This window comes from Anopheles gambiae, chromosome 2 (assembly GCF_943734735.2).
Source record: "Anopheles gambiae chromosome 2, idAnoGambNW_F1_1, whole genome shotgun sequence".
Lineage (NCBI taxonomy): Eukaryota > Metazoa > Arthropoda > Insecta > Diptera > Culicidae > Anopheles > Anopheles gambiae.
Window position 1 is genome coordinate 1,825,419 of NC_064601.1, and position 143,528 is coordinate 1,968,946.

General features: G+C 48.9%; 5 protein-coding genes across 20 annotated transcripts in view; 4 read left to right on the forward strand and 1 right to left on the reverse strand.

Moving 5' to 3' along the window:
- Positions 1-2,970: 2,970 nt before the first annotated feature.
- Positions 2,971-53,901, reverse strand: LOC1281931 (protein sidekick-1). The gene is made up of 5 exons (XM_061647260.1): positions 51,757-53,901; positions 30,913-31,064; positions 30,606-30,816; positions 18,924-19,181; positions 2,971-4,502 (listed from the first exon to the last, which is right to left on the reverse strand). The coding sequence occupies exons 1-5, from the start codon at positions 51,815-51,817 to the stop codon at positions 4,258-4,260; spliced, it is 927 nt and encodes a 308-aa protein (XP_061503244.1). The 5' UTR covers positions 51,818-53,901; the 3' UTR covers positions 2,971-4,257.
- Positions 49,122-51,237, forward strand: LOC1281930 (putative serine protease K12H4.7). The gene is made up of 7 exons (XM_321914.6): positions 49,122-49,452; positions 49,523-49,704; positions 49,793-50,028; positions 50,113-50,529; positions 50,619-50,751; positions 50,822-50,991; positions 51,076-51,237. Exons 1-7 carry the CDS (start codon positions 49,207-49,209, stop codon positions 51,180-51,182), a joined length of 1,491 nt encoding a protein of 496 aa, XP_321914.6. The 5' UTR covers positions 49,122-49,206; the 3' UTR covers positions 51,183-51,237.
- Positions 53,902-71,987: 18,086 nt separating the features above from the next.
- LOC1281929 (trypsin) lies at positions 71,988-73,436 on the forward strand. Its single transcript, XM_061647261.1, has 4 exons — positions 71,988-72,245; positions 72,347-72,600; positions 72,672-73,003; positions 73,085-73,436. The coding sequence occupies exons 1-4, from the start codon at positions 72,170-72,172 to the stop codon at positions 73,275-73,277; spliced, it is 855 nt and encodes a 284-aa protein (XP_061503245.1). The 5' UTR covers positions 71,988-72,169; the 3' UTR covers positions 73,278-73,436.
- Positions 73,437-100,746: 27,310 nt separating this feature from the next.
- Positions 100,747-104,947, forward strand: LOC11175834 (uncharacterized). The gene is made up of 7 exons (XM_061647641.1): positions 100,747-100,889; positions 101,016-101,149; positions 101,251-101,716; positions 101,807-101,905; positions 101,996-104,008; positions 104,112-104,661; positions 104,763-104,947. The coding sequence occupies exons 1-7, from the start codon at positions 100,747-100,749 to the stop codon at positions 104,898-104,900; spliced, it is 3,543 nt and encodes a 1,180-aa protein (XP_061503625.1). The 3' UTR covers positions 104,901-104,947.
- Positions 104,948-115,231: 10,284 nt separating this feature from the next.
- Positions 115,232-143,528, forward strand: part of LOC4577455 (hemicentin-1) — a 39,460-nt gene continuing 11,163 nt past the window's right edge. For 10 of the 16 annotated variants that reach the window (XM_061647265.1, XM_061647266.1, XM_061647270.1 and 7 more), the window contains exon 1: positions 143,443-143,528. This exon is cut by the window's right edge and continues 1,084 nt beyond it. Coding sequence is in view for 6 of the 16 variants with exons in the window: in XM_061647272.1 (XP_061503256.1) it covers positions 131,247-131,358; positions 131,845-131,990; positions 132,085-132,295; positions 132,400-132,657; positions 134,532-134,629; positions 135,003-135,095 (918 nt within the window). In the remaining 10 variants the exon portion in view is untranslated. The other 6 variants (XM_061647272.1, XM_061647273.1, XM_061647277.1 and 3 more) reach the window with 6 other exon arrangements.

Here is a 143,528-nt window from a genome sequence, read left to right on the forward strand (position 1 = left end):
TCATACGATGGGGGTTGCTGTTGGAAAAAGCTGACACCGTGACTAATGTCGGTAATACGCATCAGGCGGTAGTGCGTACGTGTGGCGTGTGTGTGTGTGTGTGTGTTGGAATTTGCACGCACTAGCTCATCAACGTATGTGTGTGGCTGGAAGTCTAACATTCAGCAGACGGGAATGCATCTAATTAATTATTACACTAACTCCGGAGTGGAGTGGCCTCATTCTCATCAGTATACTGGTATCAAATAAAACAGGGAAGTGTGTCATCAACTGTGATGGGATTGAATTGGAATTGTTTTAGCGCTGATTAAGTGAGATTTTGACTTGCTTTCGGAGGGCCGTCGCTTTCGGGTTATAAACCCATTCCGTTTGCAGGAGAACAAGCGAGCGATGATCAATAGTCATAAAACATTGAAAAACACGCAATATGTCTCCTAATTGGTGGGCAAAACTAACCCCCATGTCGCCCTCTGCACGGTGTAGAAAAACAAAACATGGCACATAAATAGTTTTGGCCAGCTATTCAGAAAGACTCGTGTGGCAATTTAAATGAACAGCTGTGGAACCGCCGTCCCCGTTTCCCTCACATCGAGCAATGAAATGAAAAGGCCAAATATACTAAATTATTCCATCATCATTATCCATCTCCCTGCTCGCGCCACGCTTTAGCTGATTCGGGCCGGGTGTCGTGTGCACAATCATGTTTGGCACGGTGGAATAACTGTTCATTAATATTACCAATAATTTATTTGCCCGCTAACATAATTATTTTAATTCCACTCCCCTTGCTAGTCCAACAGGTCTGCCGGGCGAGTGTCATCATTGGCTTGGGGGCTACATGGTACCGAAGTTCCGTTTGTCCGGGTGGAATACAGAAAAGGGAATCGGTGTTTTTTATACAACATTTTGAAAATATTTTTAAAACTTTTATTATTTAATAGGTTTAACCATCGTTTCAATCAATGCAGCCCACCACAACCACTCACTGTCGCTTGGGCTGATGCATTCGTTATTTAGCCGGGTTAACATTCGACATCATGAGCCAATGCCAACTCCATCCAGAATCAGCTACGATTACTGTTTCATTGCACCATGAATAACGAATTCGTATCACTCTCCGCCTCTCTCTCTGTGTGTGTGTGGTTGGGCTGAGTGTGGCGAAAACAAGACCACGGAAGGACGTGCATCAAAGTGCAATCGGAAATCGGCCACCCAACGCGCAACCTAATTGCAGTGGTCACGGCGGTGGAGATGATGGTGGTCCAAACACCACGAAACCCCATCCCCATTCCACCCGGCGAAAGGATAGTGTGGGCGCGTGTGTCGTGGTATCACTTTCGTGCCACCAGTGCTGGTCGTAATCCGATGACGAGAGAGAGCCCACCCTCCACCCCAAGGATTGGCATTCGAAAATGAACATCAAATTAGCTTGTTACGAATTTAATTCGGTTGTTACCTTTTCCGTGCATACGCCTCACCGAACGCCTCTATTGAGTTCCAACGGGATGGCCGAGAGGAAGGCAGGTGGTGTTTGGGAATTGGGAAAATTTCAATTTCTGCTGGCATAATTTATGCATGCGGGGAGGGCGGGCGCTCATGCAACGGAGCTTTCGGAACTGATTGCTCTGGTAGCATGGATTGCTTTTGTTTTTCTTGCCCACCTGTGCTCTCATAGATGTGTTGTACTATTTGTTGTATTTTGGGGGCATGAGGGGGGGGGGGGGGGGGTGGCATAATCCTCTACTCCCCGTAGTGTACGCCACGGTCATTAGGGAGGACCGGTGTACCATTGGAGTCGAAATTCGATAATTTCCAGGCAATGGAAATACCAGGTTCTGCATTGCATAGCAGGGCGAATGAGGGTGGACCGGTTCCCCGTGCTCATGGAATAATTGTAATAATTTGCATTAATCGTTAGGAAGTACATGTGCACATTGACCCACCGATTCGTGCGGTGGCTTTCGCTGGGTGTAATGAAGACAGGGGGCTTACTGTGCTTAATCCCCGCTGATCAAAGCGGAACGAACTACATTTCACATTATGCCCGGCTAATCACGGGGACCCGGTCAATGCACACCGAGGCCAGCACAATCGGTCGTTGAGGGAGAGGGGGCGAAGCGCCAGAACTTATCGATTCATTACACTCGGTTCGGTTAGTTTGGTTGTTCGTGGGCTTACACCTGGCGGTAGCCAATGCGGGGATAATCTGTTCGATTAGCTGAGCAGGAATCAGTGTTTCACTTAACCTCGAAGTCTTTTCCTGGAAGGGCTTGTTTTGAATTGAACGATTATTGCACTGTTTTGCAATCCCACCCCGGAAAGGTGCAAAGGAATGAGTTTGGAGAAACGATATGGGAAATTTACAGGACAAGCATACCTATTACAATACTAAGAAATGTCTTTTTAACCAGGATCTCTTTCAAAACTGATGAAGGCCTCTTAATTTTGCTGGAAAGACACTTAACACCAACATCAGTTTTGATGTCCTGAACAGGGACCTAAGTGATCTAATTGTAGTGGCACTGATTTTGGTCACTAGGACAGTCAAATTGATTGAAGTCAAACTGTTAAATCCAGTACCGGCAATAAGCTACTACAGATATTTCTGCATTAAATTGCATGATCGTTTACTACCTTGTTGGTACGTTGTTACTGACTCATACCTACCTGCACAAGCAACAAACGAACCAATTTATTCATCGCTGCCCTTCGCTGTACCGCTTGCGCTTTGTTTGATGTACACAGATTCCTTTACCAACATGCGATGGATATTGTTAAAAGAAGTTAATTGGAATTGCAGACTTTCAAAGAAGAACCCACTTACCTGTTATCTCACTCGCATCGCAATCCCTCTCGCCACTTTCTTTCTTTCGGCACGTGTGTAGCAGCAGAGGAGCCACAAATGGAGTTCTGTACTCGACAGTACAAACAAAAGGTCGTAACAAGAAAAGAAAGCGTTACCGTAACCGCTCCGAGATTCGTAGAAAAGAAATCATCAATTTATTTGAGTCTATGCAACATCATTACGTACAGTAAAATCGTATATATGTATTGCACAAAGATGACGCACGGTGAGAGTGTCTGTTTGAATTGGTGGTGGTGGTGGTGGTGGTGATGGAAAGTGAAGATCCTGTAGAATGCCAGAGACGGCTCTGATGGCGCTTTGTGCTTCAGCGGGAAGACTGTGGCGAAGCTGGTGAAACAAAAACCTCATGATGAATGTTACTGTCCGGTTGTGTATTTGTGTCCTTAAAGCGTCATCCGGCGAACGAACATGAAGGGTGGGTGGATGGATGGTTGGGGGGACAAAATGATAACATTACCACTTTTAACGCTAGAGACCACCCATTCATTTGATTCGCCTTTGAAACGAATCACGTGAAGGGGTGTTTTGCTTTGGATTGGGGAAGAGGGAGTTTTCAGCTAATGATAACAAGTCTTATACGCTATGCTCGGTACCTCGAACCTCAACGCACCTCCAAGCTACTGTTTCATACATCTTTCTTCGCTTTGACGCTAATGCCGTGACGTACATCCGTTTTGCGCTCAAACACTGGACAGCCATTGTATTTACATTGTGGGGATTGTGTTGTGTTCCGATGGCTTCCCTTTTCACCGGCCACTGCCCGCGGTACGGTCAAAGGTGAGAGAGCAGGTTAATGAGATGTGGTAGCGGTGTGTGCGGTGGAACAGGTGTCTTTGGCATAGTAGGCTGCGGTGTCCTTGTGATCTGTCTGGTTGCTATGCAAAGAGCTCGGTAACATGCAAGATGCATGGCGCGTCGATGCTGGCCGCGTTCCATTACGGTTCGTATGTGTGAGTGTGTGTGTGTTTGGGCTTTGTAATTGTAACGGCTAATGGATTATTTACATTTGCAATCGGAGTTTGGAATTGGTTTGAGATGACCGCATTCCGGTGCCTTGTGTATCGTTACAGCTGGGGCATGTTTGATGGGTTGGCAACGCAAATGGATCCGATCCGATTACTGCGAAATGGGCCACAGACCTGCTGCCAAGTTGCTGCACCGCTCGGTTACTGTTTGGTGGTTTCGGGGAGGACACTTTGCTGACATTGAACAACGTTTGCCACTCGCCAGACTGCTTTTCTTAGGACTAGATTTCTTCTAACTATAAATGTACACATGATATCCATTCCGGATGGGGCCAGACTGCTTCATCCTGCTGGCCGACTGCCGCTGTCGCCCGACAAACATTGGAGTGCGTCTCCACATCACGGCGAGGGTTTTTACGCCGTAAATCACCTGCCGGTGCCACCGAGCGGGCTGCTGATCGATTTTACCAGCCAGCACAGCCCGGTCGACGCTAATGATAATATTAAATTTTTACTCCCACCCAGGTAGGCCAACCATCGGTCGAGCGGCCCGTGGCCGCGGTGGCTAAAGCTGCGATTATTTATTAAAACGCTATTAGCGCTGCTGTTGCCGTGCTGCATTGCGGCTGGCTGCTCTCCATTGATGACGTGCACCACAACGCTGGCGGAGTCTGCGGGGAGAGGGAGAGAAACAGAGAGAGTGAGAGAGTGAGAGAGAGAGAGAGACTATTGGTTAATATTGTGCAGGAGGTTAGGCATTTGTTCGAGCAAATGAACCGTTGTTAATAACTCATCAAACCTTGCTGGTGAAGCGGGGTCAATTTGGTGGGATTAGCAGAGCGGCCGATCCTGCCCTGGCCTGGCCACTGACGCCTCCAACACCCTAACTATGATTCAAACTTAAAGCCTCCATGCATGCATGGTGGCAAGTAATTCGGGGAGTGTAAATTGGTTGACAAATCGCTCGATCGCTCGGCTGGAATTGAATTTTAATCAGCATTCAGGCGCTGGCTGCGGTGTGCAGGAAGGAGGAATGCTGTATAAAATTCATTACTCATTATTGCCCGGCCCCGGGCGAGGGAAGTGGAGGCCCCGCCGGTTTGATGCAAATCACAACTAGCGGTGCGATTTATGCCACATTATCATACTAATTGTTATCGGACTTAACATTCGATGTTCGGTCGTCAGATTAAATGGCAAAACATGGGATTGGTTGGTGGCCGCCGGCGTTCCCTTTGGCCGATCCGGATCAGGATAGTGGTAATTTAATCACACACACACACACACATACACATACAGAGAAAGAAAGAAAAAAAAGTGATACGCAAATGCATTCAGGCCTTGGCTGTGCAACACTTGCCTCGGGGTGCTGCGAAAAACGACTCATCAAGTTGGGTGTGGAAGAAAAAATAGGGCACAAGACTCCATTTGGGCTCCATTTGTCGAGCGGTTCGCATCGAAAGTAGCAGCAGCAGAGAAGGAGCATCATGAGCAAGTGTTTTATTCATGAGCTTGAAATTCAAATGCACTGTGCTGGAAAGGCAAATAGAAGAAGGACAGTTGCAGCAGTCTTTTTTCTGCGCGCGTGTATGTGTGTGTAAGTGAGTGCTTTTCTTGCCCTTGCCATCTTCCTCGGCGACAGGATATTTACATTTGCGTCCGTTCATCGGCAATTTAGGATCGGATGAGTTTATTTGCTCGAGCGAAACTGGAGGCCAGCAGCAGCAGTTCGACTGGTTTTTTTTTCTCGGAATCCACACACCAAAAAAAAGGATGTAGCAAACACAATGTAGAAGGGATACACACACACACACGCGCGGAGCAAATGCGCATCGGACAAATCACCGTCGGCACATTGGGCACGCACCATTTCCATTTCGAGGCAAAATGCAAAACCGATTAAAAAAAAAACCGGACCAATCCCTCCCGCCTGGGGACAGCACACTGATTGCGAAATGATCCGGTGGGTGTGTGTGTGTAGTAGCGAGGGTTTATGGTGATGCCAGCTGACACGCACAATTTTTTTTTTTTGGTTTTTAGCTCAAAGAGCTACAGCAGAAAACGGCAAAATGGATCCTTTCGGTTGGAGCTGAGTAAAATGGGGGAGCAAAAAGTGGAGCGAAATAAAAACAAAAGGGAACGCTGCCCAGTGTGCCCTTTAAAAGTCCATTACTATTCTCGCACCCAATGCCCGGTGGGATTATAAAGGTGCATTGGGTCGGTCTTGGGTCGGTTATAGAACTGTGGACTGTGGGTTTGGACCAGGATTCTGTTTTTTTTTTGTCGCTGGTTGCTTTCTATGTCTGTGATCCCTCACAAAAATATGTTTTCTTGCATACTGAGTGGGGAAAAAATGATTAAACTCCTTAAAATAAGATAGATAAGGTAGTGGCGTTGTTTTTTTCATGCGCTGTTACGCTTGTCGTTGGTGCTTTGGGGTTAGTGGGCAAAAAAGAGGGTCACCTTTTATGCATAATGAAACAACAGAGTCTTTGAACCGACACCCTTGACGGTGGTGGTGGTTAATGCTCTTGTTTGCTTGCTTGCTTGCGGGAGAAGATTTCATACACTGATCAGGTATTTTTCTTCGCCAAATTACAGGTGTTTGGTAAACGAAACAGCTTCCCTTCGGGCCCTGGTTGGTAGAGCAACGGCTTTGAACTAGGGCGTCACGAGGGCCTGTTTAGCAAGAATTGGTTCACACCACGTTTTAGCCTAGAGTTAGACGCAATTAGATAAGCTAATTGTGCTGAAAGAGACACTCTTGGCGGTGCCTTAAAATCATTTAAACGAAGAGGGCGCCAGCAGGGCCAGTAGTGTCTCCAGCTTCCCCCCTAGCAGCCCCCAAACAGTAATGGCAAAAGCTGCCATTTTCATGATCCACCAACCCATATTCATACGAATCGGCTCATTTCGCTTATCAATTTCATTTTCATTTCGTTTCATTTACATTCTAATTAGCTGCTTCGGTTCGGCGCTGTTCCTATGCTGCCCGGGGGCCGTACCCGGTGTCCGGTGTCGACATGTATGTGCCCTGCCCCCCTTGCATGCATTTCACAACCGCTTCCTCCTTCCTCGAACGCCCAAACGGTCGTAGTGCACGTTTCTTGATGCAAAACAACTCGAGCGTATTTGCGAAACGATTCCATTTTCCCACCCAGTGGGCACTGTGGGCACGGTCCCTGCGAGTGGGGCAAATAAACGCAAAAATTGGCCACCTTTTATCTGGTGCGCGGTGGTGCGCCTTTTTTTTCCGCACCCTTAATTATTCCATGTCGGCACGGGACCATTGGCGAGACCGAGCTCCGAGGCGTGATGGAGGTTAGTTTACCCCTTTTTTTTGCTTGCTTCTGATGGAAAACCGAGACGGCAGAGTGGGCACGTGGCACAGCATCCCTTCGCAATTGTCACTGCGGTCGTACACGTCGTCGAGTGCTGCTTCTTCATGATCACCTTCGGGTTTTGGGAGGGGGGAGCATCAAGCATAGCATCAAGCAACTACAGGAAGATTCTTAGAGAGTTGTGCGTTTTTTTCTCTTCTCTGATAGCGCTACACAACGGAATCGCGGAACCATCCCTTCCGAAGATCCATAGAGAGGGCGGGAGGGAGTGAGGGAAACAGAAATGGGAAGGGAAAGATGCGAGGGAATTAATATTCATCGTTTATACTCCAGTTTTAAATTAAACATTCTACAGAACGTGACACTCGGCACTTTGTGCGCCGTGTGTCCAACGATTGCGTACGTGGGAACGTGCGTCCATCGTGGGCACCCGTTGCTCCCAATCCACCCCTCTCTCCGCCACTTGGAGCAAGGTTTGAGCGTGTGTGTGTGTGTGTAAATGTACTCAGTGCCTCGGGAAGGAGTGATATGAATAATGAAAGCTGATAGTACTGCGCCGTTCCGGGTCAACTGATGCGATGGGCCTGTTTCACCAGGTGTGGCACAGCGATGGCCCCCGGCAGCATCCCCCGTCGCTTCCAACGGAGCAGCTTGGACACTCTCACCAGCACCCAGCAGTGTAGCGCAAAAGGAGCGAAAATAAAAGCGCTCGCTCGCTTTTTGTGTGATCTTGCTTTTTTGTTTCGTCCGGTCGGGACGCTTGCAGGCGAAAGTATCGCATGTCACGATGACGCGAACCGGCTGCAGGTGTCGTTTGCGAAGGCTGGCGGAACACCGCCAACCCCCAAACAGCCAGAGCAAACATTGCAAAGCGAGGCTGGAGCCGCTGGAATGCAGCGCACATGGTTCCCAGAAAGCGGTCGTAACGGGGACGAACGAACGAACAAAACGAGAGGGAAAAAAGTACGAAAGTAACACACTTGAATGCCGGCAGTGTGGCCAGGCAGCCTCAGGGACACGAGCAAACAGAGCGAACCTGATAGCACGCGTACCAGAACCAGGGCGGGGCAGAGCCTTTCCTTTGCACAACACTCCGATAAGGGCAGGCGATGGGCAGGGTGGGAGGGTGCGATGAAGAAGGGCCACAATCTGGAACGTTCAGGGCCTTTCCCGCAAGGCTTTTATCTTTTTAGTCTGTTCTGTTCTTTTGCATCGTGTGCAACGCTTTGCATGGATTTGCTTTCTCCGGAGGCTTTGAGCTTACTGAAATATGTGTCTGTGTTTGTGTATGTGTGTATGTGGTTGTGTGCGTATCATTTGAATAACCACCACCGGGAGGCACACCGGTTCTCATGGCTCGCGTTCTCCTCTCGTTCGGATAGATCCTGCCACATCTCCCCGCGTAAGACCGCACATTTTGCTCCGCTTACGTGCAGGGAGGTCGTCGGGAAGGCCCTTGGTCCAGATTGGATTGGAAGGTCCTTGGACACAGCAGCGGATGCCGAATATTCCACCACACGTTTCACTAATATTTCAGGCTTTAGAATGAGCGCCAGTAATGATCTTTTGTTCCGCGAAAGATCCGCCGGAAGTGTGCCTTTCTTTGCAACTAACACCAACAGCAATGGTCACTTCTGCTAGGTAGGAGGTAATGGAAACTTTGCGGGAGAGTAGTTGCTTAAACTATTTTCGACGGAGCGTTGCCTTGATATTTGCCTCGGCAAACCCGCTTTGATGTTGTCTATTCTTTCCCCTTTGTCTCGGTGTGTGATGACAAGCCTTGACAAAATGGGGTCACCAACGAGGTGCGATGTTTTGTTTGCAATGTACTGTTGCTACATTGTTGCTACAACTCGGGGCGTTAAGAAGATGCTTCTTTTGCAGAGTCGTTAAAGCTGTCGTGTTGTAAGCAGCTCAACGATTTGAGAGGAATAAAACGCTCAATCACTTAAAACTGTTGGACCGCCTGGCGCTCGTAACAACACGTGTCCGCTCGCAGGTCTTGTTTCTCCCACACCAATTATGACGGATCGATGGCATAACAAATGATAAACATCCATCAAAATCAGTATAATAGATGGAATTGTTTGGCTTGGAATTTTTGGCTGATCGTTCCCGTCCATCTTCCGAATTTGGTGCACGTTCGTTTCGTCCCTCTTCCGTGTTGCTGCCCCGCTCCTCGGGAGGAATAGAATTCATTTCGATAATATTTTCCATTAACAACGCACCACTGCCGGTCCCACCCAATCTAGCCCCCCCGGATTCTTGGTAGAGAAGCAAGAAAAAAAACATCGTAAGTTTCCTTCACTGGCTAAAGTTTCGCATGAATTTTCGAACATTAACATAAACTTCTCCAGCGAAGAACGAACCATCTCTCTTTCTCTTACTAGTCCCTTCTCATCTTAAGGATTCGGCGAGCAGGAGGCGAATATTTTATGTACACAATATAATCCGCCTTTCCAAAAAGCTGCCGGTAAACGCACGGTTCGCAGGAAGTCGAGCTGGAATGAATGGAAAAGCTGAAGTGCAAATTTTAAACGACCATTGGCAAAACTCATCCCAGCTGCACAGCGCGTACTGCATGGAGGAGCGCAAAGTGATGGAAACAAAAGGAAGCAACACAACGGGGGAAAAAAAAGAAATGGAGAAAGCTTTCGGAAATGCTGCCGTTGCAGGTAAAACTCATAACTTAATTATTGCCCGAATGCAAAATTGGTCGCGCAAATGTCGGTACGGATCACGCTTCTCCTTCGATAGAGAAGAGCTCGTTGTGTGCCACCGGCTCGGCTGATAGCACATGGCTTTCCCCTGAACCCCGGTGCGTGCTGCTGCTGTGTCCATTAGGGAAGGAGAAACTATGGAAAACAAACTAGCAACGACTTGATTATAACGATACGATGGATGCGTCACCGTGTGGATGGTAATTGAATTTATTGAAAACTTTTGAACGAAACACACAAAAAAACACGCAAAGGGAACAGAAAATGTTCCCCGTAGCATCGAGGTTCGTTTATAGTTTCTTTTGACACGTCCTTTTTCCGCGGACCCACTTAAACAAGGAGGGGGTGGGAGGTGAAAATTGAAAATTGAATTTAATGGAATAAAACTTTTCATTTCGGTGCACTGCCAAGCGCGACAAACGGTGCCTGCGGTGGACGGATGGGCTTTTGCTGTGGGTGCTGGGGGGAGAGGTACGGGTATAAATTTCACCACGCCGTCGTTGGTGTGCGTGTATTGGCTTGCTGTGCGACTACTGTCATCAGGTGGCGAAGAAGCTATCGGCTTGCTGCGACCACCGCCGACCTGTCAGCGGTGCAGCCGGAAAACGCAGCCGGAACATCAGCAGCAGCAGCAGTCGTTAAACAACGCGGCGCGAGCTTTCTAAGCGCCAACTCAAATGGAAAGTTTGTGCGAAAGCCGCTGCTGCGGGATGTGTGTGTGTGTGTGTGTGTGTGTGTGTGTGTTGAGTGTGGGGTGAGTTATAATCGCTGTGGTGTAGTTTTATAACCGGCTGGGGCTGGGGCTGGCTGGGAAGCCATCGCTGACAAGGTGGGGCTGTGGGCGTTGTGGGCACGAGAAAAGTCGCGTCAGTATTGCCGTGGACTTGGCAGCGTGCAGGTGGTAAAATTAATTTGAATAATTTCCTGAGCAAATATATTTTACTCCTTCTTTCCCTCCCCCCCCCCCTTCACCCGGCCCTTCCCAACGACACCTATTTGCTCATTAAAAAGGACAAGACACCGCGACACAATGAGCGGTGGCACAGGCGGGGCAACATTTATCCTGTTCTCTCCCACTCCCACCTAAACACTCGGCGTGCATGTGTGGCTTTGTTATCAACGTGGCAACACTAACATTCGGGAAGTGTCGTCAGTTGGCGCTGTTTGCGCGTCGGCTTTATAACCTTTGCCGTGGCCACTTCACGTATGAAAAGGCGCATGGAATTAGGGGCGCGAGCGGTAAGAGAAGTTTTATCTTTCACACTATCTCTATCGCCAACGCGCTCAACTGTCAGTGTGGTGTGCGGTGGTTAAGAATCTTAAAATAATTTCCCTCCCACCACCACCCAGTGTGGTGGTGTTGCCCAAGTGTTGTAATAATTATTCATCACCCAGACGCGGCTGTACTGCGTTGACTTGGCGGAAGCTTATCGTCTTTGTGCGGCGCCACAGAAGCCAGCAGCAGTTCGCAAACGCACAATTCGTGCTCAGCAAAGTGAAAAAGTAGATATGTGTGTGTGTGTGTGAGTGTGTCTTCATCTCATCATCTCCTCGTTGATGTTTCTGTTTCACCCTCCACCCCGATTTCAAAGCATGTTTTATAGCGCCAAAGTGCTAAAACACGTACAACTGCGATAAGGAACAGTTTGGCGTTTTTTTGTGCAGCGGTTTCGGAAGGACAACTTGTGCGCCAAGGACTACCGCGAAAGTTGGCTCATTTTTGATAAGGCGTTTTCGATTCGATCTTTAGCACAGCACAGCGCCCCGGCAGCAACATCAGTCGCTAATGAATGTGAAGTTAGCTGAAAAGGGGAGTAAATAAGAAGACCGGAGATTTGAGTTCTACACGATTTATTTTCATTCGTTTCGCAATTCACATGTATCCGTTCTCTTATCGTTCCCAAACTAACTCCCCGTCCCCAAAGCGCGCACCGCTTTTATAGTTATGCCCATCTTCCCTCTCGCTCCGCGTTACCCGCCGTAACCGCGTTCTCCTTCCTAGCTCATTTTCGCACGTTCTCATTAGTATCTCTCTTTCTCGCGCACATTCTGTCGCTCGCGCACATTCTGTCGCTCGCGCACATTCCCTTTACTCTTCCCCATTTCACACGGCCTTTCCTTGACAGATCCATCCGCCCCGGAGGATCTCCACTGAAACACAACCACTGATAAGGCTGGACATGCAATGCTGCCGTCGATGTCCCTTTTGGCCCATCGCCATCGATTTTCACCAAGTCGTACCGATCATGTGGCCGCACATTCATCACCTTGTTTGGCCCAAGAAATTCAGCTGCATTCTTCCGTCTAGGCGCAAACTGCACCTGCTCGATCTTCACCAGTTCTCCTTCCCGGAAAATCGTCGCCGACCGCGCTTGCAGCTTGCTGGATTCTCGTAGCACCGCTTGCGCCCTCTCAGTAGAATCCCCGTCGTCTGCTTGCATTCGCCCACAATGCTCACTCGTCACTATCATAACCGAACTCGCGAAAACACTCTCACTTCCTATTATAACGTTCGCTGCTAACGGTTCATCGATCGTTCTCTCCAACACTTGTTGCTGTACTAGCGAAACACGCACTGATTTTTCATCGTGTGAGTTGATCTCTTTCTCTACTTGACCCCCCACGCGCATCGTTGTTTTGTTCTCTAAAGCCAAGGTCTTAACCTCGCTCGCAAATTGGGAAGGAACATCGAGTTCTTCCTCCTTTTCGCACACAATGGTAAGCACTTCGATCGCTGGACCACACGGATTGATTTTGACGCCCGCCGTTGTCATCGTCACTCCGAAATAATTCAGAGAATCCCTGCCCAAAACCACCTCATACGACACGCTTTTGTTTGGCACCACAAAAAAATGTACCTCTTTGAACACATTATTGTCAATCTCGACGTCTGTCGAAAACACACCAAGAGCCTTTGTTTTCAGACCGCCAAACCCACGAAAACACATCGCTGCATCGCTCAGTTTTCTTCCCCCGATCTTCTTATGACAAGCCTCCGTCATAAGATTCCGCTTACTCCCGCTGTCAAACAAAGCATTGACCACTTTTTTGTTCAACACAATTTCGATCGTCGCTACTGTTTCCTCCACAACGTTTATCTCTTCTACAACCATATTTTTGTTTTGCGCACACTCACTCGCTTTGTGCCCGAACGCTTGGCATACAAAACACTTCGGACCTCCCTGCGCATTTGCACACGCACGCGCTAGGTGGCCTTTGTTCCCACAAACGTAGCAGCGCTGCTCCGCTCTTTTGTCTTCCTTGCTAAGCAAGCTCGCTCGCTTAGCCTCATTGTCCGTCACTCTCTTGTTACGAGCCTTTAGAACTTTTTCATAGTTCTGTAGCTTTGTTTTCAGATCACAAATCGTCTGAGCCTCGTACAATAACGATTTGTAAAAATCGTCATTAGTCACACCATTCACGATATACTCGCACAAACTCGGCTCATCGAGATCGATTTGTACGGCTATTCGTTGCATGTCATAAATGTATTCTCTCATGGTCTCGGCCGTTCCTTTTTTCCGAGTTGCCAGAATACGGTGTACATCGCTCGAACGCACAAATGGTGCAAATTCAGCGATCAATTCTCGCTTTAACTTCGCGTAACTCCCTACATGACGCAAAGAATTTATAAATTTTCGTGCCGTACCCGTCATCTTTTTGCGACACATAATGAGCATTTGCTCATCATCCCACCCTGCGGATCGCGAAACTGATTCTAGATGCGATAGCCAATTCTTCACGTCGTGGCCATCTTCCGCGCCAAACGTTTCGATACTGTCCTCCACGTCTCGAAACGTATATACTCGCTGTGGCCGTTTGGGCGTCGATGCCCTTACAGCCGTTTGAAAAAAATCCGAATCGTCGTGAACGTCCGCATCCACGACTTCTTCTTCGTCCTCGAAATCGGCTTGCACAACTTCGCCTTCATCTTTACGCTCATCATCAGGTCGTGTGCCAGTATCCTCGCGATTTTGGACACAGTTAACCGATTCGACACTTTGTACCCTCCTGGACATTCCGACGGTGTTTCCTGATGGATTTATCGTGCGATAGATGACTATTCTGTTAGCCATCTCCGTCTTTCCTCCCGCAGTGGCCAAACCAAGCCTTTCACACTCGCGTGTAAGGCCAACCTTAGTAAAGATCTCGCATAATTCCTCTACGGTCGCCATACTTTCGACACACGCACACGCACACTCACAGTTTTGCTTAAACAAGCCTCACGATTCCCTCACAATTGCTTCGGAAAAGCACACTTCCCCACACTTTCCTCACGGTTGCTTCTGAAAAGCCTCACAATTTGCTCACTATTGCTATTCGAAAAGCCTCACAAGTTTGCTTAACAGTAAGCCCCTCAGTTTCTTCACAATTGCCTTAAGAAAAGCCTCACAGTTTGCTTAAAATAAGCCTCACAAACTTGCTTAAATAAGCCTCACAGGTTTCTCACAATTGCTTTTCGAAAAGCCTCACAGGTTTGCTTAAAATAGTAAGCCACACATTCCTCACAGGTTTGCTTAATAATAAGCCTCACATTTCACACAGATTTGCTTTTAGAAAAGCTTCTCAGTTTTGCTTTACAAAAAAGCCTCACAGTTTTGCTTTTAGAAAAGCCTCACAATCATCACAATCGTCACAACTGTCTTTGGGATGTTTCCCGGACGAGCCCCCATGTGAAGTTAGCTGAAAAGGGGAGTAAATAAGAAGACCGGAGATTTGAGTTCTACACGATTTATTTTCATTCGTTTCGCAATTCACATGTATCCGTTCTCTTATCGTTCCCAAACTAACTCCCCGTCCCCAAAGCGCGCACCGCTTTTATAGTTATGCCCATCTTCCCTCTCGCTCCGCGTTACCCGCCGTAACCGCGTTCTCCTTCCTAGCTCATTTTCGCACGTTCTCATTAGTATCTCTCTTTCTCGCGCACATTCTGTCGCTCGCGCACATTCTGTCGCTCGCGCACATTCCCTTTACTCTTCCCCATTTCACATGAATGAATAATAAAAAGTAAATTTATGCCAAACATCAACAAGACTGGCAAGGCCAAAAAAAGGGGGGAAATTACTTCAGACACGTGGCAGTAGTACAAGCGTGCGCTCGCGCAAGGGTGTTGTTGCGTACTATTGCGTGCGGTTTTGGTTGCATATTTTAAACGTACTCTGCGGTTGAAAAGGGGGTCCCCATTTAGTGAGGTTAGAGATTGGTAAAAATCAGTTAAATTTATGTAGCGTAAAATAGATGTCCCTGTTTTACCCGCGCCCAACGATATCAGGGACCGGCAATCGCGGGCGAGCATAAATTATGTGCCTATCGAATGCGGCGTCATTTTTTCCTCCCTCGTGTGTGTGTGTGTGTTGCAACTTTTAGTGGCCATTAGCGCCAGATACTAACCGTAGCGACGATCAAATCGGCGTCCTCGGTTTTGGGCGAGGTTTCGCGTTGGAGAGCGGAGTATGGAATTAATTCGTTCCTAATCGCATGCATCTCGTACGTAGCAAATCGATGCAAACGAGTAAACGAACCCTCCGGTCCCTTGCGTACATTGGAACACACATGATTCAAGCATGCTAAACAGGTTCGGGTGAATATTTTACAATCCTTCTCGCCCTGTTGCCGATTGTTCGCCGCCGGGGGGATTTATACCCTTGCGAGTGTCCGCTGCTAGTGGTGGTGGTTTATTTGTTGCCAAATGAAATTACAGCACGCCCGCTTCCGGTGCGAGGCAATTTGTACGGGTCTGTTAATTTTAAATCGCATTCGCAATCGTTTTACATCGTCGCGGGGGAATGGAGTAGTGGGGAAAGGACACATTGTGTTTCACTTTCCCGATCGGTATCGGGCAACATGCGGGGCAACATATCCTGCGTACTACCACTCAAACACACACACACATACACATAGATGCGCCCTATGGCCTCGTTCGGTACGATGGCGCGTACGATTGATGGTTTGCGGGCGTCCCCCTTTTTTCCCGGAAACAAACCGCAGGATCGGTTCTACGGCGGCGCCCGCTTTGGCCAGGATTTGCCGAACGGTCCCGGCCGGAAGTGGTACTCGGTATCGTACTAATCGTGCTGAAAATGAGTTCCTTTTCGAAGCTATTGTGCAATTTATGGTTTCGGTGTGCCCGGAGACGCCCACGTTGCTGAAGGCAGTTTACCGGATTCATTTCCGGAGTGGGGGGGCGGGTGTGCAGTAGACCGGGGTGTGGTTCGAAGATTCTCATCCCCAACCCAACATCGGAAAGCGGAGGTTTTCCTTTTTGCGATTGCTGCCCGTTGATAAGCGGGAAATTAATTGCTTTCCACTTTTTGACCAACATTTTTCAATTCCCCTTGTGTATGGCAAGAGGGTTCGGTTGTTCGATGCAATGAAGGAACCGTTCGTTTAGAGAGGAAACCGTGTGTACTTCTACCACTGCCCGCTCGATCGATGGTCAACGTCAGCTGAAGCTTCGAGGTGATTTGCGTGAAATTCGTATAAAATAAGCATTAACTGTTGAGCGCTAAATTGGGACGCATTTCGTCAATTAACAGATCGTCGATGAAGTGTCGCAAATGCCATTTTGTTTCCCTTCCAACGCCTGTTCTGTTTAGCTTCAACGTTCACTCCCACCTCGAGATGGCAGCGATTGGCTTTTGTTTTTTTTTTTTGTTATTCAAGAGAAAATTCGCGTTTTCCACTGTGTGTTTCCCTCGCTCCTGCCACAGCTGAAGGACATACTTTGGTTCGCGCGCGCGTGAATGGTGCCGTGCTGCTGGCCGCCCTCTGCTTAACGTTTCGTGACCAAGTGCTATTATTGATGTGAGAAGGTGAGGCAAGAAAGAAAAACATGCCAGCACCAAGCATGGAGAATGGAACGAGGCAGCAACGATAGGCCACGCAGGCCCAGGCAGTGGTGAGAAAACGCAGAAGTTCGCTTTCGTTTCGGTCTATAAACTTTTATTACAATTCCACTCCTAGTCAAATCGGCTCGGCTGGGGCTCTTGTTTTTATGCGTCGGCCCCAGCGACGGCGCCGAAGGTAAGGGCGAATGATAACACACAAATTAGATTAAACATATTTTACCATTCAATCGATGTGTTGGGCTTTTACTGTGCCAGCGGTGCCTTTTTTTATACGTTTTCTACTTTTTGCGCAACTAGTTACGCTTTGTTGGGCGCTTGCACACGCCAATAATGGGCTGGCTGTTGTTTCGCTGTGCCGTTTCTTTCTCCCTGCCCCCGTGCCGAAACGAAACAATTGTACTTGTTTTATGCCTTTCCGCCTCGTTTATGTCGAAGTCGTTACCTGCCGTTCGCCGTCCTGCCGTCGTGCCGCGTCCTACCTGCCGCTCTTAAACTGCTGACAGTTTAAAGCACTTTTTGAAAACTGTTTTTGGAGAATAAAACATCGCACATGGTGTTGTTTCCACTCACTCTGCCACACAACAGTAAGCACCCGGGCCAGGTGGTACGTGGTGTTTTCGGCATTAAAATTTTACATTCACACAACTTTGCCCAGCTCCGTGAAGTGTGCGCAGACAAGGCAAGGGTGGGATTTGCTGCTACAACTCCACACGTGCTGCTTCCCTTCCGTGCTTCCGTCGTGGCCTGTTTGGTCTGCACAACAACCCCTATTTGAGTTTTCCAAGGAAGTCAAACACAGTTTGGCCGGATGCCGGCGTGCCTAGCTTGATGTGTGGAGTTCGGTCGACCTTCGAGCAGTCGTTCGATTTAGCAGATGAGCAATTTTTAGAAAGTGATTAAAAGGAGCAACTACGTGATTAAACTTTTCACCCGAAGGTTTGTGCTTCGCTTTCCGCACCGGGCATACACAGACAGTCAGCCGTGTGGGAACGAGTTTATCTGTTCATGGGCGGGCAACACCTTACTATCTGTTGAGGATTGCGCTTTTTCCGGTTCCCTGTTAGTGAGTGAGTGAGTGAGTGATCAGTTGTGTCAGATTTCCGAGGACAGAGTGGAGAAGCGAGTGGAATACACACACACACACACACACACACAAAACTTTCTCAATCGCAAAGTCAGTAAGAGTGTTTTTTTCTCCTGCGGGTTTCTGTCTGTGTGTGTGTGTGCGTTTGTGGCTGAGATTGGTTGGGAATCACGGTAACAACATCCTTGAAGCGGAGGACCTTTCCGTGACCGCAGCACACTTCCCGAGCGGCAAGCGGCTACAAATCGGGCCAGCAAACAATCGGCTTCCGTACTTTCGTCGAACATGCTAATTAACTTTACACATTGCTCTCCAATTATCCGGCCCGACCGCATGTTTTGTAGAGTTTTGGTTTGAAATTAGGTTACGGGTTGGTTGGCTGCGGTCGGTCGCCGTGGAGCGACTCTTGGGTGGTGTTTGTTAGTTTCGGGTGCGTGAAAACAAAAAAAAAACTGAAACAGGAAGGCAGCGGGGAAAGTTAGTTCTTTGTTTCTTGTAAAACGAAACAAGTTGAGTAACTTAACTGCATTGTGATTGTGATTAACAGTTTTCTGAGTCTGAGCGTAAGTTGTAAGGGAAGTTACAAAGTCAATCCGAATGTGTAGTTGTGAGTTGAGAATTTATTTGCTGGATTTTAACTCTGCATTGAGAACTTTTCATCTATTCATGCGTTGACTTAACACATCAATAAATGTCAAGTGTGCAGTTTTCAGTTGGGTCTAAAGGCTTTTGAAACCGTTTCAGGGATTTTTCTCTATAATCGGTAATGAGTAGAGCTGGGAAGCGAAAGGACAGAGCAGCGCTGATGACATTAAAATGAGCATTCGCAAACGGCCAATACTTGTTTTTTTAATACCGTTTAATCTCTTAATCCTTCTCGAAAGCAAATTACTCGGAGCGCTTTCCTTGATGACATTAAATTGCAAACACCACCAGCGGTGGGCCGACAGAAACCCACCAGAAACGGAATGAGCGATGAGGAGAGGGATATTGAAAAATAATTCATAGCTTGGCGTTGAAATGGCAGAACATCCTTCTTTTTTTGGTTTTGGTTCGCTCGTTTATCATTCATCAAAATGTTCGCTTTATGACTACTCACCTGAGCTGCTCGGCGAACAGGTGTAGTTGCCGGAATCCGATGGCATGGCGCGCGCAATCACTAATTTACTGGTTTTGGTTTGCCGCTCCGTCAGGACGCTGATGCCGCCGCGCTGCGAGTAATTAACGACCCGGCCGCCCTTGTACCAGTAGATGAAGGACGGTGGCGCCGGCGACTGCAGTGCAACACATGTGAGATTGATATCGCTTCCGCTTTTGATAAATAGCTCCGAGTTGCCGAGTATTTTCGCCTTCGAAACTGCAACGAGAAGCAATCGGGAAGAAGAGCAGACGAGAAACGTGTGGGTAAGAAATGAATGGATGATGAATTCCGGTGCAAAACGGGCATTTCGCAAGACGGAACCGAACGGAACGAGTCGGGTCGGCTCGGCGGGGATAGAGCAAATGAATAGATTGACTAACACACTCACACATGTAGACATTTCCTGTGGGCCAAGGGGATGGGTAAGGGGGGGGAAAGATAAAAATGGCACTACTGAAAAGGACCTTCTGTGTTATCCGGCGCTGGTTTCCGGTTCCGGGCTGCCGTGGTTCAGGCAACATACCAGATTTCGGTTGATCATTTTTCATATTCGGACAGAGTTTTGCACGTGTGTGTGTGTGAGTGTGTGTGTGTGTGGAAAGGAAATGGGAAGGGATGTATGTTTTTTGTGCCATTCGTGATTGGAGTTTGCGGAAAACGTTCAGATTGTTGCTTTTATGATGCAGTGGTAGTTGTGGTGGTGGAGGTAGTGGTGGTGTGGCTTATCGTTGCGTTGCGAAAAATGAAACACCCTTCGCTGCTGGTGAAGAAAGGAATCATCCTACCCGGTAGCAGTTCATTTCACTTCCAAACACTGCCACATTTGTGCAACGTCACAACACAATTTCTCCCTTTGCGTGTGTGACTGCATGTGGATGAGTGAGCGGATAAATGTGTTTGTTTTTCCTCGAATTCAATTTCAATTTCTATCCATGAAGAAAAGTTTAATTCCAACCCACACAATGATTCGTTAGAAATGCGAGGGCCCGGGCCACAGGTTTTGCTGTTTCTTTGTGGCCAACAGGGAGTCGAGTCGGTACCCGGCTGCACCTTATGTCATCGATCCCGGGATGCGCGCCACGTAAGTGCAACGAACGTATTAGGAACGCTCAATGTGACGTGAGTCGCTTTAAGCCGTGCGAGTGATGGTCGTTGCACTGTTCAGTAAGCTTCACACACGTTGGCGACTGCCAGCGCGCAGTGTTTTGATTTCCTTCAGGTACTGATTCAGCACGACGAGTCCATGGCATTGCTTCGAGCGCAAGATGATTTAACGGATTTATGATTGGTAGATGACGAGCGTTTTGTGACTCGTAAATAGCAATCACTGTATCGAACCATTGAACTCTCTCGCTCTCTCCCTCGCTTCGCAGTCGTACCGCTAATGGACCGAAAGCGAGGCTCGGGCAAACCGGGGCAATAGCGTTGGGATTAGGTAAACGTCAGACGAAAGGTGTACTAAGGGGCAATGGTTGCGCAGCGTTTACTCTTTGGGGAGTTTGTTGCTGGCACGGAACGGCCATACTGCGTGCAAAGCGAGCGAACGGAGCGCACCATTGGGGTCATATTTTCTAATGTAACAGATTATATCCAACGCTTAAAGGATGTCAAAAGCAGGCTTGCAGGCTCTTATTATTATGCAGAATTATGTCAACCATTGCGAATGGTTGCGAAAACTTGTTACGAGCACGCAAAATGCTAACCATCCAACCTTAAATTCGTACATTGTGCACCGGAAAACAAGCCACCGCTCGCTTTTGTTCTTGGACTTTTCTGCTCAGAATCCGTACTATGATTGGCATTCCGAGCGTTCCATACAGGGCACTCGAGCGGAGACGGAACTCTCCGCTTTGAATGTTCCCTTTCACTTTACAATGATTATTGTCGTTTTCCGATCCGGAGTAAAGCACGTCGCCTCGACCGTGCTTGGAAGGACTGTTTTTTGTGCGGATGTGTGAGTTTGTTTCCTTCTGTACGTGCCTCACTACTCCAACTTCAAGCTTGTTAACAGTTACTCTTTGTTGGTTTTGTGTTTGTTCTTTACGCTTTTTTGTTGCTCCTCTTCCTGTGTTGCCTTGATATGGAAATTTCCTCCAGACCAGGATGACAATAGAAAAAGAGAGTTTGTGTGTGTGTGTGTGTGTGGGCACGTAAAAAACTTTTCCCACACAATCGGGTCGATTTTCGTGCAGTTTCCTCCGATCGGTCTCCGGAGCGTTTCGCTTTAGGTTGTCCGGATGGATATGGATACGGGAATGCTCGATCGGAGCACTCCAGTCGATAAATGTAAACATGAAAACTTGTCCGTACAGAACGGAAGCATGCTGAACTTTGACCACCGATGGCCATCAAACTCACACACAAACACACACACACAAACCTTCACATGGCAAGGGGGGTAATGGAAAGGATTCGATTTTCCCTCTGTGGCACATCGAATTACCCATGCACACGTCGAGCTGCGCGTCCATTGGGAAGAGGATCGAATTGTTTGAGTACGTCGAAGAATCAAGGGTAAATAGAGCTTTAGAGAGGAGGGGTAAACTCACCGCCACTCCTTTCCCTCACCTCCCTCTTCCCTCCCAGCTTCGGGGCAAACCCGCAGACAGACGCGAATCAAACTGAGCAATGGCCAGACAAACAGATAAACTCATTCCGAAATCGGTATTTGCGTGTACACAGAATGCAGGATGCATTTTGCCTCGTTTTGGGCAAACACAGCGTACGTACGGGAAACAGAGTGGATTGGGCGGACGCCATACGAAAGAGAGCGACCGGGAACACGTTGTCGGGCGAAAAGCTTGCTCAAGATCAAATGTCGAAAGTCAACGGTAAACCGTACGCTCCTTTGGCGTAGTTCCAGATTTGCTACGAGCGGTCGTGATCAAAGAGCAACCAGATCGGGCGGGTAATGCGAAGCCAAAATGGCTGACATCAGAGAATGAGTTTAGGAACTGATTTCTTTGCCTGTGTGTTTGCCTTTGGCTGTAGCAAGGTGCTAATTGATGGTGGAGGTGCTGGTGGAAGGAGTATTTATTTGGACGACCGAATGGTACGTTCTATCACAAAGTCTGCGGGGGTACAGTCGATACTCGAAACCATCACAACATGCCTCAAAAAGATCGATATTCTTGAGAATAGAACAGACTGACGTAATTGAAGCGTAGCAAAGACCACCACCAAAATCTTTCACTCACATTTAAAGCAGAAAGAAGAATGAAAGATCATCCCCGTGCTGGTGGGATATTATTACAACACGAACAGCGCGCGATTGAATGTAGACGAGCGTCACGCAAAAGTTGGTTCTCCAAATAGAACTGCACGGACATGGCGTGTCGCGCTCAGACACGTTCATTAGTAAAGGTTGATCATTAAAATTGTATACGGCTTTTTACGTATGTGTTACATTTGTGACAAGAATGTCTTTCAAAATGTCTCGATTTCTTGCCTGCTGGGGAAATGATATTTTCGGCTTTACAACTGACGATGCGCTTAGTGAGAAAAGAAACATACCTTCAATTGTGTACGATGTATCGATTGATTGGCTTCTGTTTTGTCACCAAGCCATGCGACGCTGCCTCAACTAGAGCCATTCGTAAATAGCCACCTGGTGGCTACAGGAAACCTCTCTTAATGAAACTATTTTTGAAGCTCTTTTACCCGCGGTTGGCTTCCCGAGCTTGGCTAGAAATGGAATATTGAGGTTCCAGTTCCAGTGGCCTAATGTTTGTGTGCGTTGAAATGTCACAAACAGCGTACCCGGCGCTGACCGCAACCGGGAAAGCGATGAAGCAGGCCATGGAGTGCCGGAGGGCGATGCATTCGAATGACGAATGAATTCCTGTTGCTAGTTTGTTGAAGGTTTGTGGTTTTTCTGTCGCCGTCTCTTCCCCCGACCGGTGCAATTGGTAAAAAAGGTCGACGACTGATTGCCGGTCAAACCAGCGGGAAAACCGCACACATACACAAGCGAAAAGCGGCCGAATTACGGCAGAGGGGCGATCCCGATACCTGTCGAACGGTGGGATAGGGGTCGAAATTTGGGAAGACCAATGTTTGGTCAGTTTTGGAATGGCTTTTTCAGTGCTAGTGACAGTCGTGCGGCGGTTTGACCGTTTTGGGGTTTGATGGGACGAGTTTTGGTCTGTTGGTCAGTCGCATGATGTTGCTGCTGGTGATGGCATGGTGATGGTTCCCGGTGACCGCAGGCAAATCATCCGATGCTCGGGCACGAAGAGGGTCCACGCAAATGGGTAATTTTGGTTCGATTTTTCTATGCACACACAGGCATCATACTCATGCACAATGAGTACACATGGTTCTCGGGACGTTCGGATGTGGTAAAAAAGTGGGTGCGACTGCGGTGCCGCATCTTTACCGCATGATCACGTCCAAAATGTGGAGCATTTGTCTCGCCCTCCTACCGCCGCCTTGGATTATTGCTCAAAGTTTTGATTCCATTCCCGAGCTGAAGGATTGTTTTTGATTCGCTAATTCTTTGCCTCCAGGTTTTCGGAACGGTTTCGCTACCTTGCTGTGTGTTGAAGCACGTTGGGTTGAATTTTGCCCGTGCAAAACTTTAGCAAAGAGCCCACTTTTCGTCAAAGAGTTTTGTGTGCATTAGTTGTGGCCTTCGTTTTTTCGCTTCCAACTCGTACCTTTGCGGTCGGTTGTGTACGGCTAAGCACAGGGAAACTTTTTGATGGCTTCAGCCATTCGGAAAACTGACAATTTCAATCCTCCTACGGCCCTGCTTCACGGTCACGCGGCTCTTCTGCAGCCGCAATTCAACCGCGAGAATTCATTGCCCCCCCTCTAGAACCGCCCGAAAAATGTGCACGCGTTTCGCCTTGTAGTACAGGGTCGGGTGAAGAGTTTTGTGAAATAAATAATAAAATGGTTTACGGCCGCGGTTCCGTAGAGACAAGCGGTTTGTTGCCGGAGCCAAGTCCGGAGATTTAGCGACCAGCCAGCCAGCACAGACAGACAGCCGGCCTCTGCTGACTGGCAGAGGCCAGGCGAGTTGCCGCGGTCGTACCACGGTTATGGAGTGAAGTTTAAGTTGCTTCTGATTTATTAATATTTGTGCTGATCGTAATCTCTTGAGAAGCCATTCGGGCGCTTCTAGGCAGCGCGTTGTTCCGGAACACCGTAGGAAAAGCGTTTGCCCGGTGCGCATCGCTGTGCTTAGCCGAATCAGGGCAGTAGAGGGATGCGACACAGACGGCACATACACAGCGGGGCGGTACACACCTTGATTGCTGGGCTTCTTATAAATAATTACGACTCTGGTGAATACAGCCTTCTTCGGAGGAATTGGCAGCGAACCACTTAGGTGTATTCATCGTTGCCATGGTTGTGGAATTTATAAAATTGGCCATTTGGCTTGAGCTACCATGCGCCTCCATGAAGATTCGTCACTTGACTTGAGCTACCATGCGCCTCCATTTCGCCTGTTGTCGTGCTGGGTGACGATCAATTCCGTGCCAATTCTAAGAACATACTTCAAATGTGACACACGCTCAGGTACCAGAATAGCAGATCTTTGATAAAATGCACGAAAACCTTTCTTTGTCGAATACAATGGACTCAACGTGTCATGTGTTTCATGTTGCTTCCCTTATTGAATGACATGATTGGTACCTGTAATGACTAATAAAAAAGGTTCATTTTGTTTTCGCTCGTAAATATTACGAGTAACTGTGATACGCATCTAATGGGACCTGTGAAAAACAAAATGCTGCAAAATGAAATCTCCACTGAGTCTCATTTTCTTTCCGGCTTTCCAGCTTGGAACAGACTTCCGAGATTGGCAATCAGTAAACGGGTATCGTGTAAACGCTTTGCCCCGGAAATGGGACTCTGATCATTACGTTTCATTCCCCTTTTTCTCGTTCCACCTCTGGTACAGGTGTCTGGCAAGTGCTAGTTGATAGATAAGTTCTTGTTGAACTGCAGCGCAAGTGCTGTTTTTCCTGGTCCGTGATGTTTAACGTAGAGTGTAGGAGAAGGATGGACAGAATTGGGTAAGTTGAACTAATTACTTTTGCTTGTTACCCAACCAGTGTTGCCCTAGCGCCTCAGAGGACACGATGAAAGGAAGGACAAACATCGGGCTTGGCCACAACTCGCTTTTGCGTGTGTGTCTGCGACCAGGATAACAAGAGTGTTATGTACGTGCGTGTCCTTTCGACAACCACGCACGTGTCAGTCGGGACAAACTCTCTCACACACACACACACACACACACACACACACACACAATAGGCGTAAGATAAAAGAAAGTGAAAGGTACCCGCTCCAAACGGCTGTTGCCGGCAGTGGTACACATTGTACTTGTTAAGAGTACTTCAGACAACTCCACACCAGCGTCCGAGCCTGGGTGGCCGTTTCCGATCAGTGTCAGCTGCAGGGGAGAAAGGTAATGTCATCGAGCGAAAGTGCGACGGTGACCACTTTCATGAAACACAGCAAAGCTCAAGCTGTGAAAGTGTTGCCGTGTCAACGACGGTCCCACAAAACCGATTCTACTGCCTCGGATTGGAAAAAGGGTACACCGGTTCGGGTCCCATCGTGGGACGAAGCATCAGTCTTGAGGATTACTTTCATTACTTGTTTATATTTATGACGGTTACGTGTCCGGAAAGTTGAGGATACGTACAGCAGTACCAGAAGCAAGTAAGAAAAACAACCCCATGAACACTCACCGTGTGTGTTGGGGCGATGGGTGCAAATCCGGGCTAAATTATCCTTCCGTTTGGGGTTTTTTTTCATCTCCGGCTTCAGTGTCGGATCGGATTTAGCGATGTGTTTGTTTCCAGTGGGCGGGAGCCTTAGGTGGTAGCCGAGCGCACGAATCCGGTAAAGAGATTATGTCCAGTTTGCTTCTCCAAAATGTCATACAATGCGAATGCTGCGCGCTGCACTATCGAACGATGCCATTCGACAAGAATTCGCTGCGCTGTGCATTGTTGCAACAACGAGCAAGGGGAAGGAGAGACGCCGCAAGGGGTCCGGAATGTTGGGCTTGAATGTTGGGCACGTAATTCCAAGCTCCTCTACATTGCGGGCAATTTGAGCCGGTAAATGGAATGGAAAGCATTACTACACGTGAAACTAGCTCGGTGTGCAGTTTACCGACTTTGCACTAACTGCGGGGTGTACCCCGTTCCTCCATTCCCATTACACCCCTTCTCCCGTCCCTCGCTGCTTGTGTATTCGTACAAAACGGTCCGGTGTTGTACGTTGATGTAAAGTTAATGTACGGTGGAGAATTAAATTTCAACCGCAGCTTGAACACAAAACTTTACTACATCAAACCCACTCGTGGTGGTTGAGGAAGGGGATACGGTGGGGTATGGCAACGGTCAGACGGCACAATGTGGCAGAGTTCCGTAAATACACACACACACCCGGTCACACTCACTTCATTGCGGCCCTTTTGCTGCCCGTTGCACTCTACTCCAGGTTCGGTTGTTGCGCCGTACTCCAGCAGCACATGGTAACTTTATTACTGTCAGAATTTATTACGCAAAGTATGGTGGCCATTTTTCTTCCCGCACCGGTTATTTGCAGTGACAGTTACCGTGGACTGGCTGACAGGGGTGTGTGTGTTGATGCTCATTCCGGTGTAATTTGCACAATAACCTCTGCTTTCGATTGCGTTTCAAATGATTCAAATAGTTAAAATGCCATTTAAACCATTTACAATGTTTGTGAAAAGATCGATCGTATCGGCACATGGAAGTGAAAATCACTGCAGTCCAGCAAAACTTCAACACAATAAATAAGACATTAAATAATATCCCACGCTGTAGGAAAAGCTTTCTGACGGAAAATTGGACCTGACGGAAATTGTTTCCTGATGTTTCATCAAACTCTTCGACAGCTGACTCAATAGTTTGACGGGTGATGGGAGGGAAACAGAAAAACACTGGTCACGAACGAAAGAAAAACTCTTGCCCGCTGTACCAGCTTAGTGTTCTTGTCGACGAACAAAATGCATTTCGGATGGATAATTAACTGCATGCAACTGGCGATGATTGCGGACAAATTATTAAATCAATATCTCGTTACCGCTAGGGCAAGCGCACGCTACCGGGTCTTGGTGGACCACGAACGGGCGGAAGGAGAAGAAAGGCCCTGCAAAGGCAGAAACGGGGCACTGACGCTGCGATGATGACAATGCGGCTGCAGCTAATAGCACCCCGGAGCGACACGACCAAACGCGCCTCGGGAACAGCTTGTTATGGTTTCGTGACGCTGCTTCTTCTCTCTCTCTCTCTCTCTCTATCTCTCTTTCTCTCTTTCTTCCCCTTTTTGTCTTCGATGTTGCCGTGCGCTGGGCGTCTTGTTTAGGCTTGTTGAAAGGGCGCACAGAATGCAGCCGGTATGTCCCCGATTTGGGCGGCGCAGTTTGTCGTGTCATTCTGGCAGGAGTGGCGAGTGTAGAAATTGCTTCCGTTATAAATTAGTGTGCTTTCAGCGCCTCGAGCACGAACGGCGCACGACTGCCCGGCAGCGGCACCACCAGCAGCAGCACCAGGATGGCGGTAGAGTGTGGAGGTCCTGGCAACAAGTCATCTGATGGCGAGACGAATCAAATTTCGCTTGCTACCAGCTTTTGTATCCCCGTGTTCTGTTCATTAAACAATCCGTACAATTGTGTATGCGGAGCGGAAGAATTTGTGATTGAGTCAAGAAAAAGGGTTCGTAAAATGGGAAAAAAGGATTCCTTCCCCATCGCGCGTGCCGTTCGGAGAGGATCCCAAGTCCAATATCCATTGCCAAGGTCCGCTTTATGTTCGCCTTCGATTCGTCTATTATCGGATTTGCCTGTCAATGCACCATCATCATTTTACGGCAAGCGGAAAGAGCCTCTCCAAACACCACTTTTACCCTTCATCGTGCGTACGCTTCAGTGCCTCAATCTGTGTGTGCTTTGACTTAGATTCGGCTTTTTAAAACGATCCTTGATGTTTCCGTTCCGGTGGAGTGCGTCTGATTGAATTCAAATTGGATCCTCATCTGGACAAGCGATGTCAGAATGCGTACGATGATTTCGCTTCGCTATTCATTTTTCCCCGAAGGCGCAACGGTGCGTCTCTCCGAGGAAGCCTTTCCCCGGAAGAAGACGTTGTTGGGCCTGCTTTATTTAGAACAGCAAGATGATGGGGGGTTGGATAGGCGAGCGACCTTTTCCAGCATTAGTCAAACCGATAAGCTTCATTTTTCGGTGCGGCTCCGTTCAGAAAGCGCACATCGGGCAAAGGTCACATACAGGCAGTGACATCGGGGATCTATACATCACATTACGCTTGATCCAATTGGATTGATTCTGCCGGCCAGATCCCCAGGTTCCGGGCGGCTGTGATTGTTCGGGATCAATGTAATGGTCGGTTCGTGCCCAAGGTCAACCAATTAAACTCATCCTCGGGGCCAGACGGGCTTTACGATGTGCCGGGTCGAACATTGTGCACAGTTTTGCGAGAAGAAAGCGATCCGTTTGATGCTTTTCTTTGCATTTAAACGGCTCCTTATTCATGGAGGTTTTGTGTCCCGGTGTGTCCAATATTGTATGCAAAGTAGAGCAGGAAAAGGTGCCCAGCCATCGTCACTTATGTCCTGGGAAGGGCATGACGCTCGAATTAAAGATGAGGTCAGCCCGACACCTGGTTCAAACACGAACCGGCCGGTCGATCTCGGATTGGGACCAGTGGGAAAAGAGATTGTTGCTGGCAGCGTCCGTTACAGTCCGTCAAGAAATTGGTATTCATGCCGATTCGCCCCTGTTCAGTGGAGCGACCCGTTGTTGAGAGTGTTCCTGTGGCGAAGCGAACGTTGCCCGATGTCGAAGGGCATACTCTGGACCCTCGGAAAGCATCAACATTCATCGGTCGTGCTGGACAAGGTACCGGGTGACCGGGTTACTACACACTTCATGTACTTATGCAAACGATTTGCACGTTCGACGATTGTCCGTGTCCGTGTCGATGATGGTGGACCGAGTTTGCAGGGTGGAAAAGAGTAGCAGCTCACCCCATTGTGGACCACGGAGCAACACTCCACGGCTAATTATTCGCTGTGTGGTACTGGCTGTGAACGGACGGAGCCTTCAGCAGAAGGGCGTGGGATCTATTACGTACCATTGCGCTAGTTGGCTAGTGCCGATGGTTTCGTTTGTGCCCGTTATTGATTCAACAATCGCGTCAAGTGCCGAAGGATGTGTTGGAAGAAGCACACGTCAAGCACACATTTTGCAATTGAATGAAATCCAATTGAATGTTAAAGGGGCAACTGTTAAGTTGCTCGCATTTCCGCAAGCACCTGCCGGCACGCTTATCGTGGCGTGTGAGGACTGCCCGATCCAATACGGTGCTGGTGCCGGTGTGGTGTTATCTCTATTATCTCGTTCGTGTATCGGTTACAGAAATTGAATTTTGCCAGCACACTTTGCGTTAAGGTCTTTATTAAATCACTGCAGCACGCCATTGCTGTTTTGTTTGACTAAAGAAGGGCATAATACAGACATTTAAATAGAGTCATAAGCGCACGTTCTTGGGCATACAAGACACGCAATCGAGAGCATATGCAGTTGTTCGGGTTTATGCGTTTCTTGTCGTCGTTTCGACCAGGAAGCAAACGAACGCAGCTTGAATGCCTTGAAAACGGCTGCAGCTTGTACACGGTGAAGCAAATGTCACCCAGAGCGGGTGAGTGGGTAATTGTTTGAGCAAAGTTCTCGCAAAAGTTATCTTAATTAAATTATCCCATTATCAACTCAGCTCAGAACAGAAGTCAGCCCGGTTGGGGATGATACTAAGCCCTTCGTCGCAGGATATTGTAGGCGCTCAGCTGTACGTCCGGCTGTAGACTAGTGAAACCTCTGTTGGCATTATAATGTGTGTGTGTGAGAAAGGGAAAGAGAGGGAAAGAGAGAGAGAGAGGGAATTGGAAGTCTTTATCTAGTACAATGTGTATATGTGTGTGTAGGTATGCTTTGTCCAGCGTATGGGTGTCGTTGGCAGGGATGCCACAATAATGGGTGTACACCCACTCAGGGACGACCGGGTCGGGCTGCGCTGGAGTGGTACGGCGTACGGTTTAAATTATCATTCGGCATTGGGCCGAATACACAGTGTCACGCACATGCACACGAAACACTTGCTTACGAAGGGCTTACGATGGACAATGGCGTACGAATCCGGGGCCGTACCGGCTGCAGCAGCAGCAGCAGCAGCATCCACTACAATGGCCGGACCACCTGGGTCGGAATCTGGAATCGCTTCTCTGGACCGCCCGCCGACTGGCTGCGAAAAACAGCGATAGGCCATGTAGTGGCCGGGGCCGGGCGTACAATAACGAGCGGCCCAGTGGGCGCCGGCCGGTGGTAAGTTGATGAAGTGAAAGCTGACACATAATTAAACCGATGTCCGCTTCCCTGCCCGCGCGCCTTTCGGCCTTTCGGCGGAGCGGCCTGCTTTTGGCGAGCGGTACACACAGAGATACACACGCCGCTACAAGCGCGCACGTGTCCGAATGGTCAGTGAATGCCCAGTGGAGGGCATTCTTTAGCCATTTAAGTAAAAGGCCCGCCCCGACGGGTGGTGGGACGAACGCGGCGCCAGATAATGTACTTACCCACTACGTTGAGGCGGAAGGCTTGGGAAATTTTGGGCTCCGTCGATACCTGACACTCGTAGGTGCCGGAGTCCCGGGGCTGGGGCGACGTGATGCGCAACGTCCACTCGTCGCTGCCCTCGGTGTGCAGCGACTGGAAGCGCTGGTCGTTGGTGTAGGTGAGAATGCCCACGGTGAGGATATGTAAGTCACGTTTCCGTATCCAGGACACCTGCGGAGAATCGTGCCGTTGTTGCGTTAAACTTTCGCTCCCTTTCGCACGCTGGGAGGAGAGTGACGACGCGGTTTGGGTCGTCCAAACACTTACCGCTCGGTCGCCCAGATTCCGGACTCTGCAGTGCAGCAATGCGGACTGGCCCACGGTGGCGGTGACCTCCCGCTTTGTGCTATTGTCGAAGTAAGGCTGCGCAAAGGGTTGCTCCCAGTAGGATTGCACCTCGCCGCTGATGATGTTGAGCACTGGAAAAAGGGTAATGAAAAAGGGTGATGGTCATGGTGGTCAGCAAAGGGCGCCAGTAAAGCGGATATATGATATTTAGGGCAAGATAATTAGTTAATATCCATTACGGATCCGTTACGGTGCGTCTGAAGGCCAACGGTAGCCAGCGGAATAGTGGTGGCTTCTGATAATGCTGTTAAATCTAGCTGGTTTGTGTGTTTGTTCGGAACTGGCTGTTAGTGCCTTGAAGCAATCAACACAATCGTACGTACACAGCTGAATGATGACCATTTGCAAGGATGTTACGCAAACTACCATTTCGCTTGTACTACGCACGAGTCTAACGCAATGAAGATTTGCAAAGGAGTTGATTGCATAATCTTTTGATACCTTTTCTACACACATACGCATCGTCAATATATCAATCAATCAAACACTCAGCTCCGAGATTTGCTGCAAGATGTTTGTGATCGCATTAACTTCCTAAGCTTCTGTGTTGCATTGGCAAGAATTTTGAAGTGTGCCAGCAACCGACATATCCTTTCCCCCTTTCGAGCATTCCGTTTAGTTTTCTTTTGAAGCATAAAAAGCAGGAAACTCTGAATGCTTCTTGGGTGGGTTTGCTTCAACATTCTAACACATGTGGATCAGATTGCATCTTTGGACACGTGATTGCACTCCACAATGACCCGGTCTTTCAATCAAACTCTGCATCTCCTGGGCAGGATGGAATGCACAATGGAAGAGAAATGGGATTGACCTTATTCGCTGCTTCCCTCACATAATGCACCATCTGCTGGTGCACTGCTGCTGCAGGCCACTGTGAGTGCGAGCTGTCTGTGTCTGCGTGTGTATGTGTGCAGTACGTCAAAGTCAGGGAGTTAGCGAGACTGGCTGGCGCAAAGCGAGCCGCAAGGCAGGCGGCACACGTTCGAACGTGTCGATGAAATGCAACCGCCAGCCAAACCACCACCACCGTCCGACCGCCAATTCGACGGCTCCATGATTGATGAAATGGCAAAGAAAATGCACAGAGAGAGAGAGAGAGCGAGGAGATCGTTACGCTGCGGGAAATCAGTCGAGTCAATAATCGAGCTCCATTTCGGCAGGCGTGGCAGCGGGAGCTGGGCCGGTTTTCCGGCAATGTGACAATGCGGCTAGAAAACGGTTACAGGCTGGGGTTAGAATTGATGATCCGTTTGATTGCGTCCGCTTCCGGGCGGCGGATTGGGTCGCATGGTATGTGTGTGTGTATGAGCTCAATTGGCATTGTGGCATTGTATTTGATGAAATTACACAGTCGTTGTGTGTCACTGCCGTTGAGTGCAACGTTTCTACCTGGAGGTTTCTCGTCCCCTCCCCATCGGTCCCTCGTTATCCCCAATCAGACAATAATGTATTGGTGGTTGTGGCCAATTGTGGCCTCGGTCGACATATCAGCTCCTGCGATCAGCAGCAACAGCAGCAGCGACAAGAGCAAGTATGTTATGTGAAAGGGCAAATCATAAAGCATTAAACCACCCATCATCATCGTGTGCTGTTCTTCTGCCCTACGGAAACGCCCTCCGTTCGTTGACCCTTTCTTTTCGGGGGTTGCCACACAGCTCACACACCTCGACGGCTTGCAATTCTCCACCCTCAGCGGGTCTTACAGGATTTCTCACGCTTTTCCCGCGCACGTTTCGTCGGTCCGGGGCCGCTCCAATTCTCGTCCGTCGGTTTAATGGCTCAATAATAAAGCATTAAAAAGGTGATTTATTATGTTTTCGTTTTCGGTCTGCTTCGATCGGCCCAGCGGCAGCGGTGGTGAGGTGGCTGATGGTTTGATTGTTGCCAACTGGTTCCACTCGGCAGCCCAGGATGGTGGTGCTGGAAGGCGTATTATATTCCCGTTAGGAAGCGTTACTACTTCTGCTCTCCCGAATCGGGCCGCATTCTATCGTGGTGTAGAATGTTGAGCAAACCCCTTTTTGCCGTAGCAGTGGATCGATAGAAGGACAGAACTAGCTCGGAATGATTCTAGCTCTGCCTGCAGCCTGTCCATCAGGAACAATCAATACTGCTGGCAAGCAAGCACTTCAAGGTTAATTGCCCGTTGGCGATTCGTGTGCGATTCGGGTTTGAGCGATTGCTTGTGCGCTGGCTTTCTTCGTGTGGGTTGAAGTGGTAAGGTGGCTTTGCTGTGCTTAGTCCGACCCAATGTGGTGGAAAATAAATCAAAACCATAAAACCGATCTTCACGTCACCGTCGAGATGCGCGCTGATGGAGAGAGGGTCAATGAAGACAATCGTGCATAGAGAATTCTCAACCCCGTTTTCTGCGTTGCGTGTAACATCGTCTGTTCTTATTGTTGTGCGTTTAGTCAGGTGGAAAATCGAGTGAAAAGTTTTTTAAAAACTTCCTTCGATAAAAAATGATGATGTATGAGAGCGCGCACGGCAGTCCGTTGGGATAGGGCAACGGAAATCGCAACTGTGTTGATGGTTGATTGCACATGTGTGTTTGTCGGTTACATCGGCAGAAAGTTTCGGTACTTCTCCCTCCCGGGAAGGGCTGATTTATTAGGACTGTCATTCGCTGTCATTGTCATCATTGTCATGGTGTAGTGCAATGAGGTGGAAAGGTGAAAATAAAATGGCCCCAAAAAAAGAGATCACCATTGTTGCCAGGCACCGCATGGGCATGGGGTTGAAGTACTTTATTGTGTGAATTCATTCCTAGAAACTGCGAAACTTCTCCTGTGCATTCCTTTCATTTGTATGGATTCGCGTTTGCGAGCATAAATTCTGGTGTAAAATGGGCCCCGACTTCTGGGACCGTTCAGTCGCAAAAGGCTTCCCAAGAGCGACTTAACCACACTTTTATCACATTTCGATCGAAAAACGTGACATTCACTGGGTGCTGAAAGGTCTTCCACGCGGTGGATCAAAAGTATCGAAGGAACGAATATTTCAGTGGAAAATGGAAAGGCAAAGGCGTAACGGGGGCGTAAGACCAATTCCCTTGGAGCTACACCTTTGACAACGAGCGTGTTTCTTTGTCGTGCGCTGTTCAGTGTAAAGTTGCGTTGATTTAAGGTTTCCCTACCACTCGTGAATGGTTCATTTTGCTTAAACTCCTCCGCTTAACAGGTCCCGAAAAGGGCTGGGGTGCGTGTAATTTGGTACATAGTTTTACGACGTAAGCACAAGTTCCACGGACGATTGAAAGAAAGCCACCATCTCCAACTACTTCAACTACTATCGCGGAGCATGGGCACAGGAAATCGATTCAATTCCAACGACAGACTTAAATTATTGGAGAAAACATGCGTATTCGGCGACGATGGGAATCCTTGTGCATGTCTCGCTGACTGAAGGAACGCGAGACAGCGAGAACGTTTCCCGTCACAAAGGCCATTAAAAGACAAAGCCAGTCTGTGTGCACGTGCGTGTGTATATTTAGGAAAGGGGAAATTGAATTAATTCACAGGCGTTTTCTATTTGCGCCATCGTCAATTACTATGACTAATGAGGCTCGGATTTGAACCATACGGCTGATGATTTCGCAACAACCGTGAACCGTGCGACGCGTTTGCTGCAGGACGAATGCGTATGAGTTTGTGTGGGAACGTTTCTCTGTGTGTATGTGTGTGAAGGGATGGTTGATCCTTGCCTTAAGGAGGGTTTCTCTAATTACTCGAGACCTTTCGTTGTAGCTGCTAGAACTTATCTCATTACATACTAGAATGGATGGATGGGGAGGGCTTTGCATTCTTGCCTTCCGAAGCACTCTAACCCTAGGGCGCTGTTGCCTTTACGAGTGTGTGTGTGTGTGTGTGCTCTTGGATCTGGCCTTAGTCTTCAGTCCGGACAGTGACAGGGATGAGTCCGTGGCAAAGGGGGGATCTAAGGATGATTTAGCGGCATGTTGTGACAGTAATTCTTCATTAATTTAATAAACTCCCTTCACCGCAGCGTTTTGAGGCGAAATGGCAAAGCTCTTCATCACATGTACAACGACGAGTATGTTCACGACACACACACACGCAGACACTTAGAAGTAACGGGAGTGTGGCTCAGACCAACCCGGGTAAGCCTTTCTGGCATTTTATCCATGGCAGGTGTAATGAAATTTTAGTCTCCCGCATGTAGAGCGACTGTGTCGGTTCTGTGCTTTCTGCAATGGCACGGACTGCATCGACAGCATTCCGCCGGTGGCGGAGGCTGAGCTCGTTAGAATTGCTGTGGAATTGCTGATTTTTCACACCCTCCATATGAACCATACCCAGCAGGGAGGAACGACTACGCGGAAGGCTCTTTCCTTGGAAGAAAGAATACATTTCCGTTGAAGTGGTTGTAAAAAAAGGCCACAAAAGTGAGTTTCTCGTTCGTTCTCTCTCTTTCTCGAGTGCTGCTTTGTCGTCATAACGATGATCGCTTTGGATGATACGAGCAGAGGGTGTGTTTCGGTATGATCCGACTCTGGTGGGTGCTACAAGTCAATCTTTTGGCCCGGGTGTGTGTGTGTGCGTCTGTAACACATGCTTTAACGTCTCCAAGAACTGGGTACACTTGGACCGTCGTAACTCTTGTGTTACGAGGGAGTTGTTCATCATTTTTCCGTTATGAATGATGACGACGAGAGGGACGATGATGATGATGATGATGATGGTGTTGCTGGTAGTGCCTATGATGGAAACAAAACATGAAAATGTGACGACACAGTGCCAAAAACGCAATATCATCGTCAGTTTCTTAAGGAGACGATAGGCCGCCAGACGACGCTAGGCATGAATATGGCCTTATGGCGTTACATGGTTGTAGCCGGCACACATTGCAGATACATTCTCCCGAGAAAGCGACCGAGAGCCGTCACGGAGTGTCTGTGATTGAGAGGCTTGCTAAAGGATGATGTTTCGGTGATAAGCCATCATATTTTCACACCCCCACCCGGCACCGGCAATGTTTACGTATCGTGCCCGGCACTTGGGACCGGCCTGACGATGGAACATGCTTCTAGAGCACGACGTGTGCTACTGGTCTGTTATGAAATGGAGGGGTTTTTTTTATGTTTCCTTGCACCGATGCCCGGTGTACGAAATGTGAATGACAATCCCGCTTCGGAAGGGACATGCTTAGCATGGCCGGCTGCATGGACGTTCGACAGCAATGTGTGTTGGGCTGTGGGCCGAATAATCGTTCGAGGCTTCGGGTGATGGATGAGCTTTGAGTGTGATGCGGGACCAGCTTGGTTTTGCGGCGACGGGTGTAATTTGCGATTTGGGGGAAAAGTTAATTGCTTGATTGTCGTTGTTGGGTTGGGTTGAAAGCGCAGCAAAAAAGGCACTGTGAGGGGGAAGGGCATCGGAAAATGGGCACAAAACGATTTGCAATGGTGACAAAGCACGAACACGTGTGCTGGGTAAACAATTACTCGGCAGGCAGTTTGGGTGGGTTTCCCTCTTCCACAGATTGATGGTAAGATGATTGATTAGCTTTCTTTTTTGTGTGTGTTTGTGAGCAAGAGGTGAAGGATTGTGCTTTACAATCGTACACACGCATCATTTCTTTGTTATGCATTCCCAACGGAAGATGAAATTTGATCATAGTAAAGTATGCGCTTGATCTTGCCCAACACATCAAATTTCATCATCATCAAGACAATTTCTTTTCAGCACCACAAAGATTTGTCTTTGAAACGAAATCCTCCAGCAGGTTGAAGTTCACACTTAAGCATTATTACACCTCAAAGAAGCATAAATGCCTTTGTTTTCGAGAACAAACCCCGCGTCCATTATTTTCCCCAAAACTGTCGAATTGTCTGTCGACGAAACGAACGGAACCATGCCTCTTGGCCTTCCGTACGAAGAATACAAAACCGTGGCAGGTGCGTTTTGATGGTGGTTCTCATTCAAAACGAACATGTGATACTAATCCGAGCTTGTGAAAGTTGAAATCTTCCTGTCAGCGGCCGGAAATTGGAAAGGAACGGTTAGCAAGCGATAGGATCGGCAGTGAAAGAATCCGCGGAATTGTTGTTAACTCTGAAATACCGGTGAATGATGGTGTGTGTGTGTGTGTGAGATAGGGGGGAATATGGGGTGGATTTTATACCCCATTCGTGCTGAGTAGAGGTTAGATCGGCAGCACTTTTGCAGCGGGCAGATGTGGTAGAGGTGGATCGTAAATTTCTTACCAGCGTAGTTTGCAAAAGAGCAAAGGGTTACAGACCTTTTCGGCAAAGAATCACGACCCAGCTCATGTTCGTGCCTGGCCGTGCATCTTGAGGTTAAGCGTTCCTACCGAGAAACCGGATGCCCTGAACGGGTATTTACGTGGGCTGGTAAATGTTGAAGTTTTACGGAATGTAACAACTGCTCATACATGCTACGTCGCATCGGATTCGGGCTGAAAATAGATACGGCTTGCCCGGTTCGCAGCAAGGGGGCGTGCGTGAGGTAAGTAAGCTTGCTGAATGGGGATTTGCTGTATCGCTTGGCACTAATCGAATTTGTGTCTGCCGATGCACCACGGCCAAAGATTGGCAGATAAAGGGAAAAAGCTTTAGCTGCGAAACCGGAAACAGGATTAACTTAAGCAGTTGGAAAACCTCCCCACCGTTTTTGCTTGCTCACCACTTTGCTGTTAAATATTGATCTCAAAGGTGTACGCTGATGGTAGGCTTGCGTGTTTGTTATTCTCTCAAGGAAATAAACTTTGGAAAGAAACCCAACAACTGTCAAACGATCGCTTGGGAAGAAAGTTTAGCAGTATACGTGTGTGTGTGTGAGCTTATGTGTCCTTTAGTAAACCAACACGTGAACACTCATGCCACCGACATTGTCCCAAATGTTTGTGCGAGCTTTTTTCTTGCTTTATTGCCACTGAAGCTCGCTTATATCGATTAATAATGTTGCTCGAAATTAAAACCGGAACAGCGTTTATGGCCGATTACACTGGGACCGAGTATCCGGTGAGCAAATATAATTCATCGCTCGATAAATCCCGTCGGTGTCGTTACGAGCGGCCAAAGCATCCCGCTGGGAAAAAGGGTATTTTATTATATTCTCTGTGTGTGTGTGTGGCTGTGTGCGAATGTGTGCTTTACAACCTCAAACCGTCCATTTCATTCATCATTCGCACTAAGTTGAATATTCGTTCTAGTTTCTTTTTTTTGTGTGTGTTTTTGGTTTGTTTTTGCCTCAGTCCCAATTCCCCATGATGGCATGTTTCAATAAATCTGTCAACAGGGAGTGGGGTTTGGAAGAGGTGCGGAGATAGGACAAAACTTGAGAAGCTTGCATGGGATATTCGGTGAAAGCACACTGACAAGGGGGAGCAAGCTTCACGAGCAGGAAACAGGGAGGAACGGAAAACCAAACAAAGCGCACTGGAACGACAAAACGATCTTTATTTCGCTACTCCATGGAGGGAGGGAAGGTGAGATGGCACCAGTCAGTAATGAATGATGAAGATGGGAAAATCAATAAGTTATTACCGCAGACATCGTGTCCTGCGGTGTTCGTTTCCCTATTGCTGGATGGGAATAATCGATCCGACCGATACGATACCGCGCGCGCTGTCCGTGTGCCAATTTATATTGTCATGCTGCTTCCCGTGCAGGAAGCACACACACACAGAGGGAAGAATGCAAAGCAAATGAAACTGGTACGACCACTTTCCCGAGCGTGCCCTCCCGGCAGCACTAATATGAAGCTCAGTGCCGTCCCTCGCTTGCGCTACATACGATGTGCAATATTTTTCCCGATTGCTCAACAAAGAAGCGAGCAAATTTATTTGCACTACTTGTTTGAATCAACAAACAGCGACCTTGTGGCCCCGGTTTTGCTGTTGTTGCTGCTGCTTTTGCTTCTCTCCTCTCCCGGGAGCTGGGTGCTGGCGGTCGTGGTTCCACCATAGAACGTGCACACCAGGAACCATTGCTTATTTGATGAGATACGGACCGTTCGGGGTTGATTTTATTCTTTCAGCATTTTTTTTATGCTGATGCTTTTTGCAACCACCCAGCCCAGCCCTCAGGGAGCTCGCACGGGGAGGGGCACTGTAGAGAAAACAAATAACTGAAAGGATTGCACGTCTTTTCGGGCACGGTTGGGACGGTGTGATTGGAAAATGTAAAATGAAACACGGGTTCCGGCCCCCGCTCCGGAGGGATGTGCGGATGTGATGGCTGGGCAGATGGGTGTGCGGGTGTGTGTGCGGGTCACATCTGCAATAGTGACCATCAGGAGCAGGGTTTGGTCCGAATCTGGGCGCGCGTTTGTTTGGTGCTGCCGATGCGCCCAACCAAAGCATAATTATTCTCCAGAGTGTCGTAAAAATCCAGCTGCTGTCCTGCGCCAGCGACTCGTAAAAGCGGATGCCGGGCTTGGATTTGGTTTTCTTCATTTCACCCCGACCACTTTCTTCCACCCTTTCGTCACAGCACAGCATTGTCGACGGATGTGAGCCCCCCAGAGGATAATAATAAGATGGCGGACAAGTTGTTGTTGTTGTCGTAGGAGGATCGCTGCTGCCCTGCGGAGCGAAAGGAATTCGGAATCGGCTGGGATCCAAATGGCCACGGATGGATTGTTCTGTTTGGTGAATTGAATTTTAAACTTTTTCCTTTCTGTGTTTTCCTCTTGTCGTTTCGTTGGGACCGCGCTTCTTCCCCCTCCCCGTCTGCTGCTCGGGCTGTTTTGAGTGGCAGCCGGTGCCGGAAAATACGTGGATCATAAATGATTGATGAAATTGTTTCGGTTACGGTGGGTCGGTGCTGGAGCGGCTTAGTTTTACTGGCGAACTGTCGGGGCCAATCTTGTCTCGAAGTCAGCAGGGAAATTACAATAATGCGGGATAATTTTACCACGGAGAACGATGAAAGTCGTTCGCCGTGCCGCTGCGTCGTTTCGTAAACGCGGGCTTAGAGCAGCTCCGGTGTGCTTCTGTTGTAAATGTCGCGTTCGGGGGCGATTTGCGAGTGAATCATTTTTCGCAAAATCTTAAAATTATTATCAACCGTCTTTCAATCAGTTTCATTCTGCGAACGGATGATTGAATGAGGTTTTTCAAGGAAAAAATAAGCGTTTGCGAAAATAGAACCAGCCTTTAGTTGGGGGGAAGCTAGACAAGAAACCAATCACGACAGTTATTGTTGGAATATGTTGTTTCGGTATGAGTTTTTTTGAAAGGCCGCAACGCTATGAGGTTTATTTAAAGTTTGTGAATTGTGATTAAATTTGAAAATAGTTCTCGAGACTGTAAATGTGAAAACAGGAATCATTGCAAAGAGCGGGCATAATAAGGGCACGGTTTATGATCGGACAAAAAGAGAATTTTGAGTGGTCAAGCATCAAGGGATTTTATTACCCAACAAGCAGGATATGTAAAGCAGTCAGCCCTAGCAACCTTCCTCTAGTGCGACTGCACCGTTGGAGAGGATCGAAATAAAATGACAATTTTACTACTCGACCATACGCACCGCTGCTAGGTGTCAGCCATCGCCACCGCCCAGTACCGGATGGTCTCGGGAACGTTCTGCCCCACAATGAGGTTGAAGTTTACGAGGACGAGTAAAATTAATTTAACCGGCCACTGGCAAACCGGGCCGGCGGCTGGAGGGCTCTAGATTGAAATCGATTCCGCCCCGTATCCTGTAGGTGGTCGATGGTGTTTGATGATGGTGCTTCTCGGAGGGCAAACTTCTCGGAGGGTTTCAGCAGTTTTGCATTTTACGGCTGGAAGAACGCGCACCTACCCGCACCCCCCGGTTCCAATTAGAGCGTTTCGCAAGGAAGGGCAAAAAATTTAATATAGTTTAAAAAAAAAAGGGACACAAACCCATTGCCCAAACCCGGTGGGTCGATAAAGTGTGGCGTTGACTATTGGGCGTAAAAACGAATGAGCGAACAAATTACAAACTTTACAAGAGTGTTGTTGCGCAGTGAACGGGGAGGGAGAGCACCACAGCAACGACAACAACAACTACAAAAAACAACCAAAGCGTGTGTATTGCGGCAATACACGAGTCATTGAGCCCGAAAGGATCCTGTGAAAAAGGATACGATGTCGAGTTTGGTGGTCCTGCGTTCGCGTTTTCGAAAGAGCCATTTTTTTGGCGCACAAGTAGAACGAAACGAAAAGGTGGATAATCGAGCTGGCTTGCTAATGTTGATGGTGCTTTTTTCATTCGTTACATTTTCACCTGTTCCGCTTAAATGAATGGAAGTTGCAGTGGGTGCAGAAGAACGGTGGTGTCGTCTCGTGACAGCTACGAACCACTTGCAAAGCGAGAAATGGGTGACCTGGCCCGACGCCCATCCGCCTGCGAAAGGGCTGGGTGTTGTTGTAACCTTCAGTTTACAGTTCGCACCTTCGACGACAGTGGAAAAAAACACGACAGCAACACGTGCAAGAGGCAGAATGCCGAAGACAGTGTGCCCAAAACCGGGGAGGACACACGATTAAGAAAGGAGAAATGGAAAAACTTTGACACCGAACAAAGCGTTCGTTTTCGATGCGAAAAGGAAGCAGAGTGCATGGTTTGAGTTTGTGTTTTGTTGGTGCCTTTTTAAACGATACCATACAGACACACACACACATCGGTAGCAGCAAGCAACAGTATCATGATGATGAAGCGTTGGAAGAAAGGTGCAACCACGTGAAAAGTTTTTGTTTATTTTTCCTGCTTTCCGCTTTCCGGGAGAAATGGAAAAGAAAGCACAAGGAGCTTGAAATGATGGCAAGATTGAAGAAAAAAGTGTAAAATGGTCCCCAATGAAGGGGCCGAATGGTTCCGAGAAACAGCTCTCCTCCGATACCATCCAATTTGGGATCTCGTTCCGAGAAGAACATTGATGCTTGGGCCAAGGAAAGAAAAGGTTTGTCGTGTTATAGTGAGCTCAACAGTTTCGCCGGACACATTGTTTCGTAGCTCTACAAAATACGAAAAACAAGCAGGTTTATTGTGGTTTAGAGTGTTTTTTTTTATATATCGAGGCAAAAGAGCCTAGCCGTACGGGACCCTTTTAGGCAAATAAGTGTGTGTCTGATGCAGAACGAACTTTGTTGGATTGATTGGTGGTTTTAGGCTAGATAGGGCAACAATTAACGTTGGCAGTTGGAGACGGGGCCGGATAGAGAAATAGACACGAAAACCTTTCTCTTCGTTTGGTGTTAGAAATGGGGCGATGGATGATGGCCGGTTTACTCGAATAACAATGTGGCTTGCCGTTGCCACACACACGCAAACACATTGCTGGAATGGGTGTTTTAAATATGTTTGTAATGTTGAAGATTTCTACGAATCAAGCATCACGTAAGTGGTTACAACTTTGCTACAACAAGTGGACGCTCACCCGATCGCTGGAAGCAGTTTTTGTTATTAAACCTTTTTAAACCAATTAACAAGCATGCCCCTGTGCCCCTGAATGTAGGCAAACTCGATCTGTTGAGCTACGCCTGAATGTAGGCAAATTGCTCATGACAGGGGATAGTTTTTTAAATATAGAAACCAATTGTATGGGTTACCTGAGGGAAGTGAAGCATATACCGTCATCACGGGGTTTTTTCTTCTTTCAGGAATTACACATCATGTGCAGGACTTACCTATGGGTTGTTTTTTTACATTACAACCGAAGTATTCATGCAAACTGATGTGTTTTCGAGCCAGTTTGAGATAGTTTGTGTTGATTAACTTTCAACACATTGAAGAATTTCTAGAGAAAATAAACCATCATCTTTTGAGCAATTCTTAACAATATAAGCACTGCACAAATTATTCCAACATTCCCAAAAATGTTCTACAAACGCTCTTTCCGACAGTGTGGGGAACAATTTTATAGCATCGTGAAAAATCCGCACGATAATACTTTATCCTCGCTTATCACTTTATTAGTTTATCGTGATCTTTGACCCGTTATGAAGCACAAGCCGACAAGTTCAAAGCGACGAATCTTGCTCAGCGCATTCATCTTGCACGCTGTTTCTCTGTGGCTGTTTCGCTATCGAAGGAGCAACTTTCGCGAACTGCAGTCAGCCAAGGAGAACGGTTTGACTCGGTAAGACCGAGTTTATCCTATCGCTCTCTAACAACAACTTGCCGCAACACAAAAGCAACTATCGCTATCTTGCTTCCATTTGCTCTGGAGCTGCGACGGCTGTTCTTCGAGTGTTGCACTTGCTCCTCCTTAGTGAATCTATGCTTCTTTCATGCACTGGTCTGATATGCAAAAATGAAAAGCATCCAAAGTTTCGCTTCGCCACCATCCTTCAACCGTGCAAGGTTCAACAGTGAAAAAAAGCGGGTGCCGAGGGAGCACAAAAAAGTCTATCAGTCATTGAAATAAGGAGCTTCAAAAATGCTGCATCGATACGAAACATCGTTCCGTCGCTGCACCGCTGCACAGAATGAACCGACGCTTCCGCCCACAAGCACACAATTCAATTATGCCGCGCAAGAAAGCCAATATCGTTGCATCGAGTGACAGGAGGGACGAGGGGAGCCAAGACGCTGGACGTGGCGTGGACGACTTGCCGATGTTTGCTGGCATTTCGCCAGAACGCCAAAGTCGGTCGTGGAATGCGGCGGTTGTCGCCGCACCGGGCAAAAAGGCGGTGGGCGAGAAATCAGTCTTATGTATTATGTATTCATAAAATTTATCAGTTTACGAAGCAAGTGAGGGAATTGAAATTGCAATTTATTAGTTTATTTAAAAGTTGACGTACTTTATCATCGTTCGGGAGTGGTCGATAGTCTCGGGCGGACTCGTCCTGTACAGAGCGGATTGCAGGCGAAAAGAGTTAACTTTGTAACAGCACCCAGGCAACGGCAGAACAGCACAAGCAAGAACGGACGGATAAGGGAGGGTTCGGAGGCGGCAGAGGTAGAAAATTGGTTATTCATAGAGTGTGCACTCCTTCCTTTCCTCCCCTTGGGTCAGAAGCTTTCATTCAGTACAGCGATTGATGCGGGGAAAGGGTGATAACAGCCCACCGGAGCCACCGCCAAGGCGCAAAGCCTGCTAGCGGCTGGCTGCGGGCCGCAGTGGCCTGATTGAGTCGTTTTAGTTTCAGTTACGGCTTTCTTCCGTACCCGACGTTTCGTGCCGGACGTCGCGGCCTTGGAATGCCGTTGATGAATAGACGCTATTTGCCGGGTCAATATTGACCTACCGGATTCCGTTCTGCGCGAACGGGTTCTCGCTGGCATGCCGACGGTACAGGAAGGCAGCACTGTGTATCAGCGTTTGAAAACCGATAGGCTTAAACTGCTCTCTGCTGGCCTGGGCTGGGTGGTTTTCTAAAGTAGATTTGATTTTTTATGCTTCGACAGTAAATATTGGATCGATCAAATGGAATCGCCCCTTGTGTGGTGGTCGGGGCGCGAAGCCGACTGGCTGTCCTCATCGTGATTAGCATTCTGTTTGCCAAGTGGTAAAGTTGGTCCCCCACTGGCACTCTCTCAAAATGGCTCTTTTTTGGTCGCTGGCTCGCCAATCGACTTTGGATGACATCGTCAAATGGGGTTTGCACATTGTATTGATTAATGGGCCATCGATCCATTGATCATTCGCTCGTTTCCAATGACTTTCACCGTGGTCGGGACAAGCGTTTATCGCATAGCAAATGGGACGTCAGTACTTTGCTTTGATAAATGTACACAGCACAACACAACACACAGAGAAGTTTGTTTAGTTTGCAGCGATGCTTACATTAATCATTGCGCCAACGAACGCCAAACGATGCACATTTACACAGCTTTGATTATTAGATTGCACTTGCGATTACGCGCTTGTCCAAACGGAACTGACGTGTTTCACGAAACGCTCGAAGTTGAACGTTTGAAGTTGAAACTTGTCCGGGGCCGTGGCACGAGTTTCGCACAACGCACCAGCAAGCGCCACGGCATGAATTCTCATTCTCCCCGCCAAACCAACCCCAAAAGGTTGTGTAATTGGCGTGATCAAAGTGCAAAGTGTGGACTGCCGGTAAAGCACCAGGCAGCGCTGGCACCAGGAACATTCGCATGCGCAATGCAAATTTCCCTGTTTTGTAAATATGTACACAAAATTTATCGACGATGTCAATAAACAGCGTCTGTGGGGAGCGCACAGGAGCGCTTGGTGTTTACATTTGCTCCCGTTCCAGGAACTGCCCTTCCTGCCAGCCAGCCTACCCTCTCGCCAGCATTTTAAAGCGGGAAATATCGGACCATTTTCGGCGACGGTGACCTTCCGTAATTCTGCCAGCAAAGTTTCGAGCTCGTCGGAAGCGTCCGTCATCGATCGCGGTGGCGGTCGGCGCGTTTGATGGTGCTTTCGTTGGCCATTTTCGGGTCCTTCATGAACCGTCACCTTCGGCTTGGTTGGGATGCCTTTGCACGCTTGGGAATTTAAATTTGCGCCAACCAAACCAACCAAGCTGGGCAAAATTCATTCCAGCCGTCGTTGGTTCGGAGGGAAGGGCCATTGCCACGAAGGAAAGACCGGAGTTTGTACAAAAGCCCTCGGTTGAGTTGGTTGCAAAACTTGCCCCCTTCCCCCACCAGTACTAATCCGGCCACCGGATTTCGTTCATTCTGGGGCGAAAAGCGGTCCACGTTCGGCACCGTCAGCAAACTTTCTCGCCCGACCACATCTCCAGCTTTGCCCGGACCTGACATGATTCCCGATGAACGTTTTGGTCGCAGTGGTGTGGTCGTTTGTTGTCGGTCCTTTTAAAAAGGGTAAGCTGAAGTGTTCGCCAGCATGCAATCTAATAGTGGGGGGGGGGGGGGGGTGGGCGTTGGTGAAGGCGACCTCAAGCGACCCGAAGCATTTCGGTGCGAGCGAGCAGTGTACTGGACCGGTAACGATTGCGTCAGTGTAGTTGCTCGCAAACATCCCGGGAAAGTTTCCTCAACCACCGTATTGATTGGAAGCATCAAAGTGAGAAGCAATTTTTGCATCCACCCGCTGGCACCCCTCACGAAGACGAACAGTTCCTGCTGATTCTCAAGTGCTGAGGCAAAGGTAACCTGTGAGGTGGTTGGTTTGGGCGTATGGTCACAACACGGTCCAGGACGGTGTATCTAGTCGCATCGATTGAAAATACACACATCTTGAAGGGACCAATTTATGATGTTTGTCATGGAGACGGATGGCACGTAATCCGGTGTAAGCATGAACTTGTTTGACATTTCCATGTGCCCGCCGTGTGCGTGTGCGTTCGCTCTCCCGGGCTCCGGGGAACATCGTACTCAAGGTCTCGCCGCAGTGCTTTAATAGTGGGCAAGGAGACATCGGTAAGCATCGATAAACCTCTTACCGGTACTGGTAAGTCCCAGTCCCGCTTGGGGTGGAGTTGTATTCTTTGACAACAAGCACGAGAGCACTACAGCACCGTTTGCGTTTGTCCATGGTTTGTCTGCTTGCTTAACAACCTTTGATCGGCTGCCAGATTGGTCCGATACGGAGATCCGGTCGAACCCGGTGGCCAGCCAGCCACCAGGAGGTGGAAGTGATTACGGGACGATTATCCTCGAAGAATAACAAAGGAATTCGTTCAATATTTACGCAATGGGTTTAAAAGCGATTCGCTAGCAGCTGCTCCGGGAAGGAGCAGGGAAGGTATCATGATGCCAAGATAAGAGATTACCGCACCAGAGAGATGTGAAGATAGGGAGAGTGAGACGTTCAAAGCTTAGCTACTTAGTAAAGCTCTGGAAATCAGGAACAGCATGATAGCAAGCCCGATGAATTGACAGTGGCACGCACGTACCACCGCAGTATCTGCCATCTGTCGGGGGAGGGAAATGGATCTGTTATTTATGAAAAGCTTCTGCCCCGGCTGCGTGTGATTGAATCCATACGGTTAAACGTTATCAAATGGTACAAAGAGTTTTCTCCGATCGTGCGTGTTGGAAAACATTTGTCAACATCTCAACGAAACTGGCGACGTGTCCGGGTCCGGGTCTGTTTTGTAAGGGAAGGGTTGCGTTCCTATGGCAGATGACGCATCGTACCCATCCTAACATGTCAATTGGCATGGGTTGTCGCTTTTCTCACTTTGCACCAGACCGGGTGGTGCGGTGGGTTTGATTCCTCCCTTCCGCCCGCGATAAAAGCATACTAACGTACACGCTGCCAAGGGTAGTACATTTTTAATGCTCGATAGAGCTTCCCCTTTTTCCCCATACCAAGCAGCCGAACGCTGGCTCCTGCCTCTTTGTCATTGTTAAGCAGCAACGAGGAAGGCTGAAAACCAAAATAAAGATTCCCACTCGTTCGCCGGCAAGCGTGAGCGTCTTAAGACCGAACGACATGCCGGGTGAATGGTTGCCATCACTTAGCCTCCGTTTTGAGGCTCGCGTGCAGGGACCCACACACACACGCGCACGCACATGCATTGCGTTTGTCAAGGAAAACGGGCACTTTTCACGGCACTCTTCAGTCGGCGCCCATGCTACCAACGCAAACGCCACGGTGTTCGTTCGCCTATGTTTTATGCAAAACATTATGTAACGATAACGTTGTTCTTGTGTTCTTTCACTTTCCACCCAAAAGGAAGGAAGCCTCAGGAATGGATGTGGGATGGGCGGTGGATGGCTTCACCAGCCCGCTGTCGTCAACCACCGACACCGTCACAAGGGCCGGGAAATACACATCTCTTCGATACACGGCATCATCTTCTTCGTTTTTTACGCGAAAAATTCAATCCCAAGAAACGATGGCAATGTGCGGCAATGTGCCGGCGTGTAGTTTCCGCGTTCGCGTCAGCATAGGGGCAACGACATCCCCAGCTCCCTGCCCATCTGCAAATATTTTTATCCCATTACCAAAGTGATACAGCGGGCAGGGACGGCGGAAAAGCTCAGTGAAGCTTCACAAATAGGACGGGGGGGGGGAGGTCTTTCTTTTGTGTGCGTTCCTGTTGGTGCGTTCCGTCAGTGCGTTCAACTGCCTTTTCGGTTTCTCCGTGTCTTATCGTGCCGCTGAAGACGGCGCAAAGTCTTCGATGCAAATCAAGGCGCTTCTTCTGCTGTTCTGCAGGCCAGGGGCTCGAGCAGAGTCAGCAGATTCTACTAAAAGCGGGCAGGTAAAAGAGGGGAGAATGCGGGGCGGCAGGGTTTTGTCAGCTCCTCATTTCGTGGCCCTGTCTTCAGATCGTTAAAGAGATAAGGAAATTAACGAATTAATTCCATAATTAGACTCCGTTGTTGGAAGAGGCTTTAGCTGCACTGGGGCGGGGCGAGCGGGCTGGCAATGGCACACTAGGAAGGTGGGTGTGGGTGTCTGGAATGTGCGCCCGTTTGGTAATTGGATACGGGGAGCGAACGAACAGTTCGACAAGGAAGCTTGATGGTTATGCTCGTGCAAGCGGAAATGGTTTTCCTTCCGAGTGAATAACCCGCTTGTTCTAGCGAGGATGACAATTGCTGATGGAAGTGTGCTGTGGGCATGTTTTGTGGCCGCGTTTGAAGCACGTGTTTTAGTGTGGTATGTTAAGCCGTTGTGTTTGTGCCGTTTCTAAAGTGCACTTTAAACGAGCACTAGCTATCTGCGAGATTAATTTTGCATTCCCGGTGGTCCCCATGCTTCCATTTTGTTGCCGTGACAAAGTCGGATGAATCATCGATTGATGTATATTATTATCGTAATCCACCCGCCGTTTGAAGAGTTGCAAGTTGAATGTGGAGCTATTTTAAGCAGCTGTTTGTAACACGCTACACCTCACTCGAGCACCCGGGGGGAATATACTGTTGACAATACAACTGTTGCGTATTTATGGCAATTTAGCCACTCATTCTCCTAATTGTCCAATCAGCGAGATAAACTCACCGCCACAATCAGTTGTGTGGCGTTTTACAATACGCTTGTATGTTCCTATCTTCGCCAAACGCGCTATCACTCGTTTGCTCCAACGAACGCGATGAATGAAAACAGACCAATAAGTTTGTCGATTTTCACCGATACGTGGTCAATCGAGACGACTGTCCAGTTGGATTGGTAGGTGAAGAATGGGATTAAATCACAGTATACGTAGTGAAATCCGTCCGATAAGATTACAACTGCCTGCGAGCAGAGCCTGGACCGCAACCTATAAATACGGGGAGTGCGTTCAACTGTGCGGCGAATGCGGTCGAACGTTTAGTTGGACTGTGGTTGGGTGGTGCAGTGTGTTGAGTACTAAAACGTGATGAAATCTCCGTTGGCCTTGGTTTGCCTTCTGGGCTTCGTGGGCGCGTTTGTCCTGGAGCCGCAGCCGCAGCAGAAAGATGGCGTTCAGCAAGTGCTCCGCAATCAGCGGGCATGGGAACGGATGCACCGAGAGCCTCCGATTCAGGGCGGTTCGCCGTCGCGCAAGGCCGCCCCCGTCGAGACGAAACACATCATGCAGCGGCTGGATCACTTTGACCCGCAAAATGTCAACACCTGGTCGATGGTGAGTGACCGCAGGCAGGTTTCGCACCGCCCTTGGAGAGTGCGCTGACTGTTTTTGTTGCTAATTTCAGCGCTACATGGCCAACGGTGAACACTACGTCGAGGGCGGCCCGCTGTTCATCTACGTCGGCGGTGAGTGGGAAATCTCCGCGGGAAGCATCTCCCGTGGCCACGTGTACGATATGGCGGCCGAGCTGAAGGGTTATCTGTTCTACACCGAGCATCGTTTCTACGGCCAGAGCCATCCGACTGTGTAAGTGAGGATGATGATGATGATGATGGGTGCGCTTGCTTATCACACGCTGGGCATTATCGCTGTTGTTTTGTGGCAATTTTTGCAGCGACCTACGTACTGATAAACTGAAGTATCTGAACATCGATCAGGCGCTGGCGGATTTGGCGCACTTTGTGGTGGAGATGCGCAAGACGATCCCGGGTGCGGAGAAGTCGGGCGTTATCATGATCGGTGGATCGTACTCCGCCACCATGGTGTCGTGGTTCCGCCAGAAGTACCCGCACCTGATAAACGGAGCGTGGGCCTCAAGTGCTCCGGTGTTTGCCAAGGTTGAGTTTACCGGTAAGCAATGGGTGGCTCGCTAGACGCGTTACCACAAACCGTAATGCATCTTAAATCGTGGGTTGTTTTTCCCCGCTCATACAGAGTACAAGGAGATTGTGACGGAGAGCATCCGACTGGTCGGAGGACAGAGCTGTGCCGATCGTATTGAGCGGGCCATCCGGCAGACAGAGGAGCTACTGGACCGCGGGGAGTACGCAAGTGTCGCGCAGGAGTTTCAGCTGTGCAGCGATGTGGATCTGTCCCAGCCGCTGGATCGCATGAACTTCTTCAGCAGTCTGTCGGATGAGTTTGCGGGAGTGGTTCAGTATCACTCGACCGGAGACATTGAGGGTGTGTGCCAGGTCATCGAGGATGCCACCATCACGGACGATATGCAAGCGCTGGCCAAGCTTGTGACGCGAGGTTTGACATCGACCAACTGCAACAGCTATGGCTACAAGGCTATGGTTGATTACTACAAAAACACCGCCTGGAATGAGGGTGCTGCCATGAGCTCAAGTAGGTGTAATCGGAAGCTCGTGTCGATTGAGTGTGTGTATCGTAATGCTACCATTGTTTTCCCCATCCCCCCTGTTGCTGTGCAATAGTGCGCCAGTGGCTGTACCAAACCTGTGCCGAGTACGGATGGTATCAGATTTCGGGCTCGTCCAAGCAGATCTTTGGTTCCAGCTTCCCGGTCGACTTGTTCGTGAAGTTGTGTGGTGATCTGTACGATGGATTGTAAGTGTTGTAATGATAGTGGACGGCTTGCGTCAAGTCCCAGTGACCTGTGTATCGTTTTGTTTGGCAGCTTCGATAAGACGAGAATGATGAACAATGCCGACAGGACGAACGTCATCTACGGCGGATGGAATCCGGAAGTGACGAACGTCTTCTTCACTCAGGGTCAACTTGATCCTTGGCGTGCGATGGGCATCCAGCAGGATCTGAACGATCAGTCCCCGGCTGTCGTCATTCCAGGTACATATTTGAGGGAGAGTTTTGATTAACACCAGAGAGTTAAATGCGATGGAATTCAAACTGTCCTGTTTCTGCCTTTTCCAGGAGCTGCCCACTGTGCCGATTTGAGCTCAATCACCGCCCAAGATTCGGCTGAAATGCGAGCAGCGAAGGAAAAGATTCTGGAGCTGGTAAAGAAATGGCTAGCCTAAAGCTTCGGTTTGTTTCTCTGTTTGTTTACGGATTAAAATTGTCTACGTACTTGTACGTCGATATAAGCTTAGGGCATCGTTTCGATGAATTTTAATATCACAGTTTGCATGAAGCACCCATTGAAAGTTCAGGTGATAAGGATTGAATTTTCAAGAGAAGCTTTCCCGGAGCTCCAATCGATGGGAAGCGGTTCGACGTAATCAGGGGATGTATAATTAAATTACACCCATTAATGTCATTTTCTGGAAGTATAGATTCATCAGAATGCTAAGGATTCTCACACCCTTATCGGATCGATTCGGTTTTACGCTAAGAGCAAGAGACCGTTTGGGAGGGAATGAAAGAGGTGGAGGCGTAGAGTGGGACGCTTACAACGCTCCCGCATCACGGTCAACGGGCAATTCATTAGCGACTCACGGGGCTCACGGGGCTTTGCGCTGGTCGTGGCCCGATTCCGGTCGTGCGGTCGTGCGCGTTTCCACTTAACAATCGATAAAGGAAAAATTATTCAAATCCCGCTTCTGGCGGATCCGCAATGGAAATGATAATTGGGATTTCGGTGTATTCACTTACCCGTAGAAATCACGACGAAGTAATAGAAAAATAATCCTAATAATCCTATTCGTGTTTCCATGTTGATTTTTCTATTGGCTGGTGGTTTGGGTGGTTTTGGGTGGGTGCGGCCCGCCTTTACGCGTTGCGTTGCTTGTCGCCACCCACAGCCGAGGAGGCAGCAATTGGGGATGGCCCACGAGAAAGCCGACGGCTGATGGGAAAAATATTTCGTTACTGCTCCCCCTGCAGGCGTCCTCGGGTCGCACACCACCAGCGTCTTGGGAGGCTACTGGCCGCACACTCGCAAACAATGGGGTCTGGTGGGCTTACACCATTTCACTACACACACACAAGCACATAGAAACACACACGTTAAGGGCCACCTTTTGCTTTTATTGCCGTACGTACCACTTCTTCGCGTTGTGCACTTTCACTAGACTTTTTTTTCCGTGGGATTCGCTCCACAGCGCGAAGATCACAACTGTGTGGTAGATTAATTTATGATATCCACTTCAAACAGCGCCGAGCGTAGGTTCTCCTACCTACGGCCTCTGACAGGAACACTCTCCCGCGGCTTTTGCTTCACCGTCAGTCAGCACATTTTAAATTATTCATCAATCACTCCTCTCGCTGCACGCGCACGCACTTTTTAGCGCACCAACTCACGCTTCGAATCAGTTTTTCTCGCGCTCAAATCAAAGCACAGCAAACAAAGAGTGGCAGAAACGAGGAAAAAAACTCTCGAACACACGCACATTCATACTGGGTGTCCAGTAACCCGATTCTCCGGTGTCACGGGTTAGGCTGCCATCGGCAGCAAGCGCACTACCGTCACCACAAACAGGACTGAATGATTCAGCAGTGTTTGGAGTTAGTTCGCGAGTTCGCGCGAGGACCACCCAAGTGCACCCAAGTACCAAGCTCGCTTGACGCTGACGCTGGTGATGAAGGATAGGTTGTACTTTTTTTTTGCGTGTTGTTGGCTCAAGTAGCTCAAACGGTCTGACCACCACACCACCGCCCAGTCGTGCGGCGCAGTTCAGAGGCGCGAGGCCGGAGATGCCGTCGCAAGAAGGCTGCCATCATGTCCCGGACAGCGACTGCCATCGTCAGCAGCCTTCATTTGCATACGCGCCCGCATTATTAAATCATTAGTATGTATCGCGTCAAGCGGACCCTTTTGGATCACCGCCGCGGACCCTGCAATGGATTGATGATGCAGTTTCCAGGGATGATGTTATGTTTCCATTTTTTGTTGTTGTATGTGTGTTTTGTTTCGCTTGACTTCAAACAAGCCAGTGGCTGTCGGCGTGCTAGCGCTTGTCAGTTCATCAGCAGCAGGCCGTGGTGTCGAGGGAAACGATTGCACTTTTTCGTCCGCGTGGACCGACTCGTCAACTAAATAACTGTCATGCCGTAAGCCGTAATCTAATCCAATATCGTTGCCGCTCCCGGTGAGCGTGGAACCGTCGCGTCGGGGCGGCCAGAAGGCGGCTATCGGAACTGAATAGAAAAATTAATTTAATCGTTCCCGTGCTGACGGGTACCACGTCATAAAGGGAAGGTGAGACCGAAACGAGCGCTTTTCAACCGGACACTTTTTTTTCGGGCAACACTCCGCACTGACGAGGTGAAATAAACGCGTGTCAAACTGTCAGCTCGGTTTTTTTCGGTACACCTTTTTTCACCTTTTTTCCGATCAAATTATCGTTTTCCCAACGTTTTCCCCGAACCGAACGAACGGCGGGGGGGCACGGTTTATTCTGCTTAATTACACCGGTTCCGGGGATCGGTTTCGAAAGGAAAACATTGCCACCCTCACAGCACCACGCACACCCACTGTTTGGTCGTTTTGAATTAGTAACGGTTCAACACTGTAGCACAGCTTGTAATAGTAGTACACGCATTAGTACGTTTCGTTTCGCATTTCATTCTCGTTGCACATGAACTCCGGTGTGACCGTTGCACCCGTTTCGCACCTTGCACATTTGCATAATCATCACACACGGCGGCGGACACACGCACGGGGCTCGCGCTAAGTTACGGGTTGCGCTGTGACGCTCGCCTCGGGTCGGCTAATTCTCAAATCCCATTTACGGCTCGGTTCGACTCGCGTGAGAATCTCCACCAAACTGACTGATTTCGCATGAAAACCCGTTCGCCGATGGCAAACTGACGCGCCTTCCGGCGATATGTGCTGGTGCGGCGTGAGTGCTTCCACGCTTCGGGACCGTGCGGGACATGCGCACGTGTCGGCCCCTTAGCCGTGTCGGCCCGAACTTCCCCAACCGCGGGTGTGCCGAACAGCAAAACCGGTTCCCTGCGCGAAACGGGTTTCCACCTTTCCGAACCGGTTCGGAAAAGTAGGCCGTGCCAGCCCGCCCGATTTGATATTTATATTTGCTTTTGAACCCCGTGCACCAACACTACCATCATCTAGCACCAAAAACCAGCTGATGGCGGAGTGGAAGGTGACCATCGCACCAACACTAGCAAGCCTCTCGCCAGCACGACCAGCTGCGACCACCCTCCTCCATCGCTGGCAGTGGGGCAGTGGCGGGCACATGGAAATTAGCGGAGAAATAAAATAAACGTGCGGTTCATTAATTTTTGAATGTTGTGTTATAATTTAATGCTTAACAGGTAATCGGCACGGCACTGGGGGAGTGGATGAATTTCAGTCAGCTCTCGAGATTGGAGGGTTTTTTGTTCCTCTCTCTCTCTCAACTTTCCTCATTTTTCCCCGACAGACGGAGAGAGAGAGAGAGAGAAAGAGAGCGTGGGTTCGCGGGGTCAGAATTTATCTGTTGATTTTATTCAAACCTTAATCGGTACGCTCGGAAGGATAACAATGGATGACACAGAACTGTGTTGCAGCCGGAAATAAAAACGGGGTGAACCAGAACAAACAAGTTTTTTGAAACTTTTTTTGCTCAAAAAAGCTATCAACAGTTCAACAGTGACAGGTCGTTAGGATGAAAGAAGAAGGCAGCAAAAAACAATAAGAGACTACAGCTGCGACCCGCATACAGGACGCGTGGAGAATGAATGAAGAGATTTAGCCAGACATTTGGCCACTTGAGAAGATTTACTTTGATTGACCAGAACCGGAACCGGGGTCTGCCCTTGTGGATGGGGCAGTAAAACATGACCACGGCCGAACAGGACGAACCGGGCGCCGTCCAGCTGACGGATGCGTTCAAGAATGAGCACTTCCTTCCTATGGCGCTGTTGGTGCGGACAATGAGTTCAAATTTCGCTTCCCACGCTTGGAGTTTGAGTGTCGCTGGGCATAAAAAATCCCCCCCCCCCAATCCACCCCATCCCCATATCCTCGCATACTTAAACCCGATGGTTGGGAAAGGACATTTCGGGACGCAATTGAGCATGCTGTCGAGTTCGTGCTCGAGTGTGTGTGTGTGTGTGTCCTGGGCTGCGGAGGACGAAACCGTACCGGGGCGATGTTATGTTGTGTAACAAAATGTGAAGAGTGCTCAGTTAATGGTGCTTCTCGGAAAGCTGAACATAGATTAATGATAAGCTTCTCTTGTAAGTGGAGAGTGTTGTGAGGGCATTTTTGTGTGTGTTTTTGTTACCTACCGTACTATTTATTGCACGTCATCTCAAACGTGATAAAGTCAAAATTAAGATTTTGAACCACACTCGACCGGTGGCCCGGTTGTTTCTGTTTCTGTTTGTCATCATTTTTCGGGGCAATTGTTTTGCTATTTTCGAATCCATTCCGGGCTCCGTGGAAATGGTGAAGAAAGTGATTCCTTTTTTGTTGCCTTTTTTTTCGAGTAATAATGTTACCCTCCAGTTTACAAGCGATTGCTAATTGAATGCGATGAGAGGGCAGCCCGTGCGTGGTGCAATGCAATCACCTTACAGATTATACTATTTTCATCTTTTCCATCGGCACTAACCAAGTTGGCTCACTCGCTCACTATCAGACGAACGAAAGGGATAGGGAAAAAGCAGCAATTGAATCCTTTTTTGCGGGGCGGGGGGGGGGGGGAGTGGGGCTTTGCTGCCCAATCATGTGTAGAAAAAAAGGGTCCTTCTCGCACACTGTTTACTGTTTTTATCGCACAAATTATCGAAGCTTTTGGGCGTCCACTTGGCGTCCTCACCGCTGAAATGTTCCGCCGTTCCGGAACCTGTTTGTGGTTCTTTTCTTTCCTCCTCTGCTTCTTCTTCTTCTTCTTCTTCTTTTTCTTCTTCTTCTCATCTTCGAATAACGGGTTCGAATTTAATCTTCCTGAGACTGTGGCCACCATGATGAAGAGCCGCGGTGCTGGTGGTGAAAATACCCTTCACAGAGGCAGTAATGAGCATCCTTTCCATCCTGGGGCTCTTCATCCTGCCGCTTGTCGGGGTGATATTATTTCCCCTTATCAGCAGAGCACCCCGCTTTTCATCTTGGCACAAAAGTTTACCCCAACCGAAAGGGCAAACCCGGTTTCACTCTCCCGTTCTCGTTAGATTGCGGGAAATGAAGAGGGAAAAGCGGGAAAACATCTTCGACAAGAATGATACGAAAAAAACGCACCAACTGAAACTCTAGAATGGAACATTTTTTGTATACCCTGATCGGATTGAAAGCAGAAGAAAATTGGGCCTGACTGCTGCGGCCAGCGGAAAAATGGGAGAAGGAAGGCAAACACTGCACTGGTTACAACTACTCACTGGTTACTACGATCAAATGCTCTCAAATGAAGATATCATTTTCCTGTTCCGTTCGTTCCCTTTTCGCATTTGCCGCCCTTTGCTGATGATGGAAATATTTTTGCATCGGGCGATTTTTGCGTTTTATTTTCGTCTGTTTTGCTATCTTTGAAATTTGATCAAGATGCGTACTTGCGAACGGTTGGGTTGGTCTTCCTCGCGATTGCTGCCTGGTGTTGTTGATGCCGTTATTGTTGCAGAGAGCTGAGTGGAGATAAAGTTTTCTATTTCATTTTTTAATTCGTTTTCACGCCTCCGTCTGTTGGGAGGGAGTTTTTGGGAAGGGGTGGGAAGGGAGACCACTTTTCGCTCTTTTTTGTATGTTTTTTTTTTCATTCCGCTTAATTCAATATTTGCAAATCATGAAAAAACGGTTTTGACAGTAAGCAGATTTGTGAAGCCCGGTTGAACCGCTCTCTTTGCTGTCGATGGAACTTTACTGTCGTAATGGAAAGCAGATGCACATCGCTATTTGTGCACACATTAATCACGCATTACGCGCGTGGAAGTGCACAAACACAGTGGAGAAACATAAAAGAGACATTAAATTCGCTATTTAAAACACTACCACGAACTAGCAGCTCCTGGAGGGCTTTTGGTGCTGAAGTTTGTGGCGAGCACTTAAATACATTTTTTTAACTTTAATACATTTTCGTACTTAAGGTTACTTTTTACTGTTTTTCTTATGTTCTTAGTTTTGTGTTGAGAGGAAATTGTTTATGTTTTTTTTGTTAGTAGATGTTTAAGAGATCGTAAAATATTATATTGGTGCATGTGCATGTGCAAAGGTGCATTTTCAATTAGCCCAGTTGCAGTTGGTTGATTAAAACATTGCCAGCTAGTTGCCACTTGCACAGCGGGGCCAAACTGGGGCCCAAACCGGCATACCGGAGTAAAAGTTTGCCCAGCGGTACTTCAATTGTTTCCTGCAGCTCTCGTCGTGTGGTTGCTGCACCCATTTGCTTGCAAATTTAACCAATAAATGCAAAAAAGGGCCCCCGCTCCATAAAGGCCCCCACCCTACTCTTAAACAATGGCACAATTCGCGGGCCACTTTTCGAATGTGCCCCGTCAAATACGTTTGTCAGATTTAGAAGCCGCTTGGCCGCTAATTAAGAAATAAATTAAAATTTTAAATTACTCCTGCTTGCGGCACTCCCCACTCCCCGGCAGACCTCGAGGGCCAGCCGACCGGCTAAACCGGAAACGAAATGGCACAAAACTTGTCCTTGGCATCAACCCGCCGGCTGGCCATTCTTCTGCCACTGACGCTCACGGTTCGGGCGGCGGCAAAAGCAGGCAAAGAGGGAGCGATGGAGCGCACTTTTGTGTTGTTTGACATTCCATTATGATTATGGTAATGGGGTTGTTTATCCTTGTTCGCTTTGCGGCTTTGCAGGCGGAAGGGCGCCGCTGCTCACATTTCGTTGGCGGCCAGGAAGCACCCGCAGCGACGGCATCCGCTGGGGCCGGGTCGGGGTGAGATGCGTCCTTTTGGGGTGGTGGTGCGGATGCGCCTTTCAAGAACCTACAGCGCACAGCACAGTGATCATTTTTCGAGACAATTTTCTTCACCAGATGGTGTGTTGTGTTTGTGGGGAAAAAAGGAAAAGAAAACTATCAATAAAAGCGGCCGTAGCGGCCGTGTGCGCTGTGCTTTCGGCATTAATTAATCTCCTAAGGAGGGGACAAAGAAATGGCCAAAAATAGAGCTGCCAGTAGTTCGGGCAGTTTGGGAAAGTTGATTCCCGAAAATTGACCATCGACAGGTTCGAAACCCTTCCGCTGCCCTTAACTGGACACAGCCAGTGGGAGGGTAAGGGACTTCAATTTGCTTATTTCGTGAAACGTCAAGCTCTGTTCGACCTCGGTACCGGCTAACCAAGCGGTCAGTATGGCGCATTTCGCCTTAAATAGTTTATAGTTTTCCTTCCATTGAATTTCCAGTTGACGGAACACGGCAGTCGGAAGAAGCCTTTGGTACTTTGGTTCCACATTTCCTGATTGCAAAACTTGATTACACGGTCTAAATATAGCGATTAAGCAAAATGCTCTGAATAGTTGGCGCGCATTTGCTGTTGACTACACAGTAGGGGAAGGTAGGTAAAGACGGACACTGCGGGTAAGATGGACACTTCTCATAAATGCATGAAAAAGGTAATTTTCGAGTAATTCAACAATGTAGAATCCAAACTGAAGGTAAAACAACACATTTGAGAACATTTTTGGCATAATATATGTAAAATTGGTTAAATCCACGAACAAAATAAATTTTCAATCATGTGCACCCTTGCGGATCTAATTTGACTACTGCCGATCTTAAGCTCTACAACTAGTATTGTTTATATTTCCGGAAGTTTTATTTCATGAATGGGTTGTCGCGATCATTAATGAAAAAACTGGCGAAAGAACGAGGATAAAAGCAATACAAAATATTGTTTTTTGGTGGTTTAAACATTCTGACACCAAAGCGGGAAAGGCGGACACCTTGTTGTAGGGAAAGACGGACACCGAATTTATTGATTTTTTTACTTCTTATATCAATTGGTGATGAATATATTTCTTCAAATACCTTAAATCAGGGTATTCCGATGAATCAATCAGTAACTGGAGAAAGTATTGAAATAAGCGAGAAATGAAACACCGGTCAAAATAGTAGCCATTCGTTATGCTATTACTCGCTCGACGCTGATGAGGCGCTTCACGAAATCCACTATCTTGTCACGACTTGGACAACTTTAAGCAATAAAAAGATGAGACATTGATACGACATTGTTCAGGAATAGATGAGAAATTCTATGAGATTACAAACATCAAATGTTGAATTATGACATGGGGGAAATCCAAACTATTAACAACTCCTTTATAAATACTGGGGTCGTGGACTTTTCGCGGAGTAATTTCCTAAAAGGAAGTTCAAGACTGTTGTTCTGTACACTGGAGCAACTTCAGCTGTAAGTGCGCGATATTTTAATAATGCTTTAGATGCTACATTCTACGATATATTAGAAGCGTTGTTTACAATTTCTAAAACCACGGCTGAATGAATCGCCGTTGCAATAGGCCAAGAATTGGTTTATAAACGTACCAGGACGTGGAAAGCGATAGAATTTGTTAAAATACTGTAAAACTCTTCACTTTCTAACCTTTTCTACAGGTGTTCATCTTACCCTTCATGGTGTCCATCTTTCCCATATCAGGTGTCCGTCTTACCCGAACATTTCAAAAACGCACGAAAAAAATCATGTTTTTCATTCATGAAAAAACACAAAAATCAATCGAAACTTAAAAGTTTCAACACATTTTCTGATAAAACATGAGTGTAAGATAATGTATGCACATTTTCATGGTCGTTGCACTTATATATCCCTAGATTTTCCCCATTTCCCTTAACGTGTCCGTCTTTACCTACCTTCCCCTACACACTTTCTTTTGATGCAAGAAATGCACAAATTCCGCGGAAGACTATTTTGAAAAGACTTCCTTCTGAATTGAAGATTGTTTGCAACTTGCGACTCGAAATGGAAAACATTTTCCCCAACCCCTGCCAGTCTGCCAGCTGAACGGAGCGGGAGTGGGGTTCACTACATTTTTAATTATTTTCCCGTCTGCTTGGCAAAAGATGGCGAGAGGAAGAGCATAAATTCCACACAGCCAAAACACAACAACTAAACCAAAAAGCACACACACAAACACACAGTGAGCGGAAGGATTTGTCCGAGGGGCGCGTCTCATCCGCTTATCGGTTGGAGTGACGGACGCGGCGTTTGCGTTTGGTTCCGTGCCTGGCCGGAGAAATTGCTCCTGTCATCCCGAGCCGCTGAAAGAGATGTGCCGGAAGAGAGATCTAGCTGTGTGCATGTTTGGTGCATTATGCAGGCGGAAGAAGCATCGATTATGAAGTTCACACGAAGGCTCATAAATTCCCGAGCCCCGAGGTCCGGTGCTTCGCCGGGGGAAAAATGCATTCCTTGATCGCCTAGCTCCTCGTGCTCGTTTCGAGATTAAGTGGTGAGAGTCTGGCCAGACCTGGTGAAACACACGACGGCTGAAAACGATCAATGAGAACCCTACACTCGTCCGGGAAGCAAGGAAGAGACAACCCGGAAGGTGGAGCTTTACACGCTCGACGGGGACGGTTTCACACTCACCATCACTTTCACACCTAGAGCGGGCTGTGGTTGTGGCCACACGGTTTAACCAAGGTGTTAGGACACGGAAGAAGTCCCTGGGGCTGCACAGTTCGATGTGTGTGTGTGTGTGTGTGAGATGTGATCTATAGTTTCAATTAATTTTCCGACAAAATGATAAAGAGCCACTTCGATGTGTGTGTGTGTGTGTGTGTGTGTGTGTGTGTGTGTGTGTGTGTGTGTGTGTGTGTGTGTGTGTGTGTGTGGGAGTGTAGAGCCACACTACTGCTCAATTGATTTTGACTAAGTGCTTTTAATGGTGTGAAACCGTCGCTCGCTTGCCAATTCTTTGCAGTGACCATTCGCTCAAAAGCACCCAAAAGGGCATAAGAAGAAGCAGCAGCGAAAAGGGCAAAGCGATGGCAGGCGTCCCCCACCATCTTTTCCCTGGTGCGGGGTGCGGTCAAATATGTCGAACCTGTGGATAAAGTTTAAGTATTAATAACGACACATATTCCGTTTCCGGGGAGCGTTTCGTTCGATTTTCACGTTCGCCTTTCGGAAGCAGCTGCTACGAAACGATTATAACATGAGCTTCCGTTTCTCTCTCGCTCGGTCCATGGCAAGATTGAGGTGGAAATTTATCGTCTCTGGCGCTGGCAGCCGATAAAAAAAAGTGGACCGACGAAAATGGATGCCTTAATAACGAACCGTACCGAACAGGTTTTGGAACGGTTTGGAAATATATATTTCCGAAGAGTTAAAGAGGGAAGCTTTTAGCGTCATCGTAAATGTTTAAAATGAATTTTCTTTGGTACACTCTTTAAAATATTATTTATTGTATGGAAACTCTGTTGGTGTGCCGTGCTGTTCTGCGTGGGAAATGTAATTTAAATTACCATCAAAATTACAAACCGCCCGCCTGTTCGGTGCCATTTTGCTGCCGTCACTTCGACAACAAAGAGCACAACAATTATCACGAACCGCTTGACCACACTTGTATCCCATCCTCGGCACTTGACGTACAATGTTGCGCGGATGCATCAAAAGGACACGCCGGTTCATATGCACTCAATTGTTGTACGACCGACCGTTGTTTGCAGTGCCATCGCAGCCCTTTCCATCGGAGTAGGCTGTGCATTTTCACTCTGCGTACACGTACACTGCGTATGCTGCGGCAAGGGTGATAAGCTGCACAAAACGGAGGCGCAATTTTACAATCGCCAACAGTGTAAACGCATCTCTCCATCGCGTGTAGCAAAACAGCGGCGCGAAACCGTTCAGCGAACGCGCTAAGTGGCGTTCGATCACACAACAAAAGCCTCCTCCGGGTGGTGGCAATGAGGGCGCGCCTGCGGAAAAGCATTCCCATACGCGCCTGCTGATTAAATTGAACTGGAAATTGCGAAATGCGCGTGTGTCCTATTGACGTGCTGGTGCTGGGTTTTCCACATTGTTTTTTTACCTCGCTCATTTTAGTTCCTGCTTTGATTGGTCAAAACGTGCTGGCTTGTCGGAGGAGATATTTCTACGCTGCATTTTTTCACGCTTTTTCTTCCCCGTTCGTTCGTGTGCCGTGCCGATCGTGGGGTGAACGCTGTGAAGCGTTACTGGAAATTTGCATTTTATGCTGCGCGTTTAATTAATTCCATTCACCAGCATGTGTTTTCTTGTGTGCGCCATTTTTCGGTGCAGCTCTCTCTCTGTGCATCCTTCTGCTTGCCCTCGCTTGTCTCCAATGCTCCCGCTCAGCCTTCACGCTATAAAGCTATGAATGAAAATAACGATTTCATTAAAAACCCCAAAATGAGCGTTTTTCGTGCCGCAAAATCGAGTAATGGCCGCAAAAGTTGTGAATAAAGTAAGGGCAATTTAACATTCCACTCGCCGAAAATAGGAGAAGAAGGGAATGATTCCTTTTTACGTGCGTTTGTGTGTATGTGATTGCATTCGTAGGATAATCGATGATTGAACTTTGCGAAACGCTCGAAACTGGAAGCGCAATTTAAAGCGCACCACGCGACACGGACCATTTCGCTCGGTGCGGATTTTCAATTGATGAGCAAATGGAGTTTGTTTTTTCCTGCCACTGCTGCTGCTCCGGTTCGGGTGCGTATTTGGTACGAAGAAAATTGGGAAATCAATTTCCTGCACACAGAACGCAGGGCTTTTATTAAGCCGGATATATATAACTTTATGCCAATGTGTGTGCGTGTGTGCTGTTTGTTTCGCTGTACCGTTGCGCGTTGTGTTGCGTTGCGTAGCGTTGCGTTGCGTTGATGTTTAATCCGGATACATAATTCCGGTTTAAGATTCAACCAATATCTTTCCCCCAGCACCGGATGCCACAGGTCAATTAAAGGATAAATGATATGCTTTTCCAATCATCCTCACATTATACTCGCACGTGGTCAACACACGGTAGCGCCGTGGCGATTCGCGATCAAACAAACGGAGCAAGCACCGCAGGAATGAGTGTGTGTGTTTGCGTGTGTCCTTGCTGGCAAGCGGAAGAAGAGAGAGAGAGAGAGTGTGGAAAAAAGCACACACACACACACACACACGTGCCCACACACTTCCCCAGAACACGAGAACTAATTTCGTATTCACTGTACAAGTTGACATAATAAATAGGAAGGATTTTCTTTTGATGCATACGAGTGTGGTGGAAGACAGCTGGAAAGGAAAGTGAAGGGCCACTCGCACAAGCTCGGCCGGCATCGTGGGGCAAAATGGCGAGGCATTCATCTAGATTTTGCCCCAAAACCCCCGCTCCCTTCCCCAGTGGGAATATTTTTCTTTTATACGTTTGGAAAAAGCGCTCAACGACGACGACGACGACGACGACGTGCCAGAATGGTCATATATTTACTCGAACTTCCGGCATAATTTTTTCCCCGTCCTTTGATTCCTTCCATTGCCTTGCATTGGCGGTGGTGTACAGCATCAAGAAATTGTGCGAATCGTTGTTAGATCGATGCAGGAACAGCTTTTTCAGCACCCCTCGGCTTCTAGGAAACTCGATTTTGCCTAGAACCTTTCGCAAAGGAAAAAAAAAACAGAAGAAAAACCAGGGCTTGAGAACACCGGGGACTGGCACTGATCAGGTGATACGAATTTCCCCCGCTTCCCGCGCCTTCCTTCCTTCTCGTCTCTGTAACCGTGCCACCGACACCGGAGCGTAAGATATTCAATTTCCAACCCCTTTTTTCCAACCCACCAGCAACCCGAAATGAGTCCATTTTCCATGCAGAAAGTTTTAGTTTTTCCACTCTCCTTCTCTCTCTCTCTGTCTCTCTCTCCCTCGCCACCCTTTGTTGGTGCACTGGAGCACAGGCCCTTCGTGTGTTTGTGTGCCTTTTTTTCGTTCCGTCCGCTTCGGCGCTTGGACAAGCACAATACTCGCAAACCGGTCGAGTCCGGACGCAAAATCGACTCTCTTCCCCCCCCTCCCCCCCCCCCTACTCCTTTTCCACTCGCCCAATCCGTGGGGAGTTTGGTGGGGAGCAAAGTTTTTAATGGCTGGTGAAATGCGAATATATTGCAGCACCTCATGGCTCATTTGGTATTCGGTGGCCATCGGTGATTGCGCGCCGGAATAGAATATGCCCCGGATCCTTCTTATCCAACACACGGGTTTGCTTTTCAAAAGCGGTGTTCCAGAAGAGGGGGAAGGGGTTTTTTTTTGAACAAAATTTATCGAATAATCGACACCGGTCCGGATCGATTGCTTGTGGGGTGGTGGGGGAAGGAGGAGGGCCAAGTACCACCGAAGCAATTGGAAACAAAGTGCGGAACAAAAGGCCGGGTGTTCGATGGGAGCTTCCCTTCCTACGAGAGGGCAAGAGACTTAATCTAGCAATTTATTGAACACTTCCTCATCGTGTGCCTTTTTTCGTTGTTTTGGTTCGTCGTCACACCGGCCTGTACAATTGTGCTTCAGTGTGTGAGATTGAGAGTGCACGATAAGGTTAATAAATCCACAGCACTTAACTGATTACTACCGATTAGACCTACACACAGCCCAGTGACGTGCACTGCTGCTGCTGCCGCTGCTGCAATTGGCCGTAAGTGAACAACTTAAGATGCAAAACCACGACCCAGACGCAACGTTGCATCGCTACAGCAACCCAGACAGCGAGCGCGACAGAGACAGAGAGAGTGAGAGAGAGAAGGCTAAAAAGGGAAGAGTAGAGAGTGAGGAAAAAAAGGGATCACAAAAATGGTACAACACATGTACATGGGCAGTACATGAAGCAGGATTTAAGATTTTATTTACTGCTGTACAAGAGGCATCCCTCGGAGCGGGATCAGCTAACATGAGGGCCATGAGCGGTCGTACGTGTTAAATGGCCACTGCAGAGCCCGAAGCCTAATCCCCATTTATCATGATTATCAATTTCATACTTGTGCACCGGCAAACTACCCACCCTGTACCAAACCCACCCGACCGACGATGGGACTGGTGTGAAAAGCTTTCCAGTGCAAAAACAACCTCATGGTATGGTGGTGGTGGTGGTTGAGATGCTTTACCAAGGCTAATGGCGCGGTTTTGTGTGTTTGAGCCTTTTGGTTTACAGCGACTGGCCGCCTCTCGGAGTGTCACTGTGTCTGTGCAGTGTTGGGGTAAAGGGCTGGCACACCTGGCTATGAACGATTGCCCTCTGCTTCCCTCCCATCACTCTCCCCCCTCCCCCCCCCAAAAGATCGCTGTTAATAAACGGTCCATTGGGGCAAGTGGGATTTAAGCGCAGACTAGAAAACTGGGGTATTTAAAAAATAATCAAAACAGCAGGTCGCAGCTGCTGCAGTGCAATGAACGCCGGAGCGGTACGATGCCATTATGCGTCCTCTTAAGGAATGAAGATTTTCCCTAAAAATACAACCTCGCAAAAAAAAAGAAAAAAAGAAACGACATTCTTTCGGTTGTGCGAGCGGAAAATCACTGACGTGCTGCGTATTGGGGCGTGGTAGCACGTGGCCCATTTTGCGCTACCTCGCGGGCGCCCCGGGTGCACCGGGCGGGCACATCGGGCAAACCCATCGGGCACACGTTTGGCGTATTGTTTGGCAAACCACATGAAAGAACGCGAACGCGGACGGCGCACACGGGCATGGCAAGCGCTTTTCTCTGTCCCGAAGCGACCGGTGGACGACACGTACGCGAACGGATGCACTAATTTAGTGCCACGGTTCAATGCTCACGTACGCGCGAGCGCATCATCAAACAGGTTCCTCATCTGTCCATGCCCCTGACAGCAAGAGAGTGAGAGAGAGAGAGAGAGAGAGAGAGAGAGAGAGAGAGAGAAGAGAAAAAGAGATACCTCGTTGGGGTATGTTGTTGTTTGGATAGAAATTGAATTCTTTCGTCAAGAGGCAGGGTGTGCTGCTGGAGGTTGGAGATGAACCGAGCATGAAGGAGACAAAGTTTAGGATCAAAGGTACTCGCCCGGCCATAATTGCAATGTATGCGCTCGTATGCGCTACGGGGTGGCACGAGTGGTTTAAGTTGTTGGAAATGTGTCCTAAACCCGCGCTCTGGAGGCACTGGACGCTCTGCACGCAGCGCATAACATGTGCAATGAAGCGGTGTGCGTGATCTATGTGATGTGCAATTAACATTTTACCACACATGCATTACTGGCCTTATTCTTTGCTATGCTATCGCCGTGTTTCAGCTTTTCCACCGGGTTACCAGTTTTAGTTGATCGATTACAGGTCGGAGGGCTTACTGTCGCTTTGATGTGGCTTTGGCTAGAGGCGAACCCGTGAACCATGGCTGGGTGTGTGTGTGTGTGGTTTCAAAATGATAATCAGGCTCACGGTTGACGATTCACGGTGTAATTGCGCTGAAAATATGCTAATGGTGTTTAATTTTCTGTTCGACATTCATCACACGCCTAAAAACACGTCGCTGCTGTGGGAAAATGCGAAGGAAATGGGGTGAATTTAACATTCATGAATGTAGTTTTGAGCGTACAAACGTAATATCTCCTATTTTGAGCAAATCTGCCTAACAATCGCCTTATTTCTTCTATTACTTAAGCCTTGGCTATCGTACCTAGTGTTATTATGTTCCACTTGAACGAAATCGTCACTTCCCGCTTGACGTTCATCGCTCGCTGGTTCTTCGCCTACTTGGATGTTATTTATACAGCCACGAATTAAAGAACCTTTAGCTGTCACTGTCCCATCGAAAAGAAGAAACACGAGATTAACTTCGCATTTCGGCACACTCTGTCTGGTTTGACTGTCCTGACGTGACTCACGATCGTAATGTGGCTCTGCCCGGATCGTTCCGGCGTTCTTCGCTGTCTGGCGTTGGAAGAATTTTCCCACCCTAAACAAGCGTCTAGTTCTCTCGTCACTCCCTCCACCCATCAGCACAACTTACGGTATGGTGTCTATTTATACCTGACTCTGTCTAATTTTTCGGAAAATGTCTCCCCGAAAATGCTCAATATTTATCACCGTAGCGACGCTGGAGCTGGGTGTGTGTGTGTGCTTGGGTGATGCTTGATTCAAACTCAAATACACACACACACACACACACACACACACACACACACACACACACCGATGGGAGGGATGTTTCACATCACGAATTCTCTTTCCGTGCACGTGCATTTCACCTGACCGGAGACTTTTCTTCTCCTCTTCACTCCGCCCACTGCCCCTGTCTGATGAATCCGTCCAGCTCGAAAGCTTGTTTGCGAAGGGCATTAAAGAGAATTCATCACCATGTCGCAGCCAGAGCCATGCCTATGCCATTGCCCACAGAGTGCTCACATCCGCCCAAACCCTCTACGTCCCTCCACCTCTCCCCATCTGACTGATGATTTGCTCCGATGACGTATGGGCATCCGGATTGGTCGCAGTCGAGTTGGGACAGCAGAGAGAATCAAACCGAACCTTATGCCAACGACAGAATATGTGTGTGTGACCCTTCGCCCGTCCGTGCCATTTTTCCCCGGATGGCTCTCGCTGCGGTGCGGAAGGGAATGGCAAGTTATGCGGTGTGTGTGTGTGTGTGTGTGTGTATGTGCCTTCTGTGTCATCGTCATCGTTCGCCAGCTGCCATTCGGTGTGTGATGAGGATCCCCATAATGCCCGAAACTATCCGGAGCGGGTCGGGTGAAATGAACGTGGACGTGAAATTTTGGATACTGTTCCTGAAAATGTCATTTCCATGAATGTCCGTGTGCTCGAACCGGATGGCTCGGACATTGGATGGGTGGATGGTAGGGTGGGAGAGAGGTGAAGATGAGTCCATTCCGGGGACCGGTAATATGTCTGGACAGCACCATCTGACCCAGACGTTACCGGACGCTCTGGACATTCCGCAACAAACACAAACACCCCCACACACACATACGCGTGGTGTGGGCGTTGGAAGCGAAAATTTATGTTTAATTTTAAATCAATTTAATTCAATTAAACTTTTGTACGCCCGGCATGTTCGCCCGGCAACGGGTACAGCGATAGCACACACACACACACACACTCATTGCCGCTGACACCTTCGGCCGGAAACAAATGGCAGAGAGGTCCCAATTCCCGGACAATTACCAGCTCCATGTCATCCGGTCGTTCGCCTGCACCACCCGGTCGATGTGCGTTTGATGGAAACAATTTTCATTAGCGATCGTTTGACGATGACACGACGTACCGGAGTGTGGCCCCATTCCGGTACACGGCGGCCGGAGCGAGCGTGCGCGCCCGTGCGCGAATGGCTGCATCGTTCGGGGACGGTTGTGTGCATGCCGCAGCACATGTCGACAGGATGGCGCATTATTTATGGGAAAATGTGTGTATGTTGTGTTTTTCGCTCGCACGGGTGGACAGTTTTGCTGCTGAGAGCTGCTGACAAAGCTATCTTTTCGCGCAGCCGGATGTGTCCGGGCTTACTTTCCATTTGCAACACTTCAATCAAGCTAATTACGGCTAATGTTGCTTCCCCAGCTGGTGGACGCGTCGATGGGAGGTGCAGATGATGTATGACGAGCTTGGGGGATAGGTTCCGACCGGATGAAATGCCAATTTTTCTCGTCCCTCGTACAGACTGCTGGGGTTTGATGAGCGAGGGGGGGGATGCTAGTTTGCTGGTCCAGATATATTAATAAATTCCAGTCATCGACCTTGGCCACCGAGGGCTCGGAGCTTTTGGGCGTAGTGCAAGCGTTTTTCCTGGGCAAACACTCCGTGTTGGGGCAACAGCGCCATTTATTACTTTTGTTGACCGACCCGATGGGATCCAAGGGGGTTCATAATTCATCCACAAAATCTGGTCGTGGTGCAAAATTTCATTCCAACCAAATCGTCATCCAAAGCGTTTCTTTTTCCATCCCTCATTTGATAAATAGTAGCATCCTTAGTTACAACCTTTTTACGCTCCGGGGCAGCTTTCCCGGGGCACCCTGGTCTATGCTCGCTGCTCGAAGGAGCCGTGCCTGGGCAGGGATGGTTTCGTCACACTTACACCCGCTTCGAAGGAAGTGCAACGCACCAAGCGTAATTCCTTTCGCCCAGAAGAAACGATGTCCTTTGCCCGCTTCGCAACCCCCGGCAAATGTGTAAACTGTGGCACTCTGGCGAAAGATGAAAGGATAAAGTCAGCAGGAAGTGGCGCACTAGCACTTTGGCACTGGGACTTTATTCTCCTCGCCTCGCCTCGGCTGCACTGTTTTGTGCCCGATCCCGACCGAACCGTGCAAGAAGTGGAGCTGTGTGCACTGCGTAAAGTGCTTTCTGCGTTCGAGCCACGGCTTCGGAGCGTCGGAGCGTCAGCTTCGTGACTTGCATCCCATGGTGGATGGATACTGATGGCCGAAAGGACTTTTTAAGTTGTCCCTCTTTCTCTCTCCCGCCGGGTGTCGGGGTAATAAAAGGCTAACCGGATGGATGTTAAGATTTTCCTTCCCTTTCGATCCATCCCACAGTGACACAGCGCCCAACCGCCAGCAAGCTAGCCAACCCATCCATCCATCTAGCCTCGGAGAGGCTTGTCAACGCCGGTGGACGACACTGTGAGGTGATGATGGTGATGAGTGTCCGAGATGGGGGTTACAACACACCCCCGGTGGAAAGTTAATTTAAAACCACAGCGAGGAAAGCGGGCGAAGGACACGCTAATGCTCTTCTGGCGCTGCGTAGCGATGTTTTTGCCCGTTTGTTTGCAGTGTTTTGTTGTGTCACTCATTTTCCTGTTGTGTTGTGCCATTCCCACTCCCACTGGCCCACTGGGCGAGGCGTGCAAACCCTTGCCGCCAGCACCGTTTTTCTGTGCACCTTTTTGCGTTCACTTTGACTTTGTGTGGTTGCCTTAGCCGCTTCTACGCATTACTTGAGACTGGGGCGAGATCATTGTCCGGAGGTTTTGTACCGCGTTTTTACAACGAACCTGTTACCGGGTTGAGCCTGTGGACAAAGAGATTAATGTGGCTAGTTGGCTTTTGTTGTTAGTGAATGGTGCAAAAGTTTGTGCATTGTTTGTGGAGCTTGTTTAGCGAGGCTCTAAAGTTGCTTAAAACAATCTAACCCCGTTCGTTTGTGCACGTGTTTTCCTATCAATGCAACAGCAAAGTGCTTTCCCGAAGGCCATAAATGGCCCCCATAACTCGGCACCAGCATTCGCTGGAACATGTTTTCACCCTAATTCATGCATCATGTTATCGTGTTGTTTCGTTATTGCGATAACATGCTGCTGCAACGCACCAGGAAAGTGAGCATGTTGGCAAAGTTTATCGACCAATTAGACTTCAAACCGTTCACTTTGCATCCATCATATTGAGTGTGTGCTGTGAGGGTTTGGGTTTTTCTGAGCTAAAACAGCACGAAAGCGAAGGTTTACATCTATGCTTCAGCAGCTCCAGGAACAAGCTTCACGCACCAACCCGCACGTTAGCTCGTCGTAAGCGACTCCCATTAGTGTGGCTGTAACCAGACCGAGCAGCAATGGAAGAACCACAAGAAGAACAAGAATACGGTAGGGGGGCTTGTTGATCCGGCCCCGTAGAGCTCGGAGCTGCACAGCTTCATTTGGCCAGGTTTCTAAGCGTTACGCGCGAGCTGATTGCTATCTCTGCCTAATTACCATCAATTTCCCGTAACGCATCTAGTTTCTTCATTAAAATTTTGCTCATTACTTCCTGCCGAGACCTCGTGGAATTGGAGTCGCGGCCCGCGAGTGTTTTGCGAATTGCACTGGCTCGGATTGAGCGGGCTTAAGAAAGGCTTAGCGTTTTCCGGAGTTCAAACGAGCGCATATTTAGTGTACCGTACCTTGCACGTTCTAGTCTCCTGGGTTGGTGGCATGGTGGCAAGAGCGGTAACACGTCCCGGGGCTGCAGCAGCACCACCAGCGTACACGTTTCCGCTAATCCGTCGGTGTTTTTTCCGAGAAAAGTGTGTTTTCGTTCCTCCTTTCTACCGCTCTCTCTCTCTCTCTCTCTCTCTTACACGCCACGACCACGCACCAGGGCAATGATGTAATTGAGTTTTAGAACCACTGCCGACTCCCTAACACCAACACTCTCCCCTCGCGGGCGAACGATTGGAGCGATGCAGTGAAACGACGAGCGAACGTTTCTAGGACCAACCAACTTCATCCGTTCTTGTGATAAGCTAGTTGCAGCCGAAGCCGTGCATTGGGATGTGGTGTATGTGTGTGTGTGTGTGTGTGTGCATGCATGCCGGTGGAGCTCAGGGTAAAAGGTAAAAATATTGGAGCACAAAATTGCGCAATTATCTCATTACGGTGTAGTTGGCACTTTTTATCGACGGTCCAGGGCAGGCTGGTGGCTGCTGATTCGCATCTACTGCGGCGTGAAATTTAATTTCTAGTCGGTTCAGCCGACTCTACCGCAGGCAAACATCGGTGGTCTAGCGTAAAATGGGTCGGTTGGGCGTTTTTTTTTTTTCATTGCGAGGAACACTCCGGACGGATGGAGTTGTGTTACAAAGTAATGCGAAGGGAGTAGATTTGTAGCCTTGTTTGTCCGGTTAGGAAATGGAAGTTTGCAGGCAGAGTGAAAGTAGTTCAAATAGCTCCGATAAGTGGGCACGGTTGCACTGAAACGGAAATTAGAGTGCTTATTTTTCGAATTATTCGTACGTGAGATTGTTAAAATAACGATTTGCTACACGCATTGCATAGCGCTAGGCGTTCGAGCTTGTTGAATCAATCTACACGCCTAAAAGTATGCAATAAGCTCGTCGGGTCTTGTTTTTGCCCCGACACATTCAATTTTAATGTAAATAAAAGCGATGGACGTTGGGCTAATCTAAATCAACAACAACGTTATGCCATAATCTGTTACGGGTGAATCTCACTCGCGTATGCTTCTTCAACCCCTGTGACGACTCATTCGGACGCTCCATAAAGATAACTCGCTCTCGCTACACTGATAAACCACCGCGGATGCCAAATTTCTGCTCTGGACAACAACTAATCCACTGGTGCTGGTTTCGTGGCGGAGATTTAATACTCGCCCAGCACGGACACGAGCGTCGCGGATAGTGTCATTTTCCAGCACGTCGACAAAGTTACGCTACTTCACGTACTTCGCAGCAGAATGCGATGCAGCGCCCGTGCTCTTCGAATGGTGGTCGTGGCCATCTGTTGCACTGATTTAATTTTCGCTTATTTCGGTGAGTGAGTGAGTGAGCATGTCCCGGGTGCCGGAGGGAAGGAGTGTGCACTCTTTACGAGTGTTTAACTTTCTCGTTAATCCCGTCCCCGACCGTTGCAGCGCTCGCCGTGCCGCTAGAAGCTGTGGTTGCGAGAGTGCATCGTTTGCCGGCGGTTCGGTTGCTGCGGGTCAGAGCGAGCGACGACCCAAGGGCCGACCGAATCGTCGGTGGCAGTAAGACAACCATCGAGAGCGTTCCTTATCAGGTTTCGCTGCGATATTTCAATAATCACATCTGCGGTGGATCCATCATATCTCACTCGTGGGTGCTGACGGCAGCACACTGTCTGGATTGGTATCCCAACAATGACGAAGTCAGTCGGACGCGCGACGAGAGAAAGCACGCGCCGTGTTGATGATGTTTCGTGTTTTTTTTCCCCGCCAGATTACAGTGCGCACCGGGAGCACCAGCCAGTCGGCGGGCGGATCGCTGCATGCGGTGTTTTACTACCACCTTCACGAGCGCTACGACCCCAACGAGTTCCAGTGGGATGTGGCCACCGTTCGCGTCCGTACGCCCATGGGGTTGGGCGCGGGCAGAGCGCCCATTCCGCTGGCCACCTCGACCGAGTGGACCGTTGGCGAGCGCATCTTGGTGACGGGCTGGGGCTATCTGACCGCCGCCGGGAAGGTCGACGATACCTTGCAGATGATCCTGCTGGACGCGGTACCGCAGGAGTCGTGCAACCGTACCTGGACCGGTTTCATCACGGCAGAGTGCGTGTGTAGTCCTGTCGCGATCTAATCGCGGTCGCATTCTTATCGGCGATGCATCACTTCTTCTTCTGCCTTTTGCAGCATGCTCTGTGCCGGCGGGCCGGGCGTCGATGCGTGCGCTGGGGACAGTGGAGGACCGGCGGTGCAGGACGGCGTACAGTACGGGATCGTGTCGTGGGGTTCGATCGACTGTGGCAACGGACTGCCCGGGGTGTTCACCAACATTGCTCATCCGTCGGTTCGAAGTTTCATTCGCCGCACCACGATGCATTAGCCGTTTTCGGGGAGGAGACAAGGTTGACAAGGTCGCAGTGTGCTGCAGACGGGAGATTAAGAAAAGCGGTTAATTAAGATAACGAACATCGGATGGCTGGGTGTCTGGGTGCAGAGTCTCGCAATCTCGCAATGAAATAAACACTAGCGAACACGAAAACCGTTTCATTAAATCAGTCAGGTTTGCGGGCGATGAGATGTAATAAGGCAACTCCACTGTTGCCAACAAACGCAGACGCTCCACTCCATCCACTCCACCGTGTGCAGAAACATAAAAGAAAGCTCGTGGCTTCCGTTGCGTTACAATTATTCCTCAAAAGCTTTGCAAAATGGCAATTATTTAAAAGGTCAACCGGTGCCACCGGTGGGCGAACGCGTCGTGTTTTCAATGGCACTGTGTGCTTGTTTGAGTGTTTTTCCCCCAATTTTCCAGCCTCGTTCGCTTCAATTTCATTAACGTACCGCCCGTGTCCTTTGCCGTCCTTTGCCGGCACTCAGGACTGCGGGAAAATAGCAAATATCAAGTCAATTGCACACTTGTGCCGAAATTGGATTTATTCGTCACTCTCTCTGCCCACTTCCCCCTTCCTCGCCTCTTCCTCGTAGGCTTCCTCGCCATTCCCCCCAAGTATTGCAAATCAGAGAGAGGGGAAAAAAAGATTCAGCCGTAATTGGCGATAGTTTGTCGTTTAACGAAGCTTATCAGATTTGGAGACAATTTTATCGTGCGAAGCGCCCCCAAAGTCAAGCGAACGGCAAACGATTGCGCTGCATAGGAATGATTTGTTTTATGCGTCTCGCGTTTGTAGTAGTGGAAGTAGAAGCAGTAGACGCACTAGAATAGTTCCCATTACGTTAATTCAATTGAAGGGCACAAACACTTTGCTGGATTAGAGTGTTGCGACTGCAGAACAAAACAGCGAAACAGTGCGATACGATAGAGGGACACAATATTACGCCCCCGGGAGGGGCGTAGGGCGGGGTGCTGGGAAGGGCAGGGAGGTTCACCAAAGTGTGCACGTGTTAGTTTTGGCAAAATTTTAACACAAAAACCCCCGTCTCGCAAAATGGGGCCGTGACGAGCGCGTGACAAACAAAAACATCGTACCGCCCCGTCCTCCCATCGATCGTTTTCAATATTCAGCAACATCAACAACGCCCAACAATCGGATCAATATGGGGGGGGGGGGGGGGGGGGGATGAAGAGAGAACAAGGTGCAAACGGGAATCCTCCCATCGAACTAACCCCTCAGAGCTGGCAGTGGATGGAAGTCGTAGCCGTGATCGGCGCCTACCCCGTTCGGGGCCACTTCAGCAGTGAGTGCTGTCTTAACGACCCGTGAGATAAAACTGTGCCATTGCCTTTGCAGAGTGTGCGGAGGGGGAGGTTGGGGGTGGGAGGGGTAAAATTGTGTCGAAATAAAAACATATACTCCGGATGCTTTTCCGCCCGCTTTCCAAAGGGGCCTTGCACGTTGACGCACAGTGTTACGGGAACGGGAGGGGGGGGGGGGGGAAGCGATCACCGCCACCGACAGTGATGACAAACACTTGCAAAGGCACACGGGACACACTGAACATGGAGAGGTTCAGTAAAGGTATTTCAGTTTTTCCGCTTGGGTGTGGGTGGTTGTTGGGTTGTTGGGTGGAATGGAACTTTTCGCACAATTTTGGCGAGCAAAACAAATATGTTCGCATGCAGGACGGGGGATGGTGTTGTTGTTGTTGTTGTTGTTGTTGCTTCAGCTTCCTTTTTTATTGGGGCAAGAGGGGTGGCAGATCGTTCCAAGCAGGTTAGCAGTTCTCGGCCTCCTCCCTCCACACACCCCCCTCCCTCCCCACAGGTGAGCGTGAGAATAGTGATGCACGAGCGAGGAGGAGAAGGGGGAAGTGTTTTGATCCTTCGGTATGACGATGACAAAGAACACGTGAGCGGCATATGAATGGCCTTTGGGTGAGTGGGTGGGTGGGCCCGGGATAAGTGTGTCCTCCCACACGTCAGCCGAACGAGCGGCCACCCAAATGCCATCGAGTTTTATTTTACACATTTACGCTCGTTATGAAAATCGACTGTCATCGGGGTTCGGTGCCTGTTTTCGGCGAACGAACCAAGCTCGACTTGAAAGGATCGGTTCCGGCGACCGACGGCGCCGTGCGCTGTTTGTGTGTGACATTGCTCCGTTGTTTGAGTGTGTCGTAATGGGCTTCGGGGAGCCCGATGGGGTGGGGATGAACGACCGTACCGATGTGCTTTGAAATGTAAATACTCCCGCAAACCTGTCGATTACGACGCCCGCCCGCACAGTTCGACGAAACTCGGGCATGATCCTTAGCGGAAGGTCGATTGAAATTGTATCCATTGAAAAACATGCTCGGAACAAACAACGGTCCCAGTTCGTTCCTTACCGCCTTATTGTTTGTTGCCGTACCATATGTCGCTACTTAGTGGCCGTGTCTGTGTGTGTGTGTGGCGCAGTTAAACCCGGATGCCGGGTCCGGGTGATTAGGACGGATTTGTTCGGCAAACGGACTGTTCCACCCTTCGGAACGGGAAAGTCATCGATGAGTGTGACAAAACGCTGCCGAAACGATCAACTTAAGCTTCCGAAAAGTAGAAGTTGCTCTCCTCATATATCCCCCCCAGTGCCCTCAAAAAGGCGAGTTGGAATAATTGCTTCCAGCATGTTGCCTGACGACGGAGAGAGCAGATGACGATTGAAAGTTAGCTTATTCACAGGCGCGCCCCGCCGGTTTGACAGTGCTTCAATTCGGCATGGTTTTTGGATCGATTTCAATTAGCAAAACACATCCGCCAGCCACAGCACCGCAACTTCTGGCCAGGTTGCTTGCCGGAGCTGCGGGAAACCGGGTCCCGCAACAAGCAAGCTGCAAGCAAAAGTTAGTTTGACGCTTTCCATGTAAATGCAGCCGCCCCAGCTCAAATGGGGGAAAACCTCTCGGTGAACTGCTTTCCAACTTTCCAGACACACTGACACCAGCGGCTAGAACAAGATCCGGCGTTGCTCGGCGTCTACCGAGCTGTACCGCGTTGGCAAGGGCAACGGCTCAGCTGCTCGGTTTGGTTTTATCCGTTGAGCAGGAGCTTTTTTTTTTGAGCACGCTTTTTAAAGTAGTTTAGTACATTTCAATCCCAACATCCCTCGGTTGACACGGTTGATTTCGTGGCGCTACAGTGCAAGATAAACAGTGAACTTTGTCACGCCGAACCGCCACCATCGTTGGCTTTTGGAGTGGAAAGTTTCTACTTTCCCGGGCATGACTGCCAACAGTGAATGGGGTGAAGCTTTTCCAAGCGTTTTCGTGAAATAAGATTGACGTGTTGGCACAACAGTTTAAGTCAAAATGCGAAAGATCAAATGCTTGCACACAAAAAAACGGGAGCTAAGAGCACGCTCGGTGTATTGGTTGCTGTAATTATTCATCTGTAGAAAGTGGAATTAAGAATTTCACCCGCACCCAGCATTGTAACACGGAAAGCTGTGGATATAAGAACAAAATTACTCCTTAGAACTGTGGAAATCTTCCATCAGAAATTATTCCCACATTCGCTCAGGTAAGGCGCACCGCAGTGCCCTGTGCCTCCTCTGCTTAGCATAATTAAGAACCATTCTTTAAGCCAACGGACGCACCGGGCGCAAGCAGCATGCAGCATCGCGGCACGACTCCGGGAAAGCAGTTCCCTACAGTTTTCACTACTAATTGAGTTAGGCCGCGTTTGCTTCGCGTTGCGCACTGCTTTTAATGTACTACTACAGTGCTCTGCCCCATCAACGACTCGGGCAGCCGCGCCCTCCGACACTGCCCGTGGGAACTGCTGCTGTGGGGCTTGCTGCCCAACCGTTCTTGTTTCTCGAACGGTGGTGAAGGGACGCTGCATGGAGTGCGCGTCGACGCCGTTTGGGGTTGGCGTTTGGTAGGAATTTGATTAAATTCTTGAAGTTTTTTTTCTCGTCCTCTGCTGCTGCCTGTGTGTGTGTGTGTTCTTTCCCCGTTTGCGCTGACTGTCACATCGCATCGGTCGGCCGGGCCGGGCCGTAGAAGCCGAGGGAATTGAAATTGTGGTAGATGAAATCGTATAACAAGATGGAAGACGAAGAAATGCGTCTAAGCGGGAGGGCAAAAAAAAAGTCAGCCAACCCGAGACAGCAAACGCTCCCGGACTGTGGGGACGTGGGAAGAGAGAGAGAGAAAAAAACGGGAATGTCGGGATTTTTCCGGGGATTTTCATCGGGACCACGGTACGGGCTACGACGAGGGTGGTAAAAGTTTATTTAAGCTCTTTAAATTAATATTCCGTCAGCGACTGGTGGCGATAAAGACGCGCTGCAAAGAAAGGCAACACCACCAGCCACCAAGCCCACCAAGGTGGTTGTAGTAGCAGCAGTACGAGACACAAGATACTACTACAATCCACCACACCCAGTCGATGCCATTTATTTGAGAAGATAATAAACGAAGGATTCCCGTCTTTTTTTTCTGTTTCTGCTGCGTCCTGCTCGTCATCAGGCTATCGCCACGCCACAAAGCTAGCGCGAAAGCCGCTTTAGCGTTCGGGGGCCATGTTTGCGCTTCGCATTGTGAAGCGAAATGGGATGCGCGCGATTAGCTGCGGTCGATCTGATTTCGCTGACGGGGTGGGGGGAGGCGAGCATGATGAAAGGCCGCGAGCCGCCAGATCCCGCACGGACAGGTGCTTATCGAGTGTGTAACGAGCTGTGGGTATAGGTCGAGAGACGGAAGATCGAACGTTGAATCAAGCGAAATGCGAAATACCTTTGCAAACGCGATTGCGGTGAGTGTGTCTGCGTGACTGTTTATTGAATATTCGGATCAATTGCAGTACTGTGACAGGAGTGAGTTGCCAACCGGCGAGGTTAGCAAAGATGAAGATAAAACAATCGCTTCGAAGAGTAAACAACGCCAACGGCATTAGCTTTGAGCGGATGAAAAGCCATCTTGATAGCCCGTTCGATGCTTTTGATGCCGGCAAGGCGTTGCCGTGACGACAATATTGACAGAAAATCAAACCCACTCTTTCATCATCAAGAGGGCAGTGCGTAAAAAGTGATTGCGCGAGGCTTTAGCGTTCTGGGGGAGGGCAAGAGCAAAGATTTGAAATATTCCCCACACAAAAGCGCCACATTCCACGCGGTCCTAGATGCGGTCCCATTCCCCAAACCCCAACCCCAAGCAACCGTTAATCTGAAACTATTAGCGTCAAAACTCTCGGATGCTCTCGAACGGGTTCGAGTAAATGGGGACGCCATTGCTTGTGCGTCAACGCAGGGCCAAAGACCCCGGCACACCCGGCAGTTTGTGAATCACCTCATAAAGTCTGCTAATGCAGTGGTGTGCCCTTATCAGTACTTTGGCAATGTACTTCACCATATCGAATCTCGGCGAGTGGGTTGGGCCGCAGACAGAGGGGGGGGGGGGGAGGGGAAGCCGTTCGGGTGGCAATTTGAGCACGGTTGGGGGCGACATTCGAGCACCAGAGCATCCCTTTTACCTTCCGGGCTGGTTACGTTTTCGTTCCGGTTGTCATCCTCGTTATTGGACATTGTTGCCGTTCGTGCCCACGCGTGTGGCCCACGCGTTACACCCCATCCCTCCCCATTTCTGCCCAAAATGTGTCACATCGCAATGCGAACGCACGTTATTTCGTGTCGTTAGCGGGAGCGGTGGTGGGGCCCGGCAAATGGGCTTCGCAAAGGATGACGAGTGCAAAAGCTGGCATCGTTCACTTTCACTTTCATCGTGTCGAGTGAAGGTTTCCTTTTTTCCGGGCAAACCATCATCAAAACCAAGCTGCTCTCGGTGCACACGCCTCACCGGTGTACGCATTTTCTGTTTCAGTTGCAACCTTTGCAACCACCGAAAGGAGCAAAACGGTGGACAAAACGTACGAAACGACCATAATCATTGGCACTTGTCGGGCCAAAAAGCGGACGGGCTTTAGTACACAGTGCACGAACACATGGGCAACAACGGGGGTTTTTGCATCTTGTAAGTCTGGGTTTTCCTGTGTCCTGTGTGACGCGTGCCTCCGGTTTCGGTGGTGTGAGTATCTTACACTCACTGTGTATGCATGTGTGTGAGAGAGAGAGAGAAAGCATTTTTTCCGTCGTCGCGCCGTTGTGTAAGATTTAAAATTACGATAATGATAATGTATTATGATTACTTTTACGATCACCATCATCCCATATTTTATGCGTGTACTTCCACCACCATTCAAGTGTACGGCCGTTTTGTCCTGTTTGCGCGCGTGTGTGTATATGTGTCTTGCGTATGCGTTTACAATGCTTTCACTTGCGCACATTCACATTCAACGCGAAACGGAAAGGATAAACGCATGACGAGTGGCTTTTACTGGAATTAAACTCCGCCGTTGCTGCCTTTTTCCAGTTTCTTCTGCTGCAATCCAGCCAATACTCTTCCCAACACTCACACACACACACATTGGAACCAAAACAGCATACGGAGCTGTCTTCTTGAATTCATTTTTAGTCGCACTTGGCCGCTGAATGACGCGACAGTTTTTTTTAAAGGATGTATAAGAGCATAACAAAGTAAAAACGTCACATTAGTCGTGGTGGGATGGAAAGATGCGTGTGTCACGTGTCACTCGAAACACGACTTGTAGTATGCCCTGTAAGGTAGCATCTGTTTCTATTCCTATGTTATGACATGTCTAGACCCAATTTAATCCTTTCTAAACGGTCAAAGGAAATATCCCGCGATTGATGTACATTAAAAGATAGGATACACCGACGGCAATTGAAAAGATATTTGTAAAATCTTGTTAAACAAACGACACGAGTTCCGGCGACTGTCTTCCCATGGACAGGCCACTACACCACCTTCACTGTAAAGTATTTGATAGTTTAGTTTTATTTGCCTCCCATGTCGGCCACCGGTATAGGCCAGCGCTTCCAAACTCAAGTGTCTATTAGGTTCATGGCTTCCATTTCAAGCATCGTTAGCACCGATTCTGTTCCTTATTACCTTTTTTCCCCCCGATCTTCCATCTCATCCGTTCGGTCGGACGGTCCTCGAAGCCTCGGGCGATATGTGAGCGAAAGAAGAAAAAACGCGCCCTTTCGGCACATCAACGCTCGCTTATGGTTAGGGTCGTTTGTTCAATCTTTGACCCTGCCCCGTTTGACTTTATGCTTTCACAACGGAGGAACCCATTTCCGGTGCCCTACCCCTATTCCGCACCGAGCTGCACCGAACCGGACGCACCGGACGGACAGGTTCAAAAGGATTCGAATGAACTTTTGAATGCCACCGCCCCGAACGACATGTGACGAGGTGGCTGCTGCTACTACTGCTACTAGTCGTGTCGATAAGGGGCTTTATGCCTCCCCCCCCCCTCCACCCCCAAGAAAAGCTTCGGGGTCACACACACACACACACACACACACACACACACACCGGGCGCAGTAAAATGGGATGTGTGATGAAGTCGTTTCGCGATTTCCGCTCACTTGTAATGACATTTTGCCAACGTGGCTGCACACGTGTGGTTTTACCTTTCTGGCTGCGGAATATTTTCCATGATTAAAAACAAAAAGAAGGTTAGAGCCTTTTAAGGTTTGTCATGCAGTGCACACTGCTGTCGTCATCGTTTACGACCTCCAGCCACGGCACTGTTGTTAAATCTTACACGTAGTGCTGGTGGTGGTGGTGGTGGCTTTTCCTTAGAAACAAGCCACAAAATCTTCACACTATTCGGCCAGTTCCAACGCCCTGGCCCTGGGGAAGAAGTATCGGCGTGGCAGCTGATTGTGAGTGTGTGCTGGAGTGAGGAGCGGCAACAAAAAAATTGGAAACCGAATGATTCGGTAAGGATTTTTTTTGGGGCGGCAGGAAATGAAAACGATACCGTACCACGACCCCAACGGTTTGTCCTGTAAAATGATTGAATTTCGATTTTCCACGCCAAAACCGTGCTGAAGAAACGAACGAAAGCAAGAGAGAGAGAGAGGAAGAGAGCGATAGAAAAGAAGACAGTGAACGAGAGAAAAAGAAAGAGAACCTCGTTCATGGCACGGGCAGGGCATTACGGGCCACCAGGCAGCATCCGGCAGTTCAGGGTGGGGGGCGGGACCAGCGTCGTCGAAATGTCGAAACGACCGGATCTGCAGAATCAAAGGGGTTTTTATGGTGTTTTTTTCTTCTTTCGCCCGATCAGCCAAACGGAATCTCTGCCCCAAGACAGTGTTGTTTGGTTGTGGCTGCTGTTTCGGTTGCTGCTGCTGCTCCGGCTGCTCCGGCTGTTTGATTTTCCATTTTTGCGTCTTGCGGGCAAACAGCTTTCCTCTTTTGCTCCACACTTCCGGTCAATCGTTATCGGGCAAAAAGCGGCGTGCACAGGGGCGGCAAGGGAGAGGGAAATGAAAAATGGCACGATGGGATTATAAGGAAATGAATCCTGTGTTTGATTGAAAACTTTCGATTTCACTTCCTTCTTCCCACCGGCACCTCTGCCCCTTTGCCCGTTCGTTCGATGTCAAACAACAATCAGCCAGCGTGTCGGAAGGCTTAAAGCAAAAAGTGCTCTCTTCTACGATGGAATCAGCCTGCCTGTGGGTGTGTGTGTACCTGTCACTCCCTCCCCGGAAGGTGAACTGGAAAGGTGCACTCCGTCTTTTGATTTCAACCCGCATGCCGTATGCAGAGTAGCGTGAGTGTGAGTAAAAGACGGATGTGTGTGCCTCGCTCTGGGGTTTTATTAGTCCACCGTACTTGGGGCGTATGTGCTTTGTGCTTGTGGGGCGGTGGGGCATGTAGCACGTACCTTCTTCGACGCTTCGGCGATGACTGAGAGACGGCTTATTGAGGTGTGTTCCGCTTGGTCGGCACGACAACCACACAACCGAACCGGGGGGTAGCGTGCATGAATTCCGATTGAATGATTTCTTTCATTTCCTTCCCTCGTGGCTGTCGCAATACAATGGTATGTGTGCTGGCACGCAGTGTACAAGCTAGAAGCCCTGTTCACATGAATAGAGCAAGGTGAGGTCTATAAAATTGTCCGTTTGCAGTAAAAGTGCTTTGGAGATTAAGTAAAATTTCAAAACGTCGTGTGAGAAAGGCAACAGCCACATTGCTGCACTGTTAGGACACCGGCACTTGATCACTTGGTCAAGCGGGGCGTCTCCATCGACGTGAGCAGAGTACCTTCGCACAAGAATGTCGCTTAGGAATGTCTTCCATGGAGCAGCATTCAATAGAAAGAATATTTTACTCATAGAATATATATGTTATAATTTTATTAAAATCTTCCATTTCCTTACACAAACACACCCAGCTGAATGCAGTCGATCTCTCCCGCGCTCTCTCTCCTTTGCAATAGCAATAACTCACCCTCACTCCCAATAGCTGCCACAGGAAAATGGTTCTTTTAATTTATTTCAAAAATCGAACCGGCAAGATTGAATGCATTGGGCGCTCCGGGACGGTGGGTGAAAAATTAATAACCACAAACTTGCGAGTTGAAGTGCAGTGTGCTAACAAAGCTTTCGACGGAAAAAGAACCCGTGACTCATAAAATACACTTTCAAAGCAGCTCGTTTTTGCAATGTGTCCCGGGTGCTGCCGGTGCGCCGAGTTTGGTAAAAGTTTCGAACAAAGGGGCAAAATATTTCACCAATAATCGGGCGAGCTGCTTTGTCCTTTGCTCTTTTGGGGTTTGCTGGCTCCCGTGGGAGTTTGCCGGCATGGGGCGTGGAAATAGGCAAGAAGTCATCCCAATATTGCACTCCAGGCAGGTCACAAGGTCGCACACGACGGCGAAAAACCTGGAGGCCGTGCATAAAAGAAACCGAACGGGTCGGCCAGCAGTGCAGGGCGGGGCGGGACGGTGCGATGTGTGCGGCTGGCAACATCTCATTGTTTTCATCTTCAGTGGCGCTCGTTGACACACACTTACACACACACTTACACACTTACACACACACACACACACACACACACACACACACACACACACACACACACACACACACACACACACACACACACACACACACACACACACACACACACACACACACACACACACATTTGCCGTCAAACTTTGTGCACTTTTATCGAGCAGCGTGGCCGCGGGTTCGCCTCAGAAGGTTCCCTTTCATCTTGAAGATGGTGGGTCTAAGGCACGAGAGCACGAATGCTTGTAATGCAACGGAAAGCCGGGAAAAGCAGGACCCATTGAATACTGCGAAAACTGCACCACAATAACCGCAGCCCGTTGGTGTAACCCGGAGCCGGAAGGCTTTTGGGAAGGTTTGGAATCGAGCTCGGGCCTCTCGCCTGCCTCGCTCCGATGGAACGCTGGGTGGAAAAATCTGAGAAACATATGAAAAATGATCCCTTTTTGGGAGGCCATTTTCGTTCGTGTGGCAGGGCACTTCCGCCCAAGAACAAAGCGCCGAGAGTTTTTGGAAGGAATAATTACTCCGTTAGGTTGACGTGGCTTTTAAGCGAGCGGACGGTCTCCCTTTTCCCTGGCAACCATTTAGCTCGCGGTTTTGTTGTTGCGGAAGTTGGTGATACTTTCTTCAAACCCTTATTGTTTCTTCCCCGATCTTGCGAACCTTGCTTCCGCGTTGGCGCACGGCATCCATTACTCATACTTCCGACGGGAGGGCAACAAAAAACAACAGCTTCGTCATGGCCGACGGGCAATGTGTTGCTCCAGATTTCTTCCGGACGGGCGCGTAACCGATTACCGAGGCAGTGGTTGGAAAAAAGTTCAACCAAACCGCTGCATCAATGAAGTACGTGGATAGGGTCGGACTTTTTTCCTTGTTAGCTGTACTAATACAATTCCACATGAATAGAAAGCAATAAATTCCCCCCCCCCCCACTGAAACAAAGTCGAAAGAAAGGCCGTCCCCTCACCTTTAGCTTTTTATTTCCGGTGGCACGCAAAATTTCGTTTCCATTCTTTTCCGGTGCGCTGCATTCGTTGGTGCAGTGTTTGAGTTGAGTTGGCAATAGCGCACAGCACAGCATACGGCAGTCCGATTGGCAGAACCGGGCGGAACCGTAAGCGAGGGGCAGGAAGCAGTAATTAAGTAATTATAAATAGCCGACACTCGATCGGTAATACAGATTGGGTCAAACGGTTCCAATTGCAAAAGGATTACGAAGCTTGGGCCAACGCCAGGCCAACGGTCTAGAAAGGTCCTTTGGCTGGAAACGAAACCGAGACCGAAGCTTACGAAATCGACTTTTCCCGAACCAATATCCACTTATCACACTACGATGGGGATTAACGAAAAGCACAAAAGAGAGAGAGAGAAAGAGAGAGAGCGAACGAGTTTGTTCAACATTTTTCCTTAAATGCGACGAAGGTTGACCAACCTTTTTTTTCTTTTTCATTTGTTGCCCCTCTCCTCGAAATATTTTATTTTATTCCGTGCCGGCTTAAAAGCTCCTTTCAACCGAAAGTGGTAAACATGTTCTTTTTGTAGTGTATGTGTGGGCGTTCACTTTCAGCTTCAGCAAAATATATTTCACGCATTTTATCAGTTCGTACAAAAGAAAAAAGAAGGGAGAGCGAGGGAGCAAGGAGAGCGAAAGGAAAAAAAAAGTTGGGCAAAGAAAGGTCCCGCACTACCTTGTGTGTGCTCATCATTTGCTTTTAGCAAACCTCCGCCGAGCGTCCCGGGCTCGTCCGAGGAGTGAGTGGGGGGAGGGCGTCTTTGTTGTTGGCCTAGATTATGGAAAATTTCATTTGAGTTTTATTGAGCCCCGAGTTCCTATGCAAATTGAACCAATTCAATATATTTGTGTGAGTATGTGCCGGGACCGCGCTCCGGAATCGCGTGGGAAAGCATTTCGAGCGCCAACGGAACGGAATGGCTGGAGAGAGAGAGAGAGAGAGAGAGAGCGAGAGGACCTTTCCCATCCACTTCCCGTCCTTCGTTTTGTATGCTGGACCGTTTGAATGGCCGTTTTTCTTTTCACTAAGCGTACCACCAACGAACACGCACACATCCACTCCGAGCCCAACTCTTGATGCTTTTAGTAAATGGGGCTCGGCAGCGGAGTGGCGGGAAAATGCCGTCCACGAGTGGCCGTTGACCGTGCCCTTTTTTGCATAGATTTTGTCGGCCACCGCCGTTACTCATATTTGCCTCGGCCCCCATTCCACCATGCCACCAATCCCGGTGTGTATGTGTGTTCCCTGTGTACGCTCATTGCGAAGGATTGCAAAGATAAAAGGAAGGAGAAAAAGAGGCAAATCTATTTGGTCACACTCGCATGCGCACGGTTGCTTCGGCGAGCATCGGCCGCAGCTGGAGACTTTGGACAAGCATTTGCATATCTTGATGACTGGTTTTGCACTGGTAAATTGTGCAACATTGCGTTTGTGGCGTCTGGGAGGGAAAGTGCAGCTTTAAACATCGCCAGCAGTCGGATGCACAAAGCTCCTCCGAGTGGGAGAGCTTTAATGGAAATTTTCTTCCCAAAATAAAAGAATTTAACCATTTTTATGCGGTAAGCTCAGTGTTATTCTACAGGATGATACCGGGAATTATCAGTTGTGAGAAATGAGAGATGTTGCAGGTGATAATACTATCTGTTTGCGTTAGAAACGCTAGATACGTTAGAAACCTTGTTTTTATTCGATTCGCTGGAATTGTTTTCATGTTTGATTGCAAATTCGCTGAAGCTGTTTGGAATGTTTGTGTTGCATTGATTGAACATTGCGCTCTACGCATCAATTTCCATTACACAATGCTTTCCATATGCATGATTTTGACTTTTTCGCTCATGTTGTTCAATACTTTGTCACGCTATGGTTCACGCTGGGCCTGACTGATTGGATTCCTACGGTGTTTTTGTCGTGATATTTATTCCAAAACTGGTGACTGCTGTACATATTGCACCCAGTCACGCAACACTTGCTGGAATAACATCATTCCATAAGTGTGTGTGTGTGTAACTGAAGTGTAAAATAATCAACCATTCATTAACACTTCCCTTCCCAAGTGTCCCAAATGTACCACACCAAAATGGGGGGGAAAGGATGTGCAAAAGTAGTGCTGAGCGTACACCAACATGCCCATTATGTTGCACTATTAATCATTTTACACTTCTTTACACTGTTCCACTGCACATTTTGGGGAAGTGAGTTTAAAGTTTCAATCCACCGCACGAACAACGCATTCCGGTTCATCATTTGTTGAGCACTAACGGCACTGCATAAATCAAAACCCTCCCTTTTTGACCCCTTAACATCCCTTTTCTTCCCCCGCTCTCCCTTCTTGGCCTTCGTGTCCATTATTGATCATCGGTACCTTGACCAATTCCCACCCCAATCGCCGTAGCATCGCTCGCAGCGCTCCCTCCTCGAATCCCGAAACACTATGATAAATCGCAACCTACCCACCCAATAATGCAGGCAATTTATCCAGTGCAGATTGTGCGCTTCGGATGGGAAGCTGCTGGGAGGGAAGCGCTTGAGGGAGGAAAAATATGTTCTCAACATTCAGCCAAACTAGCCGCATCGTTTAACATAATGCGAGGGGGGAAAAAAAGAGTAAGGATGCGGATGTGTGATCGAAGAGTGGATGAATCACGAGCTACATTGCTATTCTGATTACAAATGCCGTCAACGGTCGTTGGTTTTCTTTCATCAATCTTACGCCTTGCCTAGTATTCTTATTTTCGTTTTCGAAAAAAGGCCATTCAATTCGTGCAGCTTTCACGACTACTGTCTGTGAAAGTCTGTGCATTAAATACCGCTTAAAGCGTGTGTTGAAAGATTGAATGATACTTACAACAACAGGGACAGATCCCACAGTTTTCATGTACTGGGAAAACAATATTATACATATCAAACACAAGCGAACTCCCAGGAAGTCCCAGACCGTTTGATGCTTGTGACATCTGATAAGTACGGATCAGGCCAAGCGCGATGGCCATTCAAACATTCCACGAAAGTGCATTAACTATGAGCTTGTAGGAAGGATATGGGAAAAATACCAGGACACAGCTGGAAACGAATTCCAAAGTGAGCCGTGTTTATTCATTGAATCCTTGATAATGGAGGCAGTATTGATAGGTCGTTGTCGGTTTGGGGGCTTCCCTGAAAAAAGGCACATTCACACGCACACAATGAACAGCTGGAAAACGAAAAAGATAGAAATAGAGAGAGAGAGAGAGATCAGAAATTGGATGATTTTGAGGGAAGCTTAAGCAAATTCAATCTTATTATGCACGGAAGATAATCCTGTTTTCCCGATAAATAACCGCCTGCGCTCGTACGGGCGCCCGAGTTAAGGCGATTGTGCTATCGATCGTCTTTTCGAGGCAGATGCCTAGAATGTGGTGCACGTCCACGAACGGATCTGGATCTCACCAGGATAAGGCACAGGACATGACTGAAGCCTGCTCGAGCGGGTGATGAAGCAATTATGCGACGATGTTTCACCTAGTGTGTCCCGGTCCTGTGCACTTTGCAGCACCTTTTTGCACCAGCACACAGTGACACAGCACAGCATGGGCTCTGGGGGTCGACAGCATCTTCAAACCCGTGTGTGTCCCGGCCCGGTGTGGACAGGAGCAGCCGGAAACACTGCCACCGAACAGTGTTTATTTCATTTCCAGATGTATTCCAAATCGGGCATTAAACTAAATGGCACTTCTTCCGCTCCTGTGTCTGGCGGTGGTTCGGTTGGTGACTTTCAAATTTGATGTTTGACACACACCGCCAGACACCCGACAGCTGTCCGTCCGTTTGCGGCACAATTACGCTTTGTTTGCTCGCCTAACTAGACAGCCCACCGGCCCCATTCCCGGCCAGAGCGCCGGCAACGTAGGCGCGTAGGAAGTGCCACCAGAGCGCCGAACCAGAACGCCGTCATTAGCAAATTGAACAACTGATCTGTAATTAAGATGAAACGATTGTGAGCGGCCAGTGATAGTCAACAGTGATTTCGCCAAAGTGCCAACTGATATTCCGGGACACTAAAGTGCATGCTCGGCAAGAAACGGTGCACAGGCGTCACTGTTGGGATGTGCGAATGTTTTCAAGTATGCGTCTGTCAATATTTGACAGCTGCTATTGATTGACAGCTTGGTTGTAAGCTTTTCTTACTTCAAAGCGAGCCGTTCGTGCACCTCACCTAACGTCCTCCAGTGACACGCAATCCAGATTATGCAAAGGAAATTGCCGGTCAAGTGCAAGCTGGAGTGGTGGGGCACAAGGTAAACAAGATTGTTTATAGTTTGTTGCTAAAGTGGGCTTTGCGTAGGATATTGCCATGTTTATCGCACTTCTCCGCCACTGTGATGAAATGCCGCCTTAGTGGGATACTCTTCGGTAAATGATGTGTTGAGTAACACATACGCACACTATCTTTAATTAGCATCGAACCCCGTCTGACAGTGTCTATAATGGCAGTGATTTAACATAATTAATCAAACAGAGCAGAGAGAAGGACGCCGCCGGCGAAGGACGGGCTTGCGTGAGGCAGGTTTATCCGTGAGTGGTTCTGGACACGCTCCATCGCTTTCGCTCAGCGTTTCCTTCTCGTGGTCGCTTTTTTGTAGCCGTTTCCTTTTTTTATTTATTTATTCTCCCACTCCTACATGCAGGGCTATATCTGTTCGTCCCCCGGGAGACGTGAATATTGACACTCCAGCCATCGACACCAACGACAGCCGCTGGGAGGCAGCGAGAGGTCAGGCGCTGATTACATTCATGTGGGTGTGAAACTAATACTCGCGCGTCCGGAAGTGCCATTGGGATACTGGCACACGCCCAGGCGAGGTTACAGGGAGGAAGGGGGCCGGAGTCGGTCGTGCGGACGGACCGTATCGTATGCATTTTCCCACGATACTGCCAATGCCCCTTTGCCGCCGGTGGAGTTGTTTGACACGATGAGTTAGTCGTGTGCTAATTATGCAAATTACATGATCACCATGCGACATGGGTCAGCTGGTACGAGCCCCCGTTTAGTGCACGGATTTAACTGTTTGGTGTGGTCTGTTTCCTCGCTGACATCGATTCAAATCGTACTTTGCAAATCGTACGCAACAGAAAAGGTCAATGCTGATCGGAACCGGGAAGTAGTACCGAACGACCGACGCGTTCGTTCAATCGATAGCACAATGCGAAATTACGCAATTAATTGGCTACGGGGCACAGTTTCCACGGTAAACCGACGAGACAGGCTTTTAAACGCTCCCACTGACCGTGCTTTCAAGCACATACACAAGCACACCCATCTGTGTTCCCATTAAAGGACGGCGATGGCACGGTGTGTTACTCAGCAGTCAGCAGCTAACGTGCGCCGAATGGCGTCAATGGGAATGATAATTGATAAAGCCTCCAGCAGCGATTATTCCAGAGTGATTTTATAACGAAACCACACACGCACACCCATGCTTCTGAATGGCCGACCTCGACTTCTCGGTTGCTTTATTCGGTCCAGCGGTCGCCACTGGTGTGTGAGGCATCATCACTTCCTGGAAAAAGGAGGAGAAAAAAAAGGTCATAAAGTAGACGCTTTTCAACGGATGCTAAATGGATACTTGTGATGAGAAGAGTGAGTAGCAGCAGCAGCAATCCCCAGCAGCCACCACCATCCCCAGTTTCTGCGGTAAGCGATAAGAAGGATACTCACATAACCCGGTTCCGGTTATTGATTTGTCACCACTCGGCCACCGGTCCACCGGGGGACGTGAGGATATGGGGGCTGGCGCAGTTGTCGCCTTTTGCCGAAAGTGAGTGATGTTCGAGCTCATTAAATACGATTTATGGACACTTTGGATGACATCGCTGTCATTAGCAAAAGTGTTTCGCCTGGATCGGGCTCGGGATCGACTGAACCTCAAAGCCCAACCCTCTCCTCCCTCCCCCCCCCCCTCCCCATGAAACGTGGAATCCGGGATTGATTTATGGTTATGAGTGGCTGAAGAGGCTGGCAGCGGACGCATCGGGAGACTCGCTCCCGGCCGCCCATTAATAGTGATAATTTGTTGAGCGATTTTTCTCTCATCGCAACAACGATCGATCTATCCATCCATCCATGCCGTGAGTTGGAGCGGGCCGTTTGTTACGCGCTGCTGTCAACGTGTAGCATTTTCCACTTCCGGCCCACGCTGGCCCTCATTCGGTGCCGGTTTGCCTGACGCTTTTGCTGGAATTCCGCACACAAACACTTTGGACAAAGGGGTAAGGAAGGGATTAGGAAATCGGTAGGGGGAGGGAATGCCGCGATCCCGACAGACAAGCTATTTGCATAAACATTAGCCGGAAGTACAACGAATGACTAATTGTTTCACTGGAGCTGCTCCCAGCGTGCACATGATTTGTGTGCAGAAACAGTTTTTTCTCACCACTGCTCGGTTGTTTGCACCTAAAGTAAATAACATTTAAATTCTCACAATTGACTTGTCATGTCGTGCACGGAAGCACACACAAGAAATCGAAACCTAAGCAAAGATGTTAAAGCCTTTCGTTTGTTCGAGCAAGAAGTGGATTGATTGCAAACGGGGGGCAAAAAACCCCCAGTTCTGCTAACTTTGTTTAGTAAATGGAGTTATACGCCCTTCGGCCAGGCGTTTTCGGCTTTCCCGTCGAACCTGATTGGAGTTTTTTGTTTGTCGTTGTTGTGTTAGGCATGTTTTAAAGGGGTGGAAAAAGCGGAAACAAGCAATTGAAATGAAAACCATCACCGTCACAAGACGCATTGTGCTTCAGTCGTCACCAGCGCCAGTAGTAGACTCGGCTATGAAAAGACTCGGTTAAAGAAATGAATCAATGTATCATTCATTCTAGTAGCAGTGGCAACATACAACAAAAAAAGGAACCAGGATTCGTGCAGGACTTGCAAGGGAAAAGGAGAGAGAAACACTTGAACTTAAATGCACTTTCCAATGTACGGGCTGGTTGAATGAACCAGACGGATGGGCGGGCAGGCCGTTAGGATGTGGTACAAACTCGGTGAATAAATACGATCGTACGATAATACTTCACACGATGCCTTCGGGATAAACTACACCGGTGCGAGAATAACTTGCACTTCGTTCGTCCTCCCATTGCTGTGTTCGTCCAATTCCGCATCCTTCCTTTTGTTCCCTCTCTCCCCAATTTGCTTATTGCCTTGCAGACATGATGGTAGGGGGGGGGGGGGGGCTGTGGAGTGGGTCGTAAAAAAGCTGCACGATGTTTTAGGCTTTCAACTAGCCTTTCTATCGTTTCCATTTTCCACTTCCCTTCTGCAGGAGGGAATGTCGGTGGCCGGTAGAGTATGCCTACGAGCTAGTTGCGAAAACCGGCATAGCTGCACGGATGGAAATTCCATTCTTCCATTTACTCCCCCCCCCCCCCCCCCGCCACCCGCCTCCACCTCCACCTGGGGCACCTGGGGCAGGCGCACGAGGCAGACACTCATATTTCCAAAGCAGCTCTACCTCTTCCACGGAGGGACAGCAGCAGACAACATTGCCTCCTCCCATACAGCAGCAGCCTGGGCCTGGGCACGGAGCGCCGTTGCATCATGCCATTACGTTTAAGTTGCATACTCCCCACCCTTTTGCATTCTCTTCCCTCTTCCCTACCGACCACTACCGACACCTTCAGTCCCGCTTTATTGTTGGCACTTTTCAAGACTTTTTCCGGAAGTGCTGTCGGCCGGAATCTATTGTTCGCTTGTTTCATTTGCCCGCCTTGTTCCCTGTTCGATCGAATTGCGGTCTACGAAAAGCGAATCATCGAACCGCATCGGGTGCAATAGTGTGCAAGGGGGTGAGGGGGGGGGCATGCAATGCAATTCTTCCCCTCACCATCGCCGTCTCTGAACGGACGCATGCAGAAGCGCAGGCAGCTGGATTGTTCCACTAAACCGATGGCACTTTGTACGGCTTTTTCACACTTTCACAAAAGCAACGTTGAGTCACGTTCTGTCGGTACAATTCAATAATAAACTGCAGGTAAATAATTTTACCCCTTTTGACTGTGGTTGGAGGAGGGGGGAGGGGGGTGGGGGGAGGGTAGTTGCGGGAAGTGCAACAATTTACCAACTGCTGTCCGGGGGTACTTTGTAGGGAGCTTTACCAATTGCAATAGTTTATCATGCGACGTACTCAGAACAATTGGCAGATCAAACAAATATGTATGAATGAAGGTATTTGTTGATTTTTTAGTTATGTGAAATGCTTCATAAATATTTTGAATGTTCTTGGGAACAATACAATCATGCTATTACAAGTTCAGGAAGCAGTAACAAAAAAGGCTTTTATACTAATTGATGAAATGGGATAATAGTTACTGATTGTTCGCTTATTGATGTACAACACGTTGATAATGATTTTGTGTGAATTAATTGATAACAATACATTAGATGGAATCTTTTGAAGAATCAAATGAATGGAACGCCATAATTAATATTCAATGTGCGTCCATTTAGCGTTAATAATAACAGCACTGTCGGCTTTGTTCGACTCAATAGCTGGTAGCCAAACTCAACATCAATAGCGCATTAGTAACGCATGGGCTTAACAATTTCACCAGTAATCACACACGATCAATCGACTCAACAGGCGCCAGCGCCAGGCACCTTCCGTCGCGACAAGTCGCGAATCTCAACAACGTGCTCAGTTTTAATCACTTTAATTCCTTTTAATCGCTCTGCCGTGCTTGGTACGAGTAGTTCCCGGCCCTGTTATGCCAACGCCCCCCCGGGGCACGCGGGCAGGAAAATCAAGATGATGATGAATCCACACACTTGACACCGTACACACACGGAACCCCAAGCCGCCAAACCGCATCTCTCCTCCCGGGGTCGCTGTGTTTTGCTTACCCGCAACGACCAAATGGAGACGCTTGGTCGTTCACAAGGTTTGAACGCGCGGCCGTCGCTTGGGTCACCACGAAAAACGCGACCGAAACGCCGCGCAAAGCCAAATTGCAACTGACTTTTCGTGCAGATTTTCCTAACAGTGCTTATTTTGCTCCAGCTCCAGCGCTAGTGCTCCATCAATCCGTCCGGTCGAGGCATCCGTCATTGTTCAGTTGCTTTTTGGTTTTTGCCGGCAGACCGGGCTCTGGCAGACCGGTCTGGTCCGTTTGGAGGAGGGCTGAAATGCCGCGGTTAGTGCCGAGCAATACCGCAAGGCGAAATGAGAGTGAAAAAGAAGAAAAAAATGGATTTGGTATTTCTAACCGGCAGACGAAATGGAGTGTTTTTGTGAGTCTCACGATTGACGATAAGCATCGCCGTTGTCGTGTGTGACATTGCCGAAAAGCGATGAAAATAAATCGTACCCATGGGCAAGGAGGTCCCACTATGGGAGAAATCGATACATGTGGCTTATTTTTTACAAGTTTTTTTTTTTTATTTTTACAAACATTCATTAATGCGAATGTGTCATAAAAATCAACAAAAAGTATAAAATGGTCAAAGTTAATTACATATTTCAATATTATCAGAGAGAGCGAAAGGGAGGAAACCTCGTGAGTTTATCATGCCTGCCTTACAGAAATCAAATATTTGAAGCATTCTCAAAATTAAATTCCTTTTTCTATAATTTGTTGTGACATTTTTGTCGGATGTTGTTTTACACTTCACTACAGCCTTTGTGTGGCAAATCGACGGCACATCACCCATGCCAGGCGTCCATCACAGACACAGAAGGGCCGACCCGGTGGCTATGCCAACATGACGTTCCGCGAAGGAGTTGATGTATGAGCGAGATGGAGGATTTATCGATCTGTTATGGGTTTATTAAAAAGTTTCCTACGGCGGTCTGCGTTGACATGGCCCTTGCAGCGCGAAAGAATCCGCTTGAAAGTGGGAAACCCGAACGAACGGGTTGCAAACAACATCAACCAAAAAGAAAAGACAGGGGACTGGGTGTGAGGGGTGTACTGGGCACCCGGGAACTGTTTCAAAAGCCCGAGGAAAACTCCACCCATCCCGTGTCAGCCAACTGCCTGTACAACTCCAAATTGGCTGCAATGTGGATGTGGGTTCGCCTTTTTTTGCTGTTCGGTTGCCTGTATATGAACAAAAGCAACCCCAGCCCCCCCCCCCCCCCAACACCCACTCGGAAAGCCTCGCTGATGGAGATGGATGGAGATTTGCAGTAAAATTATGGCCTCTACCGGGCACAACCCACTGAAGCTAAAATTTCCCAATGTTGTTGCGATGTTTCTGCGATGAGGATCAAAATACCACTCGTCGAGCAATCGCTGGCCGAGGGAAGTGTCTATAGAAAACGACTCCATCGGGAGAGTGGATCAACAGTCCTGGCAGTAGCAGAACCAGTTGCCCTGCGGGTGGATTTATAAGGGCAAATAAATTATGCGACTGCAGCCCAAATAGTGATCGAAACCAGAGCCCGAAAACTTCGATCCGCTCGATTAGACTGGATTAGAGCGGGTGGCCAGCGCCGGGCCGTTCGTCACGAGTTATGGGCAGGGATATGTAAATTATGATATCCCAGTCAAAAACCTCCTGTCCTGTCGAACAGGCTAGTTTGTGTGTTGCTGCAACGTTCGGACAACGGGACTCGATCTGTGATTGAGAATGATGAGCTAAGTTGTGTTGATGCGAATTCTGCTGCTGCTGTTGTTGTGTTGAACAACTTTGGCAATCTCACCTAATGGATGTCAACTTCATTGGGCTGTTGTTTGTTTTGAAGCGTTACAAAAATGTTTTCTGCAATTCAAATGATTGAAAACATATTTGCAACGGTCGATAAAAGACCGATAAATGAATGAATGGATACAGTATTCAAATGGTGCGTTTTTCCACTAAACGCAAGCAACATAATTAAAAGTATTCAGCTGCATTATACATCAACCTCTATCCCAACCACCCATCGATATTGTTCAATTTTCACCTAATGCTTTTCATCACAAGCGTGCTGTCATTTGCAATTAGTTTTACACTTTTTCACATTCCCTCCCCGGGTTCGCGATTCCGATCGGTGTTTTCCATGCATTAATCACGACCATAATTTGCTAATTCACCAAGGCTGTGCTCCATTATCGCCACGCCGCCGTAATATGCTCGTGCCGGTGGGCCATCGATCATGGCAGGCCGCGCGTTGGTTTCGTTTCCGATTTTGGCGCGTCAATTATTCGCGTATTCGCGTCAAAGTAGGCTCCACTGCAGAATCAACAGTTTGGTAAGCAATTTTAAAACCCTATTTCCCCGAGCGGTCGAGGAGGTGGTCGTGTGGAGGGAAGTAACTGTTGGAAAAGTAGCTGTGGCAAAGGGACATGATGGGTGTGTTCCCATTCGGGACGATTGATTTCGGGTTCGTTCAGTGAAAAGTGGTCATTTTTCATCAAACCCCATACACACAACAACATGTACACGAGCTCGACGCGGTTGTTCGACATCATCCCATCCATCATTGGGAACGTGTGAAGCCGTGTCTGTGTGTGAGTGTGTGTTTGTGTAACATCATTTCCACTTTTCAGCACCTCGCGCGGAAGGAGGAGAGTCTTCCGAATTTATGGTCAGCTCAATCGACCATGTCTTGAGCGCTTTAAAGCGAGAGGTTGGCGGCCAACGCGTGGGATCTCGTTTTTCCATCAACACGTTCTTCCACTCCCTTGAGTAAAGAAAAAAAAGGGTTCAATCGAGGGGTGTATCGATTTTATCATCATCTACCGCGGACCGCCACTTACACTGCCAGTGGCAAATTCTACCGTAAAATTCAATATGCCATCCCATTCCCGTTGCACTTCCCTGGCACTGTGGCCACGGGGCAACAAACGGACGGAAATGGCAAACACCGCTTCCGATTAGTTGCGAGTAATTTTATTATTTCACGCTAAATTGCTACAAATGCACCGCCGCGGGCTCGCTTTGCCGGGCCAAGGGGCCAAGGGGTTCGCGGGAAAGCGTAATCGACCACGAAAATATGTTTCCACACACAACACACCGCACTACGGGGCACACCCACACCAACCCAACCCTTTCCCTCGCTTCCATTAGCGTTGCAGCTCGAACTCGAACGGTCGATTTGCGCGCACAGAAAACATATGCGCCCACTTTTTACGCCACTCCTTACAAAACTCGCAACTCGAAACCGCCAGTGAGTGGAGCTCGAGATGCAGGAGATGCCCACGGAAATGAAAAGCTGATTCCATTTTCCATCCTTCCTTTCGTTTTTCCTTCGCGCTGCTTGCCCTACCGGGGCTAAAGGTCCGTCCGACCGATCCCCCAACTGAACTGTTTCCGTGAAATTGGCCAAATATTTTTGCTCCATAACTATCGTGGGGGGGGGGGGGGGGGGAGAGGAAGAGGGCGTGCAGTGTACAAAGTGCATTCTGTTTGCAACAAAATGTGAGTGCCAATGAGTGGAGTGGTGATTGGGCTTTTCGGAGACTACGGTGCTGGGATTGCCCGCCAGGCATCGGTCGGTCGGGTTGGTTGGCTTGGTTGATTGATGAAAATGCTGTTCCGTCCCTCGACCCACCTATTCGGGGTCAGTCTCACCCCTGTTCACCCGCAAGGGTGGCAAAACGGTGGCAATGTGTGCGGCGGTAGCTTCATTTTTAATGCATGATGCAATTGAGGAATCGCTGGAACGGGGGGTTTTCCACTCTTTCTTCCATTTTGAGTGTGTTCGGTGTTGGTTCTCGTGACTCTTTTTGTGTGTGTTTTATACACCCCTTCCATTACATGCTTTGTTTTACTAACGATGCGCTCGCTGCAAATTGTGTGAATGCATTTAAAAAGAGCTTAGATGGCGGCGTTCGGCAGAGCAAACAGTGAGCTGGATTTTGTAATGATTGCAGCCGCGAGCGAAAGCTGCGCATGATGCACAAGAGGAAGGTTAATTGTCCACAGACAAGCTGCAGCATTGGTGATTTTTATGTTGTTTTTCTCTATTGGTACATCAGATTGATCCATATTCTATTCAATGCCCCAACCAACGAAGCATGGAATTCGAATACTAGCTGTGCAATAATGCATTATTTTCCCCGCATTGAATCCTTTCATCTGCTTCATCTGCACACTATTTGATACAGTAGGGCCTTTTTTGCAAATAATTACAGGAATTGCCCACAGAAATTTACATTCAAATTGCAAATTGCATTCATTGCGGGCGCGCGTTTAGAATCCCTGGAGCGGAACGCGGCGCTGTAGTTTCGTTTGTCCTTTTTGTGCTTCAACTACAATTTAATGTTTGGTTAGTTGAGTAACGTCAAAACCACATTAGAGGAAATATTTTAATTTGATCGTAATGCAAACCCCAACTGCCACCACCACACACACGCACGCACACACTAAACCGAATGGCCTCATAGTGGGTGTGATTAATAACGTACGGCGAGGGAAATAAATGTGTTCCATGTAGCCCCTTACCACCACCACTACCACTACCCGCCACCGTTCAACCCGTTCGACGACACTAATCAGCACGATTGTAATAAATGAATTTCGCTGTTGACTTTGTGCTTTGTGGGCTGATGCTGTGCCCGCTGTTTTGAGGATAACATAACACAAATTAAACGCTGCCGACACACACATACACATACACACGGTCGCACCAAATACAGTGCAGGAAAAATAGCAATACTGTGGTCTCACAGCAACAGTGGCACGGAGCAGAGGGTGCAAATGACCACAGAGTGAAGCCACCCACCGTACGGCGATGGGTTTTCATGCTGCTGCTGCTGCTGCTGCTGCCACCAGCGTCACAAACAATTCGCAATTCGCTTGTTTTCGATTATAATTCTCATTTATTTCATACTGGAAGTAATTTATTGTACAATAAATAACCACAGCCAGCGACGCGCGTAGCACCCGCCAAAACGCGCGCCCTCACACCCTACCCCGTGCTGCCGCAGGAAGAGGTGAAAAAGGAAGGCTTAGAGAGGATCGGTTTAGCACGCAGAAGTCTGCTGTGGTGGTGGTGAAGCGAACAAAAAAGCGCACCAAAAAAATAAAAACGGTGTTCCATTAAGCGTTCATTCTCTGTCCAGCTCTAGCACACCAAAGTGTCTCCGTTTTCATATTCAGTGGAAGGTGTGCGGTGCCGAAATGATTTCATTTACGATCGCCTGGCCAGCAGTAGCCATTTCCATTTGTGGGCTTGCGTGTCTGTGAGTGTCTTGAATTGGGTAAAGGTTGGCTTTAAAATAAACCACTACCAGGCTGGGAGGCTTCCACGAAGGAGTGGTGCCTTAAATAGAGCTGGCTGGCTGTGGTTGCAACCGGATGCACCGTTCATTCATGGAATAAACAGCACCGCATCCCTTCCATCGGCATGTAAGATGTAAGGCGATTTGGTCAAATTTAAACTCTCCTATCTAGAGTGCACGTGCTGAAAGCGAAGCTATCTCAATCTTCTTTACTGTGCCATCTCTTTCACTCGCTCGCTCTCTCTCGTTCGCTCATCCGCCCTTTATCTGTTTTTCCGATCCCCTCCAAACAGCCCGAGTGGTCTCGACGAGCCTGCTCGAGTTTTACTTCCAATTTATGGGCCTGCTAAAATTATACGCTCGATAAAAGCCTTTTCGGAAAGGGAATAAATCTCTCGCTGCTTACACGCTTACTGCTACTGCTGCTGCTGCTGCTACTGCTGCCATTCATGCCTTAGTTCCGGGGCCTAAGCCTCCCTGCGGTGCGCTTGCAGCAGCAGCGTTAAAGCAGCGCGCCCGGGTGATGGCTAAACAAATAAATTTTATCTACGTTGCTGGCGCGCTTCCTCGTTCCGTTGGCGTTCACGTTGGGTGGACAAACAAAACAAGAGACGCCAACGTCATAAACGTCAAATCAGAACAAGCTCGTAAGCTCGGAGTGTCGGCGAATGGGTGCGCCGTTTATTGTTGAGAAACGTTTGAATTTAAAATGTCTCAAATGGTTCATCCGCAACGGTTGCTTTAGCACACAATTACAACAATCGGCTGGCAGCTCTCAATAGCCTTTTTACGGATAATTTTATTAAAGTAAGTAAACGAAGCTAACTTTTCAATTTGTGATGTTGTGTTTCAATCGTTCCCGTCTCGCTAACACCATTAATCGGATCGGAAATCGATTCCGACCGCTGGGAGTTGGCTCTAATGCTGCCCGAAAATGCGCTTCCCCATCTTCGGAGCGTGCAATAATCCGCCATTTCTCTTCGCCATTTGACCCACCGTATTGCCGTGCCACGCGAATCCGGGGAAACGCCATGCTGGTTGAATCAATCTATTTGCAATTATATCGCGTGCCGGCTGATGGGACAGGTAGATTTAGAACCCGAATCTTCCGGAACCGCCCCCCCAAAATAATGCCTTCACTTTTCAGTGCCTGACAGAGCCGACCGGAATAGTAGTGACCCAAAAAGGAACGTACGACTGGCAGGGGTTCGGGTTTTGGGCCGCTATGCCGGACACTGATTGGATTATATTTATGTCCTTTCCATGAATCATTTATGAAATCATCTTGGGCCGCACACGTGGATCGACCCACGGGGATGCTCGAGATACACACACACGCGCCCGACTTCCCCACGGAAGGATTACTCGCTTCGATCTAAAGTACATTTAGTGCGATTGGGTTCATCTCATGAACCTTACGAACCACACTTTCTGGGCAGGTTTCCTGCGCTAAACAAAACAAACAAAAACACACACACTCAGCAAGTGAGATGTCCCGAGGGACCAAGTTCATCAAACGGCAGGGAGGGATTCCTTCCAATCACGAGGGGCGCACGAATCCCTCCCCTTGAAGGTGCTCGTTCGATCGATCGCATTAAACGGGGCCAAAGCGGATCGATTCGTCCGGTAATGTAGCTTCAAAACGCACAACAAACACATGCCATCACTACGCAATCGTATCGTCGACAGAGCTAGCACACGCGTGTTTGGGTGTGTAATCGCTACGCGGGTTTGGGATGGCGCCGTTCGCTAAAAGAAACAATCCCGGACGCGCTTTGTGAACCGTCGAGGAGAGGGTTTTTTTTTTGTTGTGCACCCAAGTCACGTCCGATCGGAAACGGATGTTATTGACGAGTGCAGTGCAGACCGTTGCCCCGGGGGTCGGGGGGGTGGGCTATTTGTATGTCTAATTTATCCACCATTCCCCCCTGCTGCGAAGGCCGGTGAGAGAGAGAGAGAGAGAGAGAGGAAACACACCTGGCGGAGCAATCGAACCACAAGGCCACTTCCCGAACTGCTTCAACTTGGGATGAAGTTGTCAATTGTTTCGCTTATCGAAAACTTCTCTATTATTTAAGAATTCTACCAATCTGGTCGGACCGTTTTGCTCCTTTTTTTCCTCACGAAAAGTCTCGAATAAGGGTATCTTTTTTGCCGTTTTGCCGTCTGCCAGTAGAAAGTTTCCAACACTCCATCGAGATTGCATTGTTACTTCTAATCAAAGCAGGCGCGAGCGCCTTCCAGTTTCCTTCTTTATTTGCTCGTTTGCTCGTCGTTTCGTCCGCCCTGTTTTTTCGTCGTTCCCCCAACAATGCCGAAGGTGAGTGAGAAACTTTCCATCATAAATCCTAATCCGGCCGCTCGCACTCGCATACTTTTACGACCTTTTTTTCGCTTGTTCGCTTGCTCTTTCCAGAAAGCCAAAAGTCCGAAAGTTTCGCCGGAAGAATTGCTGTAATTATTTCTCGCGATACAGTGTTGGCCGCCGGCCATGTTTGTTATGATTTGAATTATCACCAATTCTGCTTTCTGTGTGTTTGTATGTTTGTGTGTGTGTTTGTGCGTTTTCTTTGAATGCAGCGAGGCCCTGCGGCAGGCGCAGGAGGAACGCTATGCGGAGGAGCAGGACCGGCTGCACGGGAAGGTGGCCCTCGAGCTGAAGGAATACAACCAGCGCCGCATGCTGCTCGTCGAGACGGTCAAGTTCTTTCGCCGTAAGTAAAGTGGGCTTTATTTTAATGGGGAGAAGATGCGCGTGGGTCAGCAGAACAAGCCCGGTCCCGGGGTCAGGACAATAACTAACTCTGATCTTCAGGGCTCGAAAAGGCAGCGCTCGACCACGAACGACAGCAGGCGGAGCGGAAAGAGTGGACCGATTTCCTGGCCTGCCGGACCGCACCGGACCCGGCCAGCCCGCCGCTGCTGCGCGAGGCGCTGTACCGGTGGCGCTTTCAGCAGGAAGCGCTCGAAAAGAGTTCGGTCAGCTGGACGCTGGCAGCGGACGAACGGAGCCCATTGACGCAAGACCCGAGCCGGAAGCGAACGACGAGAAAAGATCTGAGGGAAGTCTTCCGGAACATAGGCGGCCTTTACTTGCCCACCGTCCGGGAGGCGCTGGCCGTGCTGGCATCGATCCAGGACAGTGTGCAAGGCAAGGGCCCGCGGCACGAAACGATGCCCGCCGAGGTCGCGCTCGCCCGGGACGAAATCCGGAAGTTCATTAGCGATTCGCTGGACAGGATGACCTTTCGCATTGGCAGTAACATCGCCCGGGATATGGAGTGAGTTAGGGACGGTCGGTCGGTTAAGGGGATTCGGTAGTGTCATTCCAGCTAAATCCTCTCGCTGTTTGTGTGGACTCTCTCGCAAAGGACTTTGGATCCTGTGATGAGTGATTTCCACTTCCAGGAGGACGATGTGCTGTCGATGTATCTGTGGAGCTTTCGTCCGGATCCACTTGCGCCCGATTAGTAAGCATCACGCGGGCTTGCATGTGAACGTCGGCCTCATCGGGACTCATCGTTGTATCTTCCCCCTTTCCCCGGCTTCCCGATCCCCAGTAATCAGCTTATGAAAGTTATCGACATGGTCCCGCTGAGCTTGGTGCTGCATCGACCCCCGGCACTGGATCTGAAGGACTGCCTAATCCGTGGAATGTGGCTGGAGTTCGATCACCACAGCAATATGGACCCGACGCACACCATCCCAGCGCTGGAACCGACGGTGGAGCTGATCCCTGCCCAGGAAGCGGAGTGGATCGAACGGCAGGAAGTGAAGCGGAAGCGACTGACAGCGCTGCGGAAGCTACGGGAAGATTACGATGCCGAGCAGTGTCGTAAACAGGCCGAGGCGGAAGCGCTCGAAGCTCAAAAAGGGGGCAAGGACACGAAGACGCCTGCCGCCGCCGCCCCGAAAGCCGGTGGCAAAAAGGGCAAGTCACCAAAGCAGCCACCGGTCCCGGAGCCGGAGCCAGCGGTGATTACGGACGAGACCGAGGTTGACATTGACGCCGAGTTTGAGCGGCAGGAAGCGGATCGATTTTGGGACACTTTAGCGAGCGTTTCGCCGAAAGCGCGACCCCTTCGGCCGGGTTACATCAACCTGCGCGAGTATGCCATCGTCGGTGGCGTGTTCAAGCTGGCCCGGTTCGACAGGCTGCCCCAGCCGATGGAGCCGAGGCCCGATTTCATCTACACCAACGTTCCGGATGGTTTGCAGCTGACGGAAAAGGGATACCGAGCGCTGGAGCCCGAAGGGTTGATTAAAATTGAGCTCCAACTGCCGGCCCACTGTCACTGGTGGGAGGAGCCGACCGTCTGCTGGTGGGAGCGGTGGGAGGAAGGCGAACAGTTTACTCAGCTCACCCCGGAAGTACAACAGTTTCACCTGCAGTATGACGAAATCGAGGCCCACAAGGCGACGCTCCTGTTTGCCGCCCCGGAGCATCGGCTGTCCCGCGCCCTGGTCGGCGAACCGAAGCTCGTGCGAGACTTTAGCCTGATGGACATACCGGTGGAGGTGCGGCTGCACTATCTCATCCGCGACCACCTGCTGCCGCGCGTACCGGAAGGATATCGATTCCGGGCGGAGCTGAACCGGTTGTACGCCCTGCTGACGGAGCGGACCGCCCGGCGGAAGGCACGCGAACGGGAGCAGATGGCACGCGACGGGCTGGTGCGCAAGTACGAGCAATTTCTCACCGACGGTCAAGACGCGGGGCTGTCGGAAATGCGACTTCCGATCGATTCCGATATCGACAGCGGCGACGGCACGGATGGCACGGAGGAGCAGGATGGCACGGACGCGTTGGTGGCGCAGGAAATGGATGAAAAATTGCAACAATTTTCATTGGCAGCAGCGGACGAGGCTGCCCACTATCTGCATCCACCCGTGCCGCTCTGCCAGCCGCTTGTGGTGGGCGACAGGTACGACGGTTCGGAGGCCGCCATCACCGCCGAGCTGATGCAGGAAATGGAGGCACTCGTGCGGCGAATGGAATCGACGGATGCAATGCTGGACAATGATTCGAACGAGCGGCTGTGCAAACTGTTCTCCACCTTTCTGCTGCTGCTCGAGTATCTGCGCGAGAAGGAAAAGCCCAACTTTCCGCCCGTGCCGGTCCCGGGCGAGGAGGCGGAACCGGCGGGCGATGTTTCCGCGATGGTTCAGCCCAAGCCCCGGCGACGGTGGCTGGAGATTCGAACGACAAAAAAGTACCCGCTCGGGCTGGGCGCCGGCCGAACGCGCACACTGTCCGGGGTGAGCGAGGCGTCGCTGGGGCAGGATGAGAAGAAGAAGCGCAAACGGAGAAAGTCCGCCGGCAGTGTCACGGCCCAGCGGGACAGCACGGCACTGTCGGACGCCCAGCAGGAGCAGGAAGAGCAGGAGGCGATGGCGCTGATCGAGCACGAGCCGGGTCGATGGTCAACGATGCCAATCCGCAACCAATCGTACGATCCGGAGCGACGGCTGCTAACCTTCACCACGGACCGGCTGGGCGTGTACGGGCTGGCCGCGCGCAAGTACTGCAACATTCCATTTGTCCACTGGGACATGCGACGCCACGGCAGGATGTAAGTGAAGAGAGCGAAAGAAAGAAAGAAGGAGGAAGAAAAAACCCCATTTACTGTTCGGTCGCACGCCGGGCCTGCTGTTTCAATTTGCACTTCTTTCCAGCGCCAACCTTACGACGGCCCTCACGCTCACCACCAAGTCGCTGCAAATCGTGTTCTACGTCACGGCGCAAGGCTACCGGCTGGCGCTGCAGGAGCACGCGAAGAAGCAGACGAAAAAGTTGTTCCTCGAGGAAGCACCGGCACCGGAAGTGTTGCCACCCGGCGACGGGACATTCACGCTGGAAGAGCTGGAGAAGTTTCTGCAGCGCATGAATGTGCACCTGTTCCCACAAGTGGACACTTGTTTCTACGTCCCCGGCGTGGAGCGGGCGGCGAGCCCGAAGCATCCGTCGATGGAATCGCACAATCTGCGCTGTCTCGGTGTCTTCTGTCTGACGCACAACTTTCAGTCCTGCCTGTGGAACCGGTACGCCCATCGACGGACCGCACTCGTGCTGGGCCGCGAGCTCATCGAGGGACGGAACGAGCCCGAATTCGGCACCGTCATGATAACGCCACTTAAGTCACAGTTCGTCGAGGTGGAGGAGCTGTGCTCGGACGCGCTCGAGCAGATCCTGCTCGCGTACCATCCCCGTCCCGAGGAGCAAAGCGTGAGTGGCGTTAGCAAGCTCTCGACGCGTAATTCACACACGTCACTTATATTTGCTGTTGTATTGTGCTTGTCTGTCTCTCTCTCACTCTCTCCCATTAGTACAATGCCGATTGCTACGGGCTGCTGAAGGACAGCCTGGAGGAACCGTCCCGCAAGGTGCTGGCAAAAACGCCCGCCCTGCTACAGTGGAACGTCGGCCAGTTGCTGCAGAAGCTCCAGCTGCTCAGCTACTCGTGAGCACACACTCCGAATTGTAGTGATTGTAGTGGACTGCCCCCCTCCCCCCCCCCCCACTCCGACAGCCGAACCCGGTCATCATCGTGCTCCGAACGGAATGGTCTATCATTAATGTATTACAAAATCACGCCAATTGCAGTTAGCTTTGCTCTGGCGGCTGAGTTTCTTCGACATTGCTCACGCCATTTCGTGCAGCCGCCAATTGTGAATCGCCCGAAGGAAATGGGTTGCTGTAAGCCAAAAAGAGAGAAAAAAAAGAAAACACCCCGGGTGAGTGGACCGTAGGCTTTTGCGCTTCCATTCATTCGAAACCCCCGCCCCCAGCGAAAGCATTAATCATCGTCATGCTCGGCTGTCCGACTCGTTTTCAATCCAATTACCATTGGCTCCGGCACACAGTCATCATCATCCCCCATGCACACCTTTCCTTTTTGGTTCGACAATGTTCAAGTTGCTTTGTTTATTGCTGTGCTTGGGTCGAATTGAGCATTGCCATTAGCGGAAGTGTGCAGTGTGGGCAAGGGAAGGAATGGACGAAGCTTTCAAGAATGGGCAGCCCTACACAAAAGTCTAAATTATCCGTTCCGTTAAAGCGTCTGATGTATTTTCGATGTACTTGCAAGCAGTCAGCAATGTCATTGTAGAGCGGGGGGAAAAGAGGAGGAAAAAGGGTAAGGAGGTAGGGATTATGGCAGGGTTTCCTAGTCGTCAGGACAATGACGGATGCACTTTGTATAGTATGGGCCTAAATGTGGACCCATTTACTCCCGTTTGGACGGAGTGATTGATACTTGCTGATGGGTCGATGAATGATTTAACGTTTGAAATGGAGTGTAAACTCTCGTATCCATCAGTTTTCGAAACGTTATTGATTTGCTGCAGCACACTCTGGAATGTACAGCACATTGCAACGCCACAGTTGTGTTTTTAATGCATTTTTTTTTTCATCCCAAACTATGTTGTGTTACGTTTGATGTAATACTTGCAACTTTAGCTGCAAACATGCACAATGAAAAATCAAGAATTGTTTATTTTCTTTCGGTATTATCCAAACATGCAAACAATGGAAACATATCTTTCCAAATAACCTCATACTGTGATGCTGTGTTCGATCGTACTTTCTCGCTCATCCCCCGTTGTGTAGTGCTTTTGTTATCCCTTGCAAGTACCATCGATAGGACGGATAAACAAAGGAATTAGCAAACATCCAACATATACACACACACACACGCGGGAGTTTTATTTTCATCAATTTTGCTCCCCTGCTCGCATGCTCCAGTGCTCTCATTTTACTTCAATGTTATTTGTACCATCCACCCACCCTCCTTCCATTCTTGTGTCCCGTCCCGTCCACACCCCACATCTATCGATAGCCGATTGTGTTTGGGCGTTCATGTTGGTCAAATTTGTTCGATCAGATATGTTGATTTATGCGCCAAACTCTTTGCGGCTACTGTGCGGCACTGGCGAGTGGTGTGGCTACATCCGGCCAAGGGGGACGGGACGGGGACAGGGTGAGTGAGGGTAGGTAGTAAGTTAGTGTGTGATGGTTTTATTTCTGCTTTGCTGTTTTCTTTCACCCGTCACCTACTCACCACCAGGCTTCCTCCTCACGCGTCACGCGTTATCGTACTGCGACGCTCGGTACGCTTCCGGTAGTGGGAAAGGGCTATCTTTGCACGGGTTCGTTTTGCTGGCACGGGGACAGAGGAGATGGCAATCATCAACACCGCAGTGCAGAAGGCGGGGGCGAGGAAAATCCCTCATCACACATTGACCGATCAGCGGGGAAAAACATCCAGTGGATGGCATGGACTGGTAGCGGAATTTGGGGCAAGTGTGCCATACGGGGCAAGAGTGCCACCAAGCATTTTACCTTAAAAACTTTAGTTTAATGATCAATTGTGTATACAGTTGGTTGCTTTCCAATGACTAGGTATTCTGAGCCTAATTTCATATAGACCAATCGATATTTCCCATTGTTTTGAACTGATTTATATTGAGTTTCAAAATTGAGCAGAATATTATAATTTTTTAATCCAACCAAATAAGCTCTCAAAAATCATGCGAACAATCAACCGAGAAAATATTTACACCACCGTATAGCTGAGAAAACGGGATTTTTTTTGTGGGGTTAGTTGAAAAAAACTTTCTTTTTGTCACTGAAAAATTCAATTTCAAAAAAGTTACAACTTTTGGGCAAGTGTGCCATCTCTGTTTGGGGCAAGTGTGCCACCATCTTTCATAGGTGCGATCTGTCAAAAATGTAAACATTGTTGTAGCGTGCTGCGGAATGGTGCGCTATTGTGAGCGGATTCCACGCCAGAAAAACAGAACAGTAACAAACCATATTGTGGTACAGTTGGTGGTCAAAAAGGGTTCAATGGTAACTAAATACATGTAGGAATACATACACTAGTGGTACAAACGTAATAATTTATAATTATCTAAGAAATACGGTTATTTTAACCAGGTGGCCGTCTTGCCCCATACGAGTGGCACTCTTGCCCCATAGCCCAAAAAACAACGTCTTTTTGGACCCTTTTTTAAACGCTTCAAAAACTGTTTTGTTTTCTCTTTTTTCAAGCGAAACTCATTCATAAGTGAGGAAATAGATGTAAATTGGTTATGAGATTTGAATCGGCTTTTGAAAAACACGTTTTAGTGAGTTATAACTTGAAATGCTTAAGGTGGCACACTTGCCCCAAGTTCCGCTACGGTGGGTTCCCGGAAGTGAGACATACACAAACACACGCACGCACCGGAAGAAAAGCGTGCTTCCAATCTATTCAAACAGAATTGTATAAAAATATGTGCCTTGCTCGATGGCGCTGTGTTGGGTTGGGTGTGTGGAACGGAAGAAGAAATGGCAACATCGGGCGGGCTTTGTCTCTCTCTCCCCCCCCCCCCCCATAACAAAACTGAAGGAGAGGAAAAACGCCCCAAAACAGCCATGCAAACCGAGGCAGCCCCCGAAAATCGACACGATCGAAAAAGTTTTCACATTTAATATCGATTAAAATTTGTTTTTGTTTAACTTTCGCTTCGCAGGGACGCTGGACAAGTACGATCGATGCACAAACTCACTCACAAACACGTTTCCGCCTGTCCTCCCCTTGCGCCCGTTATTATCGAAACGGTCGCTTTTGTCCCCTCGTGAGAGGGAGAGAGAAGGAGATAGAGAGCTGAAAAGGAGGCTCGTACCATTATTATCTTGTAGAGTAAGCACAGCCACCCCACAGTTCTTTTTTTTCTGCTGTCGTGGGGGAGAACATCCCTCCAGCTCCCCCTCCCTCGCCACCTTTCCTTCCCACGAAACGCAACTGTTTAAGGCATCGTTCAGCATTTCGTGCGGTTCGTCCCCGGGACGGTCCGAAACAATGGATGGGCTGTAATAAATTTGATCAGTAAAAATTATATTGATAAATTCAATAAATTTCCTTATCTCAGCGGTCTGGAACGAAATCGAAATCGATTGTTTTCGGCTAGGCCCACGGTGCCGCGGTTGCGGGCCTGGGACACCACGCGGCCACACTGAGCCCATTATGCGTCGGTGTGTGTGTGTAGTAGGTGCGTTAGAGAGTCCCTCTGTCTGTAAAAGTGGAAGGGGTTGAGCAGAGGAAGAAAAAAAAGAAGCGGAACCACCCGAACGCCATCATCCCTCCGCTGTGTTGCGCACTCATTGCACTTACGGGGCTGAAATTTGAACGGGGTTTGGCCACCGCGCCATTAAACCACTCGGTGAGTTATGGATGTGTGCGGCGATCGGAAGCACAACAATCAGCTCGGTGAGGCACTGTGAACCACTGAGTCGGAGTCTGGATAGCCAGGGGGGGGGGGGGGGGGGGGTCAGGCCGGCCCGTTTGTCTTGTCTGTAATACTGCGCTCATACTGGGTTCGACCGATTGCGACCAATTTTGTCGCCTCTTGGTCGTTCGCTTTTTTTTGTTCATTCGTTCGATACTCCAACCTGCCTGACGTGTCACGTAATTAAGTTATCAACAGGCCTGGAATGAAATTTACCGCTACATAATTAGAGAAAATCAATAAATCACTCGACTGACCGAGGCGCACCAGGCGTCTCCATTTCCGAGAAGCGACCAACCAACCAACGTGTGGGATGTGATGATGATGCGGGTCGGCGTTTTGGCTCCATGGCGGTATGGAAATATTCATCAGTGGAATCGGGGAGATCGCCGTGACCTTTGGCGCTCGCTTTATTAAATGTTTATGAGTTTATCTTTAAGAAAATCCAAGCTAAGCTTTCTCACTCACTCACTCACTCGCGACGATGACAGCCGCTGCCCTTTTGGTCTCGTGGTAGTCTGCAGCAAAACCCCCTTTTTTGCCATAGTCGATCGATAGTTTGACTCGTCTTGCGTTCTTGCACTCTTCGAAGCCATCGTCACCAGCACCAGCATCATCATCGTCATGCTCATCATCGTTTATCCAACGTTGCGACCTTGTGCGATAGTTTCTTCCTCGGTCAGCACGCGCGAAGTAGCTGGCTCGCCACGGCGAAAGAGCAAAAGTAATCACTTTTTGGCACCGCGCTGTCACCAAAGGACAGCTCCGCAAAGGCGCACAGAACGCTGTCTGAATGCTGTGCCGAGTGGCCATCCTGCCATCCTGCCATCCGGCACACTATTCATCATATTCTTTTGCGCCAACGGTCGGGCAGGTTGACGCTAACCCGCCCGACCGTTGACCACCACCGCTTCACTTTGATCGATAAAAGCTTAATGGCAGGTTAGGACGGACGTTGATAAATGACTGACTGATGGGGGGGGGGGGGGAGGATGGGGAAGAACGGGTCCAACGACACCTGCCAAAGTATCGATTAATGTTGGCGCGCTTCGGACCGTCGCGAGATGAGCTGCGGCCACGTTGTCCGTGTTTGCGATATTGCAAAAATTCAACCATCATTCCAACCTTCCACACTTCCGTCGTTCCATGTAGGTAGCTTTTGCTGTCGCCTTGTAAAAATGTACATCAATCGCATCTCATGAATAAATTCATCCCGGGCAGTATATTTTCGAATTTGCAAATTTAATTAAAATTACATTAATTATCATCGCCACGCTGGCCCTGGGACGCCGCGCGACGCCGGCCACGTGTGAGTGATGTTCAAAATTGATGCAATTAATATTCGCGAATGTCATACGGGAAATGGAACCTGCACACACACACACACACACACACACACACACGTGCCGTATTTGCGCCGTTGTTGACTCGTTTTCCATTCTTTCATTGCCTGCTGGCTGCAAAGTGTGTTAGCTTGAGCGCTTTTTTTGCGTTACTGTTGGGCCGACTAACACGGGGTGAATCTCTCTTGGGCCACTGTGCACCAGATCCCATGCGGCACCAACTGGCGAATGTGCAATTGCAAGCGCTTTATTTGCCTTTTTTCACACCCAGCTCTGTGGCCCGGGGGGAGATTGATTGAAAACGAACGCGGGAACGCAAACAAAACCGGCAAAAAGGCAGCAGAAGCTGAAGAAGAAAAAAACATCATAAACCTTTCGGAACAATCTCATTTCATGCATTTGTTGCCCCAGCGCTGACCGACGCGCCACGAGTTTCAATGCCGGACGTGCCGGAGCAGATTGAAGTCCGTGCCCAAATGCTCGCTCTGCTCACACACACATACGAACGAAGAAGTGTATCCGGTTTCCGGCAGTGTGTGAACGGCTGTGGCGGTGAATGTGGCGGCCGAACCGACGGGCCGCTTGTGCCAATGTGCGTGGGGCAAAATTAATGGAAGTCATCGATTACGATTTGATGCATCGAGTGGAATGGCACTCAAATGGGGGGAAGGGGGATAGGCTCGAGCTCGATAATCGACGACAGGCACCGGTCAACGGTGCACAACCTGGTCGGACGGGCGACATCCTTGCTCCTGGACGATTGGACTCATAAATGAATTCCACTGGCGAGTCCTACCACGCCCGGCCAAAAAAGCAGCACCGTGCGCGGCAAGGTTGGGCAGAAGGGGGCGAAGAGATGGACATTTTTGTCCGTTAATTTCATGTGCAAAATGTCAGGGCACCCGGCCACTCGGGAGTGGGAGTGAAACCTGTCCCGACACAATAAATAATGAATATCGAAAAAGTTAATTAGTTTATGATTGGCCACAGCTGTTCGCGACCGAATTGGAGGAAATTGCTTCACACGGCAGTGGAGAATGCGAAACCGGAGCTTTTTCCCACCTTCCCACACACACACACACACACCAAGTTTAAAGTCGCCGATGCGTTTGATGCTTTAAGACATGGGAAGGGAATTTATTCTTTTATTTTTGGCGGAGGGAAACCATTGTTAAACTTTTTCGTTACCTTGGTGTAGTTTTCAAACACATTTCTAGCTGGATTGTTCGGGCTAATTGGATTCTGTGGAATTTGCAGCAAATTCATACACCTCCACACACACGCACACACATACACAGTTGAAGCATCAAACCAAAAAATGATTCCACAAAACGCAAAAAAGTAGCATACCACTAACACCATGAATGATAATCAGCATAATTTATGGGATTAGAACACCGGCCGAGGTCATTAAAACGTACTGTCCGGATGCTTGGGTGTGAGATTTGTTTGATCTGAAGCCCCTTTCCACCCCCGCCCCGCCCAACATTCCACTGAAGCCAGGACCGTTAAAGGCACTTATTATACAGCCCGTTGAGTTCATCTGGCAGGCTATAATTCTTTCCAATTACAAGCCACATTTAGAAATTAATTTCTGCACACCCACATCGGTATGCAGGGCGCCGCGTCCTGCTGTGTGCCGCGCCCGGGAAGCCGTCCAGCCAGCCCAGAAAGCATATGTCAGCAGTTTTGATGCGACTAAATGTGATGTTTTTGCTGTCGCGTTGAAACACAGCACAAAAAACGAGAAAGAGAAAATAACAGAGAGAGAGAGAGAGAGAGGGAGAGAGAGAGAGAACATGACGTGAGAGAGGAATAAAATGTAACCGTTTTATGCAAATCCACCAAATCGCTACCTGAACCGAAAAGTTTCATAAATCTGCCAACGATAAGCCCTCGCCCCGTCTGCCCCCGCGCGCGGTTCTCGCGCATGGGAAACTGTTTCGCATGAGCGCATTTTGTAGTTTTCATGCGGATGGTTTTCTTCTTTCATTATTAGTCACAGGTGGCAGGTGGGGGGGGGGAGGGGGGAGGTAGCAAGGGGAAGCTAAATTATACCACACGCTTAATAAAACAAAAATCCCGTTGCCGTACGGGCGTGCGCGAGCGCCCGAGATGTGGGTTGTGATGATGGGTGGAAAAATATGGATATTTATACAGTGCACTTTCATCAAGGGGGGGGGAGGGGGGTTTGCTGTCCGTGCTGAGCGTCGATCGAGTTCGTCACATTCTTCCCACTGTTGCGACAGCGCGTTCATCTCTCGCGTCTGTCTGTAGGGGAAAGCGGGGCAAAATGGGCATGTGGGGCAAAATGGGCACCCTCTATTTAAGCATTATTTGACTACAAAGATACTTTCCAATGCTCAAAATGTATTCATTGGAGTGTTCTATGAACACCATGTAAGTTTCATAACCCTAACACAACAAATAACCAAGAAAAGTGCAAAACAAGGTTTAGTAGCATATTGATGTAATTTTTGTCACTTCGAAAATAAGCTCAACCCAGTGTCACAGGGATGCGTTGAAGTTTTACATTATATATTATTAAAGATATGATATTTCTATACAATTTGTCTGAAGAAAGCAAGGCGAACGAATGCGTATTTTTACTAATATAACATAAAATACAAAAATGCTTCACGTGGGGCAAAATGGGCAGTTACGCTTGGGGCAAAATGGGCAGATACTTTTGACAAATGGCGTTTGGTGAGGCTATGGTGTTGTATTTGTCGCCTCAATAATGATATCAGACACAGCTTCAAAAGAATCGATTTTGTAGATTTAAACGTTTAAAAACTGTTTTAATTTTGATGACATATTTTTGGAAGAATTTTAAGGGCTTTTCTGACCAGCAAAACAAAAGATAGAACGAAAATACATTTCACGAAACGTGCGCAAAAGCATAGACCATTACCTAAGCGCAGTTGTTGTGGCCCATTTTGCCCCAGTGTTTTGACGTTTCACAGTTTGTTTACATATGCCCATTTTGCCCCAGGGATATGCCCATTTTACCCCGCGTGTCAAAAATGCTTCTCGTAAAACATCAACTTTTATTTTACATTATTTACATGTTTTTAAGTTGTTTTCATTCTATGTGGCAATTTAAATCCATAGATAAATGGTGGAGGCATGCAATAATGAAAGAAAAATTGTGTTTTATGGCATATTCAGAGGAATATTCAGGTAAACTGCTTAACATGCCCATTTTGCCCCGCTTTCCCCTACGTGCAGTTTGTTGACTCGTGTTTGCTTGCGTTTTTCAGTTCGGTTTGCGTACATCGTCCATATTTGCTCGGAGAGCTTTCGTCATCACCGGTGGTACCGGTGACGCACGAGCTCGTTCGCCATTGTCAACAGTCGTGGCGAGGGCTTAGAGGGAAAATTGAATTCAATTCAATTAAATCAGCGCAACATTTTCCACTCTAATTTTCACTTAATCCTTGGTTCTGCGCGTTTCGCTCAACCGGGAGAAGGGTGGCCTGGTTTGAAGGTGTCTGTGTGTGTCCGTATTCGTGGGAAATTAAAAACACACTAACGCTTGTATACACACACATACATAGAGAAAGATGGAATTGCTTAAAAGAAGCAGGTTCTTGTGTCAGTTGTTCACTGGCTTAGCTTGCAGATAGGGAATTATTTTTCGCATTTTTATCCCCTCGGCTCATTCCGCTTGTGTCGCACGTTACACAATTTACACAACACACACACACAAACGCGCTGCGTTCACTGGTTCGCGTGGAGTATTGCTGCTTGCTGCTCGAGCGCTGTCATCAGCTTGCCGTTGCTAATGGAAACGGTCGTCCGTACCGTTGATGTTGTCAGCATTTCGTGAAACAATCATGACAACGGCACCGTCTCGCACGCAAGACGCTACCGTACGTTACCCACGGAGCTTAGTGGGCGAAAAGAAAAATCACACCGTCACAAGTGCACATCGTTGTGTCCATTTCGCGTGCGGCAGCCAACAACAACTGCACACATAGTTCGCGTCGTTCCGTTCTGCTCACACGAAAAAGTGATAAAGATGTTATAGAACTTTCTTCACTCTTCTCTTGGCGGCCGGGTTGGGGCAGGGAACCGGGAATAGGGCAGAAATAATAATATTGCATTGCGAGACGATCGTTGCCCGACCAGCATTATCACCCACAGCCAGCGGTGCTGGTGGTGGTGCACTGAAGAGCCACGAGGAGCGTGACGTGCGAGACAGTGGACCGGAAGAAAATAAATAAAATTAATTATGTCAATTACCACAGTGCCATGATAAACTGGGTGCCATTTATAAACGTCCACAATGTGGCTTTTTTTACACGCTAATTCCACGCGCACCGCTTTGGCGGTTAGTTCGAAGGCGAACGTGCATCTGCCGAGGGTGAAACAAATTTCTAAATTAGGTGTTGACTAAACGACATCGGAAATCCAGCTCGCATCTCGTTTTAATCTGTGTGTTTGTACAGTGCGAACGCTCATAAAGACAAAGCAGCAGCCGAATTGCCACTTTATGCGATTTTAATACATTTTTCCACCTCCGAAACCTCCCATACCCACATTTCACGTGTGAAATTGGGGAAGAAAGCAACAAGAACGATTGCAACACGGCATACCCACCTGGGGGAAGCCGTCTTTTGGGAAGCAGGGAAGCAGTGCGCAACACTTGACGGCACTGACCTATCACGCGTGATCCCGTATCTCCCCCGCCGGTTCTACGCGAATCGCTGCTCCCTGGGACAAGGCTGTACACATGGGAAATGGAACCGTGTGCAAACGAGAGAGTGATTGTAATATCACGTGAGAAGGGTTACATTCCTACGGTGAAAGCATTTTCGCGTAGTCGTCTGTTTTTTTTTCATGCTCAAAGCTCCACCAACCATCACAGCAGCGGCTGCTCATCGATCTGAGAAAAACACATCTTCTTTTACAGCAGATAAAAACAACAGCAACAACAACAGCAAATAAACACGCAGAGCGCTGAGTTACCGGTCACTCAACGCTGGAAGTGCGCGCTACTTCCCCGCTCGCTTCCAGTCGTGGTGGTGGTGGAGAAAAACGCCCGAACCGTGCGGGCCTGCCGCGTGCGCTTTTGCGCAGGACTCTGCATCGTGCCAGAAGGGGCGGGTTGCGGGGTGGGGGCAGAAGTAGCTCGCTTGGGCGACTCGGACTCGGCCTTCGACATGCTTCCATCAACGCCATCTCCAGCACCAGTCGGTGAAGGGATTCCACCCCCGGAGCAGCTGAAGCGCACGCCGCAACATCCGCAACCGAACGGGGACGGTGTTGCGTTCCCTTAGCTTTCCCACCCGGGCAACGGTTCGAACGGTTAGTAACGGTGCGGAACTGGCCTGGTTCGGTTTCATGATCGCGTGTGCTGCTTTGTGGCGGGACTCGTTTGTCAAGTTCGAATCATCAATCGGCATCCAGTGAATCATCTTTAGATCGAAAAGGGCTGGGGGAACAGTGGGGAATGGGGAAATTGCAACCGTTTTTTGTACGTTAAATGTAAGTGAAAAGGAAATTACTTCTGAGAGGGGGCAACTGTAGTTGTAGAGCACTTGGCAGAATGTTTTGTGCTATTCCATGTGTGTGTGTGTGTGTGTGTGCGTGCTCGCGCGTGTGTGACCTTCCTCACTGAACCACCCACAACCGAGTGACCGAGGACAGCAGCGCAGGGAAGGGATTAGAGTGAAGGGCAAAAATAAAAGTTCCAACCAACCAGGATTAGCGTGCGACAAGTGTGCTGGCCGTGTATTACTACTTCACGGTAAGAATACTTTTACGACGCACTTTTACGCCCTCTCGGAAGGCTTTCAAGGATACATACCGTGCGTCTTATAAGTGTGTGTGTGTGTTTGTGTGCGCGTAGGTGTGTGTGTTTTCTGTACTTATTTTAACCTTTTTTTTGCACGGCCAGCCGTGCCGGTACGGCAAAAGTTTCACCTGGCGCCATAATCATAATCATCGTCGCAAGCCGCCATGCCGTCGTGGTGCGTACGTGGAATAATTCATGAAGTTGTTACGCGCAAACCCGACGCGCGTTTGCGTTTATCAGTCGCGAGTGTAAAGTAGGCACTGGGAAAATGAAAGATTGTCAATACGAGAGCGCGGTCAAAGTAGAGGGGGCGTGTAAGATGCATCACAGCAAGCCGTGCGCTGTCCGAATGGAAATAAATGGTTCGGCGGAACAGTTGCCCCATGGAACACATTTTGCCCGACGGCCTCTCGGGCGCTTAAACCAGGAACGGACGAGGAAGGTCAGAGACTCCCCAAGCGTGTTTGCGGTGGGCAAAGAGAGCTGTGCGGTGGCAAAACTTTTATTGGATATTGTTTGGAGTGTTTGTAAACTAAAACGGGGGAACGAGGAGGAAGTTTGGTTGCCTCTTTCAGTGTGTTTTAAGTGGATTAAAACTAGTGCGGCTCCTGCTCCCGCCGGCAAGCCGAAGACAAAAAGCACTCGAAACTCGGCCACACTACTCGACCCTCGAAAGTGGCCGTATCATTGGAATTGTAGGAACTGTGTCTAGCTACGAAGGTTCCACTCTTCCCACGCCAATTTAGTCGGACTCGGAGGGGCTGGCACCAACCGGAGAGAGAGAGGGAGGCAAATTAATGTCCACGGTGGTAAAAGTTGCGTTTGCCAGTACGGTTTGCTTTGGTTAGAACCACGCATCGTACAAGTGATCCCTCGAGCAGGTCGCCGGAGGTTTGATGGTAATTTAATGCCCGCTGCTCGTTCCTGCTCCACCCGGGGGACCACCATTTTGCCCCCGAGGGGGTGTAAATATCACGCCGCTGCACGCAAAGGCCACGATTCTTCACCCAAACAGCGAGCGAGTGCTTTGCAAAACTTTTCCACACCAAGCGCGAATTGGCTCGAAATTGATACTCGAGAGCTGCAAGCACAAAGTTACGACTCGAGTTTGTCAGTGCGCGTGGGAGGAATCGCCGGTACCACTTAGCCTAAGTGACAGAAACTATGCGCCATTTTCATTACGCTGACGCGAAGGTCAACGGGAACGAAGTCTTTCGGGAGCTTCTGATAAAGGTTCGAAAATTCCGCCGGTGCGTACGCATTGATCAAATATTTAGCCTTATTCGTTGTTTTGTAGTGGCATGCTATCCTTCATTAATGATACTTGAAGTGAATTCCGAGCATGAACGAAAAAAAAACAACGCTTCATCCAAAAGAGGAGTTTTGATTTCATCACATAACTTCGCGAGCGACACCCAACCAGAGGAATTGAATTATCTCGGCCCCGCCGATGAACAAAATTAACGAAAAAAGGGGTTTTCTCGCAAAACCCCGCACAAGCCATCGGACGCAACCATTAAGTCATTAGGAAATGATTTTTCGACACAGCGTTTTTGATGGAACGGCTTTCAATTAGGGCGATGATTGCAGAAACTTTCTGCAGCCAGCTCCCGGCAGAAACGAAGGGGCCAGACGAAAACTCGTTTCTTTATTCCAAAACATACAACACTGCCCTCCCACTGTGCACTCCTCCCCCCTTCGTTTGCGTCACAGCACGAGCGCGAAACAACAGCGAAACGTCGAAGCCAAAGCTCACAAACTGTCAAATGTCAGTTAGAAGGACTTCCGGTGCTGTTTTCTCTTTTTCCTTTTCTTCTCTACGGTTCCAATCATTCCGCCCGTGCCGACGGAGCCCCGCCGGTGGTGGCAAACGAACCGAGCAAAAATGCGAGCGCGTATGAAAATTTTATTTCACATTCCTTCTCCCTTCGCTGCGCTGTGGCGTTCGTCTCGTTTGAAGCACAATAAGACGGCTAATAGAGAGTGTTTGTCTCACGGACGACGACGGGATGGATCCGGGGATCGGTAAATTATTGCGCCGAGGGAAGGCAGGAAGAAAGCTAAGCGCAAAAAAAATATCTTCTCTCTGCCCTTAGATCTATCATCACCTCATTTAAAGCGGCATCAGAAATTCGCCCCTGTCACAAGCCTCCCCTCCCGCCGCGACCGCCCGGCGTTTAATGGTATGGTGACATTTTTATCCCGGGCACGCCTCATCTCTAGCACGAAAATGCGTGTGAAGAAAATCAAGATAGTGTGATGGAGGAGGAGGAGGAGGAGGAGGAGGAGGAGGAGGTGGTTCACCCACTGTGGCCGAAGCTCGATGACGCGACGGGGTGTCAAATTTCGCAGCTCGTCCTCATCAAAATGTTGTTTCCTTCGCCATAAGGTTGCCGTTACCTTACAGTCGGGTGCGCGCGCCCATCACGGTGCGAAAATGCCCGTCAGCACAATTTTTTTCTCTTCTTTTCCACCCCTCGGTCGACTATTTCGTTGGCCATTGTTCATTGAGTCCAAAGTTTAGGCGTTACCTCACCCGCCATCATTCGCACGCTGTGACCGGTAGCCATTTTGTGCGGTGCGGAAGCGCCAACGTCGTCGCCCGGGTCGTCAAGGGAAACATTCTCGGCCTACGTGCAAGCAGCAGCACACGGGTAGTAGCAAAAAAGAGAGAGAGAGAGAGACGCTTTCTTGTCGTGCAAAACCTGCCTTTGGCTTGGGATGAGATCGAAGCACGTTCTAAATGGGGACTGGAAAGCGTAAACCGTGGCCGCGCGGTGTACGGGCGTTTTAAAAGTAAAAAAGAAAAAAACAACACAAAAAAGCACACACACACACACACACTGCAATTGCTACGGACAAAAGAGAGCCATCGTCTCAGCCTCGAAGGCAAAACGTCAAGCACCAGCACTGCAGGACGCATGGCATGGGCCCCGATATTTGTTTATCGTCCCGCTTCCCAAGAAAATGACAACAGCAGGCGCTGCTTGATGCGTTGCCACCGTCGCCGGCCGTCGTCAACGGTTGCGCTCTTCGCCCTTTGCGCCCTTTGTGAAGCACCATTAGGCCTTAAATGTATGACTGAGGCCCTCGAAAAAGCCTTTCCACCTTCAATCGTGATTGCAGCCAGCATACCCCCAGACACACACACACACAGGTCTCGAGTGCGTTAGGCAGAAAAGGGACGAAATTATCGTTTGCCCAGCCATGCAGAAATACGCTGCAGTACGGAGCGAAACAAAAGCGCACACGACATCGTGCGCCATGCGTGTATGTGTGTGTTTGTGTGTGTGTTTGTGTGCAGCCATCAAGGGTCTACGTCAAGGGAACACCGGCATCGTGCACCTGCTACTACTGCTGCTGCTGCTGCTGACTAGCGCGTGAGTGTGTCCCGGGCTTTCAGGTGAAATGTGTTGATTTACAAAAAAAGAAATGCTCGAGCGAAACGACTCCCAAGGGGTCACGGAGGCGAATGGATCAGGAGGAGAGATAAAAAAATATTGATGTCGATCATTATCATTACATCGTTGGAGAGCTTACATTCCGCAAATAAAATGATGCTAGGAAAAAGGCCGGGAAAATTCATTCCATCCATTCCGTAAGCAATCCACCTTGTGAGAGTGAAAGCGAGCTAAATTAAGCAAGAGAGAAAGCCAGCAACATAGGTTCATGTAAGAAAAAGCGGTGATTGAATGGAACTACGGAGACGGAAACGTACGGCGCAGCAAAAACCTTTTTCACATCATTCCACCAGGATAACGATGACAATGTTGTCGATATATTGGGTCGCTCTCCGTGTGTCCGCCACGTTTCGTTCCGTTCCGTTGCGGGCGCGGCAGGTGTTCGCTTCCCCCTTACTTCCCCTTTTCCGTGGAGCGATGTGTTGGAAAACGATGAACACGATGCTAGACCGGACCGCTGCACCGCTTGGCGCTTGACGGCTATCCTTGCTCTCCTTAGGCAGTAGTATATATCCAACGATGTAGATACCGAAATAAAAACCCTCTACTAACCCAATCCGTCCAGCCACATTCGCCACAGCCGTTCGCAAATCGGAGGAGGAAACCAACAAAAAAACACACACCACACACACACACAGGAGCGTAGGTGCACACGAGGGCCGAGGCAATATTTTTCGCCGACGTTGACTCATAAATTATGTATGAGCTATTCCCATCGCACTACGATGCATCATTAGTCTGGGCGGGGGGAAAAAACAAGGGACAGCGAAGTGGAGGTAAGGTGAGATGTTCTGTGCTGCGAAGCAAATACAAATACGGCCCCATACACGGTCCCAGACCAGCACCTGGCCGCACCTTTTAGGATGCTTTGCATGGTTGCAAGTCATTGAGGGAAATGCCGGGCTAGCGTTAGGTATACTGATTTTTTTTTCCAATTTTCCATCACGATACAACCAAACGAAGGGTAAGAAAATGCTGATGCAAAAGGAGACAAGAGGGCAGAAGGAGGGATTCCCCGTTCCAATGCACACGGTAACGAGAGTGATGCTTATCGAGAGTTTTTTCGTCCTGCTTTCGCTATATTGACTCTTCCGTTACATCACTGAGCCTGGGAGGGGGGGAGTATTTTCTTTCCCCCGTCGGTGCTGGCAATTACAGGCAGTGCAGAGATTCTTGAGAAGCCAAAGCGCCTCATCAACAAATAATCTTTGAAAATTGCGATGGCGTTTTTCCCCCCCCCCCTTCGCCGCTTTCGCTTCACTTTTAATCTCCCCGTTATTTAAAGCAGCCCTTTTTGCGCCGTGCACTGTGACGTTCTGCGTCAGTGGCGTTGGTTGGCGCCTCGCTAACGATGATGCTGGCACCTTTGCGCAACCGTGCGCAAGCATTAGAGTCAAGCAGTGCTTTTCTTTCCAGTCCATTTTCACTGACTCCACGTTTAATTACATTTTCACTGACTGAAACCACCACCAGAGGCAGGCCACCAGCAAACACAGCTGGCGAGCTGGCGGGCTTCTGCTGCTGGGGTTCTGCATCCCGCCCGATAAGGGTTCCTCGCTCGCTGCTCGTCTTTAATTATTTTCTACACGCGCATTAGGCAAATTCGCTCGGCATGACAAACGGCTGAGAAATGCAATCGTAGAAAAATTACCACCACGGGGGGGGGGGGGGCTGGCGAGCCACTGGCTTTGGGCTCTGGCAACATAAAATTTAAGCACTTGTCCGATTTTGGCGCGGCTCGGATGGATGAGTTTTTCCGAACCATCCCAAACAGTTCTAGGCTTTGGTGTGGTGTCCACCATTTTGTCCTGCCAGTGTGGTTTGGTGCTTCACCCCCCCCCCCCCCCTCCTCCCTGGGACGCTAATTCGGACACTCAAATTTTATTTCCGTTTTCATCGTCTAATAGCCATCCGTTACAGCTGCGCTGGTCGTTTCATTCCTGTCCGTCGCAATGGCGTCTAAATGGCAAGATGATGGGCTTGCCTGGGGGAAGGGATTAAGAAGTAAAAAATCACACTCACACACACACACACACACACACACACACACACACACATTAAATTAGACCAGCGCCATTAGAACAAATCGGACTCGGTAACAATTTGGAAGCAGTGGAAGCTTTAAAGGTGACTTGCCACTTTTTTGTTTGTAGCAAACTCCCACTAAAGCAATCTTTTTGTGTGTTTAGAAGTGAATCGGGCTGGGAAACAATCGGACGGTTTAAGAATTGTTGCTTTTGTTCTCTGTGGGAAGGGGGGGGGGTAACTACTCCCTTAGTCCCTGCGTCTAATACAACGCAAAACGACCCTTTTCACGCGGCGAAAAGTGCTGTTAGTGTGTGTGTGTGTGTGTGTGTGTGTGTGTGTGTGTGTGTGTGTGTGTGTGTGTGTGTGTGTGTGTGTGTGTGAGTCTCCCTGAGAGTGGCGTGCAATGAGTTGCATTAACCCGTGTGTTGTTGAATTTTCACTCTACTAAAAGCCCCCTCCCCCCCCCCCTCCCTTCACTGAATGCTCTTTGTTTTCGAAACGCACAAATCGTTCCCTTTGACACCCCCACACATCCCCCATTTATATGTGTGTGTGTGTCAAAGATAAAGGAACACAATCCTGCCAACAAACACGAACACGGCACAACGATAACGTGCCCGAAACACGCGAGCCTTCCCTTCGCACTTGCCCGGAGCGCTTCTTATATTCCGCTACCGGAAGGTGTGGTACATTGTCCGCACAACACACAGAACTCCCCGAAGCACGTGGCCATTGTTTTGTGCGACAATCGTCCAACCAACTTCCTGAGTTGGTCCCTCCCGTCAGTCTTACGTGACTGAGCGGGTTCATTTGTTCGTTCGCTTGTTCCTTCGTTCGCTTCATTCAAGAAAACACTACACGCGCCCAAAGTGTACGAAACAAATGTTATTGAAAAAGGAATCCCGGAAATCAATCCGAAATAAAAGCAGCGCCAAGGTGGAACAAATGAAATCTTCCAAACGAACACCCGACCGTCGTGCCGCCCCTTTTGTCGCACTAAACTGTCGCTGGGTGTGTTAATGTTCCCGAGGCGGAACTGAAACGACCCCACCGGCACGAAATGCCTGTCCAAACCGTCCAACCGTCCTGTGGTGGTCGCTGCCCATCTGACTGAGATTGAAACGGAAGGTTCGCCACAGCTGGGCAGGTTCCGTGACGCTACGACGGACGGACCAACGGTCAATGGACCAACCAGGTAGTTCCAACCAGTTGACGGTTCACAATTTATCATCCGGCTGGGCTCTACCTGTTCGGTGCGTTTGAGTTATGCTATGCTTCATCGGGGTTGGACACCTTTAAAAGGGGGGGAAGCGGCGCGCGCTCTGACCGGCAGCATGGGACGGGACGTGGACGCTAGTTTCCTCCAAATGAAAATGTAAATTCATCCCATGATTGATGATATTGTTTCGAGTTTGATCTTGTTGCTCGCTGTCTCGGATCGACCATTTGAAGTAGTAGCAGCGCATTACTCAAACTGGAGGGTAAAATACATATTTAGACTGCCCAAGGAGTTTCTGAGTGATTAGGCAAGCTTCAGGAGACGGCTTGTGGTAGGAAAGCGGTTGGAGAAAAAAACCGTTTTCCTTATAAATATAAAAAAAAACCTTCTCAAGGTCATATTAGATTTGTTGTTTCCCACGGGATGTGTAGTTTTAGCCCTTCCAATTAATGCACACACATACACATACACACATGCTTCTGGTACGCTATGCTATTAGCAAGTTTTTCCCCCCGGTTGCTAAGGAAAGCAAATAGGTCGAGTATCCTCGCCCTCTCACTCTCGCTCTCTCACTCGCTCTCACTCTCTCTCGCCATACGCTTCTTGTTATCGTGTGCCATCAAAAGCCAATCTAAATTTAAATTTCCTAATGATGATCACTCAAGAATCTTGCTCCTTTTGACAATGTTGGCTTCCTTTGCCATTTTGCAACGAAAGAAGCCCCAAGTCACTCGAACGTCGCCTCGCCATCCAGGTATTGACAGTGTGGCTGGCTGGCTGGCTGGCTGGCCCTACAGAAGCCCCTACACCAAAATGGCAGCAGAAGGTGAAGTTTCTCATTGCTTAAAGGCCACGATCGCTATCGGGAAGGCCACAAGCAGCCGCAGCAGCAGCAGCAGCAGAGCTTCTGTACGGCACCATAACTACCACAACAACAACAATTTGGCAACAAGAAAACATCCCCCAACGGCTGTGCGGAGCGGGGCCCTTGGCTGGTATTTTTACAGCACCGACCGCGCCACCGGCCCAAGGAGCAATTTGCATATATTTAACCATCCAATTTATCAACTCAGCCGAAACAGAACAGTAAACAGATCCATTTGTTACAACAGAACGTCTGTCCTGTGACGACAACGACGACGACGACGACGATGGCGAGGAAAATCGGACAGCCTCTCGGACGGACGAAGGCGCATCTTCCCGTCAAGGATGGACGAAAACTGTGCCTGTCTCTGCATAAAGCATACGGCACCATTAATCAAACAATCACACCCTGGGACGAACACACACAGCCGTACCCCACACAAATACAGCTCAATCCGGGGCCGCCAGATGCCACTGACCACTGACACTAAAGTCACACACGAGTCGGAAGGAGTAATGGATGAAGTTCCCTTTCGGTTCTGCCCGGTTCTGTGCCGGATGCGAAGTGATTGAATGGGAGAAATTTATCTACCAACTAGTACCAGCAGCAGCAGTAGCAATGGCGGGTTCGCAAATAAACTAAGTTGCGCCGGGACAGTGGCTTTAAAGCTGAGCCCTTTCACCCGCTGTCGCTTTAATATCACTTCCACGGTGAAAAGTTTCCGTCGGAGTAGCGCCAATAGACTGAATGGATTAACTTAAGGAAATGGGAATCGGAAAATGGTCTTTCGGTGTCGTTCGGTAGACCGATTTAATGTATTTGGGGGGGCGGCGGGAGGTGCGAATAGGCTGGCGAGAATCTATCGAACTGCCGATGGTGAAAGCTACGCTCCATTAACTCTTCATAATTAACGAAATTGACGGTTTCTGTTGAAGGAATTAACAGCGCTTCTTCGCCGTTTTCGACGCCGTAGACAGCGCGACGAGCGAAAGAAAGAAAGAGAGAGAGAGAAAGAGAGAGAGAGAGAGAGAGAGCGAGGAGCGTTTTAAAATAATTAAAGCATTTCCATTCCGGTGTTCCGGGTGTTGTCTCCATTTGTCTCCGCTGTCTCATTTGGCCTAGTTCCGACTGCAGTTCTTGACGGCTCGCTAGGAGAATGCGGGCTGCTAGAGCTACCCTTTTGGTTTTCACAGAACCAGACTACATTTAAATGTATTCTCGCTTTGCTGCACTTTTTTGTGTACAGTTCGCGCTTAAGTCGACACAAACAAAAGCAAGAAAACCGAAATGGAACTTTCTTCTTACGACAACTCACCGACTTTGTTCCGGGCCGGGCACTAGCAAGGATTCCGACTTTACACGGGCTGCAAACCGAGGAAAACCGCGTCTCGACTTATTTAACGCCTCAGTTGCTCCCTGCTCGCTTCACCCGGCGCAGCTTTAGCTCGAAGAAGCCAACCAACGAAAACCCAACACTTCTGCCAGCGAAAACCAACGCCACTTCAAACTACGTACCCTTTCCCACCCAACCCGGCCAATTTCACAGCTGGCTGGGGTCACTTTTGTTCCCATTTTGTTCAGAATGCGAGTTTCACAGCGAGTGCCTGAGCGTGTGCGCCATTTCGTCGTTCGCCTTTCATTGCGCTGCCCGTTGACTTGTGCCCGGTTTGCACATTCCGATTCCGGTCGCGAGCTGGAAGGGCTTCTGAGACGACCGGGGTGAGGGTGAGGGAAGCTTGCAGTGGAAACTTTTGTGGCCCCCGAAAAGCGTACTATTACCATCAAACTGGTGAAAATGGTTTGTGCATACCACGGTGATAGTAAACGTTGCCATGTTCGAATGCCATGTTTTACTTGGAAAAGCGAGACCAACTTCTTGTGCGTTTCCTTCGCGCGAAGAAAATAGACATGTTGGAAAAGGGGAGAAATGGGTTAATTTTAAATAAACATGCAACCCTTCTTTAAGTCAACAGCAATGTAGCAGCTTTATTCACTTTGCCGATTTGAACCGTTATTAAAAATCGCTTCCCGGTGAAACAGGTCGTTTGATCAGGCGCTATTGATGTTGTTACCGCGTCCTGTCGGTCACCGATTAAATCGAGCAAATTGTTCCCTTCCATCCCTATGCACCTTTGCTTCACAATCGCTCTCTCTCTCTCTCTCTCGGGAAACGATCCACTTCCAGCGGAACAGCCACCACCAACCGGTGAGCCACGCCCTATCACCATGACCTTGGTGGAGTTGAACCCAGCATTTGAAGCGTTTGTCGGACTGTCGGTGCTGATCAAAAGAGAAGGAAACCAAAGGAGCACGGTGTGGCTTCTTTCCTCAGAAACAGCCTCCAACAGGAAGGGGGGAGAAGGTACAACCGCCAAACAAAAAAAGGCCTTCCAAACCTGGAAGGAAATTGAACGGACAAAGATTAATGATCGACACGGCGGCGAGTGTTGTTGCTGGTGTGGCTGCTACTGCTGCAAAAAGGAAAACATCCATTTCTTCAGCCGGGCCTGAAATCGGCTTAAAATTTACTGTCCGCCAGACCAGACCAGACGCAAGGACGCGTGGATGCGGATTGGGGATAGCTCCGAAATTCCCTTATCGTGTCTCTCGGGTCTCCAATTATCACGAACTAAACATAAACTCGCACTTTCACCGGCTCGGGCGGATAGGACGGATCCTTTTTATTTTATTTTATTATTGTGCTCGTTGTTGTGGAGTTTTTTTTCTTTCTTTCCCTGTCCGGATTTGGGGGCCACTGGGAAAACCCAACGAAAAACCAAATCAAACTGAACTTTGTCGTCGTAGTAGGCGATGCCGGTAACCTAAGCGGTTGTCGGTGGGGATCCTTTTTTCCCCTCGTTTGCTCGTACTTACTGTCGCTTCACTGACCACGTTTACAAGAGCATTGCGGACATCCATTGGGAGTATGTGTGTGTGTTTGTTATCCGATTTGGAAGGCACCAGAATAACGACTAGTCCCCAACTAGCGCCCATTCACTGCGTATGCACAATTGTCCCTTTTTGCCTGTTGTTGCACCTGAATTCTCAGCTCGTACACACACACCCCACAAACACGTTGCTGCTGTGTAAGTGTACAATACCATCAAGGTCATGCAGAGAGAAAGAGAGAGAGTGAGGTGGGGTGGAGGAAATCTCAAGCCTAACTGCCGACACCAACACATCTCCTGGGAGGTGCACTATTGCTACAATCTTTTTCCTCGCTGCTTTCAACACTTGCCAACCGGACAACAACAGCAACAACAGCAAAACAGCCTGCGGGTCCGGTGTCCCTGGGAAATGGAAATCTGAGAGTTTTGTTCTGTTCTTTCTGCGGCCTTTTTTTTGGTGTTTAGCTGCTCGCTTCGACTAGGAATGCAGAAGGAGGCGAAACTTTACGACAATGAATCCATCAGTATCCCACGGGGAAGAATATTCTCTGTGCGTGGTTTTTTGTTGTTTTGCCCTTCTTGCATGGCATGCTGCGTCTGAACGCATTAATCTTCCTCCATCCTGCTGAGTGTGTGTGTGTGTGTTGATATTTAGCACCAACAGAAAAACGGGAAAAAAGAGAGAAGTAGAAAGAGGAAAATGCGTCATCAAGGCAAAATGGCAGCAAAACAAAACTTTCCATCATTTTCCCAATTGTGTGTGTGTGTGTGTGTGTGTGTGTGTGTGTGTGTGTGTGTGTGTGCGACTCTCTCGTCTTCGTCACATTACAGATGATGATGCTGATGTTGATCGGTGATGCTGGGTGCTCATGATGATGGGTGGTTGGGAGCGATTCCGTCAGTTTCAGCTAATGCCAAACCCCCATCCCCATCCCCACCCTGCGCTGCTGGTGTACACGGAAATGTTTCGCCTCCTTAAGAGCCCTCAGTTGTAGGAGTTTTGAGCGATGTCCTCCGAACACGCCCCGTGCTCATTCTCAGCCTATTACCACTCAACGCGCAGCGTTTATCAGAGTGTGCCCCCTCCTCCCGCCCCTTAAGGGCCATTCTGTCCACCCCGTGTGCTCTGGGGCGTGTGAACGATTGCTGCAATGTGATTGTATGCGATTTTAATTAACTGCCCTCCCCTCCTCCCGCGGGACCAATTCACGCGGGGACCCAAAACCACCCCGGGACGGACGAAAGCAACTGTGTAAACGGTTCACGGTGGCAAAAACTCCCACATTTTCGGCCGTTGTTTGCCGTTTTTTTCCCCCCGCTGTTTCCGCTGTCGTGTAGCGTTGCAGTGGGGCTGTTCCTACTTTCGGCTGGTTTTGGATGGTTCCAATTGCTTGCGATTTAAATCTTTGCCAGTGTGTTTCTTCGTCCTTTGGTCGGATTGCTTTCGGTCGACACTTTTCGCTCATTTTCCTCGGGTGTTTTGTGTTTCATTGCTTTCCTCCCCATTCTCCTTCTTCCTGCTAGGAGTTGCATGGAAGTGAAACAAAAACACTCCCCAAAAATAAATCTACCCCGCGTTTGTTTTTTTTTTTGGTTGCCACTGCCAGGGGGACGATTGTTTTACTTTCCCATTTTCCAGTCCATCGGCAACGAAGAAGGTCTACGAATTCATTAAAGCAGACACGGTAGTTCAGGGAATCGGGAACACAAAGGGGGGGAGGGAGGAGCTTTGGGCTACTAAATTAACGAACAAAAAACGAACGGAAAGGTACACACTTTCATCGACTTTCACGGGCTGAATCGATAGATCTTTCGATGGTGCGATGTCTTACGCTTTGTTTATGGTCCCCCCAAGAAAAAATGGTACCTTTCCGGACAACACAGAAACACACACACACACACACACACGTTACCAACACTCGTCACGCTATTCCCTTCTGGGAAGGCTGTCCCTTTCGGAAAAAGGCTAACCCATCGGTTCAATATCCACCGACATTGAAGGGCCTAAATCTGGACGCCACAATTCACAATCACAGACTCGTCAGTTCCTCTCTCTCTCTCTCTCTCTCTCTCTCTCTCTCTCTCTCTCTCTCTCTCTCTCTCTCTCTCTCTCTCTCTCTCTCTCTCTCTCTCTCTCTCTCCTGCTTTTCGCTCTCTTTAATTAATTGCACATCAACGGATCAATTCTCGTTCCCAGCGCGATACGCTACGGTAGGCTCCCCGGTTAGTTCGAAGGTAATGGCTGCCGGAATATACTTTCTACGCCCTTTGGCGACCCACGCGCCACTCCGAAAAGAAACAAAAAAAAAAAAAGAAACACCGAACAGGTCCAGTGGCAAATGGTGAAAGCTGAAATAATTGAAAGATCTCAACGTGGATCGACAGCCCTCGATCGTTCCGGCGGGTGTGTGTGTGTTGTAATCCGTCTGAAACGGAAAGGACCGAGAACCGATGCGAAAGGTCAACCTGACTGATGCACTGCACTAAAACCGGTCGGGTCGTGGGAAACGGTAGTAAAAACTCTAATTAACGAAATAGGATTTTCGCCTCCCACTTCCTTATCGAGGGGAGGCGAACTTTTGTCACCCCCTTCAGCCAGCTACCACCTACCAGGGCCAGGGCCACCCTTAGACACCTTTCTAGTTTTCCTTTAGCAGCTTAAAGGACGCGCGTGTAGCACAATCGATAACTCAAACACGTCGCCTTTTTATGATGGCATAAATTACCTCTGATTGATAACACACACACACACAGCGAGTCTGGTTGGGGTGTAATATGGTGTGTGAGTGAGTGGGTTTTTGGTTGCGAGAACCACGAACCACGATTCACACGTTAGGGCCATCAATCACTGGATTAACACATTAAAACAACGCACATAAAGGCAAAGATTTGGCCATGAGGAAGGGTGGTTTGGGGGGGAAAATTAGTCCCCGAAACTGGACCACCGATAGTAGGAGCCGTCGAACCCCTCCCTCGCCAAGAGGGGTGCCATTCATCGGTCAAATAATAATCCTAACCATCTCGCACGAAACAAGAAAAAATGAAACAAACATAATACGACCCATGGACCCATTTTGGAGCAGTGTGTGTGCGAGGAGTGCTGCGTTTGGTAATAAAATGTTGACAGGCGATAGCTCGATAGCTGGCACGTAATAGGACCTGGGTGCTTGATGTTCCATGTCCTGCCAATAATGCTAGGTCGGTGCGATCAGGTCGATCAGGGGACGAAAGCGAAAGGTCGAAAAGACAGGTTCATTTTCTTTCTGCTTTTCCTCTCTCATGGTTGATTTTTCGATCTGTCGTTGGTGTGGTCCGTTGTTTTTCCGCATCTCCACCCAAACGGACCCGACGAGGAGGATTACATCATACGGCCCAGAGCCTCCTGCCCACGCACAGTCACACAGTCTCATCAACGGCACTAATCCCCCATTTGGGCCGGTGCCGATTGCCAATCAACCGACGCTGCTGGATGGACGACGCGCTGGCCCACACAGCCCAGTTGTGTGCAGTGGGTTCCATATCTCCCAACAACCTTCATCCCGTACGCAATATAACGTCCAGTGGTGCGCGCCGAAAGAGCGCCGGCCGTTCTCAAGAATTTTGTTACCATAAAAACACACACAGGCACACGTGAACAGAAACTAGTGCACGTTCGGGCGTCCGTGAACCGTGTGTTTGATTCCGCTGTGTGGCGTGTTGCGTACGGGCACCCTTGAGGCCCACGCGCGTACGCAGCCCAACACGTCCCAAACCTTCTGCGCCAGCGCAACCAGCATGCCTTCCGCAGGAACGTGACTCAATTACAGCATCCTGATAGAATTGATTTGACATTTATTGGTGTGGACGAATTGAAAAACCTGCTGCTGCTGGGTTCTCACATCGGTCCGTAATGCAATCGAGAGGTTCTCGTTTGGTGCGATAGTGCCTCCACAGCAAGAGCAACAGCAAAAAAACCCTTTCCCTTTGCTATTGTACACGTTTGTGCGATGTTTGGTAGTAGAGCACTTGGTGGTGGTCACGCTTTGGTGATAGTACGACAAACTTTGGTGGGCTGTGGGACGGGGACGGGTGAGAAAGGAAATGAATCCAACCAACTGAAACGATAAATAATTCCAGCAGCTAAAAAACAACCGCCACAAACGCTTACTCGCAGTGAAGTGAAGGGAAGGGAGAGCGTTGGCCAGCGTGTTATCAGCGCGGCGCATCAACTCCAACGGTTTCCGAGTGATGGTGAAGTGGACAAAGAACGAACGAAAAGGGCAGTCGGCCCAAGTCTGTGAGACGGTGTAGAGAAAGTGAGCATCGTTTCATCTGAGTTAGTGAATCTGCTTAAAAAACATCAAAGTGACGTCCGGCGTAGACGATAAGGGACAGTGGACAGTGGGTTCTCGGAACCGATTCCAAGTCGTCCCGTGTTGGGACGAAATTGACCGTTAATCAACCACCGGCAGTGAAAGTGCTAGAAAAACAAAAAAGAAAGAAAGGAAGAAAATAGCACCGCATTTCGGGTCCACCTTGCTCGTTGCTCGACTGCGGGAGAATCGTTGTAAAATAAATTCCAGTCGCGTTCCAACCCCGTGAACAAGTGCCCGTGTCATCGTGTTGCCGGTAGCAACCGTGTCACCGAGTGTGCCCGCACCTTGCGAGCAATCCCAGCAAACCGTTGTTGTGTGACCCAAGTGTCAAGTGAGCAGCTTAAAAAGGGATCACCCCACCAAGCACAAACAACCCACCCACGGTCCCTACGGAAAACAATCTTCTACTTCGGGTTTCCGGGTGGCCGGGGAACGAGTGAGTGAATCTTCGGCGTGGTGAAAAAGTGTAAAGTGAGCGAGTGAGGAGATATTTGTGCAAACACCGGTAGCAATCCGGGGCCGGAAGGAGCTTCCGCTCGGGCGGAAATTAGCAAAACCACAGCAGAAACGGTGGCCGATGACTCGAGTCGCAGCTAGGACAGCCCATCGGAAGTGCAAATGCAACACCATGAACGCAAATTTGCCGCTTATTGCAGCGTTTATCAATTTTATCGTCATTTGTTTCGCAGGTAAGTACCGCCCCGGGTGGGTGGGTGAGCTGGAACGGTATTTTGTGGTTTTAAACGCTTGTCTTGAATGTCATTCCGACCTTCACCACAAATGACCGCTGTTTTGGTGGCATGCAGAAGTGTTGTTGCAGTCGCTGAATGTACCGCGTTACAGTTCGCCTCCATTAATGCTTCTAAAATATTCACCAAGTTTGCCGTCCGTCGGTCCATTAACGGGCGCACGATCGGAATGAAGCAATCGTACTTGGAAAAATGGACGTGGAAACAGGATTTCATGCATGCCTTACCTTGGGCTCGCTCGCGTACAGGAAAACGTTCATTTGCACGTCACGAGCTTCACTTGTGTGTTGGGGAAAAAGGCGTTCCAGAATATGTGTTGCACAGAGCCGGAAAACTCCATTCCCAAGCTCCGTATGAATGTTAATAACGGATACGGTGGCCTTGCCCCCTGTACTCACCTGTATCGCACTCCCTTCTCCTTCACAGACACGCTCAGCCCCGAGATGCAAATGTACTGGGAAAACCACATGGTGCAGCCGTACTTCGATAACACGACCAAGCGCGAAGTGACGGCCATCGCTGGACAGACCTGCCAGCTGCATTGCCGTGTAAAGAGCCTCGGCGACCGGGCGGTAAGTAGGGAGGGATGGGTGGTTTGGGGTTCAATGTAAACCACGTACTCACGGTCGTTTGCGTACTCGTACTGGTCGTACTTTCCCCTTCCAGGTATCGTGGATTCGCAAGCGAGATCTACACATACTGACGGTGGGCATTCTCACCTACACCAACGACCAGCGCTTCCAGTCGCTGCACACCGATGGCAGCGACGAGTGGACGCTGCGGATAACGTCCCCCCAGGCCCGGGACTCGGGCGTGTACGAGTGTCAGGTGTCAACCGAGCCGAAGATCAGTCAAGCATTCCGCGTGAACGTTGTCGGTACGTGTCGCTCACTGCTGTTGTTGTAAGCCTGAGAAGAAACACACACACACCAAACAAACCTTTCCTTCTAATTAACGAATACCGTCGCCTATTCTTTTCAGTCTCGAAAGCGAACATCCTGGGCAACTCGGAACTGTTCGTGAAGAGCGGCAGCGACATCAACCTGACCTGCGAGGCGCTCCAATCGCCGCAACCGCCGTCCTTCATCTACTGGTACAAGGGCGGCCGTGTGATCAACTACTCACAGCGTGGCGGCATTAGCGTGCTGACCGAGCAGCAGACCCGCACCAGCCGGCTGGTCATATCGCGCGCCTCCCCGTCCGACTCCGGGAATTATACCTGCGCGCCGAGTAACTCCGGTAAGTAAGCTTCCCGCTGGCTCGTACACTCCGGCTATCTTTGCGACGCGGTGAGGGGATTGTAAATTGCGCATGAACGAGCGCATTTATGCGACATGTTGGCAGGCAGGCATACCTTTTGTTGTTCCCCGAGAATCCCGAGTTGCTTGCCGAACGGTCCCCGTTATAGTTGGGTGGCCACGTTTGTCGGTCTTGCTGCACCGATGCAAATTGTCAATTGTTGGCAACGTATCAAAATCCAACCCAATGCCGGAATGTATGTGTGTGACACACGACATAATTCGCTTCGTTTGCCTTGGCCGGTGCAGTTCCGAGACCGGGCGTGTGTATGCCATCGTGACCACCACCAGCACGGGAGCTCCACTTTATCGAGCACGGACTGCAACGGGACGCGCACACGTGTAGCAGCCATTCGCTACACCATAATCACCTGCACTGGATCCTGCGAAAGATCCAGTTGGAACGGAGCAGCATCAACGATTCACGATTCCACTAGTGGGACTAGTTGGGGATATATTACGGTTCGTTTAAAAATTTTATGCACAACATTAAATGCAGTTTATATCGACGTCACCGTGCTGGATGGGTTGCTTTACCCAACGGCAGCACGCAGCATGCTCCCAGTTGTGTTTTCGTGTATGTGTGTGTTGGGGTGTGGCAAGGACTCGTATTCGTTGATTTCTGCTTTCATGGCGCCACCCAAAGAACCAAAGGATCGAGTCCGAGTGTGTACGGTACGGGTACGTTACGGTAACGACAAGCGCATCAAGAAACTTGGTGAGCCAAACCCAATTTATCGTATCATTTCCGAAGCACTCGCACGCGCTTGGCCACAGAGAAAGCCCGCCTCCCGATGAACCACACTGGCAAATGGAAAAATAAGAACTAGCATCTCCGGTCCCCACCTCGAGCCATCCAAAAGCTCCCCCGGGAGGGCGTATGATGGCAGCAAATAACCTGCTCCTGCTGCTCCAGCAAATGGCTATAATCTTCGTGCCATATGAACTACAGCAACCCGTTCGAATGCTTTCTCCGAGTGGTGCTGCTGCTGCTGCTGCTCCAGCATCTCACGGTGGCCGATCGTAAAGATTACGAACCGTGCTACCCAAGCCCGCCCGGCTCTGGTTGGCAGTTTATAGCGCATTTGGCACGCTGCTTTATGCCCTGATGCCTCCCCGTTCGACGAGCACGATCCCCAACTGGCAGCGGGTGTCCCGAACGATGATGAGCATCAGCGGCCGGGGAGCAGGAGCGGCGCACTTTAAATCCACCCCATAAGCTTGGCAGGTGATAAAACGCCAAAAGAAGCCGCCACCCCGGGGGGAGAGTGTGTGCGCGCGCGAAGAAACTACACTACACCGACCACCGGCAGGCAATGAATTTAATGAAGTTGTTTCAACATCGTTACGCGAAGCATCATCCTCCACTGGTGTGGCGTGCTGCACTTCAGCCGTCCCTGTCGTGCCATTACTGGCACAGATTTAACAGATACACTAATCCATCCATGGCCACACGTCCCACAGTGGGGTGGACAAATTCGCCAAAAAACAACACCGCGAACGTTATCCCCTTGGCGTGGCGTGGATATTGAACGCCGCACACAACCATGCCCGAACGCGCCCGAGCCCGTCTTCTCTTCTAGTTGCCGTAATCGCCGTATAAAAGTCCTGACTGCCGCGACGCACTACACTAATGGTACTAATAGTATGCGCATAATAATTAATGAAAAGCCCCTCGCTCTTTTGACCTAGCTCGACGTTACCGCGGGACCGCGGATGATTGTTTAGTGAAACTTGTTTGACCTCCATTTTTCTACAGCCCTTCTCCTCCCAGCTAACAATAGTCTTCACCTGTTCTCTTCACCCAACTTTCAGATTCGGCCAGCGTGGTGGTGCACGTCATCAAAGGAGAGCATCCGGCCGCGATGCAACACGGAATAAATGGCGCTAACGTGGCACATTCATCAACATATGTAATTATCAGTCTAAACGACTCTATTTCCCACCGTCAATCCATGTGACCGTTCAAACCCCACCCCCCCCTCTCCCCTTCCCTCATCCTCCTAACGCCACATGTCCCGGGATGCTCCCGGGCGAGGTGTAGCAGGGTGCCTTAATTAATTTATATCCTACGATCCCTTTCCCACCTGAACGCCTGAACGGTGCGGGGTCAAATGGCAGAAATGTCATGTTACGCTTAAATGACATACTTTTTTAAAATTATCTCTCTTCTCTTCTCCCCTTATGATGCCCCTCTTGCCGTGCTCTCTTGTTACCTGTGTACCTGTGCACATTTCAACCCCCCCATCTCGGTCGGTCCGCTGACAATCTGGGCCGGAAAAGCAGATAGTTATGGCGATCATATCGGCCTGTTTGCAGCTTCTTCTGCTCGTACGGAGGCCAACGCAGTGGAGGGCGGAGTGGCCGGTCGTGCGATAGGTAAGTGTTTCTGCCGCTTTGGAAGGCTCGGACAGTCGGGGTTAGGTCAACATAATGTGATTAATTTACATCGGTTATCGCTTATGTGCCCGCCCACCGGTGGGCACATTGCCGGTGGGCTGGAAGCGAATTAAGCTGTGGCGTCACATATATCGACCATTTAGCACTGATAGGGAAGGAAAGGGGAAAAGCGTGTGGCCGGTGGTAGGTAGGCAGGTTGGGAACGATATCGAACCGGAAACTGAGCCCCCGCAAGGCTCTCGTAGCCCTGGGATCGGCTACCGAGGCTTATTGGATTTGTTGCTTTGCTGAGCTAATATCAACAAGCGAGCCAAACTGCTCCCAGTCCGAGTTGTTCGCTTCGGGTGTGCTTCCGCATCGAACTATACACCCCCTTTCGGGTAGTCCGGTTTCTGTTTTCCTTCCAAACAAAGTGTCCAGGCCGGCGAACTTGCTGCTGCTGGTGGTGGTGGTGGGTTGAAACTCATTTATTTAAACTATACGCTGTTGCTCGTTCGACGAGCACGAGGACGAGGACGACGACGAGGACGACACTGATCCGCCGCCGTTCGTTTGGGAAAACAAGCGTAAGAACGCTTTGCCGGGGTAATGGAAACAACGTGCAAAAAGTTGTGTTTAGCTAAAGATTGATTAACCGGTGGAATTTAACTAACCCTGGGAGCGGGTTGGCTCGCAAGATAAATTGCCTTCCAACCAGCGCCCAAAGAAAATAGATCGTTCAAAGGAAAACGGTGGCGGTGGCGTTCGATCAGACGGTTAGCAAACATACCCACCTCCCCTCCCCCTTCCGGGTATCGGGAGTGGATAGAGAACGGTCTGCTAGTTCTTGAAATTAATACAGTTAGTTCAAACACAACGTAGCAGCTGTTTGTGTGGGTAAAAATGATCAGCCAAATATTAAACGGTGCAGTTCCAACTCACTACCACGCCGATTCGGGGCCAGCGAGCTTGCTTAAAGCTCGATTTAAAGCTGATCATTGGACCACCATTGGTGTGGGCAATGGCGAATAGGGATGATACCGTTTGTAGTCTGCGTGTGCCAACGCGTCCATTCGCATTCCGCATTCGATTCGGGGAGTCGGCATCCAATTTCCAGCAATTGCACCGCCAGGAAATCACGATACTTCCCTGTGTGTAGGTTTGCTTTCACCGTGGGGGGAGTAGAAATCCTAGAAGTCTAATCGTGGCTGTGGGAATGTTCTCCTTGCTTCCATGTTCATCCTCCTCTTAGGCGACGCGCTTCAATTTACGGGATTTTGCTAATGAATCCTTCGCCCGATTCCATTCATACACGGCTCCGTTCGATCGTTGGCATAGAATTGACGAAGAATTGAAGAATGTATCAAACACACATATATACAGATACAAACACACACACACAAACGTAATGAACAAACTTATCGCTTCTATTCCGTTACGTTTAATTTCAGATAAGCTACGGGAAATGCGAAACCATCTACAAAGTATTCAGTAACATCAAGCGACAGCCAACCCTCGTCAGGGCTTGCCTCCTCATTAACCCTCCTCCTACGATTAGACACCGGGGTGGTGGGTGGTCGGTGGCAGGAGTGTTAGCTCCAAGACGGTCCCCTCCGTGCCAACGAACGAACGAACGAACGAAGGATGTGTTTGTGTCGGCATCTCTCTACCGTAACACTGGAATCCATCTCTCCATCCGCATACGTCAAACGACAGCCCTCTAAGTACACGGATAACAGGGAAGGAGGGCAGAAGGAAGGAAGGTTCCAAAGCATCGAATGAATGTATCAACGAACGTGATGACAAACCACGTTGGGAAAAGCAGCGCGCAAGGGCAGCTGTACTTGCAGGTGAGTCCCCCTTACGAGGACTTCCGGTTGTAGTTGGCGGGATCTCGTTCGGGTGAAAGCAAAAAAAAAAAAAAGAGCGACCCTAAACACTGTGGCCACAGAGCGTCATCGAATCGAGGCGTGGAGATAACTAAATTCCACCGTGTCAAAGCTGAGATAATATCCTTCGCGCAAGTAACACACAAACACACCTGCCATCGCGCATTCTCTCCATTGGCTGCAGCTGGGGAGAAGATCGTGTGTGTGTGTGTGTGTGGGTCCTCGACGATAGCGCACCTAAGTCTCAGCAGGAGGCAGCAGCACCAGCAGAGATGATGAAAGCATCCTTTTCGCCTGCAGACCTGATAAAAAGATAAACATGAAAAGAAAACAACACCTGAAGAGACGACCCCGTACCTAAGCGCACTGAATATGACATACTGACACTCCGGTTCCGTTGCGTTGTGTCCTTGTTGGTCCTCTGCACCTTTGCGTTGGTAAAAACTCGCCCGACTTCGCAACATCTTCAAGGACGCCAAAGTCGTCCTTTCAGCGCTGTATCTATACTGCCCCCTCGAGCTCCTCGATCACGTACGTACGTACGAGTGTTGTGGCTGTTGTTTTATCCCGCTCATAGCCTACTAGGCGGGGATTTGCCCGAGAGAGAAGCGCACCGTATGCACCATCACCATCGCAAGTTGACACGAATTGCGGGAAGATTTGCTGCCGAGCTTACACACGTGTTGTGGTGCATGTGTCGCGCAAACGAGACGCATACGCGCGGTACTTTGTATGGGAGCTTTGCTGATTTCACTCGAGACATTGCCGGTGTGCTGTCGTGTGCCCGTACACTCAACGTGGTTAGGGATGTTGTGCCCTTTCTATCATTCTTTCTTCCTTACACACACACACACATAGAGACGGACAGACGTTGGAGCTCGAGTCGAAAACTTTATCATACACCGTGTATGACGAAAGCTTTGGGGAGTTCGCCAAATTCGCCGACGACTTCGAAAATCCTTCCTGGAGCGGCACCACGCGGTGCGGTACGGTGTGAAAGTTTTCCCACCTAATGGGTATTTCGCTTACTCCCCAATCTCGCTGTGTGTGTGTGTGTGTGTGTGTGGGTATGAGTATGGCTGCTATTCTGCGGGATAGCTTAACATAACATTAACAACACAAATCCTTCTGCCCAACAACCGGGAGCCCAACACCTTGGGGAGGAAAACGCTTCGAGTGCAGTTTGGTGGGATAAAATTGTACAAAGTTAAAATAAGGATCGATAAATTTAAATCAAACCCCCGCTAACTTTTTACATCACTCACACGAGCGAAAGTTGGCCGTTCGGTTCAACCGAGAACGGCGAAAAGCGGGGTGCGTTCTCGCGTGCCCTCCGACTCGCCCATTCTCTCCCTATCTACGATGAATCAAACCCAGGAGTGCAAATATTGTGCTCCCACATGTGGGTTTTTTTTTCGCCCAGCTCGCCACCTCGTTGAGAGAGAAAGTGCAGGAAAAATAAGTAAAATAAATAACATCTTTCCAAATGCTCCCGCTGCCGGCTGGAGGGAAAGCGTTTGAAATCGGCTTACCTGAGGGCGCAACAACACACCGCGAATCGGAGAACAGCGCGAATAAATCATGGACAATGGGCCGAGCGAGCACCAAGACCTCCCCGTCCCCTGTCCCCTAAGCGTATGTGTTATTTACCCAACACGGGTAAACGCACCGCGCAAGCAGCTTTCGCGAAAGTCCATAATAAAAGTCGTAACAAAAGACGCAATCGCTCGGAAGTTTTCCCTCGGTACCCAATACTTGGAGCTAAGGCAAGACCGGCCCAGACCAGGCGCACCTGGAAAAAAGGGTGCCCGGTGGGTTCGGAACTTTCGTCGAAAAACAGAGGGTCGCTCTACATTCGAATTCAGCGAAATTGGTCGCACTGCGGTTGCCGTGAAAAGCGCTTTTCTTCTTCCAACTGGGGAAAGCTCATTCAAAGAAAGGGTAAGAAAAAAAAGAGAGCGGAAAATCGGTCACAAAAGGCAGTTTTCACGAATTGTTCTTTCCCTTTCTTTTTGCCATCGAGTAAGGGTCCACATCGAGAGTGACATTGCTCATCATTCATTAGTTTCTGCCTGTTGTTTGCTGTGGCCAACCTTGCCTCCTCTCCCGCCCCTCTCTTTATCCCATCCATTTCCAAAAAACCACTGTAAATAACGATGTAAATATCAAAAAATCCTACACATGGCACCACAAGCACCCGGTGACACCATGGAAAGAAGGCCTACTCTGATCAGAGAAGCAGCAGAGTAGCAAGAAACACGTGTAGTAAGACAGGGCCGCTCAGTCAGCACAGGGCAAAAACGAAACAAAATACAGTCAAACAGGAATGCTATGGCAACCAAAGCGGCCCCCCTCCCCCCTCCACCCCCTTCCGGCTGCGACGGTGGCGTGGCACTTTTATATGGTGAAAAATATGAAACATAATAGTCAATACTGAGAAAAACGGGGAAAAGCGGGGAAAAAGAAAGAAGAATTTAACACAGAAGAAACACAAAAAAAAGCAAATAGCAAATGAGATGGAAGTGTGTAAAGTGGGGAATGTTTTAAGTACTATTAGGTTGAATAAATGAATAAAATGAGAAAATTGATAAATACCGTAACGATCTGGAGTCGGTTTTCGGCGTCGGTTTCATTACTTCGGTGCACCTTTGCTGCTGCAAACGCTTGTTTCGGAGGAGATGCTAACCAGAGAATCCCAGAGAAAAGGAAAGAAAGAAAAGCTCAAGCCCCCGAGATACGATGACAATGGTGACGTGAAGCGCAGCCTCCTTTTCCGACGATGGAAACGATGGAATGTATGTTTATTTATGAAGCTTTATGAATTCTCGTTCTACTCATGCATAAACATACAGTTCTGTTTCGTTATTTTTATTTTTTTTATTTTGCGCAATTCCATCCCACTACTTGGTACATTCTCGACGAGTTTCCCGTGACCTACTACTTCCGCTTGATGTCAAAAGTCCCCTTTATCCTGGGGGGTGGAGGGGGAGAACCGGGACACGTTTCATCGTTATGCCGATTTCAGGGATCATCAAATCCACTTGTAGAGGAGCAACGGACGGAAGGCCAGCAGCGTGATGAGCCTTGTTATCGATTTAGCCCTAATGAAGATCGTCCTTACACTCTTCTCGCGTGTCTGGATCCTGGATAAGGTTTTGAAAATTCTCAAAATACATTATACTGTGCCCAGTGTGCTGGAGTAATGGTGCTCTTTCTTTCCCTAGCCGCAAAGCTCCTGGTGAAGGCAACTTTGGGCAATCTTTTCAAGTGCAGTGAATTGTTTTTGAACGCCTTTGAGATCGTTGTTGGTCGGATGGGGTCGGTTGTGATTACATTGAATATTCAAATGTCACCCCGTGCGGTGATTCCTCTTGCTCTGTGGGAGGCATGCTGCTCATCATCCGAAGATGCATGGAAAGAGGCACGGAAACATCTTCATGTACGAAAGGCTTCATGCATCCGCACGTGATTGGGTGATGGTGTAATCTACAATTTTAAACAATTTACACACAATTTACTTTCATTCGGGGCGAAACAAAGGCCTGTCACTACTTCCGGAGGAAACACAACCACAGTGAGGTGTAGCGATTTGTAAATTCCTTCCCACAGAGAACTTTCAGTAGGGTAAGACACGTCCGGGACGGTTCAATCGTACACATTGGCCCGATACTATTTATTTAGTCAGCTGCACAGGTAAGCAAATTGCCGTCGTCGAGCAATGACGAGACTGTTGGTAATCATCGAAAAGCACTACCGTCTGTAGAATCTATCGATCTGCATGGTTAGTAACGATTTAACGCGTAAGTTTTATGTTTTGAATACACTCGGTTTATTAACAAACAAAAATTAAAAGTAGGACGCTGTACCGTCGAGTACCGTCTATCCGGCTGTCCATATATCCTTGTTATTGAGAAATGACACAGATGACATTGCATGCCGAGGAAGATATTTGAAAAAAGTAGTAATTACCTAGATTTAAAAAAAAATGTGTAGCAAATAAACAAATAGTAAAACGTCGATTATACGGGTAGCTTGGGACCGAGCGGTAGCCGGTTAATCGGTTAATCATTAGTAAAACATTATTTGAATCATTAACTATAGGTTTAACAATTGTTCATGCACACAAATGAAGCTCAAACCTATCGCTAGACACTAAAAAGCTGCACACAAAATATTATTTAGCAACTAGACCAACGCTGCAAATGTTCGCCACGCTTGAATCAGCTGTCTAATTTATGCCCACGGTTAAGCGGCCCGCCGGTTAATCCTCTTCGTATAATCGATGTTCTACTGTACTTGGACTCACTATCCATGTCATTCGACAATTCGGATAAATGGCGTTCCACTTTAATAAACAATATAAAAACACACAAAAAATTAGGACTATGCCCCGCACACGAAACGCACCGTAAGCCCTACACAGCCTGATTCACACTAATTCCTTTTGTGCGCTCTGCACAAACTCACAACACAAAGCGCGTGTCGCTAGCCTGTGCGTCGTAGTGTGCGTGAACGCAACGTCCAGCGATCGAGCGCAACTGCTACGACGAGTTCAGGGCTCGGCACGCCTGTCCACAACAGCGATGATTAAAGAAATAGCTGCAAGTGATCTTCGCTGTGTTTCTATACTTTGATCAGCATTGAGCATTAAATAAAAGAAAAGCATCATCTTGGAGTTGAAATTGTACTGAAATCTTGAGCAACAAAATTAAAAAAAAAACTATGAAACGATGGCATCAAACTTTTCCAAGCATTTCAAGGAAAGAAAATACGTTGCTTTAATGCAACTGTACAACAAATGAGATGACAAGAGCGATACTTCGAATCGTTTGGTTTTAACCCAATGTGTACAATTCTAACCTTGCCACGTGTAACTTCCTAATCAGCTTGACCCACTCAGACCCCACCCCCCTTCATTCCGTATTATTACTGATAGTAGAATGTAGGCCAACAATATAAACTTTGCTGTCAAGTCAAAATGTCAAGTCTAACTACAATATGTTGATATAGTTGTGTTTTCTATACTAGTACAATTTTTATTTTAACCACTTTTTTTTCGCATACGGAAATATGATGATAACCAACATCCGCCGCTTTGGACATCGTGGCTATCAAAAAAATTCTCTTAATTTGATAACGCTCGCTCGCTATGAATGCTTGCTATGACGACATTTCGAAATTGCCTGCATTCTGAGCTGTTCTAGGAAAGATGAGTCGCTCATTATTGATAAACTGTCATTACTCATATTTTATATGATTTACGGATTCAAAACAAATAGTTGAGCGTTACACTGATTGCCATCCATCAATTATGACTTTTTCTGGCTATATTTCATATAACTTAAATAACCGTATTGAGTGTATATAACAGGTGTGCTTATTGTGGTCTTCCTCACTAATACACCGACACAAGATTTGGCAATTTGTTGCATAACCAAATCTAGTGTGCCTTGAAAATAAAACGGTGTCTCGCAGAAATGGTAGATGGCGTTGCTCTGAAGAAGTAAGAAGAAAGAAGCCTACAACTTAATTGACGTCCAGTTATAGCATTAATATGCACTTGATGGCATGACGTGTGTTTACAATTTTATTTTACGAAAGCACAACAACTCTGATAGACTGTAAACATCCCCTCTTTGTATAATAGTGATAACACGTTGATCTCATTAAAAAATCCCAGTCAACATTCCTTCATTATTCGGATTTCTGCTGATAGAGCAATGGAGCCAATGAAGCTCCCCTCAGATGAAGGTTATGTATTATCAGCTCGTTTTTTCTTTTTCTTTGACTCATTAAACTTTATATTGAAAATAAATCCTAAAAATCAGTAACAGTTCAAAACACACGTGTATGCATTCATACATATTTAATAGGATGAATACGACATCTTTGAATGCTGTGTATATCCTGCTTCGGCATAGTGACATTTTCCCTCTGTCTTGAAACAAATAAACTCTCTGGTTTATTGCCAGTAACTGCAGCACCATCGCTTTATGTCTAGTAGTATTAATGTATATTAATTTCACTTTATTATTTAAACCACTTCCCATCCCCATCCCACACGGTGTTATCATTTCACTGAACCTACACGTTTATTCTGCTTCACATGAGCTTCACTTGCCTGCTGGTCCCAGTTTGATAATCGAACGTTGAATTTGGCAGACAAAACAATGCCATACGTTTCTCAACGACTCGAATAAATCTTCACCATATTACATACACAGGATTGTAGCATTTTTCGTTTCGAAGGAAATTTCGTCGGAAATCGTTCATCATCTTATTTGATACTTACTTATACTTACTTACAAACCATAAGTGAGGCCAACCGACTATGTATGACAAAGGTATGTATTGGACGAATTCTCCAAGACGAGTGCCACAGTTCCTGCAACGACGCAATACAAACAAATAAACGGATTGCCTTACATCGTTAAACACGCACTACGGACACGCGTACTGGACTATTCAAGTGGATGATGCAAACACTCTGAGCACACTAGTGATGGGCGTTTCGGAGCGCATCAACGGCTGCGGAGCCTTCTCC

Bases quoted from the DNA above. Each gene is read 5' to 3' on its own strand.
- LOC1281930 (XM_321914.6), top strand. From the start codon at position 49,207: ATGAAATCTCCGTTGGCCTTGGTTTGCCTTCTGGGCTTCGTGGGCGCG. The intron at 49,705-49,792 runs GTAAGTGAGGAT...CAATTTTTGCAG, and splicing joins GGCCAGAGCCATCCGACTGT to CGACCTACGTACTGATAAAC. The intron at 50,029-50,112 runs GTAAGCAATGGG...CCGCTCATACAG, and splicing joins TGCCAAGGTTGAGTTTACCG to AGTACAAGGAGATTGTGACG.
- LOC1281929 (XM_061647261.1), top strand. From the start codon at position 72,170: ATGCGATGCAGCGCCCGTGCTCTTCGAATGGTGGTCGTGGCCATCTGT. The intron at 72,601-72,671 runs GTCAGTCGGACG...TTTCCCCGCCAG, and splicing joins GGTATCCCAACAATGACGAA to ATTACAGTGCGCACCGGGAG. The intron at 73,004-73,084 runs GTGCGTGTGTAG...TGCCTTTTGCAG, and splicing joins ACCGGTTTCATCACGGCAGA to CATGCTCTGTGCCGGCGGGC.
- LOC11175834 (XM_061647641.1), top strand. From the start codon at position 100,747: ATGCCGAAGGTGAGTGAGAAACTTTCCATCATAAATCCTAATCCGGCC. The intron at 101,150-101,250 runs GTAAGTAAAGTG...TCTGATCTTCAG, and splicing joins GACGGTCAAGTTCTTTCGCC to GGCTCGAAAAGGCAGCGCTC. The intron at 101,906-101,995 runs GTAAGCATCACG...CCCGATCCCCAG, and splicing joins GATCCACTTGCGCCCGATTA to TAATCAGCTTATGAAAGTTA.
- LOC1281931 (XM_061647260.1), bottom strand. From the start codon at position 51,817: ATGGAAACACGAATAGGATTATTAGGATTATTTTTCTATTACTTCGTC. The intron at 30,817-30,912 runs GTAAGTGTTTGG...GATTCTCCGCAG, and splicing joins GGAATCTGGGCGACCGAGCG to GTGTCCTGGATACGGAAACG. The intron at 4,503-18,923 runs GTGAGTAGTCAT...CTCTCCCCGCAG, and splicing joins CTGTTCGCCGAGCAGCTCAG to ACTCCGCCAGCGTTGTGGTG.